Here is a 111,545-nt window from a genome sequence, read left to right as displayed (position 1 = left end):
TCAAAGTTTGACTTGCACCAGTTCTTATCAATTGCTAGTACTAGTGTCTATCCCAAATCATCACGTAGGAGAAAAGCAGCAGTTTTTTTAATAATTATTATAATCGCTATTATTAACACCGACAAATGACGTTGCTCATATATATAAAATCCATAAAATATATATCGCTTTTGAGTTTGTTGGCGGTAGAGATGTTTTGAAGTTATCTTAAAAGGAATAAAATTAATAATTAAGATTTCCCAAATGATGACGCAAGAATACTTAACGCAATGCTGAGGCTAAAAATCCTATAAACCAAGGTTAATTAATAGTTGACTGGAATTAACTTATTGGTTATTAAAAAATTTCATGTTTATTATTATGGACCTTGATTGCACTAGACAATCATAGAATCCAGCAAGATGAGTTTAAGCGGGACACGACATATACAGAATTTTGTTCCTTAGGTTCAACGTGATGCCTTGTAAGGCAAATAAGGCATTTTATTCACTTTTTTTAATTTGAGATATTATAGGATTAAAAATTTATGATGTTTAATCTGTGATGGTTGTTTAATATTTTCATCATTTTAAGCCTTAAACGAGGGTTTTTTTTTTTTTTTTAATCTTCAAAAAAGTTTCTTGTTTATTTCTCTAAAAAAAAGTCTCTTTTTCTAAGATAAAATGTTATCAATTTAATTAACTAGAATCTACAATTAAACATTTACGCTATATATACTTGAATGGGACATTGGCCAATCACAAGTCACAAGTAAGCAGAAGTACATCTATACGTGTTCCAATTCAGGAAGTTTTTTTTTTTTTTGGTTTTTGAGAAACCAATTCAGGAAGTTATGCTACTAGATTGCTAGTATGTTTTTTTTTCTCCAAAAAAAATAAAAAAAAAATAAAAAATAAAAGGAAGAAGAAAAAAAATAGTACTAGTTTGTAAACACTTTTTATAGAATATTTTTTGGGGACTACTGTTGTTATGCTTATAGTAACGAGTTCTAATAATGTATCATAAAAAAATATTATTGAGTATAGGAAGTGTGCAATGCAAGGTAAAGAAAAGAGAAAAAATTGGTAGCAGAACATGATTGATTCGTCGCTTAATGTGGAAAAATTGTTGGGTTATTGACAACCGAGATCTTTGAAGATATTGTAGGTATTATTTATATGTTTGCTTCGCATCTCAAAATGCCTGAATTCGAATTCTAGTGAAATAAGATAACAGAGACTTATAAAAAAGAAAGAAAGAAATAAGCTAACAGGAGTTACATTATGTTATCGACTTATATATCCTTTTAATGTTTTGTTTTGACTGAGTATGCTATCCTTAAATAATAATGAGAGATGTTATGTCTACAATAATTTTACAATATTTTTACAACAAATCACAGGTGATTAGTTGTTATTGGTTCAAATTTGAAATTAACACTAAGATTACTTTTTTGCCCCAACAAAAACAACTAATAACAATCTGTAACTTGGAATTTGTTATAAAAATGTTGTAAAAATCTTGTAAACATATCATTTCTCAATGATAACATGATATGATATCTTGCATTACATATATAAATTAATGTTAGAACTCCCAAAATATTCAAAAAAGTCTAGTACTCCTCCAGCAAATGGGAGGATATTCGTATCTTAAACACCTTTTAGTGGCTTTTCGTACTAGAGTATCCACATTCCTCTAGCATCCAAATACCTTGAAATGTGATATCTTATAATTTGGATACTTAAGAATATAACTATCCGATGTTTGGTTCAACTAGGAATCTAATAAATTCCTACAAATTTGAGCTTATTATGTTTTGTTTATTCCTAACAATCTTAAAGGAATTATTTATTTTTCTCAAGCAATCTATAGATTTATTAACCCAATATCAAATCTTTATTTTTATTTTTAATCTTCCTCCAAATAAATAATGACAAACAAAATATAAACCACAAATTATGACAAATTCATTAAAACTTAAATGACATGTATAATGCAAAAATAACTATTTAAATTCTGGTTCTTTATGGAAGTCACAACATCATGACTTGTAAATAAAAACAAAAATATTATTTTGACTTAGCATCTAACCAATCCCAAATAGGAGATATAAATATTTTATTTTAGCATATATGTTGCGGGGAAAAGATAAAGACAATGGAAGAAATATTGATGATTTGTTTCATATTTTACCAGTTAAAATTCCATGTGTTGCACAGTGTTTGTCATAAACTTATAGAGTAAGTAATTTTATTGATAAATAATAATTAAATAATTAATTATTATATAATTTTATTTTGCAAATATTTATAATTTATTTATTCATATATCATTTTTATATGTGCATAATAGTTGGTGGGTCTTGCAATCAAGCTCCCTTCTGTGTTTGCACTCGAGGGCTAATCTTCTCCACTTTCACTAATAATTTTTTTTTGGATAAAAAATCTTTAAAACATCACATTGATTCTTGTCATATTTTTTCAATTTTTCTGAATAGCAATAATAATAATAATAATAATAATTGTGGAGACACAAGTCCAAATGTATATTGGGCCTTGGGCCTTGTACGAGGAGGTTCCGTGATCCGAGAATAAATCAATAGCAAGAAAGACATAATACTTCGAACTTCACGAGCAAACTATGATTGTAGAGACTAAGAGAAGTTGTCCAAGGAGGAATATTCCCTCGACTAAATGCAACAAAAGTCAAGATGTGCCTTTTGTCATCTAGGATGACGTTCCAGGAAGTTTTATTGATAAAGACATGCATTATGAACATACAGGAAGAATGGAAGCTAGGAAATATCTGAGGAAAAGCTACTGCCACCGTATTAAATGCTCTGCAGGTAAATTTCTAACCGCATTTATGTGGAGAAGACCCTTGAACAGTGCTGCCTTGGCTACCCAACTCACAAAGGGCCAAAAAGAGTGTCTGATAGGACAAGTACTCAAGTAGTGGCCTAGATGATCAACAAATGGAGGGCCACAATCATTCAAAGGGAGATATATAATATAAGAAACCCCTGAGGAAAAGGGGATTGGAAAGGAGAGGAAGAAACACTATAGTAATCAAGAACCGAACTTGTAATCAAACTTAAAAATTAATATATAAGAACTGATCTCCTCGGATCGTGCCGAGGACAGCTTTCTTTAAAAATAAACTAGTCCATTTGCATTTTCTTGTCATCTGAATTCACTTTATTTGTTGACTAATTCATTAAAGCCCAATTTTCCAATCCACTCTCTACAAATTTATTGTATCGGCCTTTTTGGACCTAAGTTCAATTATCATTTGGGCCAGGTACCCAAACTACGTCCTTACAATAATAATAATAATAATTAGGACTCTAAATAATTTATTGGAATTAATAATGTTTAATATTTAATTATTGAACAATTCTTTGCTTTATTTATATTCAATTGATACTATAATTCAACTTAAGCAAATTGTACAGTAAATCTCTGTATATACTTTTTTTTTTTTTTTTGGGACCGAAAGGATAGAAGTTTATATACATATATTTAAAAGGCTTATAGTTGTTAACTTGGACAAGTCTAATTGTGGTGTATCTAAATGTTTGAATCTGGTAAAGTATCTAAAAATATATATAATAAAACATGTACGTTTGTGCCTAAAGACATCTAACAAATTAATAAAGCATGCATATATTAGAAGATAATTTAAGTTCATGTATGCATAAAGGGATACATACCTATCTACCATTCTTGCTATAGCAATGAAAGCCTTATCTTTAAGATAAAGAACCAATGTAATGCTATTGAGATCCACTATAAGGCCAAACATGTAATCTAAAACAAAGAAATGGCTAAAATTGAGACCAAAAGTTCATATAAAAAAGAAGAAGACAAAATTGAGACAAAAAGCACAAATATATGTGTCAAAATCCAATTTCTAGAATAAGAGTCATAATATCTATGATTTTTATTGTTGAATTTTAATTGTTTAGTACTTAATAATTGATATCCAAACCTTAGGAATAAAAAACAAAGAAGCAATAGAAACATACAAATTTGTAAATCCGTCCAAATCACAAAAACAAAAGATATATAAATCGAATTACCAGATACATAATAATTGATGATTTGCTATCACATACTCCCACAATCAAAGCTCAATACTCTTCTCAAATTCTCCCTTCTATTTTCGACTTCAAATGATGCATTATTAAATTTACTGAAGGTTAACATTTGAGGATTCCTAATCAACACTCAATTATTAAAGAGGAAATTGTTGATAATGGTGAAATGAAAAGGTTTATAAGCATAACAAAGTTGATAAGAACAATTTATAGATTAGCTTTTTTATCCGAAGCATTGATGTACCATATTTATAGATTTGAATTTAGATGCAATACAAACTATAGTGTTTTTTTTTTAATCCAAACCTCTCTAACTAGAGTGTAGGGTTTTTTTTTAGCCAAACCTCTTTTACCAAGAAAACAAACTAAATGGTGTTTTATTAAGAACTTTAAATGTGATTATCCTTTTCTTTTTCTTTTTTTCGAGATAGAAAATGTGCTTATCCTTTATATCGTGTAGCAAAACAATAGCTTTTAAAGATAACGTTAGATGCACATTTTTTTTAAATACTTATAATATTTTTATTCCAAGATGGTTTTTTTCTTTTGAGAAAATTATCTAAAGAACTACAATAGGTCTCCCCTAAGTATGGTAGTTGTATGGCACCAAACAACTAAATTTAATTTTTTTTTTTTAAAGAAATTTAATGAATTTTCTGCAATTTGATGTTGCCACTTGGTGCAACTACAACTTTTTTAGCCCGACTTTTATTATATGGTATATGGTATAATATGATTTCCATTGGTTAAACGATAAGGGAAAAATAGTAAAAATGTTCATTTATAACATATGTAATTTCTTTTAAGTTTAAGAATCTGGATACTCACCTGTTTCAAAGGGAGTTTAAATTCCTATAAAAAGGAGGTTAAATTCCTTGTGTGATTTACAACCAAATGTGAAAAATTTTCAACATTCCCGAAAATCCTAAAACATTACCCCATTTAACATTCCCAAAAATTCTAAAACATTTTCCCACACCAAACGCCATTGTAATTATTCCGGGTGAGAACAAAATTTAATAAGAGATCACACTTCAATGATACAAACACTATAACCAAATGTAGTAAAAGTTAGCTAAACCAGCTGATAAAGTACTGAAAGCATGTTCCAACTTGGAAGCATTAAATGCTAATTTTAATAAAATGTACATTTTAAATCCTCTAGTCAAAGGATTCTAAAAACCAATCCCCTACTTAAAAGAGGTATAAGAAATTAAATTATAAATTAAAATCACGAGGTTTTTTTAAAATGTAAGAGTATTCATATCTAGTTTCTAAAAAAAAAAAAAAAAAAATCATTTTACCATTTCAAAAGCTATTTTATCATTTATACTATATCATGTTTCAAAACACCCAACATCCCAAACCTTTTTTTTTTTTTTTTTTTTGCAACTTTATTTATTTATTATTTTTTTTTTTTACTATTTCTCTCTCTCTTCCTCTTCCTCTCTTTCTCCCTCTACCTCTTAAGCAACCTACAGCCACAACTGATTAGCAACACCAGAAAAAACTCAACCACACCCACACTCATCAAACCCACCACCACCACGACAACCCCCCCACCACCGCCACCACCCAATACCACCCACGGCCAAAACACAACTCAACCACACCCATGAACATCACCCACGGCCAACAAAAATCACCACCACCACAGTGACCCTCACCACCACCACCACATCAATCACAAACCCACCGCCACTAGGAAAAAAGAAAAAGAAAAGGCAAACCCAACACCACCCACGACCAAAACATCACCAGAACCCATTATCAAGCAAACCCAACACACATACCCACGGCCAAAACCCATCACTAAGAGCATTCACACCAGTGTATGTAAAATCATGTAAAATAGAAAAAGAAGCTATTTTTACACATTTTGCTTCAAAAATTCACTACATCAGTCCTTCTAAAAATGTCTAAAATCGTGTATATCTATACACGAGCTACAGTAACCGTGTAAATTTACACGGTTACTGTAGCTCGGGTATAGATTATTTTATTAATTTCTTTCGCTCCTTTTTTTCTCTCTCTCTTCTCCGTGCTCAACAACCTCAAGAGCTTCACCACTTCTCATCTTCTTCTTTTTCCTCAGATGCACGCAAACACAAACACACCCACACACAAACACATCCACACACAGCTCCGATCAACACAGAGATTCACTTGCTCAAAAAAAAAAAAAAAACAAAAACAAAAACAAAAACAAACCACGAGATACACAAACTCCAAGTTCAAACACTCGTCCTTATGGTCGACCATATCATTGCTCAGAGCTGAGAGCGAGTGTTCAATACATTCGTCCCTCCATTACCACCATTTTCTCCTTCTACACGCTCGCCCATCGAAGGACGAGCGAGTTGTGAACCTCGTCCTTCAATGGTGACGGACGAGGTGAATTAATAAAGAGCTAGACCTCGTCCTTCATTGGTGACGGACGAGGTCAATTCACAGAGCAAGACTAAGCACACTCCCAACCAAAAATTGTGTCGCTCGAATCTCAACGCAGTTCCTGAAGAGGTGACCTTTGTGGCAGTTAAGGAAGTTACCCTTTAAATCCTCCAAACTCTACGACGATTAAGAAAAGTAACTATTTTCTACCGCTATATAAAGGCCTTTCTGTGCAGAGGTAAGGGGACTTTTTCTTTTTGGTAGAGAATTTTAGAGAAGTATTGAGGGCTCTTCTCTCCTTCAATTTTCTAACTTTACCATCGGAGAATTAAAGACCGGCTTCCACCGGTCTTCTCTGCTGATTTCTTTTGTTTTCTCAGGACTCACTCTACTAAATCAAGAACATCCGGAGATCTTCCAGCCCATTGATTCCTCAGAATTCCTTTGAATCTATCAGTTGGCGCCGTCTGTGGGAACTTAATTTATTAAGTTCTATAGTTTCTTTCTCCAATCAAGGGTTGAAATGGTACGGACAAGATCTAGAGCAACGAGTCCAGGCCCTCAACATAGCAGGGACGCATCTAACAACCCTTACCGCGACCGTCAGTCAGCACCCACCATGCAACCACCCTCATTTCAACATATGCAATCCATGGCTGCTACCATGGCAGAATTAACTCGTCAAAACCAAGAGTTGGTTAGGCAACTTGAGTCAAGAAGGCAGCCTCATGAATAGAACGCTGGAGAACGGGCCCAGAGTCAAGAGGAGGAAAGGAATGTTGAGACTGACAATCAATCAAGAGGTACTGCTTCACGGAGGGTACCCCACTTAGAAAGGGAAATGGATGAAATGAGAAGGGTCATGGACGAGATGAGGGAGAACATGAGGAAAACAAACCCTGTGGAAAACTTGGTTCACAGGACTGATTCCCCCTTTGTGGCATCCATCAATGCTCATCCTTTGCCACCCAAGTTCAAGATGCCTCCTTTAGATTCGTATGACGGAACGAGAGATCCTTTTCACCATATTGCCACCTTTAAAACTACTATGCATCTTCAAGGAGTTCCAGACGAAATAATGTGCAGAGCTTTTCCTACTACCTTGAAAGGACCAGCACGAGTGTGGTTCAGTAAAATACCTCCTAATACAGTGGCATCCTTTAAGGAGCTGAGCAAGCTTTTCGTCAACAATTTCATTGGAGGGCAGAGGCACAAACGTTCTTCGTCCAGTTTGCTAACCATAGAGCAAGGGGAGAATGAGAGCTTGCGGTCCTTCATCACGCGTTTCAACAGGGATGCCTTAGCGGTGGACGAGGTGGATGATAAGCTCCTCTTGGCAGCATTTTATAACGGCGTTCATTCTGATCTATTTATTCATAAGTTATATGAGCAGGCTCCTCAAACTATGGCTGAGCTGGTTCATTCAGCCCAGAATTTCATGAATGCAGAGGATGCTATCATAGCCAAAAAGAGGAAGAGAGTTGAGAAGGTTGAAGCCAACCCACCGCGTCAGTCAGAACAAGGTCCTCGTCCCAAGAAGGGACGGACAGAAGATAAGAGGGATCGAGAAAAGAAAGCAGGCCCTTCAGCACGAAATCAACAGTATACCCCCTTGAACGTGCCACTTGAGCAAGTTCTTATGCAAATTAAAGACGAGCCTTCTTTGAAGTGGCTGGAAAAGATGAAAGGGGATCCCAACAAACGCAATCGCAACAAGTATTGTCGTTTTCATAGGGATCATGGGCATGATACAGATGAATGTTTTGATTTGAAACAGCAAATTGAAAATCTCATCAGGCAAGGAAAGTTGAGGAATTTCCTTGGACGAGACCACAAGGATGAGAAATTGAAAGCAAAGGTAGAGGAGACATCACGACCACCGCTTGGAGAAATAAGGATCATCCTAGGGGAAGTCCCACAGGACAGACGTCCAAATCAAAGAAGGCATATTTGAAAGCAGTACAGAACGTTCAACTCTCTGGACGAATACCAGGTGAGAGAACTACGGACGAGCAGACGATTACCTTCACGGACGAGGATACAGAGAGAATCCACCAACCCCATGACGACGCTATAGTCATCATCTCCTTATTGCTGATTACAAGACCAGAAGGGTGTTGCTGGACAACGGAAGCTCGGCTGATATTTTGTATTATCCAGCTTTTCAACAAATGAGGTTAGGACGAGATCGGCTGCGACAAGCAAGTTCCCCTCTAGTGGGGTTTGGTGGAATGAAGATACAACCTGTGGGCAGCATTTTGTTACCAGTGACAGTGGGGGCATATCCGCAGCAAGTTCACTTCAAAGAAGGCTCGTCTTTAATTTGCATAAGAACTTGCTCAAGTGGCACGTTCAAGGGGGTATACTGTTGATTTCGTGCTGAAGGGCCTGCTTTCTTTTCTCGATCCCTCTTATCTTCTGTCCGTCCCTTCTTGGGACGAGGACCTTGTTCTGACTGACGCGGTGGGTTGGCTTCAACCTTCTCAACTCTCTTCCTCTTTTTGGCTATGATAGCATCCTCTGCATTCATGAAGTTCTGGGCTGAATGAACTAGCTCAGCCATAGTTTGAGGAGCCTGCTCATATAACTTATGAATAAATAGATCAGAATGAACGCCGTTATAAAATGCTGCCAAGAGGAGCTTATCATCCATCTCGTCCACCGCTAAGGCATCCCTGTTGAAACGCGTGATGAAGGACTGCAAGCTCTCATTCTCCCCTTGCTCTATGGTTAGCAAACTGGATGAAGAACGTTTGTGCCTCTGCCCTCCAATGAAATTGTTGACGAAAAGCTTGCTTAGCTCCTCAAAGGATGCCACTGTATTAGGAGGTATTTTACTGAACCACTCTCATGCTGGTCCTTTCAAGGTAGTAGGAAAAGCTCTGCACATTATTTCGTCTGGAACTCCTTGAAAATGCATAGTAGTTTTAAAGGTGGCAATATGGTCAAAAGGATCTCTCGTTCCGTCATACGAATCTAAAGGAGGCATCTTGAACTTGGGTGGCAAAGGATGAGCATTGATGGACGCCACAAAGGGGGAATCAGTCCTGTGAACCAAGTCTTCCACAGGGTTTGTTTTCCTCATGTTTTCCCTTATCTCGTCCATGACCCTTCTCATTTGATCCATTTCCCTTTCTAAGTGGGGTACCCTTCGTGAAGCAGTACCTCTTGATTGATTGTTAGTCTCAACATTCCTTTCCTCCTCTTGACTTTGGGCCCGTTCTCCAGCGTTCTGTTCATGAGCCTGCCTTCTTGACTCAAGTTGCCTAACCAACTCTTGGTTTTGACAAGTTAATTCTGCCATGGTAGCAGCCATGGATTGCATATGTTGAAATGAGGGTGGTTGCATGGTGGGTGCTGACTGACGGTCGCGGTGAGAGTTGTTAGATGTGTCCTTGCTATGTTGAGGGCCTGGACTCGCTGCCCTAGATCTTGCCCGTACCATTTCAACCCTTGATTGGAGAAAGAAACTATAGAACTTAATAAATTAAGTCCCCACAGACGGTGCCAACTGATAGATTCAAAGGAATTCTGAGGAATCAATGGGCTGGAAAATCTCCGGATGTTCTTGATCTAGTAGAGTGAGTCCTGAGAAAACAAAGGAAATTAGCAGAGAAGACCGGTGGAAGCCGGCCTTTAATTCTCTGATGGTAAAGTTAGAAAATTGAAGGAGAGAAGAGCCCTTAATACTTCTCTAAAATTCTCTACCAAAAAGAAAAAAGTCCCCTTACCTCTGCACAGAAAGGCCTTTATATAGCGTTAGAAAACAGTTACTTCTCTTAATCGTCGTAGAGTTTGGAGGATTCAGAGGGTAACTTCCTTAACTGTCACAAAGGTCACCTCTTCAGGAACTGCGTTGAGATTCAAGCGATACAACTTTTGGTTGGAAGTGTGCTTAGTCTAGCCCTTTGTGAATTCACCTCGTCCGTCACTACTGAAGGACGAGGTTCACAGCTCGCTCGTCCTTCAATGGACGAGCGTGTAGAAGGAGAAAAATGGTGGTAATGGAGGGACGAATGTATTAAAGACTCGCTCTCTGCTCTGAACATTGCTATGGACGACCATAAGGACGAGTGATTGAACTTGGTGTTTTTCTTGCACCATCAGATGACAACTCGGATAATTTCACTTGGTCAGAATCCCAGAGAAGCCACAATCCGCCAGATCGCCTAAAAGAATTAGCTACAATTGCTCCGTCAAGAGGAAGCCTGTCTATAATTCTTTGAGCTTTGTCACCACACAGTTTAGTTTTGCTAATGATCATAATAGCATGACAGTGCCTACAAATCATATCACTCACATTATTGCAAAAGTTTAGGGTTGCTAGCACCCTTACAATTCCAAATAAGCATATTCATAATTAATCTAAATAAATAAAGGAACAGAAGGGTAAAAATTACAGAAGATGATTAGACATATCACCTCCTTTGTCCACTTGCATATCCCTTTCTGACTGGGTTAGTTCAACCCCCTGATGATTGGAAGAATTCCCAAGATCCACAGCATCACACCTATCGGGTAGCAAAGCCTCTCCATCTCTATCTGCTTTCTTAGAACAAATCTTGGGATCAATTCGCTTCAAATTTGCTTTAGAAATGTTTCAAATCTCAATATCCATAGATGAGGATTAATTGTAACCCTCCTCGTGTTTGTTTGTTGACATTTCCACGAGCGGTGGTCTATCAACCTCCTGAGGCGTGACAAAATTGTTATTGTTGTCGTCAGCCTTAAAGCCATACCCAAAATCCATGTTCATAACAACTTTTTCCACCGCTACCATCTTCTCTGAATCAACACTCAATTGGTTAGGAATGTGATTGAGGCAAGCACATACGAGCATAGACGAACCTCCAACTTTAAACTATTTAATTTCCACGCTCATTCCGTTGAAATTGAAGCTCCCCTAATGACTCTTCTGATTGATGGTCTTCAATTCCATAGTTTTGATGATCTTCCATTTAGGCAATCTTTTCTGTCTAGTCACTCTCTGCCCAAATTGGACCACACTCTTCTTCCTTTTTGGCATAGACATCGGTTTCAACCCCTTAGAGTTAGCGTGTGTAGACTTTGATTTAGACCCTATAGGTACTTCGATATTGTGATCTACACAGATCACACTACCACCAGTCACGTCATTGTTGCGTGTAGCCTCAGCAATTGGGTTAACCTTAGTGTACAAGAATCGACTTGGTGGGCTCAAAGCCCTGTTGGACTTTGTTGGGCTTTGGGAAGGCAGTCCCAAAGTAGCTTCAGTCTTGTTTTCTTTCACCGCATGCCTGCTCTGTTTCCTTTTTCATGCTACAAACACCCAAGGCCCAAAAGCGCTTGGTTCAAATTCTTCTTTTTCCCGCGTTTCTTGGCTCCTCGGACCTTCATCTCTAGTCTCTGCCATGGCGGATTTCTCCAGTAATCTTGTTTTGTAAGGACATCCTTCTGCCTTGTGTCCAACTCGATCACAAGAAAAATAGAGAGAACTGATGCCCTCATACCGCACAGGTTGATCAATACCACCAACCTTAACAAGCTTAACTATCGATTCATCAAAATTCACTTGAACACATAGCCACGCAAAACAGGCTCTGGTCTCTGAAGCGGTGTGTGTGTCAATGCATAAAACTGGCCCAATCACTTTCCTTATATCCCTTAAGACCGATAGCTCATAGTACTCAATGGGCAAGCCTGGCAAATCGACCCACACAACAACAGAAGAAAGATTTGCATTCTCTGGCCTAAAGTTTGGTTCCCATCCTCTAATGGATAGGTAGTGACCTCCCACTAACCAAGGACCACCCTTAAGGACTCTAGCATGATCCTCTTTGAACGAGAATTTAATAAGGAAAAATCCATATCCCAAATCGATACAGTCCATCTTCCCTGAAGGTTTCCACATGCTGGTCAATCTTGAGCGTAGGAAATGAAAGCCTACAAACTTACCAAAAACTTTAACAATCAAAGCTCTAGACCACGAGGCTTTGATTTTATTTTTCCTTTACCTAGAGAGCTTAACAGCAACTTCCCCTGGTGGTAGGTTCTCAAACTCGTCATCAGATGTGGCATCAAACTCCATCTCATGATTGAAGTCAAGAGCTTGCTCGAACGCTCCAGGCAGCTCTCCAACAAGTGTTTTTTTATACGAAATTCACCCTCCCGTGTGCCAAGTCCGTGAGGTTCCTGTGCAGCTTTTCCACGATGGGTTTCCTTGACTTTCTTTGTGCTTCTTTGAAGCTCCTCATCTTCCTCTCTAGACCTCACAAGAGAATCGCTTGTCATCTCTCCTCTCATTTCTTGGATTTTTCAATGTCCAAAACATGAAATTGCCAGTCTTGTTTAGGCTACAATTCAAGATTTATACTGTTTACCTATGATAAAACATCAAATAGTGTTTAACTATGTACTCTTTTTCTATAATAACTAAATGGCTATAATTAGTAATAATAATAATAATAATAATAATAATAAAATGTAATTAATTACATAATAAACTATTAATAACACATTTTTAAGTGTTTAACTTTAACACTATTCAGAATATATAATTCAGCAAACAAAACAATAAACAGTCGTTGAGGAGAAATTTTTTGCACACACTACATGTCCTAATTTCAGTGCTAGCTAGATTACACTTGTCCAGTCAGCAAATATATATATGAGCTCCTAAAATTATTTTTCTTACACCACACGGACACTGGTTGAGCGAGCCTTACCCAAGATTTCTCTTACTTAAAGGAATTTGGGCCCTACATCGCATGAACTTCACTTTACTAGCTAGAAAAATGGGCTGTAAGACCCACCATGACATCACCAAGTCAAAAGCCTGAAATCTCTCATTCTAGTCAAGCTAGGCCCGCAAACCCATTCTCTCTCTCTCTCTCTCTCTCTCTCTCTCTCTCTCTCTCTCTCTCTCCACACTAGACCACACGACATGGGTAAAATAAAATACCAGCAATTTTGTTCACTATACTTAGCAAATAATGAAGACATGTAAAGCCCATAAAAAGACTACGGTTTTTCAATTGTTTAAGGTAAACCAGACAATAGTTAGTCCGATCCGTATTAAAACGAAAGATTTAACCAAGATAGGAGACTTGACACATAACAAGGTGAGTTTAAAACTTTAAATCCCTTCTCCCATCATCTAGTGCTACCAACAAAGACAAGATCTATGATGTTTGTTGGCTTTGTCAAGCATGGGAAGAAGGAACTCCCTCTCTTCCTTAAAATTTCGGTCAATGCTCAAGGGAGTCATAACCAAGACTCTAATACTGAAACCCTTTGTAATATTAGTCATTCATTGATTCATAAACCTTCACAATAGTAGTCATGCATTGATTCATGAACAAAGCACATGAATAACGAGAGGGGAAACTTAGGGAGTCGTGGCTTGGAGCGCATGAAGAGTTGTCCAATTGAGATCTAGCAACTCTAGGTCAAATGGGAAGTATAGAGCTTGGGATGTCTTCTCCTACCTCCTGGGACTCTAGCATTAATCCATGTGCAACAAGCAAACGTCAAATATCCATTCCTCACCCTTGACATAACTTAAGATGATGAGACTTCCAAATTCTCTAAACTCAGACCTGACCAAGACTTAAATGCTAAACAATGCATTTTGTCCAATAGTTTGCACACCTTAACAAATAGGAAAAAAGACCAAATAGCTCGAGGGAAATGAAGTTACTATCTTTAGCTAAGACCAATATATATGCATTAATATTTTCATATAGATGGATATGATATATTTCTTATTATTGAGTTTGTCTCTTGTATGGATTTACAATTGGAATATGAAATGACATGACTGTGTATTAAACCCAAAAAAAGGAAGACATGATCAGAACTTGTCTAATTCGTATATTGCTGGACCTTTTTTGTGTTTAACCACTGGACTACCGTTGAGCATGTAGTTGAATTTTTTTGTGGTGATTCATCATTGCAGGAGACGTTTTCTAGTCCTTAAAAAAAAAAAAAAAAAAAAAGGGACTGAGGGCTTTGCCGAGAGTCACTCTACCATGATTGGGCTTTAGGCTGATATGAAGTATGCATGCATGTCAATAGCCGTTAGGCTTTTTCTTGGCCCAACGTTGAGTTCCGAGTTTGCTCCCAAAATCACCCTCACATAAAAAACTCCCCCAACAACATTTAAAAGGCAAAATAAGTATACACTTAATCACAATGTAACATTTAGTAAATAAATCTATAAGTAAAAAAGAAAAAATAAATAAATGTAAAATTAAGACTAGAAGACACTTAGCAACTTAAAATAAAAGGAAAAAAAGAAAAAAGAAAAAACGAAGATCAAGACCAAAACGAAATAAAAAGAAAAGAAAAATTAAGAATGAGAAATGGGCAAGAGAAGGGACTGCCGCGCTGGACAATGATAAGTCCGACGATCCAAAATTAGGGTCAATAAGCCAAGAACAAGTTGATGAGTGTCACTGTAGAGAATTGAGATTGATTGCAAGAGCAACTAATTTATGAGAGAGAGAGAGTATTAGCATTTCTTATAATTGATAGTATACAGAGTGTCACATCATTTAAAGTTATGATGTAGTACTGAATACACTTTTGAATTTATAATATTTAATTTGAACAATGAAATAAATAATTTCAAATGAAAATCTCCCTGGCAATTGAAATTCAATATTGTCAAAATTAGTCTCTATATCTAAAAAAATGAATTCTGACCTACGTATACATAATAAAAGCACGAATGAAATGTGCGTATCTCCAACAGTCTCAAATGGCCAATCCCTACAAAAATGGAATGACAACAATAGTGCGGTTCTAGCCCCATTGCACCAACGTGGGCTCTTTAAGAAAGTTGAGGCCCATTAATTAGATATTGGGCCAGCCCACCAAGAAAAACTAACCTAACGACTAGAGGAACGTGTCTCAGTTAAGAATCCGCCACGTGTACTCTTTCAAAACCACAACTCTTAACTGTTAAAACTGTTCCTTCCCTCGCTTCTTCCAAGTCCCAACGCAAAGCAAAACTCCCAAATCCCAACCTACGCACCCCTGGCTCACATTATCCTCCACCACCGCCGCGTACACTTGCACTTCCCTACACTCCCGGCGCACGTTAGCAAACCCGTCCTCTTCGCCGCTATTCCTTCGTCGTCAATGGCTTCCGTTTCTTCTCCGACGAACAAGTTATCGTCGTCCGTACAACCGCCTGGACGAATGAGGGTTTTGAAGGAACGATCTGGACCGTCGGAGGATGGTCCCGTCGTGTACTGGATGTTCAGGGATCAACGGATCAGAGACAACTGGGCTTTGATCCACGCCGTTGATGAGGCCAACAGGGCCGGTGTACCCGTGGCCGTGGCGTTCAATCTCTTCGACCAGTTTCTTGGCGCGAAAGCTCGGCAACTAGGGTTTATGTTGCGGGGTTTGAAGCAGTTGCAGCTCGATCTCCAAGAGAGTCTTCAAATCCCTTTCTTTTTGTTTCAGGCGAGCTCACACGTGTTCACGTTTTCTTCTTTTTATTTAAAATTTACGCTTTGTTTGGATCCCAAGAAAGTTAGGTGAGAAAGGAAAGTTTAAATGATGAGTTAGAAAGGTGTTTCAACACGTGTGCTAATGCCTTAGTGGCAATATTGAAATTAATCTAAATATTTTGGGCATATGATGGTAAACTACAACTTGTTGCAAAAGTTAAGTTTAATTAGTTAGAAAATGTTGAATTTAATTATTTAACCATTGTTCTATCACTTCTCTTATGTGTTCAAACTTTAGACTAATTGATTTGATACTATGATATACTACCACTTGTTAGAAAAACTTAATTTGTTAAGAAATGATGTAGCAAATTGAATTTAAATTTGTTATAAATTATTTAAAGGGGAAGCTATTTTAGCTATTATATATTTTTAGCATTGGTGGTTTATAGTTTAATAGCACTGACATTTTTTAGAAATATGTGTAACTTGCTTGCTATCACCAATAGTTGTGTTCAATTGAGTGAAAAATTTGTACTTGTGGGTCATAAAAATTGTACTTATGCCATACCTATACCCGTGTCCATGTCGTATCTGAGTCATTCTGGTGTTTACTGGCCGTTTCATGTTATAATTTTTCAAAAATTGCTCATGTCGCTATGTTGTACTTGTGTCCGTGTCTGTGTTTGTGCTTCCTAAACTTAAGATTTAGAAACTTAGATTTTTTTTTTCCCCATGCATTATCTTAGAAACTAAATGAAGCAACATATTGGGAAGCTCAAATTTTGTTGTGGGTTGATGTATTTAGGGAGAAGCAGAAGAGACTATACCGGATTTTTTGAGAGAATGTGGGGCTTCGCTTTTAGTTACAGACTTCTCACCTTTACGCAAAGTTCAAAGATGTAAAGAGGAAATTTGCAAGAGAGTGAGTGATTTGGTGACCATACATGAGGTTGATGCCCATAATGTAGTACCTACATGGGTGGCATCGGAGAAGTTGGAGTATAGTGCTAGAACCATAAGGGGAAAGATAAACAAAATGCTTCCTGAGTACCTCATTGAGTTTCCTACATTGCAACCTCCAAGTAGAAAATGGGCTGCCACAAGTTTGTTGATTGATTGGGATGACCTCATTGCCGATGTTTTGAGGTTAGATGCTCTATTTTGGTTGAGTTGAGAGATTTTTTGGATTGTAGTGTTGATAAAATAATCTTGTAAAATCAGGAAAGGAGCAGAAGTTCCTGAAATTGAGTGGTGTGAACCGGGGGAGAAGGCAGCAATGGAAGTGTTGATGGGGAGTAAAAATGGGTTCTTGACGAAAAGGTTGAAAGGTTATTCAGCCGATAGGAATAACCCATTAAAACCTAGAGGGCTTTCTGGTCTCTCTCCATACTTGCACTTTGGGCAAATATCTGCGCAGCGGTGTGCTTTGGAGGCTCGTAGGGTCAGGAAACTTTTTCCTCAGGTTAGTTTATCTTTTATATATTTTTATGGAATCAGGATTAGGAAAAATAAGTATGCTTTTTAAAAATTCTTATTTTTGAACTTGTTCTTGGCATCCACAATTGATTGTAGTTTGCTGTCACATTTGAATTTTCTTATTTATTTCTTTTTGTTCAGTGTTTAATGGTATCAATGATAGCTTGATCTATTTTCTACCTGTTATTCTGAAGGCAGTTGATACATTCTTGGAGGAGTTGATTGTGCGCAGAGAACTTGCCGATAACTTCTGCTTCTACCAGCATCATTATGATTCACTGCAAGGAGCATGGGAATGGGCACGTAAGACCTTGATGGACCATGCTTCTGACAAGCGAGAACATATTTACACGTGAGTCAAATTTGCTCTGCTTTGATTGGATTGTGTTGATTCCTTGTGTAAGGTTCTCTAACTTTTAATTGATTATGGAATTTGCAGCAGGGAGCAATTGGAAAAGGCAAAAACAGCCGATCCTGTAAGCTGAATTTTTAAAGATTATTTTGTAATAACGTTGATGAGATGTTGGAAGTATCTGATGTTTCATAGTTTATGTTTTGACCTTTATATTGATGAGGTCTTCTTTTGGTTTTACAAATGCCTCTAACGTTTTAGTCTTATTTACATCTAGTTGGTGTTATATGCTGTCATTGTTTTGACTATCTTTATGGCTTGTGATTTCCAGCTCTGGAATGCTTCTCAGTTGGAGATGGTTTACTATGGCAAGATGCATGGTTTTATGCGGCAAGTGACTTCTTGAAGGACTTTTTCCCTTCTTTTGTCATTATGGAGATTTATGTTGCTTGCAACTTAAATGGCCTTTGTTAATGTGAAAGTATTTTCTCTTCTGGAAAGCAGGCCAGAAGTACCCTTCCATTATCAATTTTTATATTCTTCATACTTCTTGATACTTAGGGATAGCGTGTGATATTAACTATAAATGGTCTTCATGAACTGATTTGGTTATTTCTTCAGATTATAACAGTGTTGTGATGTTTTGAAGTTTGGTGTCACAGTTTACTTTCTTTGTTTGCTCGCATCATGATCTGTGTGTTTATTGGGGTGGCTTACCATTTTGTTCCTATCTTTATTTTGATTCCCTGGCCACTAGTGCCATATTGCCAGTAATATTTCTGTTATGAAAATTCTGTGCATATAAATACGTGGGCGAAATTTGATTCCTTTTGGAGATTGATGCATTATTTTTCTTGAATATACAGTATGCAATTTCGTTAGATGCACTATTAATTCTACTACTACTTCTGAATTTTTGTTAAGAATCACAATCTTTTTGACCTGTCATTGCGTTTGCAAAACCTTGTGCAGGATGTATTGGGCCAAAAAGATTCTTGAGTGGACAAGAGGACCGGAAGAAGCACTTGAAATATCAATATATCTGAATGACAAGGTTAATTCACTTCAGATTTATTGTGCTTTAATGGAGGTTGTTACTGATGCCTTATCAACTACCAAGTGTTATTTACCCAAAACTTTGCATGCAGTATGAAATAGATGGCAGGGACCCAAGTGGATACGTTGGTTGCATGTGGTCAATATGCGGCATTCATGACCAGGTATGGACTGATCATTTTCTTTTATCTTGGAAGGATTTAAGAATAATATCTATCGACAGTAATAACTCGTTGTTCTGATATTTTAGTTGCATTGTTCTACAGCAAAGTGCAGAGGGGCCTGCTGTTATATTGAAAAAATCAGAGGGTTGGTAGAGTCACCCAATTAGTCTTGTTATTTAGGAAAATGAATGCATCTTTACATAGAAATCTGAATGAAATGTAAATGGTAGGCATTGGAGGTAGTCCTACCTTTCTATAAATGGACAAGAGACAGGCCATTGAAATGAGATTGGATATTTAATTGAGCAATGAATTCTCTCTTAGTCCTTAACCTAGTATTTACATCCTTCTTGCTGGCATTTCAGGGTTGGCGGGAGCGACCAGTTTTTGGGAAAATACGTTACATGAATTATGCAGGCTGCAAAAGGAAATTTGATGTTGATGGATACATTGCTTACATTAAAAGGATAGTGGGTGAGATTAAGAAAAGAAAAGCAGAAAGCCTGCTCAGTGAGAAGGCAAAGGAACTTCGCAGTTCATAACTTGGGTCCTAAATTGAATATGAAGAGTATGTTAAATGTGTCCTGTTGGTAGCAAGAAGAAAAGAGTGATGATCTACAAGCACCATTTGGATTGTAGGCGGAGTTGCAGATCTATTCATTGAACCTCTATTTTTAGGGGGAGGCATTAGATCTCTTTTATAATAAAAAAAAATTTGTTCCACAATTCCATGTACTTCCCCCTTCCCCTCTGATTTATCCTTTTTGACATAATTAGAAACGTTATGTATGAATTTGGAAATATTGAAATGCAACTCGTTTGTTTGCTGCAATCTACGCTTTACACCTCGTAAACAGGTGGCCATATTGCAAATTTAATTAGATCAATATTGTTTTGGATTTCCATCTCATCAATACATATGATCCGTCTTCATGCAAATTATACTGGTCTTGCAATCAAGCACTTGGTAAATAAATGAATATAGGTTTCTTCTGCAGCATTGCACAAGGGGCATTTATTCTCCCCCAAATTCCATTTTTGCTTAATTCTTCACTTCGTTGGGAGCATGTCATCTCAATTCTCCATAATGGTTCTTTCAATCTCGTGTATTTTTAGCATCCATAGTTTGTTCCATAAAGCATTATTCTACTGATTACATCTATACCACTGACTTTGGCCATGTGCAAACTTTACGGAAAACAAGCAATTTGAATCTTTGACCCAAATCCATTTGTCTTGCTTTGTATTTCTTGTAAGCAGAGTTCATTTGATCATTTTTCTTGTTTAAAGATGAAAAACAAATTTTTTTAAATTTAGAAAAAATGAACTTTATGCAGAACTTTAAAAAATGAAATAATATTTTATAAAAGAAACTTACGAAATGGAAAAATCTTAATCACATCAAATCCATAATCAAAGTCTCTGATTCTTCGCCAAAAGCATCTAATTGGTCAAGTTATTTTCTCTGTCACTTTCAATTTGATTCAATTAATGCATGGGCCTAACTTCTTCTTCCTTTTTTCTTTTTTTCTTTTTGGGTTGAGAAAAGGCCTTTAACTAATTTGTTTATGATAATTAAGGGGTTATCTATGAAAATTAAATATGAAGAATATTATAGGGGATTTTGAAGCTCATATATTCTTCTTACTCAAATCTTCCAGTTACTCAAAAGGCCTTAAAATTTTTTTTTTTTTTTTTTTTTTTTTTTTTTTTTTTTTTTTTTTTCTGAAGGACTGAATGCAACAATTTTCAACCATAGACCCACTCAAAAAAATATCTGGAGATATATTTGTACTCCCACATATTTTGTTATGTTGTTGGCAATGTAAGATTAAAGAAAGGGAGGGCTTGGCGAATAGTATCACAATGTCTCAAGGGCGGGTGGTTTTGAAGTTAATCATTTGATGTTAGGGAAACGAAAGAAAAATGTCACAATCCCTCCACCAACTGTTTTCTAGCAGAAAATTTGGGGAAAGGCTCTCTTTTTTTTTTTTCCCAACCTGGTTTGATACGTTAAAAGACCCAAACTATTTGGACTAACCCGTTTCAGATGTGTACAATGTGATGTGTAATTTTTTAACAATAAAAAAGTTGTCACAACTTTAAAAAAAATGTCATGTCAATGTTCTATTAGACACATAGGCAATAAAATTATCGGAATGACCAATTGCACTCATTTTTTTAAATCTCATGGATTAAAAACACCAAGAAGCAAAATTTTAGAGACCAATAGTGTATTTTTGCCAAAAAAAAAAACTTACTTCAAAACCCACCTTCTAAGGAGTAAGCATCATTTAAATAATAATAATAATAATATAGTAAATGTTGATTCCCTTTTCACTTCACTTTCTTTGAAAATATTTTCTTCAGCATGCAGTGAAATTATAAACCAAACAAAGCCTAAAAGAACTGTGGCGGACTTGTACAAGAATAGTATGAGATAGAGAGGATGCAGGCTTTATCTGTTACAAAATTCAATTGGTTACTTTCTATGATTTAGTATATTATACACACCTGTAATGGCAACACCATGTCAATTACACTACAAAGCCAAAAAGCAAGAAGCTAGGCCAGGGAGATGCTCATCTGAAATATGCAAAGATACAGAACCTCTGCCATTGCCAAATGAAAATGTTATATATTGAATGTTAAAAAATGGATACAATGAAATGATGTTATCTATGGTTACAAATTGGATTGGGGACCGGAGCATAGAAAACACTGGGCCTCCTAAAGCCACCCCCATGTTTAGATCTGGAGATCATCTATTGAAAGCTCATGTGCTGTCAGCATCTTCAATTTCTGTAATCAAAAATGAATTTTTAAGGTTTAGTTGGTCAGGAAAGTAAGAGGTGGAGCTGCTAAATCAAAGTTGGAACTGAAATTAATCACCGTAATAAATTGTGGAGGATCATCAATACTAGATGAGCCCAGAACAACTTCCCTCTTCAATTTAGTTGTAAGCTTGTGACAAACTCTAAGCTGAGGATCAATAAATTTTATGAATACAAATAATCCAGAAAAGGCAATTGTCAAAACTGTATAAAATGCATAAAAAATATCATACCTCAGATCTAGTAGCTCCACCAATGATGAATACAAAAATCCGTTGGCCCATCTTCTTAAAATCACTAGATGCATGTCTTAGAATTGAATCACTATAGACCAGGGAAAAAAAAACATTATGATAATGAGAATCTACAGAAAGATATTAGAAAAGGCTACTATCAGTCTATGTCAGTTCCACCAATGCCTACCAGTCCTCTAAGCAAGTATCTAAATAGATCAAGATAACATAAAAATATAAGGCATCACTTTGTTAAGACAAACAACATGTAGAAGATAACCATCGACATATTGGGGAAAGAGAAAGAAAGGTGGGGGTGGGGGGCTTGTATAGTGCAGGCTATTATCGAGTTTATTGGACTACTCAGACCCATGTGAGGGAAGCATGAAAATAGCACCTTGAATACCCATCATCAGAGTTCCGAGGCCGAGCCCATTTATGTGTCCGCTTTGATTGAGCTGGATTAGCAACTGGAGCATGATTTACTGCAGCAGTCTGAGACGTCCCATGAAAAGTTTGACTTGGGTCATTCAGACATGGATAATCATCTTTTGACAGTTCACCATTGTGAAGTTTTTCAATAAGTTCCTGAAAGATGTCAAGAATTTGGGCCTAGTAAGCCATTGGTTCCATATAGCTTTAATTCAAAGTTACAGGATAACTGAATTGATCACAATATGACAATGTAGAAAAGATATCGGTCACACATAAGTCCTCCATTGCCACAATACTCTCAAAGTAGCAAGATATATTTAAGACACACGAACGTCAACTAATATGGTTTTTCTCTCAGGTCTTAAATCACTAACGAAAACAGACAACCTTCAGCAGATAAAATAGTGGGAGCAAATTGTAAACATCACCATTAGCCAAAACAAGACCACAAAGGTACTCCCAAATACAGGATATCTAATGATGACAGGCATGTCCTATATACATAGAACCATCTGAGAGGAAATTAGTGTTTATTTTACCTCAATCATGGGGTAAAAACGTGATAGCTGCCATGTTTCTTGTTCACCAGTACGGTCTTTTCTAGCAGCACGCTTTTTCTGACATTTAAAAAGTTTTCAGTTAGGCATAAATCACCAACCAAGATGCATTCAAAACTAACATAAAGCAATTACCTTATGCATATCAAACTTCAAAGAGAAAGTTCCAGTTGAGCTTTTTTTGGTATCGGAGGATCCCCCAAGCAACCTCAAATTATGAACAGCATTCATATCCTCAGGTGGCAATTTTGCTAACTGAACCAAATTACAAATATACCATTAAAACAGGTAGCAAAAAAAACACCATCAAAACCAACAATAAAATGACTTGACTTTAAAATGGAAGAAAAATGCAGTTCAATTGGTAAACTGTAACATGTACACCAACCTTCATTATGTTGAGACCCTTCTCACCCTCAAATTTGTCAGGATAAATGGCTGCAAGGACCATCAGCAAGCGCAACTTATTTTCACGTGTTGTATCCTGCCAAATAAAAAATTGTAGTTCTGTTGTTAAATACATATTGACAAGGAATAAGATATGGCCCACTACAATTCGCACCTCTTTTGTGGTCAAGAATTTGATTACATCTTTCATTCCAGCATCTCCGAAAACTAAATCCTGTTCCAGCTGCCCAAGTTCTCGAAGCCCCAGTTCCCTAATAGTTCCGTTAATTTTTCCGGCAATCTGGTGAATAAAACCAAATTTAGATGAAGCTATGGCTCCTGTACTCATAAGTCAAAGAAAAATATTCCAATCACTGAATATTTAATAATTGTCAATGAAATCTCCATTTTTTTTTTTTTTTATATAAGCTTCACTATCTAAAGTAATTTAAGCTAGTACTGTTTCTGCCTCTATGGTCACGGAAACAATTGAAGCTTGAAGCATAAACAAATTTCTTTAAGGAAAAATGATTTTTTTTTTTTAATCTTTTAAAATTATGAAAAAAAAAGTGTACTGGGGAAGCTACAAACATTGTCTAGGGTTACATATATCTAGAAATTCCTTCAAACTAGAGAAAGAGTGACCATTCAAAGCAACCATCGAATCATAGAAAGAATGTAATATCAGCAGTTTTATCCCCAAGGACAAGAGCTCAATCCCATTGAACTAGTTGAGTTCTCTCCAGAAGTCCACATGATGCATAACGGATCACCCCCCACAAGTCAGAACTACAATGTCTACCAAAACCCCTTTCAAACAAGCTAGTAAATCGATAGACCTATTAAGCATTACCAATTGAAGTCTCCACAAGCAAAATGCCAAAGACCATATATTTTAAGCAAAGGAACAATTAAAGAGCAACTGATCTATGGACTTCCCACTTCTCTTGCACATGCCACACCACTATACAGTGAAGAAATTTCTCTACCAAAGATTATCCATTGTGATAAGGAATTTATTGATAAAGAAACAGGAATTCTACGTTCATGATGGTGAATACAAAGTATCTAAAACAATTACAATCAAATCTAGAGAGGAACTAATTGAATGCTGGAAATCAAAAATGGAAGTACAGTGTGTAAAACTCCAAACCCAAAATGAATGCAAAGATCATTGCCAATTCAAAATGCAAAAACCACTCCCTGACCAAGCTTTCCCACCCATTATGAACATGCTTCCAAAGGCTCACACCATAGGGTTCATATGTTACCCCCAGAGCCCAACCACCCCCGTGCACTCCCATATTTTTTGTCTACTATTGTTCGTCGTAATGTCTTTTTTCATGGCACATTGCCAAAGCCATTTCCCCAATAAGGCATGATTAAAAATGTACAGAGCTTCTAATGCCCCAAGCCTTCATATTGGATCAGTTAACAAACTGTCTTCCAATTAACTACATGAAATTAAAAATCCTCCCCCAAGCTACCCCAAGGAAAATCCTTCTGTAATTTCTCAAAGCGATTGGCAACACTAACAGGGTGGGGAAATAACAAGAGAAAGCACGTTGGTAAACTGGAAAGAGTGCTATTATGGTGATTCATCATCCTTTTGATAAATAAAGCTTCTTCCAAACTACTAATTTCATTTTCCATCTTTTCCAAAATCATATCTCATATTGCTTTGCACTTATATTTAGACCCCAGTGGTAAGCCCAAGTTTTCATAGGCAGAGTAGATATCTTGCAACCAAGATGCCAATCAAAACTTTCACCTCTGGAACCTTTCCGATAGGAATCATCTCAGACTTGCCTAAATTGATCTTTAGAATAGATACAGCTTCAAAACAAATTTAAAACTGACTGCTTTTAGATATAGAGAGTTAGTGACTAACGTAGATCTATATTATTATCAGATCAAGTAGCCAATCAACAACACACTCTGGAAAGCTTAAATCCAGAAATGAATATTATGATATGTTTTGTTACATCATACAGCTTCTTTTCTTTTCTTTTTTTTTGATAGGTAACATAAAAATATTATTAATCATTAAAAAAAATGTCAAACTGAGTACATTGGGGATGTACTATGGGGGCACAAAACAGGAACCAAAATTACAATGATCAAGAAAAACAGGAAGGAAAGAACAAGAAAAATGAGAACAGACCACACTCCAATCATAGAGTGTGCAAGAAAAAAGAATTAATCTCTAGCAAAGAACATTCACAATCCTCAAAGCTTCTAGCATTCCTTTCACGCCAAATGCACCATATCAAACAATGAGGCACTATTCTCCAAACATCTATGTTACGATGTCACCCAAACTTTCTTTGCCAAGACTCAAACAACTCAATAACTGTATGAGGCATAACCCAATGAATACCAAACAAATAGAAAACCAAAGACCAAGGGGTTGTTTGGATTTTCAGTTTCCATCACCCATAACTCAAAATTGGTGGGTCCCATGGCTAAGTAGTGTGTTTGGATGTGTTTCCAGCTTTTGTTTCCATCACTCAATTTTCTAATTTTTGAGTGATGAGTTATGGAGACTGAAAACACATTTTAGGTGTTTTCAAGTTATCAAAACTCAGTTTTCATGGTATTTTCATAATTAAACACACATGCATGAGACTCACTATCTTGTCAAGCCACTTTCCTTCTCTCTCCCACCAGTCACTCTCCTCTTTTTTTCTTTTTTCCTTTTTTTTTTTTTTTTTTTTTGGTTCTTCATCACAGAATATTTTTGGTCTTCGCTGCACTCCATGACCGGGTAAGGATGTCTCAAACCCATTAAAAAAAAAATCAAGAAACAAACTTTTCAAGCTTCAAGCTCCACCCTCTTTTTGAAACCCTCTTTCTTTTTTATTTTCTTTCTATTTATTTGCTCAATTTTCTCTTTTTTCTTTGAGCTGAAAGTTCCTTCCTTTGTAATTGTTTGTGGATTTGGGGATTTGGTTGATTTAGGTTTGAGGGTTTGACAAATGGAATTTGGATTTGGATTTGGGGTTTCAAAATACCCATTCCTTGAACAAACATGAATGGGTTTCAAAATACCCATTACTTGTTTAGATTTTATTTATATTTTTCTTTAGTTGTCCTGCTTTTGTATTTAGAACACCGTGGTGTTGTGTGTTAGGTGTTCTTTTTTTTTCTTGTTTGGGATTTTTGAAACTTTGGTGGCAGGGTTTGGAAAATTTATCATGAAATCAACACAACTTTCTTTCATGGATGGGTTTACATGGTAGCAGAGGAAGGAAAGGAAAGAAGAAAATAATTTCATGAAATCCAAAAATTTGAAGAACAGAGGTTTCGGGGGAAAGAGAAGAAGCATTAGGTGAGTTGAGTGATTCTTTATTTTACATTTTTATGGGTTCAGGTTTGTGTTTTGGGAGAGTAACAGGGGTGAAGGGGAAATGAGAGTGAAGAAAATGATGGGGAATGAGGGTTCCATGGGTAGGCTAAAAAAAGGATCTGAGCAAGTGCTTAGGTATGGGTCCCACAAAAAGTAGAAAATATCTGAGTGATGAGAAGCTGAAAATAGTGTGCCAAACGGGTGGGATTTAGGAAATTGAGGTATTTTAAGTGATGAGTGATGAAATTTGAATGAAGAGTGATGAGTGATGGTTTTTTAAAAACCAAACAGCCCCCAAAACTCCCAAGCTATGGGGCAATGAAGCACAAGGTAATCCACAAACTCCCCACATCTCTTACACATAGCACCAATCAAGCACAAGCACACATCTTTTACGAAAGTTGTCTGTTGTTAAGATCTTACCTAAGGAAGCAAACCAAGCAAAGAAAGCTACCCCTGGAGGAACCTTCAATTGCCATATCAATCTCCAAGGGAAGGATACAAGAGTAAGAGGGTAGAAGGAACAATAAAATCCTCTAACCTCAAAACCCCTGCTCCTTGCTGGCTTCCAACAAACCTTATCAGTACAAAACCCCCACATAGTCGATAAATAGACTAACCCCACAAACCGATCAAAAGCTTCTTGTTCCCAATCTTGTGGTGGACGACGAAATTGCAAATTCCAGTGAATCCTCCCAGCAGACCAACCCATAACTTTAGCCACCGAGGAATCCTTTAACCTACTAAGACAATAAAACTCCGGAAAAGCCTCTTGGAAAGTACAATCCCCACACCATACATGCTTCCAAAACTTCACTCTAGTACCATCCCCCACATCATACACAAGGGGTTTAGAAAAGTTCAACCAACCACTTCTAATGAATCTCCACAGGCTGAACCCATAAGGACTTGTCTCCTATTTCGTACACCAACCACTCCAAATATTCCCATATTTTGCCTCTACAACCCTCCTCCATAAAGCATCGGCCTCCATGCCATACCTCCACAACCATTTTCCTAGTAAGGCAGAATTAAAGCTCCATGTCTTCACATATATTCTGTATTTATTGCAGCTTAGAATGCTTTTACAGTCCTATGGGGTAGTACAATCGGCTGAGAACCACACCTCATGAAGTGAAGGTCACCAGTTTGAATCTCCACTTTTCCCCCTCCTCTTAGGACCAATCTTACTATAAAAGAACAGTTTAGAATGCTTTTACTTACAGGGGAAAAAATGCTTTCGTTGAATCAACTAATGGGAATTTTACAAATTCAAAATTGACTTTCTAATAGTTCCAAGGTCTGCCCATTTTTAGCTGTTCTAGTCACATCCCAGTTCTAGCCATACCGTACACCTTTTTCATCATCATAAAAGGGGATACTTCTGAACGTATGTGTAACTGATCACAGCTTCCATTGCGCTGCTCTTTCATTGGTCAAACCGTATTTTTCCTTTTTGAAATAGCTAAACAAACACAGGAGCACCAAGACTAACATTTGTTTTTTCTTAGATTGGCTAACTAGCTTAAAAATACTTGTATCCAGTGCACAAAACTCTCAATTTGCGAAGTCTAGAAGAGGTCATAGTAGGTAGCCTTATGCAAAATTTTTTTTTTTTTTTTTTGGGGAGGTCATTGCTAGCTGGCTTATTCATTTAAAAATGACAAAGTTTAGCTACAACCCCACTCAATATATTTTCACTGGATGTGAATTTTGACAAATCAACCATTAAATTACATTTTTTTCTTATATCCATGCCTGCAAAATTTTTAGAAAATCAAAGATCAATAGTTATGTCATTAATCAAATATTTAAATTTCAAATTTTTATAATCTAAAATTATGCATAAAAAAAGTCTATGGATTGAATAATAAATAACATCCGATTGGCACGAAATTTGACATGCATGTCAACATAAAGATATGCAATCCAATGGTTAAATTTTCAAAATATGTAGTCATGTTAATTTTATTTTTTAGAGGGAATTGTAGCAATTGGCTACAAAATAGTTTGTAGCCAAACGTTGTCCTTAAAAAATATTGTCGCTATACTTCCCTAATGGAGTCTGAGGATCTAGAACTACAGTTAACATTAACAACCCTATGATATATGAGAATGACCAAGCAAAGTCCCAAGACAAAAAAAAAAGGGTATCTAAAAATCAATTTGATAATAGGGACATTAAACATAAAAACAATGTTCTAAGGCCAATGGGGAAACTGTTGAACACTAGAAGGGCACCAAGTAAATATCAACATTGAAAAAGTGCATGATGAAATCCTAAATAGAAGGCACCAAGTATTTAATCACATATTGATGGGATTAAGGACATCTAGGTAGGTTAAAAAAAGTGTGAGAACAATGATATCAAATAAAATATTAATTTCTAGACACAAGAAGCACAGCTCAGAGATTAGCACAAAGCCCTTATATATTGGAAATGGACAAGCTGGCTAACCAACATCCAGAAAAGAAGTTTCCACAATGTACATTATCACCTGCAGATATACCTTTAACAAACAAGCAAGCCTGCCGCAAAATACATACTTGGTACCATTCAAGAGTTTTTTTTTTTTTTTTTTTGTGGGGGGGGGGGGGGGGAGGAGGGGGTGGGGAGGGAGAAATCAATCAACAAATCTTAATGAATGATCATTTCCATTAATTTGCATCTGTCTGTTGCCAATCAAGAAGATAGATTTCATGTAGATAGAGAAGCATGAACAATTTATAAATTGCCTCATGAATATAGCAGGTGATAAATAACCTCTTATATAAAATATACAACCATACATTCTACTGCAGCAATAGAAGAAATTACACAAAGAAAAGATTGCAAATCATTAGAAAATTTCATGATAAATGAATGTTGAGCACAGGAAAGCAACCTTAGAAAGTTAAAAAGGTGATATGATCAACAGAAAGATGACAAAAGATTCTGTGCAATGGCTGGTGTACTAGTACCACTCAAAGGAGTAGGTTAACTCAAGCCCAATCACTATTCCGGAAGGCCAAAAAATAAACAGGGTTAAGGTAGATAATACATGCTCGCAAATTATATTACAGAAGATAATGGCCCTGCATCAAGCTAACTTATAAAAACACTAATAAACCAATTTAAAAACAAAGGATTTGTAGTCAACCCATAAGTAGTTGGAACATAAAATTTGTTGAGTTATCCAAGTGCATCATAACTTGGAAAGAGTACACAGAGGCATAAAACTTGTGCAGAAGACCCAAAAATTATTTGTTAAATTATTGTGGAAACTTCAAAGAAACTTTAAATTATCTAGATGTTAACTTCAAAGAGCCCTTTCCCCCAACACCCAAAAAAAAATTTCACATAAACAAGGATACTAACCTCTACATGGAGGGAGAGCTTGTCAATTTGTTCACTATACTGTGGTAATGCTTGAACCATCTTTTGCAAATCCCGTGTAGATAGTTCACCTCCATCCCTATATAAAAGGTGACTAAAGGTCAAAAGCAGATCATAACAGTCATTGTAACAGACTGCAATTGGCTCAAAGGTTCATGGAAATTATAAAATGCATAGCTTATAATAGCACAAAGGGTCAGAAACCAGAAATCAGAAATTTTGATTAACATCTAGATGCAAAGTACTGCTTATACTAGAACTGAATTAAAAAAGGAGGGGGGGGGGGGGGAGGGGATACAGAGCACTAAAAATGATTAATTTAGACATCGTTCCTCTAAACTGTTAACAAATTTAGGAATATTGCAGGAACTTTAATATAAATAAATGCTGAGTCATAATAAGGGTTTTTCCCTCCTTCTGACCCATAATAAATCATCAATCTTTACCTAATCTTGTTATGGTCTCTATCAAGGATAAATACAAGGACCGCAATGGTTCCCATTCTTCAATTTGTTTGTTTTCTATGGGTAACAAATTTTTAAAATTAGAGAGGAAAAACTCAGGTACAGGGAGAATACACAGAGGACTAGTAAAAGCTACTCCCTCTATCCCAAAACGAGTACTCTAGTTTTGACATGACTTGTAATTAAGAACAAATAAGTACAATAATCTTCCCAAAATACCTTCTTGGTTATAAACGTGGGCATGACTTTCACTATTTTAATAGATAAGGAAAAGAAAGAAATTTTTGGGGGAAGAACTCCTTCACTTTTTGAAAGTGAAGAACTCTTTTGGGTACATCTCATAAAAGAAAAAGAGACACTTGATATGAGATGGAGGGAGTACTTCCAAAAAGTTAACCATATTTGAGCACACAGGTCCACCTTACATAGTAAATATGAAGAACAATGCTTATTTAGTACTTCAATGAGATGTTAGGCAATCAAAATCAACCTTCTCATGTTAAATGCTCTACTTAAATAAGGTAACTACATGAACTTGGAAACATTGTTTTGCTATAATAGTATTTTTTTTTTTTTGGTGCTACAATTGATTTGCTATGATAGTCTTGTAATCAGATACAAAATGCACTATCATTCACTGATGAACAAAATTAATGAGTTCACATCAACCTTGAACCATGTTGAATTTGTGCAGCTTTATTCTTTGAAATGAAGTTGGTCATCTTCTCATGCAACCGCTCACTAGCCTGAGAAGATCATTCATTCAAAATGCATAAGTATTGTGAGTGCGCATGCACACACACACACACACACACACATATATAGTATAAACATGAGAAATACATCAGCTATATGTGCATGTCGAAGCTCAAGCCAGACAGGATCATGATCCTCCAAAAGAACCTCTTTCTTCTCAGGTGGACCACCAGTTTTGCCAGGAACCTGAACAGTACAGTCCATTAATGTACAGTATCCCAAAGAGACTGCAAATGAATCCAAAGCATTTATAAAATTTTGAAATGGCAGAACTTACCTCTTGCACATATTTATTTCCCTCCAAATTCAGTAAATCATGGCAAATGGCGTCATATGTCCATTCATGTATGATAGGAGCAATCTAAAATTTTAAAACAAGTATATTCATCATAATCAACATAGACAATATACCAGTAACCAAATTATAAATTCATAACAAACACATGCACCTAAAAACCTGATCTACAGATCTGTCAAGTATTAGCAACTCGCATGTTTCTGTCTTAGGAAAGCCAGGAAGTGATTTATATTTCATAATACAGTCCCAGACTCCAGCAGCGAGCTTTGTAGGAATTAGATCACGGAAAGTTGTCATTGTAGTTGCATCTAAGGACTTAGCAGCACGGTAGCGTACCATAGGAAATTCCTGATCAAATTTAAACATAAATATGCTTCAGAAAATTTTTAATACATAATAAATCAAATTTAGAAATAACTAAATCTATATACCCTTAGTGAAGCAAATACTGTAGCAATTCGGGTAGCCATCACATTCAAACACATAACACCTTTGCGTGTATTCTCCTCATCCCCCAAAAGATCCTCTAAAGCCCTCTCATTATTGGTGATAAAACCCTGTTTGAAAAAAATCAAAGACAAGAAAGACCATGACATTAATAACATAGTACCATCAATGGGTACAAACTGTAAGCTTTGACCATTATATAATTAAACCACAGCAAACTACTCTTATTCCAGCTTGAACTTAAATGATTATAAGGTTGGGCTATTGGTAAAAGTATATTTTTCCAACTGCTCGGGAACTAGCATAGAACTCTAAGAACTAAACAAGGGCTTTATTTGAAATCATATAGCAATCTTCAAAACCCATTAGGGTGCAGCCAAGTGGTTAGAGTCTTGGGATGAACTGTAAACCTAGACATCCTAGGTTCATTCCCCAGTAAGAGTACTCTTGGATTACCTAATACACGGTTTTGGCGGGTGAGGTTGTATATCCCTGGTTTACTCCCTAGGGGTGGGTCCAAAGGGCCTTGCCTTGGTGAGGTTCCACATCATCCAGAAAAAGAAGAGATCTTCAAACATCAAAGTTTCCTCACTATAGTCACCCTATAAGTCACTAATCACTATTTTTTTTGTTGATAAGTATAAGTCACTAATCACTATGATATAAAATATCAGTACTGCCTTGCCCATGGTTTAAGTGTTATTAGGGTGCACATTCAAATGTGTCTATGTTGAAAATTCCTTCTGAAGGGGAATAAATGAACTTTTTACCCCACAATTCCATGTTATTGGCTTTATATCAAATTTAGCAAAATGGTGGGGAGAAGGCTAGAGCTAGGATATTTTTTCAAAAGTAACACCCAATATTTTACATTTTAGAGTACAAACAACTGAACCATGTTAAACAAAAATGATATAAGTATTTAGAATCTCTAAAAAAAATGTGACAATTGCCAAAAACATCTGCATGATTGGTACCTCAAAAGGTTTAAAATTTGAGTGCAGCAGCCAACAAATAATTTTTTCTTTTTTTTGGGCAGGTAACAAATACTATTTATTATATTAAGCATTTTAAAATATGCAGTCTAAGTTCCACAGGTACATTCATGAAACACACGTCATCAGCAACAATGGTTTGTTAAATTCACTAAAGATACAAAGAAAAAAAAAGAGTTTTCTATACAAATTTCATGATAATTTTTAAGAAGATAAGTCCATCATCTATGTTAAATGCACAATTATCTATATCATGCAAATGGTATTAAAAAGTTGACTGAAGTAGAATCAGATACCTGGCTGTCTATAGCAAAGTACTCCAAATTCATCTGCATTTCAAACCCAAATGGAAATATATCAATGTCCACTAATAAGTTTACAACCAAAAATGGAAAACAAGAAAACAATACAACTAGCTGAAATATGAAGTGTTTCAGCACCAATACCAATCCAAAAAGTATTTTCCAAAACAAGAGAACCATACCTCTTTCAGTGCAACAATTCGAGGTAAAATAGTTGCATCCTTCTTGATGTGATTAACCAGTTCTCTTGAAATAGGTGAACTGAAGAAAATAAATGCCCTTCACAAATACAAAGGACATTGATTAAAAAAACCACAAGAAAACCAAAACAGCTTTGGGGAACTGCAAGGCAAAAATAAGGAAATAAAGATCCTTCACATACTTCCTGTATAATGGTGCTTTCCCCGCCATGTCTGACAAGAGCATTATAACACTGCAAAATAAATGTGTGTGAGAGAAAGAGAGTTAAAAAGGTCCCACCCATGCATCTGTGCTATAAAAATAGGAAAGCATATGTTTGTTCACTTCACAGAGAGTAACAGAAAAACTTAAAATCAAAATGTGCTACTTAACAATGAAATATCACACACACACACACACAGAAATTATTGATGATGTAGGCATAATGAGGCAGATGTTCAAAAAGTTTCAGCATTACTAGTGTCAACTGCAGCAGAAGTTTTGATTCCTGTGCCATAGAATGGAAACTTCAGGACTCCATTTATTGTAAGACAACTGATCTCTATACAGCAACTACTGAATATAGCAGTAGCAAAACATAAGCTAGTGTATTCAGGCTTTCACCACTCTGAAAACTAAATCAACCGAAAAACATAACCATAAGGCACTGCAGTCATCCATATGAGATTAAAAGGACAAAACCTTGCAACCAAAACTACGAGGAGGGGAAGACAAAGTCTCCAAATTCATTATTCCATTTCCATAACAGAACTGACCGAAATATTGCAAAATAAAAATGGATATTAAGACAGCTACAGTTCCTCAACCAACTGGAAAACAGAATATATGCAACTAACCTTAATGAGCAATAAGATTATATACTAACAGTAATAAAAGGAGAAAAATTACTTCTCTCTGGATGGCTGGATGAAGTATATAGCATCCATGGATGGTAATGGCTGCCTTCTCCTGTATATGTCTTCTACCACTGCAGGAAAAATTGAAAATCTGAGGACTTCAGAGCAACGAAACCAACTAATTTTTTGAGGGAGGGGAAAGGGGAACAAACCAACTAATTAGAGTAAAATGAAAATGCGATCCAATATAACTTTTCACTTGTCTCATCACCTAAACCATTATCCCAATTGGTATAAATCAAAAATAAAAATGCAGTGTAACAGCCTTCCAGCTTAATAACATAACAAACTCTTCAAAAACTAAGACCCTCTAAGGAAAAATGGGTACAAACATTATAATAGTCCATGGAGCTACCTAGTTTATCGGCTTGTCTGATTGATCAATAATAGCCAGATCAGGCCATAGGATTGCAAGGGTGGTTGAATAAACACTAGGCAGCAGAAAAATAACTCCTAGTACTAATGATGAGCAATTTTTCGATTTCAAGGACTAAGAGACAACCATTTCTTTCTTCTTCTTTTTTGGGGGGGTTGATAAAGTATACTTTTATAAAAGAAAAAAAAAAGAAGTTAATTTCAGACTTCCGTTCACAAATTATTACATTTGCTTATGATCTAAAATAAATTAAACTACATTACTATTAAAATAAGTTCTACAAATCTAAATTGTAACCTTTTGAGATATAAAAAAATTTCAACCTTCCCTACTAATTGGAACAAGAATTAAAATTCTAACAATAAAGGTGCATTAATCTCTATCTCAAAAACATACAGAATTTTATTTTTAAAAAATATATATATTTAAAAATTAAAAAAATATGTACACCTCAGCCGCACTGAACATACAGCAATCAAATTGCCTCAGTTCCTCCCCTCATAGACTAAAATATACATGTACATGTCAGTAATCTGTGACATTCAAGAATCAAACGTGATGGGCATGACCAACAAAAGCAAGGTGTGCCAGGACCATGAGATAGACCATATAACTCTACTAATTACCGTCAGCCTTGGGGAGACAACCAAAAGTTAAAGGACCATTTTTATCTAAAGGGAAACTCCCCAGTAGGAATTAACATTGTTGCATCAGAGGCAACAGAGCATCACTAGGAAATTGAAGACATGGTGCCTACTGCCTATTGATACAAAGTACCATGCAATACATCAACACCATATTAACTAGTCAGCTAAATGTGTGTTGATGGATAACTATGAGCACAATACGTATTAAATATTACTTATAAAACAAACAATACGTATTAAATATCACAGGCATAAAACTTTTCCTTATAGCAGATGGTAACATTGCATAGACTAAGCAGAAAATAAAATGAACGTAATTGGGGGGTAAAGAATAACATTTTAGAAAATGCCCCTACGATTCTTACATGAAACACCTTCGTCTGTGATATCAGCCATCTTGCACGAGTAAGACATTACCTTAACAGTAAGTTTGTCCATGATAAGTACCTACAGGAAAGAGGTTTAAGGACAGAAAATTTGAAAAATAAATTACTAGTAAATATATATATTTAAGGATCTGCGAATAGAAGTGCACCAAGCACTTACAAGAGAGATGACAAACAAAAATATTCAGCAGTGTAGGAAGTAAATGCATAAACTATATAACTAGCGCATGGGTAATAAAAAAGCATGGTTAGTGAAGGTTCATAGTACCCTTGTATATGTGCATTTTTTTTCTCTTAGAAGGAAAAAACACCAAATGATCTCAAAAGTACAGCTCACCAAAAACATTTTGAATTACAGAAAACTACTACAAGCTGCATATACCTTCCAAGTTGATTTTGAATCCCCTGTTTTGGATGACCGAAGCATTTCATGCAATAATCCTGCGCATACATAGGATTTAAATTAAAAATTAAAAAAAATAAGTCAATTACTAAGCTATCAGTCAATAATTTGGCCCTGCCTAACCTTTCTCCCTGATCTCTCTCTTCATATCAAACAATAATGCACGCCCACGCACACATATCACTTCATGATAACCAAATAACTTATGACATTCATCACCGAATCAACATACACACAAGCTTCGAACAAACATCTTTTACGCTAATCAACATTTAGTTGCTAGAATATATATATATATATATATAAGTTTCCACTAAAGAAAAGAACTATCTAAAATTCACCGAACCCTACAGCATCGTTATGTAAGGACAACGTAACTATATAAGCGGTTTATTGATCTAGGAACGACCATTGATCCAGACCGTAATATTTTTAAGGCGGATTTATTGTTTTTCATGTCCTTATTCACCACCCAAGATTCGCTTCAATATTCCAATATCATGAAACCGCCAATAGCTTAACCTATACTCATTTTTCCTTTACTCAACGCAACTATTCAAGGCAGTCACGCACAAATGCCATAATCATTTGGTTAAAAATGTATGCCACCTGAACCTCAATTTAACGGCTTACTCAACTTCACAGCCACCCTTACTATTTTCAAATCCTAGTAATAATAACAATTATTGTTCTTCAAAAATATTATGACTGGCGACGCTATGCACAGAATCTGGAAATTTTGACACTATGAGTTTGTTGATAAATGCATTAACCATTGAAATACATTATTATAATACTTGATCAATTGCATTCCCAACTGCAAGTAATACAAACGACCGATTAAAATTAAATTATTCACAAAGCCTTATATCTTAACAAAAAAATGTAAGAAATGAACTAATAACTTCACTAATTTGGTTCTATTTCTTACTAATTCCACCAAATTTGAAAGAAAAAAATATAATAAAATGAACTAGTACTAGATAAAGTAACATACTGACAGAAATGATTTAACTATCGAATCGCGTAAATTACACAAAACAAAATTTGATTAATCAAGAATGAAAGAAACAAAGTGAGAGAGAGAGAGAGAGAGAGAGAGAGAGAGATTGAACTCACGCTCGCGGCTGGATTGTCTGAAATTCTTGTAGTCGGAGCCATAAGACGACGTCGAATCGGAATCGGACATTGAGATGGTGCTCGAAGCCTCTGATTCTCTCTTCTTTCTTATGTAATTGATCGCTCAGAAAATGAAATCGGAGAGATCGTGAACTGGTTGAGGTTTGGGGTTAGAGAGAGAAAACAAAACAAGTAGAGAGCGTGTGAGAGAGAGAGAAAGGAGAATATGGTTTTTTAGTTTTTGCTTCAATTAATTAGTTTTTTTCAAAAAGAGATTGTCATTATTTTGGTTTTTTTTTTTTTTTTGGGGGGGTCGAAGGTGGGCCACTGACGTGTTGACAAGCCGGGTTTATAAAAATAAATAAATAGAATGCGGTAGTACGCGCAACAAAATTTACAACTTTTTTTTTTTAGAGAGTACAAAATTGACAACTTTTACTGCAACTTATTTAAAATTCACAATTTTTATGATAAAGGTATGAATTTTGTTGCAAATCTCTTGTCAGAAAACTGGGGTTCGATACTGCCTACGTCAATAAATCAATTGATGTTAGTTGAAACTCTAAGAAAAACATTATGGTTTTTTTAAAGTGATACAATTTTAATTTGAATTTACCATTTAACAGTTAGCAACTTACTAATTATTGTAATATTTATTAAAAAATGAGGTGAGATAATATTTCTCTAATTATTTTTTTTTAAATAAATAGTGCGAGTTGGGTTTGGTTGGCCAATGTCAATTTTTTAATTTTAAATTTAAAAAAAAAAAATTATGTTGGCCAATGTTGAATTGAACGGGCAAAATAGGAAGAGTTGAGAAAAGGACTAGACCGAACGACGTCCGGTCCAATGTCAATGTGTTTGTGCTGGTTGAAATTGTTGCGCAACATTTTTTTTTTTTTTTGAGATAAATTGTCGTTATGCAGATGAATAGTAATATCCTCTTCAACAATGTGGGACCTTGACCCACCAAAGTTTCTATCCATCCCCTCTATGGGAATTTTCTTTGCCTTGAAATATTCTACTTTCCGCATATATAAAAGAAACCAAATTTGAAAATTCTAATTGTGATTTTGATTTTGACACGGCTTTGTAACTTCTTCTACTACAACCATTTGACAAAGATGGAATGAACCATTTGACAGCCATTTTTTTCCCGTTCTCCGTTAAAATCGAGACATTGTTGTGGAGTTATGTGAAGGCTTGCAGAGAGAGAGAGACAGAGGGGAATAATATCCTAGAAAACATATTTAAATTTTAAAATATTAAACAAATAAACAATGTCCTAGTAATTCCCACTTTGAATTGTATTAATTAAAAATCCTTTTTTTTAATATAGAATTTAGAATTTAATACAAGCATGTTGGCTTTCTCCAAATTTGGGGTTTAGGCCAATAAGGATTTGGTTTAGATTTTTTTTTTTTTTTTTTTTAATTCAGTTGTCATAATAAGCAAGAATGGAGATTTGAACATCGGTTTTTTTATGAATAAAATCAAGTAATGTAACAAAATTACAAGGTTCTTGGTTTAAGAGTTCGTATTGATGAATAGATTTTTTTTTGTATGAGTTTCAATTTGCGGAAAATAATTAATTATGAATTGCATCTAGTAACGGACTTTGTATTTATCTATTCTATAGAATAGATTTAGAATGTTGGGTTTAAATTTTTTTAGATTTATCTATTCTATAGAATAGGTTTAGAATGTTGGGTTTAAATTTTTTTAGAGCTCAAAGTTTTAGGGATTTTGTTTTAAGTAAAGTAACCACTAACTAAATAAAATTCTTGTGTTTATGCATATTAGAACTTTAAAATTTTGAAACAAAAGGTCAGATCAATACAACTCATATTGATATAAAATAATATTATTATTTGTTTACTAAAATTTGTATTCATTTGTGAGTTCCAGTTAGTTTAACTGGTAAAGTCTTTAATAGTTATATAGATTTAAGATTCAATTTTCGCCTACACAAAAAAATGATTAGTGTCTTAGTCTGATAATAAAAGCTATCATCAGGAGCGGATGCTATAGGTTGAAACTTTTTCCAAAAAAAAAAAATTATATTTATTTAATTTTTTTAATTTTAAAGTATTTGTGCTAAATGCTTTCTAAATGAATTGACAAGCTTTGACATGGCACCATAATTTTGTTTTAATAAAAAAAAAAAATCATCTTATTAATCATTGATTTCTAGAAGATCTTTGCACTAGGCTTTTCAGTTTTCATGCTCGGGTTTCTTCCACGTTCCACCCACAAACCACACAACTATTTCGAATTCAGCATCTCGTATGTGTTTTGGTAAAGTATGAATCACCAGGTTCCCTGTCATAAAGTAATAAAGTCCCAACTACCATTTGAACTTTTTCAACTCAATTTTTGCAGGGCAGAATAATTTCCTTTTTCCTTTCTAAATGAAATACAAATACTTCTTTCAAGGCAAAATAAAAACTCAACTTTTGGATATTAGTGACCGACCTTTTTTGTCATGCATCTGGGTTCGTTTGTGGTTCAGACTCTGTCCATTCAGTTGGAATCGAATATATGTTAAACGATGCTGATTTATCTTAGCCAATGCAGTAGCTCGCTGCGCCGCTACAGAAAATACTTTTTTATATGCGTTTGGAAGTAGAGAACAAATGAAGAGAGTACAGAGTGACGACCTCAATTAATATGAAAAATGTTGTCAAAATTTTTGTGCAGGTAGAATTAATTTTTTTTGTTGTTGAAGTTTTTTATTTTTTTGACTGAATAAGATAGTTTTTGTTGAAGTTATTACGAAGGAATCTCTTAAAAGTAGTTTCTAGTTAGCTCAATTAATAAAGTCTCTAATGGTTGTATAAGAGATCTAGGATTCAATCCTCGTCTACACCAAAAATTGATTGGTATCTTGATCTTGTGATAAAGAGCTATCATCAGAAACGGACGCCTTAGGTTGAAATCCTCTAAAAAATAAAGATACTACCAAAAAGTTTCAAACTCAAATCTCATAAATATCACAATTCAAGCGGCCATAGGAATCACTTTTTTTTTTTTTTGGGTTAAAAAAGCCTTATGAACTACTTAATCAACCCAAAATAATAATTTTTTTTTGCTGAGAACAATAAAATATTATTTTAATATTATATCCCTATAAACTATTAATTAGTAATTAATAATGAGGATATAACAGTAATTTTACCCAAAAAAAATATAAAATTTTCCTAGAGTATAGAAGCAATTTTATGGATTTGGAAGGAAAGTAAAATCTTAAAAAATTGATGGGATCCATGAAAATCATTTCACTTTATATTTTTGTTCTTTCCTCTCTTTCCTTCTAAACCAAACAAAGGTCACTTCTCTCCTCTTCCTTCTAACCAAACATATTGTTAATATTTTCTGTTGAATTGGTTATTAAGTGTCAACTAAATGTAAATATAAAAACAAATAATTGAAGTAGGTTTAAAGACACAAATTAATCATTTTCTTCCGAACAATATTTGTCCCCACTTGATTGGGTTTTGTTGGGTATTTTTATTCAAAAATTGATATTTACAATTTATCTCTTTCTTCTTCTTCTTTTGAAATTTATTTCTCAATTAATTGCATATTCTTTTTTTTTTTATAGAAGAAAGTGTAATGTTAAAACTTCGATCACAAATTTTTACTCAAGTTCTGATTGAGATTTATAACCATGTTAAACTCATAGTTTTATGTCCATTATTTCATGTTATGTGACTTATGTCTTTCTATCACTTGTTAACTGGGTATGAAAGAGGGTACTATTTTAAAACTTTCTATCTTTTGGAGTGTAGACTAATAGACAAGGATGGCTAAACTGTTGTATACTGAGGACAATGTGCACCATCCACGAGTTTACTTCTCATTTGACTATACTCACTTGGGCAACTTCACTTGAGCAATACTACAATTCTTCTTTATTTTATATATAATCACAATGAGAAATTTTGTTTGACGATGGACTCAAAATGTTTAGGGATTTTATTTTGAAGGGAAATTTAAGATTGAAACTTGAAATTGGGAGAGGTTAGACCATTAAGGCTCAAAATGGTGCAAATGTTTCAATTGGGAAAGAGGAATATATAGAAACTAATGTAAGAGTTATAGACGTGGAGGAGTCTCTGTTTTGGTTAGAGCTTTGTTTGAGTGTCAGAGGGAGGCGTAGCTGCCACTTTAAGGATCACACACTCTCTCTTTTGGCTAAAGACAAGTTGTGATTAAAATACACTTATATATAATTTTCAAAATAAAATAAAAATATCATGTCATTTTAAAAAAAGTCACATTACCATTGCATACCCTTAGTACAATGATTACTCTATAAATATAATGTTTGTGAGATGTGGGGAGTAAGGGCCGGAGTTCAAATTTCTAATATGAAGTTTCACATACACATATACATTTAGATTAAGTTAGAGCAAAATTTTTATCTTTTATTAAAAAAAAAAAAAAGGCCACCTTATTGATTCTTTAGATATATGTTATGAAAAAAAAAATGCTACATGTACAAGTTATTTTACAATATTTTTACAAACTTTTGAAATGACAAATTCTTATTAGTTCTCATATAAACCAACCATTAATATCATTTTTTTACTTACTAATAACTCTCCACTACATCGAAGTTTATAAAAAAAAAAAAAAAAAAAATTTGTAAGATAGATGGTGGCTTTATCATTTTCCAATTAAAAATGTTAAAAAAGAGTTGATGCTAATTTTCCACTTTAGGGGTCATTTAAAATACAATATTAGACTTTTTCTTTTTCTTTTTTTCTTTTTGTTTTTTGAGAAAAATAACCTTAGACTAAAACGCTATGGGTAGATAGGAGCAACCGTAGGTCCTTCCCTTACTCTTTTCTCTTGCCTTCCCTCACTTCTCTTCCGCCGTGTCTCACACACGTCGCCGCCTCCAACCATCTCCTATTCTGTAAGTTCTCATTTAACCTTCTTGAATCAGCAGTATCACCTGTTATAAGAGTTTATGGCTTCCTACATGTCAATATGTCCCTTCTTCCTTCTAAACTGTTATTGTCTTGAAATTCAAAAGTGGAACGTGTAGCTATGGAGTCTTCTTGCTCTTCCGTAGTTATTTTCTGCATTGTACTTTCCCAGAAAAATTTGTGGGCTTTTGTTTAGGTTATATATAAACTTTTGTAGATAAAGTAGAATACCAAAAAAAAAAAAAATTGTTAACTAATAAAAGAAATTCTATTCAGGAATCTAAATAGGATATATAAGTTGTCGTAAGGAACCCAATTTTTATTAAAAGTACAAATTAAGCTTTTTCCCAACTCCCAAATTTGAATGGGACTTTGGTTTTTTTGGCTTCAGATACTGGTTTTGACCCCAGGAACTTTGTTTAACAAATGTAACCTGGTGAACATGAATAATTAATATTAACTTTCAATGAAACAGTAAAAATAAAGTCCAAACCACCAAGAATTTACTAAGAATTGAGAATAGCAAAAAAACAGTACATATAAAGAACAAATAAAAGACTAAACATGATCAATAATATCTATTGTTTTACTAGTTTTTTTATGGAATTATTGAACAGCAACTGAGTGCTTCTTCATTCCTACCTCCTTGGGTTTCTAAACCAAGGTCTGTTTAAGGTGAAAGTTTCATGTTAATATATAATCTGAACTTGATTTATGCTGAGGAAGCCTCATGTATTCCAAGTAGTTTAGGTTGATGCTTAGTTTTCTTCTCTTCAGAGTCCTTATTGATTTGCTCCTAAACCAAAGACAAATAAATATCAAACTATAGTCGTTTTTAGGTTATCTTTTTAGATGCATGGACGAGTGTATCAGAAAGTTAATTAGATATCAGGTAACCGGCCTTTATGGTGTTGCTTTTTAAGTAAATGCACTGATGCTGTATAGATGGTGTACTTTTTCCTAGGGTCGGTGTGATATGGATCTCTTATATTGGGGCATAGTCTAGTGATCTTGGGCTCTTAGTTGCTCCTATTGCATTTCAAGAATTGATTCAATATTTTAAATATAGTTTTCAATACTTTTAGCTCGCCAGGACTAATGATAAAATTAATGTCAATGCTCGTAAATGTACAGGTTGTTGGTCTAATGGTTAATAAAGAATAGAACATTATCTTTAGTTTGATAGGAGTAATATATCTTAAGGATTACTTATTAAAATAAGCAGAACTTACTATATGGATTTTCATACATGAAAATATGGATTTTGATTTCAATGTTAAAAGTGATTTCCAGAGTGGTAGGGGATTCATGTTCTTACTTCTTACTGTTGTTGTACAGAGAAAATGTTGTCACTAACTTATTGTTACGGACACATTAATATACACTGAGAGTACGTAATTGGATTTATGTATCTAATAATGCCAACCAAAAAAGATGTAATCTATTACTGTTGAGGGTTTATGATAGTCATATTATTATAAAATGATTCATTTCCATTACTTCTCATGGTATTCCCTCATTCTTTATAATACACTCATTCTATTCTTTTATGAACCACAAACAGAGTGTTAGATCTACTCTCTTTCTGCCTCACACTCCTCAAACTACGGCAGCCTAGCCACCTTCTGCTGCCCCTTCCACTCTGGTGACCCCCCACCTACAATTCTAACTCCGGCTATATATACTATTTTGCACAGTTTGTTAAACCATATGATATGGTGCAACTTATTTTTTAGTATTTGGAGTGCTAAAATAGCTTATGGGTATGGAAATCTAATGCATATGGGTTGTTTTTCGGCTTTTGTTTTTCTTAAAGGGCTAGCCATCTAGTGTAGAAATGTGAGTGACATGGTCTCTATCGTTGAAGCCTATGTTGGCTATATTTAAGAGAAATTACCAAAAGATGTTAATGGAAATGTTGATGAACTTAGGCCTTGACCTAGAAGCAAATGTTTTAGACTAAATAAATACATGTATTGGAAAGGCTAATTGAAAAAAAGAAAAGAGAAGGATGTTCAAGACAGGAATTCTCTAAGTGATTGAAATGAAGTTAACATTTGCTTGAACTTTTTTTTTCTTGGTCACAAACCAAACTTTAAAAGCAGAAACTTAAACGTATTATTGATTTGCTTTAAGGACAATTATTTGTTTATCATCTTTGCTACCATTCATTTGTTTTTAAACATATAATTGGTTTGCTTGTCATATTTAGTTGTATAGGTTTGACACTTGGGTTGATGTTTTAAATATATACTTTATTACACTGAGGTTTAATTGTATTTTCTTTTGATTTATATTAAAGGGTAGTAAAGGATATGATCCAAAATGGGTAAAGTTTATTTTTAAAACCACATATCGACAAATTAAAACTCAACTCAAACCATAGGTAACTAAAGAATTTACATGTGTGGTAGATGGAATGTTGATGTGATACATAATACATTAGGAAGCTAGCATGGCTTAAAATATATTGCAATTGGTACTACACTAATAAGTTTTGAATCTTTTGATGGGCTTTTATTTTTTCATTATTTAAAAAGATTGCTAAAATAATAAAATAATTTATAGTTGCAGATCCTATAATTCAGCAGTGGTGTGAATCAGCTAGTGTGTTGGAGTTTGAGGCTATAAACTACTCTTGTAAAAGGCAGTTCATATTTCCTTTTCATTGGTCCACTTGTGTTTTCTTGACTATATTTTCTATTTTAACTTTTTAGATTATGATTGCATTGAGGAGAACGCTCTACCTATGGTTGTGTTACTTAAATTTTGCGAACTTTTCTGCACAACTCAACACAAAACGTTACAAATCCTTATCCCTTTTACGTCGTTGAGTAGATTTTGTCACTTTGAATCAAAACCGGGCTTCAATTCTTGGGACCCATCCTTGCCCTTGAGACCAAAAATTACCAAAAACAATGTTGCAATTTTCTAGGATTTGGACAATAAACCTCCGAACTCGTTCCCACCATACAACACTGCTGTCAAGCTAAAGGCAGCGATGGCATCTTTTGGGGTTGTTAGATACATGGTGGCATATGCGAATCATCACGCGTTTACCCAAGTTCCACAAGTTGTTAGGGAGCAAAAAAGAGAGAGGAAAATATTGAATCAGTTGGAGAATATGGGTGTGATTAAGACAGTTGAGCCGTATCTTTGCCAGGTTTGTGGGAGAAATTTTATTCAAATGAGAAGTTTGTAAATCATTTTAAGCAAATTCATGAGCATGAGCAGATAAAAAGATTGAATCAGATAGAGTCAGCTAGGGGGAAGATGTGAGTGAAGTTAGTAGCCAAGTATTCCATGAAGATGGAGAAGTATAAGAATGTTGTGAGGGATGTTTTGACTCTGAAGGTGGGGTATGGTTTGGCAGATGAGTTAAAGCGAGCGGGGTTTTGGGTATTTACTGTGTCAAATAAGCCACAAGCTGCAGATGTTGCTTTGAAGAATCATATGGTGGATATGATGGATAGGAGGAGAGTTGAGTGTATGATGCTTGTGTCAAATGATTCAGATTTTGTGGATGTTTTGAAGAAGTCGAAGTTGCGATGTTTGAAAAAGATTGTTGTGGGGGATATGAATGATAGGGCTTTGAAGAGGGTTGTAAATGCGGGGTTTTCTTGGAGTGAAATTTTGATGGGGAAGGCTAAGGAGGTAGAATCAGTTGTTGGGAAATGGAAGGACCGTGACATTTTGAAGAGATTGGAGTGGACATATAACCCTGAGGTGGATAAAAAGGTAAATGATCTTGAGGATGAGGTTGTTGAGGAGACCCAAAATGTGGATTTTGAAGGTAATGTTAGTAGGGTAGTTGATGATAATATAGAAGAGGATGGCAAGTCTTGGTGGGAGCTGGATTCTGATGGTGATGTTTCTTCACAATCATTGAAAAGATTGGATTGGACATAAAACCTGGAGTTGAAGAATAATGTATGTAGTTTTGAGGATGAGGTTGCTGAGGAGACTGGGAAAGGGCATTTTGAAGTTATTGTTAGTTGGGTAGATGACACGATTACATGCAAAAGGAAGATAGCATTACTTGCTCAGATCTGGATTCTAATGTTGATGTTGTTTCTTCACAATCTTGCGGATGACTGCTTGTAGTTTTGTATCTTAGTGTTTGGTATGTGGTAAAATTAATTAACTTATCTTCTCTTGCCAAGCATTATCAAATAATGGACAATATTTGAAGAATTGGATTGCCTATCAAAAAAAGAAAAAGAATTGAAGAATTATATCATTGATTTTTTTTTTTTTCTTATTTTTTATTTATTTTTTGCAAATAATTGATGGTTTTGATTTATTTATGTTTCTTGCAATGAATCACGATATTATATCTATGATGATGATGATGGACATGCTATGTCTATCCTATCTGTTGAATTAACATCGAGGAGGGGGTTGGACTTAATTTTGAAGTTCATGGAATTCATCAATCAATATCTTTTGGTGGTGCTTTCATGATAATTGTAGGAGCTCTCTAGCATTATTTGTTTGATCAACCTTTACACAATACTGGATGCAGCATAAATGCGTTGTATGTGTAAAGGCAAAAGGTAAAGAGCATAAGAAAGAGTAGTTCAAAGAGCAGAAAACGACATGTAGTTTAGATTAAGATTTGTAAAACTACGTGTAAAGCCCAAATTCGACAGAATGAGCGTTAGTTTGGATTGCGCTAAAAAAATTTTCAGCGTATTTGCATTTTAAACAGTGGGTCTTGTGCACTGTACACGAGACCTCAAGTACAGAATTCAGCAAAATTTTCATTAAAACTGGGTCTTATGGCACTCTTTACACATTTAAAAATTATTTTGCTATAGTGTTTTCAGTTTACAGCAATAAACAGTATCCAAACAAACCTTGATTCTATAAGTTTGGGTTACGCATGCCTTCATATTATTATACAACTTTACAGAAATACTTATAATAAAAAAAATTTAAAAAAAAAAAGAAAAAACCTACGTGTAGTTTAGTATATAGCTTTAGTGGCTGAGTTAGTAGTGATTAGTGGCCACGTGTACAACTGTGATTAAATCATTAAAGAGTTAGTTAGTTTAGCTTAAATTTCGTTGGTTAGTTAGAGGTGGTTAGCTACCCTGTGTATAAATATCTAAATCATGTAATCTATTAATGTGTGTGATAATACAAAATATCCAATTCTTGGATTCTCTCAAATTCTCTCTCTAGAATCTGTTTCTCTTTTCATGGTATTAGAGCCCACAATGGCGTCCTCTGCAAGTTCAACTTCCTCTACTACAAGCTCAAGCACAAGTGCACACACTACAATCTATACTCGTGGAGTTAATCCTTTGTTGCTGCTTCTTTTTAACATGGCGAGCATGATAACAATGAAGCTAGATTACAACAACCATTTGGTTTGGAAACATCAAATTGAGGTGATTTTGGAACTTATTCAATGATCAACTTCATTGAATATAATCTTGAAGTTTTGAATCCTTTTCTTAAGGATAGCTCAAGGAATTATACCACTGAAGCTAATCTTGAGTATATTTAATGGAGGAATCGTGACAAGCATTGTTCACATTTATCAATTTTACTCTCTCTCTCCATCAATCTTGGCCTTCATAGTTGGCCAGAAATTTGGTAGAGAGGTCTAGAAGATTCTAGAGAAACATTTTGCTTCAGTTTCTTGATCTCACATTCTCAGCTTGAGAAATGAGTTGATGAGTCTCAAGAAAAGTTCAGAGAGTATGAACACCTTCTTTCAATGAATCAAAGAAATTCGTGATAAACTTGGTGCTATAGCAGTTTATGTTGATGAGGAGGAGCTTATTCATTTAGCTATTGAAGCTTTAGCTCTATAATATGATGCCTTTTGCTCAGCCATACAAACCAGAAATGATGTAGTTACTTTTGAAGAGTTGAACACTGTTAAGTGCTGAGGAAAGATCAATCAAGAAAAGGTCTAATCTTTGTGATTATTCTTTATTTACTATGGCTGTTAATCAATTCAATCAATCCTTCAACAAAGGAAGAGGAAGGAATGGCAACAATCGTGGTCATGGTAATGGAAGAGTTCTCAATTTCCTAATGACCAGTCTCAGTTTTTTGGCCAATCCTACAATGGTCAAGGTCAGTTTTCCCTTTTACAGTCTCAATCCAAGTCTAATTTTCAACAAGGCCAAAGACTTGTTTGTCAGATGTGTGGTAAGAATGGCTAAATTGCTGTGAATTATTACCATAGGATGAATTTTGCGTATCAAGGGAGACACCTTCCAACTAAGCTTGCATCAATGGCTGCAAGTTCAATGGTTGCAAACTCTTGCTCTAATCCAAACCAGAATTGGTTCAGTAACACTGGTGCTTTTGATCACATTACACCAGATTTGTCTTAGCTTTCTATTCATCAACAACCTACAGCTGGTAAGACTGTTACAATGGGCAATGGGCAAGAATTACCGGTCACTCATATTGGTAATGGTAATCTTCTCGCTCCATTTCACAATTTCAATCTTAATAACATTCTTAAGGTACCCTAGATTGGTTCAAATTTACTTTCAGTACATAAACTTTGTCTACAAAATAATGCATTTTGTTATTTTGGTGCCTATCAGTTCTTAATTCAAGATTTACCTACAGGGAAGGTCCTATACAAAGGGTCAAGTATAGACGGAGTCTATCCCATTTCCACCTATTGCTTTTTTTTAATCTTCACCTACATCCTCTATCAATTCAAGTTGCTTTGTTATTGTTTCTGCACAGGCTTTACTTTGGCATCAAAGGCTTGGGCATCTTTGTTCCAAGATATTGCATTCTGCCTTATCCTCTATCAATTCAAGTTGCCTTATCCGATGTAGCCTCTGTTATTATTTTTGGTTCTAGTGATATTTGTTCACAATGTGTTTCTTGTATAAGTGCTAAATGCACAAACTTTCTTTCCCAAAACATGTATCCAGTACTACTTTTCCTTTGGAATCAGTTCATTATGATGTTTGGGGCCCTGCTCCTATTGTATCTGTACTTGAGCACAGGTTTTATGTGATATTTGTTGATGATTTTACTTGTTTTACATGGCTATTCTTGCTTAAACATAAGTCTAATGTGTTTAGTGTGTTTTTACATTTTAAGCCTCTTGTTGAGAATTAGTTCAATACCAAAATCAAGGCTTTGAGGTCTAATGATGGTGGTGAATTTGTTAATAAAAAATTCAAGGCTTTTTGTCTAGATAATGATATTTCTTATCAACTTTCCTGTCCTTACTCCCCTCAACAGAATGAGGTGGCTAAAAGAAAATATAAACAAATTGTTGAGACTGGTTTGGCTATGCTTCATAAGACTAATCTTCCTTTGTCCTATTAGTCTTATGCTTTCAGTACTGTTGTCTATCTTCTTAATAGGATTTCATCTTCTGTTCTTAATTTTGTGTCTCCTTGGTAGAAGCTTTATCTTAAGAAGCCTTCTCTTCAGGCTTTAAAAGTCTTTGGTTGTGCTTGTTTTCCATTTTGAAGCCTTACTCCTCTCATAAATTTGATCCTAAGTCTAGATTGTGTATTTTTTTGGGTTATCCACCTCTTTCCAAAGGCTATATCTACTCGGAGGTCTCCATTGGGAAAGTTTATATTTCCCTTCATTGCATTTTTCATGAATATGTGTTTCCTTTCTTGTTAAGCATGGATTCTATGTCTTCTTCCCCTTCTTCATCTCTTCTTGATTTTGATCCTTGATTAACTACTTTACTTCCTTTGTCTATTTCATCTATCTTTGATTCTTCTATTCCTATGTCTGGTTCTTAATCTTCTTCTATTAACCCTACTTCTTCTCCTGTTCTTGACACTACTCTTGCTATTGTCTCCAACGTGTTTCCACCTATTTCTGCTCCTACTGTTTCCACCAATACTCATCCCATGCTTACCAGGTCTAAGAATGATATTTTTTAAGCCCAAAGCCTATGTTGTTTAAGCAAACTATGCTGTTACTGAACCCCCTTCTTATGTTATGGCTTCTAAGTTTTCTCATTGGGTTAAGGCAATGGACTTAGAATTAGCTTACCTTTAACAACAGCATACCTGGTCTCTTGTTCCCCTACCTTATGGCAAAAATGTGGTTGGTTGTAAAATGAGTCTTTAAGATCAAAAGGGATAGCAATGGCAATATTGCTAGGTATAAAGCAAGGTTAGTGGCCAAGGGCTACTTGCAATAGTATGGTTTGGATTATGCAGAGACTTTTAGTCCTGTTGTTAAACCAGCTACTGTCAGGATTGTTCTTACTTTGGCAATGCAATTTGGCTAGTCTCTTAAGCAATTGGATGTATCCAATGCTTTTCTTCAAGGGGTGTTACAAGAAGAGATCTATATGTGTCAACTCCTTGGCTACAAGGACAGTTTAAGACTTGACCATGTGTGTCTCTTACATAAAGCTATCTATGGTCTTAAGCAAGCTTCTAGGGCCTGGTTTGATAGCTATAACACTCAACTATTTCATCTTAGATTTCATGCTTCCTATGCTAACACCAACCTTTTCATTCTCATTCATTCCTCTCATATTGTGTATTTATTGCATTATGTTGATGATATTATCATCACTGACAATAATTCTTCCTTTATTACTGAGATTGTGAGTCAACTTGGTTCTGTTTTTGCTCTTAAGGATCTTGGATGCTTGAATTACTTTCTTGGGCTTCAAATTGAGTACATAGATTCAGGTCTTTTTGTTCATCAGTCTAAGTATGCTCAGGATTTGCTTACCAGGTTTAACATGCTTGACTGCAAGCCTTGCTCTAATCATTTTGCTTCAAATCATCATTTTGTTCTAACTCATAGTCCTTTACTCACTGATCCTACTGCTTATAGAAGTTTGGTTGGAGCACTTCAGTATATGACCTTTACCACACTTGATTTGTCCTATGCTGTGCAATAAGCTAATCAATTTATGAGCAAGCCTACTCAGCATAATCTTATTGCAGCTAAGAGGATCCTTAGATATTTGAAAGGGTCTTTGCATATGGGGATTCATTTTCAGCCTAGTCCTTTGTCTATTTCTACCTATTGTGATGCAGATTGGGCTGGTGATCATATAGATAGGAGGTCCATCATTGGTATGGTTGTGTTTTTGGGTGGTTCTCCTATTACCTGGTCTACTAAGAAGCAGCCTACGGTTTCAAGATCATCTACAAAGGCTGAATACAGATCTTTAGCTATCACTACTTCTGAACTTTATTAGTTGAGGATGTTGCTTAAAGATCTTGGTGTTTACTTATATCATCCTCCAATTTTGTAGTGTGATAATGTTTTTGCTCTTGCCTTAGCTTCTAATCCTACTTTTCATGCACATTCTAAACGTATAGAGGTTGATTATCATTTTGTGAGGGAGAAGATTTTAAACAAGGATCTTGTGGTTAAGTATATTTCTACATCAGATCAGTTGGCTGATGTTTTCACCAAGTCTCTTCCTTCTCCTCGATTCCATTTTCTTGTTCACAAATTCATGGGAGTCCCTCCTCTTCATTTGAGGGGGGATGTAAAGACAAAAGGTAAAGAGCAGAAGAAAGTGCAGCACAAAAAGTAGAAAACAACATGTAGTTCAGTATAAGATTTGTAAAACTATGTGCAATTTAGTATATAGCATTAGTGGCTGAGTTAGTTGTAATTAGTGGCCACGTGTACAGCTGTGATTAGCTTATTAAAGAGTTAGTTTAGCTTAAATTCCGCTAGTTAGTTAGAGGTGGTTAGCTACATGTGTATAGATATCTAAATCATGTAATCTATTAGTGTGTGTGATAATACAAAATATCCAATTTTAGATTCTCTCAAATTCTCTCTCTAGAATTTGTTTCTCTTTTCAGTATGATGTATTAAATGTCAATCAAAATTAACTACTTTTCTAGTTGTTGGTGGTCTTGCTCAGCATTGTTGTAGAACATGCCAATGAAGTTTAACTGAATTAACACCCCTCTCTTTGTAAAAGGTGAAGTTGAGGGTAAGGCCATGGATTCAAGATTTAGTAAGCTGTGAGCATGTATTGTACCAATAAAAAAAGGTTGTAGTAATATGGAAATCTAGGAAACGTTGGAGAATGTTTATCATAAGATGTGGCCATCTGCACTTGTTTTGAAGTTGACACACGAAAGCATATTTGGTGACACATTTTGGATACCATGGGTTTCATTCTTTTCTCATGAAATTTTGATATTATATTATTTTGTTCCAAAGTTTTATGAATTTTGTGTTTGTCAAACAGTAACATATACATTGATGTTTTATGTGATAGAGGTGTGAATTTTTAGTTGTTTGCATTTGTTATCTCTTGGATATAACCATGGTTGTCAAAATCATGATCTGGATCGTAAGATTGCACGATTTCACAATCCTACCTCACCAAAATGTTTAAGATCGCACTAGAATCCTAAAAATGGTAGGATCGTAGGATCGTATGGGATCCTACCGATCCTACCAAAAACATCAGTTTTTAGATTTTTATTTATTTATTTATTAAATTTTTTAATGGGATGAGTTTTTGGTTTTGATGAAGCTTTAAAGGCTTTTATTTTTTTATGTTGTAATGGTATGACTTTTTATTTTATTTTTTAATATAATTATGTTAACCTAAGTAAATGTTTTCTAATTTCTAGTTCACTTGTAATCAAAATGAAGGAATACTTTATCATTTCTAAATGAAAATTTTATATTGACTTTGGTACCTTTTAAGCTATAATGTTGTTAAATTTGTTTGATCAATATACTAATTTGTGTTCCAATATTATTAAAAAAAATTTCTTATAGATAATTTTATTAGTATACTTGTATTTGTATATTGATAGATTGATTTTTTTTAGCATACTTTATAATTGTTGTTAAGTGCTATAACTTGAATAGTTGAGCGTGAAGTTATATCTTGATCTCCTTTGCAGCTCTAATATACAATGTCTACATAGATGATTGAAAGTTTAGATTTGTGCTAAAAGACAAGAACTTGTTCAGACCCCCAATTTTAAAATTACGGCTTAATTGCTTTTACTCTAACTTATCTATGTGCGGAACAAAAGTAAATGAGGCGCAATCACCGGAACTACTCTCTAAGCCATAAGCAAGCAAGCAACAATAAATATAAAGCTTAAAGAGTAAGTGAAGAGAGATGCAAATACAAGATAATACCAAGATGTGTTCTCAAAGAGGAAACCGAAGAACTCGACAAAAAACATCTTCGTGACCCTCCAAGTCAAAATCGATCTACTAGTGAATAAGTTGAAGTACATGAATAACAAAAGACCCTCCAAGCCTAGTCTACCTAATGTACTTGAGCCCTTCAAGCTCCTGCTACTAACGAACTTCTCAGAATCTTGTTTTCACTAGCTTCTTGGATCTCGCAATACTGCCTGATTGCATCCGCCAAGCCTCACCGATTTCTTTTGGCAAATCTCAAATGCTTCTCAATCTCTAAAATACTCTCTACACTTTGAATAGGTGTGGGTTGTATTTGGGTACAAATCTCGTCTCAAGGTATGACAATGAGAGAGAGGAAGGAGAATAGACTACAATGATTTGTCACTAAATGATGAGTAGTTCTCTCTCTAAAAGATGGGTGTGTTGTGTTATGGAAACCTATTTAGGGTTTTCTCTCTAAATAGCCTATTTTACTTTTATGGGTGAAGGGTAAAAAAGTCACACTTAAAATCCTTTAGGTAGAATGTTTCACGGGTACCTCACGAGATGATTTGTCTCGCGAAGTATTCGTGAAATGTAGCCTGACACTTAACTCTTCAGCTTCCAACATGTGCTATTTACGTGCCCTTTTTACAAGATTCTTTCTTGCGAACTTTTTGCGAGCTAGTTCCGAAACTGCACTGATCTTCGTGTCATGCTCAATTCGTCACCAACTTAATACTAAACCCAATACAATAAAATCCCACAAAATACAAGGAAATAATTTATTGCACTTACAACACTTTTTTTCATGGAATAAATCTAACATAAACATAGTTGTAAATTACAACTTTATAATCTCCCTCTTTAGCTATTCCTTGACAAAACACCCTATAACAGACTCTAGACTTAAACATGAGTTTGGGAACAATGGCAAAACTCACTCGCACTTAAATCTAAAACTTGTGATGAACTTGGAACAAAATACTTGTATCCTGAAACACTTGCACAAAACACATTAGACTCTCAAGATAAAGCAAGTAATAAAAAGATAAGTATAAAGTAACAAGTAAAAAGCAATTAAATAAACATGATGTGAAACATATGCGCAACTTGATTAAACACATGACAGTCATATAGAAATGACTATAATGATCATATAGTAAAGAAAATGATCATCAGAACATGCAACCAATAAAGCACAATAGCATAAAGATGTATGCATGTCCAACACATAAACATGATGTGATGAGAGCAACAAAGCATAGATACTAATGTAACTTAAAACACCATAAAGTAAAACAAGAAAACAAACAAAGAGTAAAACAAACAAAGCAAGGTTTTCTTGAAAAGAAATGTCTTCTTCCCTTTGGTATATGCATCTCTTTATGGCTTTCTCCCCTTACGAATGTGCACGAGTTAGAATTTCTCACCTTGAGAATGTGCACATGATTCATATAGAAATGATGATACACTCCAGTATATTCTCTAATATACTCTTCCCCTATTTTGTCACAAATAGATAAATGAATCAAGAGGAAGGAGGGAAAGAATAGAAGATATGAACAAGGATAAGATGTGTGAAAGGTGCAAAATGAATGAGAAAAAGAAGCTTAAACAAAATATAAAACATCTTAAAACCAAATGCTACAAAGCATAAAGAAAACACGACATGCTAAGGATGAGGAAATAAGATATAGACTAAGGTATGACAAAGACACAAGAACATGTTATATGTGTTAAAAGGTCTTAAAAAGACTTAACTAGCATGAGTGAATGCAAAATATGTCAAGTGATAAAGTGTGCGCATCAACGGTGCATCTAGTGTGCATATGAGATGCATGAGCAAGCACTCATGAGGCAAAGTTTGTAAAACACACAATCAATGATCAAAACATGATAAACATGAATAATTATGGTGATCCCAAAAAATTAATACTCATCAAGTCAAAAAGAGTGAAAAAAATACCATAAAGGCATTTTATCAAACATTTAGAGTGCACACACTACACATGTATATTAAACAATTCACGAACATATGAAAATCTTGCTTAAATATATGTTAATTTTGTCATAAGGGGCCAACATCCAAAGTAAATCATCATTTAAAACAAAACCCAATAAAAAAATATTGACAAAGATTAAGTTTTCCAACCCCCATTTGAGAAAAATCCCAACTATGAACGTAAAACTCCCAAAAACATAATCTAAGGATCAAAATCAATTAAAAATGTTAAAGATTACCTTAGAGATGTTTATGGAGTGTAAAAAAATTGAAATTAGTTGGGTTTTAATGTTGAAGCTTTGAAAAAGAGGGTTTGGGGAGGATAGACTCAACATAGAGTCATATAAGGAGTTTTTGACCAAAACTCATGAAATACCCATAAAATAGTTTATCTGGGAATTTTCGCAGGATAGCTGAGAATTTCACGGGATAGCCTACTCGCGATTTACTTGCGAACTACTTGCAAAAGTCTCTGTCTGATGACCAAAAATGCTAAAAATACATTTTTTAGCTTCGCGACTCGCAGCCAAGTCGCAAACTACTCATGAAAGACTCTGACCCCTGTTTTTCAACATAAAAATAAGCTCGAAACATTGAAAAACAAAGTAAGTACAAAACTTAAAAACAAAGAGTGATGAAAAAAACTTCCAAACACAAGTAAAACAATCAAAAATCTTTTTGTTTTGATCCATAAATGATAGAGCACACACACATCATATTTGAACATGTACCATCATACAAATGAAATAGACATTCATTGAATATTAGTCTTGTGTGTTGTGTGTGTGAATCAAGTATGAACTAGTCCATAGTCTAGTATGAAGTTTCAATGATCAATTCAATCAAGTCATACACAACTAGCATGAAGTCAAGTGACTTATCTCACTAGTAGAAATAAACATATATGACCCTCTACCAAAGTGTTTACAATTAATTGAAAGCTTTTCATTTGGCTTCCATTTTTCATACTTTTGATCAATACAAATCAACTTTTTAAGAAGTGATGCCATGAAATTTTTTATATTTCTTTGATGAATAAGTCTTCGGTTTTGGTACTATACAATTTGAATATATTTTTGCTACACTTTTTCCTAGTCAAACAAGTTTTCGAAGCAAAGCTTTTTCAGCTCTTTCTCTTTTAAAAATTAACGTTTGTAGAGCTTTTGACATAAAAATAAATGTGAGAAGATATATAGGCACAAGTCTACGCATGTATCAAGATCAAACAAGACTATTGACTAATCATTCATGACCAACTTGAAGATCTATTTACAATAATCAAACGAAGATTTCTAAATGTCGCTCACACTTACAAATGTGCATACATAACAAGTTAAGCTTGTAAATGCATTACGCCATTAGTACGAAAGTACTAGGCAAAACTAACATGTGATATCTGCTCAAGCAAACATGATTAAACTTTTTGAATTTTTAACTTTTTATGTATTTTTTTTTTATTTTACTCACAAAACAAATGCAATAAAGTAAGATCAACAACAAAAACAAAACAATGCATATAAAGAGATGCATGATGCACAAATGCATGATAATGAAGCATTTAATGTGTAAAAAGTCCTACAAAGATCGAAAAAATTAGATTAAGGACCAAAAGAGTATAAGCTCAACCATAGAAACTCTTCCTTATCCAAACAGAACAATAATTTGGAATGAGTGTCTCATGAAAAGTGAGACGACAGTTGGAAGAATGAGAACCGGAGATGCACATAGATAAGGAGGTAAGAGCATTAACCACATGTTTCAACAACTTACCACTTTCAATCAAATTCGATTTAGCTTGCAAAGTACAACTTCCAAGAAGCTCAAATTTCTCTTTTCTTTTGATTTTTTTAAAAACTTGAAACTTAGAGCAATGAGGTCTTAGATGACCAAAGGCACCACAATTGTGACAAACAATGTGTTTAGATCCACTAGGCTTTTTAGGGAGAGATCTAACAATATGGTTTTATTCTCTCTTCAACATGGAATATTGAGGTCTTATGTAACCAATCACACCGCAATAGTAGCAAGTAGGAACAAACTTAGATCTACTCAAATCCTTAGGATGAGACCTAAATGAAAGCTTAGGCTTAAGATCTTTTCTCTCCACTTTTTTTCTCTTTTGTGTGGAAGAATGTACACCGATTTGTTTTTAGAAATAGAACTCACAATTGGAACAAAATCGGGCTACAAAACATGATTGCAACAAATAACATCTTTCTTTTTAGCAATAGGTTCAGCAATCAAACACTTGACATGCATCTTAAGAGATTCATTTTCACATTTAAGATCATCAACAAGTTTGTTAGACAAAATAAGTTTAGCATCCAAGTCCACCTTCAAACATTCAAACTCCTTTAGTTTTTCAAGAGAATGTTCAGCAAGTTTCTTATACTTTTCAACCAATTTGTTAGATTCATTGAGCTTAGCAATCAAATCATCCTTTTCACAAATGAACTTGCTCAAATTCTCGTGAAACTTCTTAGCCTTTTTTTTCAAGAGTTTGACATTTGGAATATTAACAACACCCAAAGATTCATGTAACATGTCATCACAATCATAAGGATTAACACTCATAGAGGCATTTTCACAAACACATGGCATGTTACAATCAACAACATTTATAGAAGCATACAAAGCACTATCCATGGCAATAAATGCAAGGGTTAATGATCACACTTAGGTAATTAAACCAATACAAAGGTACCTGCTCTGATACCAATTAAAAGCTCAGTTTGTACTAAAACACAAGAGCTTATTCAGACTCCCAATTTTAAAATTACGACTTAATTACTTTTCCTCTAACTTATCCAAGTGCAGAACAAGAGTAAATGAGACGCAATCACCGGAACTACTCTCTAAGCCATAAGCTAGCAAGTAACAATAAATATAAAACTTAAAGAGTAAGGGAAGAGAGATGCAAACACAAGATAACACCAAGACGTGTTATCGAAGAGGAAATCAAAGAACTCGATGGAAAACCTATCCGTGATCCTCTAAGTCAAAATTGATTCACTAGCGAATAAGCTGGAGTACACGAATAACAAAAGACCCTTCAAGCCTAGTCTACCCAATGTATTTGAGCCTTCCAAGCTCTTGCTATCAACGGATTTCTCGAAATCTTGTTTTCACTAGCTTTCCGGATCTTGTAATACTACCCGATTGCATTCGCCAAGTCTCACTGGCTTCTTTTGGCAAATCTCAAATGCTTCCCAAGCTCCAAAATACTCTCTACACTCTAAATATGTGTAGGTTGTATTTTTAAACAAATCAGCTCTCAAGGTATGACAATGGGAGAGGGGAAGGAGAAGAGACTACAATGATTTCTCACTAAAGGATGAGTAGCTCTCTCTTTAAAAGATGAGTGTGTTGTGTTGTGGAAACCTCTCTAGGATTTTCTCTCAGAATAGCCTCTTTTATTTTTGTGGGCAATGAAGGTATATATAGTATGGGTGCAGGTTAAGAAAGTCACACCTAAAATCCTCAAGGCAGAATGTTTTGCTGATGCCATGCGAGATGGCTTGTCTCGTGAAGTACTCACGAAATGCAACCTGGCACTTGACTTTTCAGCTTCTAGCATGTGCTTCTCACGTGCCCTTTTCGCGGGAACCTTTCTCGCGAACTTCTTGGGAGCTAGTCATGAAACTGCACTGATCTTCATTTCATGCTCGATTTTTCACCAACTTAATACTAAACCCAAAACAATAAAATCTCACAAAATACAAGGAAATAATTTAATGCACTTACAACACTTTTTGTCATGGAATATAGCCAACATAAAACATAGTTATAAATCATAACTTTACAATGATGAACTAGATGATGATGATTAGGACGGTGGTTATATGAAACTTAGAATGAGAATAATTAAATATTCACTTCACCTTATGTTCATCTTGCTTTCAGATTTCATATTTTAGTTAGCTAGTTTCCATTTGATAACTTATTTTGGATTTTAAACTTGGAACTTGGAAAATATTTCCATATGTGTTGATAAATATTTTGGTATTTGGTTGCTAATTAAACATTTATTGAATTTTTTAGATACATTTGGTCAAAAATTAAATATATTTATTACGTTAATATAGACGTAGCGATGTATAACATGCAAATTGCATCATATGATGCAAATATTTTTTTTTAATGGATAAAATCACAATTTATGTGATTATTCAACATATAAAGTCATTATCAATGTGTTTTTTGCTTTAAATTTGAAAATATGCAAAATCTTACGATCCTCAATTCGATCATACGATCCACGATTCGATCATACGATCCACGATCCCACCTACCTCCTACGATCCTATGTAGGATTTTAATTTTGACAATCTTGGATATAACTACTTCAGTTCAAGGGATCAAGGGTGTTCAATTGGAATCTTTGATGAGCCGTGACCTTTTAGTTTTTAGTTTGTGCTATAAACAGTGCCCCTTTTTCTGCTCCTTATATTATATATTTCTAGTTGGAATCATAAAACATTTTTGGACTTGTTGGCTTCTTACATTGTTGTTTATGACCTTGTCGCTTGTGGTTCAAAATTTCCATATCTTCACAATCCAGACATTTGACGCAGTTGTCTCTTAAGTTAAGTACACTAATGTGTTCTATCATTAAAAGAGAAATGCTAATGAGTGTCCTTAGGACACTAATTAATTATCCATTTTAAGAAAGTTTTAATACTACTTTTATGGAAAATGAAAAAAGTTCTCAAAATATTAATTACTTTTTTTTTTTTCATTTTTCATAAAAATTTTCTTTAAATGGATTATTAATTAGTGCCCTAAGATCACTCGTTAGCATTTCTCTCATTAAAAAAAAAAAAAATTAGAATCTTCTAGAATCCTTAGGGGAATTTCACCATAAGATTGCTCATATCATATTAATCCATTTTGAAATGTGTGAATGGGATTTTATCACTTCATCAACATTTGAACAAAAGTTTACTATTACCGAGTTGATATGACAAAGTAAATGCAATCTACTCATTTCAAAATATACGGATAGGATTTTAAGAATCTCACATTAGAGTTGACTCAGTCTATAAAGAATCTTAATCCTAAAATGTACACTTTTAGGGGGTGTTTGGTAGAGTAGTTTGAAAATTGTTGTTTATTGTTTTTTGAAATACGTGTGGGTGAAAAAGTGTGTTGAAATGCGTGAAATGCTGTTTAAAAACTAAAAAATGTTGTTTGAAATGGCGTACCAAACGGGGCCTATTGTTCTTGTTGTTTATTTTCTATATTTGTCAAAAACAAAAACGCAGATAAATTTTGTCTTTAGCTACTAGTTGCCCAGGAACTTTGGAGCAGAATTTCAATCAGGGTACGCGAAAGATGATGCAGTCTCAAGAATTAAAAGGAACAACTAACGGTGGCCTTTCATTTAGAAAGGTACTCTCAATTTCATTCAAAACATAGGAATCTAAATTAATCCGGAAAGGGAAAATGCTGTTACAAACACGGTATTCCACGCATCCGTATATACACATCTAAAAATTACACATTAAAAACAACTGAAATTGTGACACAAGAGTCTTCTATTTTTTATTAATTTTTTAAATGCATATATTTGAAAGGAGAATGTACTTATAGCCCTTTGCTGTATGAGTTGCACTTCCCAGCTGAGGCTTGGACTCTCACATAGAATAGCTTCAGCTGTTCCATTACCAGAACAATACTCGTATAAAAAAAAAATTTGAATTCAGAAAATCCAAACAACATTCACACAGGAAAATCACCCTTTGATTCCATTCGCATGGTTGTTTTCTATTTCCTTTGTTTCTGCTTCCCTAGTTGACAATAATATCCACATAGTTAGGACCCATCAAAAAAGTTTTCTATTTATAGATTCAGAATTCAATTTTCCATATACCAACGAGCGAAAATGATAAAGATCTGAGTAGACTAGGAAAAGAATAAAACAAAGAGATCCAAGAAATGCCAATCCTTTACTTTGACCCCAAAAACCCCACAGCCCAACGTCTCAAAACATAGGTACCCATCAGAAACAGGCCCCATATAACAATATGCGGTACAAAGTGCAACAGTATTACGAAAGGAGTTTAGCAAAAAAGTATTGCAAAAGGATCACAGAGTTTTAAGTTCATATAATTATACCCTTGCCTTCACCATTACTTTGATCGTTGTTGGTGGCGTTGTAGTACCTGCATAGCACCTTGCATTTGACCACACTGCCATAGACATAGAACCCAGGTGCAACCATGATACGAACCACAGATGGAACCAACCTTTTCACCTTATCTCCACCCATATCCTCCATGTAAACCACATCAAACCCCACACCTATATCCACTTTGAATATAGGCAAGCTTGGGTGCACCGAGTTGGCTAAAAGGTGCACCAACCACACACTCTTTGAAGCAGCAAAGAAAGCCTGCAACAATGGCTCTGGCCACGCTCTGTTCCATCCCAACATCGAAACAATTTCACTCATTTTCCTGTCACAAAACCTGCTATACTCTTCGCTGAAATGCCTTGTTCCCTTGTTCAACACTTCCTCCCATGTCAACCCACGAAGAAAGTTGAAGGACTCGAAGTTAGCCTCGCACCTATCAATCGGATTCAAGATTTGAATCGAGGTATTCCTTTGAAACCCAATTGATTCAAAGTCTTCATAGAAAGCCTTGTTCAGTAAAGCCTCCAGGTAAAAAACCAAGCTTCTTGGGTTCTTTGATAGTGAAATTTTTATATCATAAGGTTGGAGAAGAACTGAAATTCTTTCGTATACTTTGCTTCCCATGTGCCTAAGTTGCATAGCGAGTGAACGGCTTAATAGCTTGACCGAAGACCGAGACTCCGAAACAGAAACCAAAAAATGTTCAATCACTTTGTCATTAAGCCCCAATGACCTGTGTCGATTACTGTCTCTAGTCTTTATCATTCCCGTTTGATAAGCTGAGTTGGTGCTACATTCATCGAGCCCAGATTTCAAGTTATGGCAATATACTTCGAGCTTGTTGAGCTTCTTCTCTAACACAGCCATGGAATACTTAAGCCTTGAAGCTTCAAGAAGAGCCTCATCTCTCTTTCTTGTAGCGTGAATAAGCTTTTGTGAGAGCTCAGCCACTGCAATCTTCCACTGCTCCTCTCTCGCCGCCTCTGATGGACTAGACCGCGGGCTCTTCTTAGTTAAAGATAAAAATATCGACTTGAATATGCCATTGGGACTTGCAATCGATGAAGAACAAGAAGAGTGCTTGTTGAGGCCATTGTTGTCGAGTGGAACCACAGAGATTTTCTCACGCGCGTGTGGACGACACTTGTTGCACCGCACAGTAGTACCATCTTCGATTCCATTGGCATCAGAATCTGACTGCTTAATAATCTTCTTGGGTTTGCCATTTTTGTGAAGCAGATGAAGTGGCGTACGGTGGTGCTTTGGAGCACTTGGTGTAGTCTCTCTAGTACTCTGCCTTCGTTCCTCGCTATACCCATCTTCATTTTCACATTCTTGAATCTACAACATTCAAAACATTAAAAAAAAAAAAAAAAAACAGCATCAAAAAAAAACATTTCCAATTGTTTCATGTTAATGTTTATTTATGTTTGTGTACTTACCGGTGGTGTGAAGTGAGGGGATAGGTGGGAAGCAGAAGGCGGAGGAGGAGGAGATTTAGAGGAAGAAGAAGAAGAAGAAGGAGCCATGTTTGTGTTTCTTATTGCATTTTTTGGTTGCCTTTTGCTCTGTGATGATACATATCTATCTGAAAAATAAAAATACACTGCTACTTGGTAGTAGTATTAAAATTTTATTTTTTATGCTGTGATTTTAATTTGGGAGTGTGCCTTTGTGTTTCAGGCTCTTTTCGTTTTCTTTCATTTTCTTATTGGGTTGTATTTTCGTCGTCTTCTAATCATCATCAACCATGGTTAAAGATAGAAACGCACGTAGAGGGATAAGTCACAAGTACAAGTGTTACTTAGCACGCGTTCTGGACCAGACATTAATGATGGGCAACTTGCCAAGGTGATAGCATATAAGTAGGAGTGTTCATGTGTGTAGCAAAACATAACGTTCATATGCTAGTACTTTTGAATATTTTTTTGGGACCAAATTGCTAGTTTTTATTTTAAAAATGCTTAAAACATGTTATTTTATAGTTTAACATGGTAGAGTGGATATGAAGTTCCTAAAATATTTGTGAACATGTTGAAAATTATGTGAATTTTGCATTACTTAGATAAAACCTCCCTAAAGAAGATTTTAGGGACCGAGACGGATGAATGGTTGGAAAAGAAAATAATATTGGATTAAACATTAGATTTCCTTGACATCCCCATGGTTTTATGTTATGGCCGTTTTATTAATGTGAAAACTAAGAGGGAGCACGGATGGTGTGTAATGCGTATACAAGAAAATTCGCCACCTTTTGTCTAGGAACACACAATAAATACATTTTGAAGAAAAATATTCAGTGCAAGTGGGAATGTTTTTTTTTTTTTTTTCTCCATTGTGGTTGATGAATGTATAAGGTCTTGTTAACTGGTACTTTCAGGGCAATTAATAAATCATTTTAGAAAAATTTTGACATAACTTTCATGAGAAATTAAAAAAAAAAAAAAAAAAGTCGTCAAAATAATTAATTGCTTTTATTCTTTTCTCATAAAAAGCTTCTTAAATTACTTTTGTTCTTTTCGGAAAATTCTTAAGTACTTTTGGAGTATGAAGAAATAGTACTCATTCCTTTCATATTCATGGCGAACCTTACCATGAATTTAATGAGTGGTCTCTACTATGAATGTAAGAAGAGTGAGTACCATTCTTCGTATTTTGGAAATACCTAAGAATTACTCAACATTTTCCATCAAAAAATAAGCAAGGATAATATCAAATTAATTAAGAGAGGAAGTAATTGTACATCTTCTTTTTGTTTTTGTTTTTTTTTTTTTTTTTCTTGGGTTGAGAATCTAGTAGTAGTATCTTTGGGTGCAAAGAGTTAAAATGCATTTATCATCAATTACTCCACATATTCAATAGCTGAAAGTCGGGATGGCAATTTTTCTCCGCCTTGCTTAACTCGCCCCTCCCTTCTTCACCCTGCGTGAGTTTTCCCTGCCCTGCAAAGGTGATGGGGCAGGGATGAAGCAAGATTTAGCCCCACACCACGGGTGAGGTAGGAATGGGTTTAGACTTTTTAGACCCACCTTGCCCCGCCCCTCCCGATCTCCACCCTGCCCCATGTTGCTAAGGATTATAATTGTAAATTTTTCATACCTTAAAATCCTACTATTTAAATAAACATATCAATATTAGTATATTTTATTCTATCCAATGTGATTCTTTGTCTTTATTTTGTTATGTGTTATACTATGAGATATATATATATATATTATTATTATTTTTTTATTGTCTTATTAAACACTTGGATATATTATTCATTTTTTTTTTCTAAAAATTGATTTGATTTGATGGGATAAATTTAATTGTAATTTCAAGTATATTTTTATTAATGAAATTGGTTTCATTAAAAAATTGTACTAGTTGTAGGACAAATTAACAAAAAAGTGAAATTTTACGGGTCGGGGCGGGGCTTCGCGGGGCCCCAAGGGGCTAGGGATGGAGTGAGAAAGTTTTCCCCATCATACGGGATGGGGCGGAGATGGGGCAAGACAAAACCATGCGGGGCAGGGACAAAGACCCCATCTTTCGGCCCCGCCCCGCTCCATTGCCATCCCTAGTTGAAAGCCATAAAGTTAAGAAACTTGCTGGGTCATTCCACATTAATTAAGGATTTAATAAAAAAAAGAAATAAAAAAATAAAACATAAAAAAAGAAATCCTTCATCAAATTCCCCAAGTGCTTGATGTCGTTTTGCATCATTTTTAACATCATCTTAACTTATACTTTTGTCATTGCAGTATCCTGTTCAATGGAATCAAATATGGGTTTTTTATTCTTATGGGTATTTTAAAAGCTTCCAAAAATACACTTTAATAATTCTACAATATCATCATACATAAAAGTAACCCCAAAAATAATTATTTCTTGAAGGTGATTAACATTTAATACTAAGGAACACATCTAAGGGCCAAAAATCTTTATTGATGTCATACATGAGGGAACTTCACATATATATAAGTACTTATGAGGTGTGGGGGCAAAAGACAGAGTTTAAGTCTTCAAAAAGAAACTTCACACACATATACAGTTAAAGATCATGCTAGAGTAAATTTTCTATCATGTAAAAAAAAAAAAAAAGGGTAACCATGTCACTAAAATGCTCATTCAAGCCAACACAAAACATATTTGTTACTTGTTCTTCACAATCCAATTGTACAACGTAATGGAAATATAGATTATATATTGATAAGTTGTTAATATCTAATAGGTGGCCAAGTCCCAAATATTTTTATGCCTTGAAAAATAGGGCATTTGTTATAGGTCTATTCTAATTGGTTGTTTTGTTGTTCCTTGTCTATGTTAGAGAAAATGTCTATGACATGACAAAAAAATATGTTGCTTTTCAGCAAAACAGAACCATATTGAATGATTATCCAGACAACATGCTTAAGACTTGAGGAAAATTCAACTCCTTGGAAAGAAGGGCACTAACTCTAGGTTGACTTAACACACATTTTAATGTCTAAGGCGAAAATTTTGATAATAGGCTTTTAGTTGGAGTAGAATTCAAATTTCAAAAACTTAGATTATAAAACTTTATTTAAATTAAATTATTGTCAAATCTTATTTAGTCAGGAGTTTTGTAGCTTAATATACTAATAAAATATTAATTTAGTAAGATGCAACTTGAGGAAAAAAAAATGTGGGCTGTGTGAGATTTAAGTTTATAAATTTTGTTTTTTTTATAATAAACCTTTAGTTTGAATAGAATTTAAAATTGTTTTAAATTATCATAAAATCATGCAACTTGAGGATGGGTTATGTCGGATTTTAGTTTAGAAATTTTTGATAATATGTTTTTAGTTTGAATAGAATTAAATTTGTTTTAAATTATTGTTAAATCTTATCCCTTAGTCAAAACATGAACCATTTTTTTTAATAAAATTAATTTACTATTTAGTGAGAGTAGTCACTTGACCTAACTATCTTTTTTAAGTCCAACTTTTTTTTTTTTTTAAACTTGCTGAAAGAAATAAAAATAAAAACATGGGTTATGTGGGATTTAAGTTTATAAATTTTTTATAATAGACTTTTAGTTTGAATAGAATTTGAATTTGTTTTAAATTATTATTAAAGTTTAGAAATTTTTGATAATAAATTTTTAGTTTGAATAGAATTTAAATTAGTTTTAAAATTATCATTATTAAATTAGCAAAGCTTCGGTTGTGTATATATATATATATATATTAGCACGCGTTCTGGATCAGACTGTGCATGGTACACGCTCATCTATAAGGAACTTGATATTGAGGTATTGACCGTGTCAAGGATGATTTTGATTCAAAATGATCATATGATGGATTGATGGGCAACTTGCTAAGGTGATAGCATAAAAGTACGAGTGTTCATGTGTGTAGCAAAACATAACGTTCATCTGCTAGTAGTTTTTGATTTTTTTTTTTTTTTGTTTTTTTTTTTTGGGGACCAAATTGCTAGTTTTGATTTTAAAAATGCTTGAAACATGTTATTTTGTAGTTTAACATGGTAAAGTGGATATGAAGTTCCTAAATATTGGTGAACATGTTGAAAATTATGTGAATATTATTGCATTACTTAGATAAAACCTTCCTAGAGAAGATTAGGGACTGAGACGGATGAATGGTTAGAAAAGAAAATATTCTTGGGCTAGACATTAGATTTCCTTGACATCCCTATGATTATATGTTATGGCCGTTTTATTAATGTGAAAACAAAGAGGGAGCACGAATGGTGTGTAATGTGCATACAAGAAAATTCGCCACCTTTTGTCTAGGAGCACACATGATACGCAATAAGTACATTTTGAAGAAAAATATTCAGTGCAAATGTGAATGTTTTTTTTTTCCATTGTGTTTCATGCATGTATAACGTTCTGGGTGCTTTTAAGGCAATTATAAATAAATCATTTTAAAAAAGTTTTAATACTACTTTCATGATAAATATAAAAAGCCGTCAAAACAATTAATTGTTTTTATTCTTTTCTCATAAAAGCTTCTTAAATTGCTTTTGTTCTTTTTGAAAAATTATTAAGTATTCTTGGAATATGAAGAAATGATGCTTTCTCTTCTCATATTCATTATGAACCTTACCATAAATTTAATGAGTGAACCTTACCATGAATGTGAAAAGAGAATTACTCAACATTTTTCATCAAAAAATAAGTGAGGATAATATCAAATTAATTAAGGAACGAAGTAATTGTTCATTTTAAGGTATACCTTGTAGGCTTGGTACCATATTGGAGTAGCAGTAGTATCTTTGAAAGCCATATGGTTAAGAAACTTGCTGGGTCATTCCACATTAATTAAGGATTTAAGTCTTCCTTTTAATGTGAATCCATTTTGAACCCTACCTACCCTCACGGTGTGGTAAAAGGATTGGAAATAATAATGGAGAAAGATCACAAAAGTTCGTAACAACTGACAAGGCGGCGTAGTAGTAGAAACTAGAAAGGTTTGGAGACACGTCACAATTGGGAATTCGTAAATTCAAGTAATGATAAATTCAATTAGTGCTCAAGTAGTCACACATCATAACACATGCAAGGCTTAAGTTACGTAGGGGCACTGACCATAATTGTAAGCTCCTTTTGGGTAAATTACCAAGGTAAATTATCTATTTGTTCTCTAAATATTTTTTTTTTTTTTTTGAGAAACATTTTGTTCTCTAAATAGGTTGTATGTTAATTAATTTTTTTTTGTTGCTAAACTTGTATGTTAATTAATTTGGTCCCTCATAAATGGAATATACTCATCCTTATAAATCCTTATTATTATGACCAAAATTAACACTTGAAAAGAAAAATACCAACTAGATGCCAAATAAGAGTAATTAACTTCTTCTTTTTTCTTTTCTTTTTTTTTAAATTATTAAAACAAATGATTGATAGTAGAAAGTGGGGAAAGTGTTGTTCTCGAAGTGATTGGAGCAGCTAAAATGTTAGATTGTGTCAGACTCATTCATTTATGAGTTATGACCACGTGAAAAGAAAGGTTGTGACATTTATAGCCATCTTTAATTCTCCAACTCCAACATTTAATGCCTCAACGACTCACATTCATTCCCACAGATAAATGTCCCTGCGGTGGATCACAAACCACATCCCACGCCAACCATTAACCATGGTCTCACGCAAGACGAGAGAAAGATGTTGGCTTTACATGTGAAGTTAATAAATGTGATGTGAGTCTCACATTGTGGTCCTATGCGAGCTGCTGCACTGGTTAACCGCTGACTCGTGGCATCAATTTATCGTTGTGTAGGATCACGTGCACGTGTCCCCACTCTGGACCTCTCTCGCTCTGTTTCTTGGTGTTCTACCCCCTCGTGTGCTCTGAATCTTAAGCAAGACAAAAGAAAAATAAAAAAACAAAAACAAAAGACAAAGTCCCGCTTACCCTTACCAAAAAAAGAGATGATTACAATCGATATGGTCAACTTTGATATGCCATATAGATTCAATGGAGTGAGTTTGAATTTACAATATAAACAAACAAATCTTTTTATATTTGAAATTTTGGGATAGGAAATCTCTCATTATACTTGTATCTGTTTGGTACATGTGTTTGAAAATTGAAAATTATTGTTTAAAAATATTTATAGAAATATGTGTAAGTGAAAAATTGTGTGAAAATACATGTAATATTGTTTAAAAATAAAAAATTAATATTGTTTGAAAACACAAACCAAACACCCTCTTAGATACTTGTAACTGTAAGAGTCTAAATAAAACCAAAGTTTGACATTATTGATTGTCCTTAATTTTGGCTCAGTCAAGGATATATTCAAGATATTGACAGATACTATATTGTACTATACATTAATCATAGTCTCTTCATTACCATCACGCATCTTTAACTTATCAATTGCTCTATAAGTATAAATGTTTGTGGAGTGTGAGAGGCAGAAGGTTAGAATTCAAATTTCCCAAAAAAAATTGCACACACATACACTTAAATAAGCTTGTGGGGGAAAAGGGGGCCAGGCCCAAGTTAATGGGCCGAATGCCCACGAAAGGACTGTTTCACATCCGAAAAGAGGGATGCGGAAAAGACAAGGCCCAGCTAGGAGTGGAATCCTCTTGATGAAGGATCATCTCTGTCCGAAGAGGATATCTCCAGTCCGAGGAGGACATCTCCTGTCCGAGGAAGATGTTTTGCTCTGATATGATATCGGAGACTAATTGAGTAGGGGAAAAGCCCGAATGACTGTCCGAGGACTCCACCTGATCAAGATAAGCTCAAAGCATGTTCAGGAACGATAAGGATGGGGAAATATCTGAGGGAAAGGCAGCTGCCACCGTATTCAATGCATTGCAACAGCTTTTCTGGCCGCATTTATGTGGAGAAGACCTCTGAACAGTGTATCCTAACCTACCGCCACTCACACAGAGATGAAAAGAAGCTGCCTGACGTGACAGGTACTTGAACAAGTTCATGGATGGGGAGCACGTGGACGATGGAGATGAGGGTAGGAGTGACTATATAATAAAGGGGAGCACCTGTCAATGGGACCTCAGAAGAAGGAGGGGAGAAAAGAGAGAGAAGAAAAACAAGAGAGTGGGAAAAACTATCAATGTATACAAATTGATGAATGCACTGTTGAAATGGTTATGATCCATTGCTATTAATCCCTTACTAATTCTAGTTCTTTGACCTATACTCTACAAATTAATTGTCTTTGGGTTTACATAAAGAAGTTGAACCCTACAAAGCTCTAGAGTAGAATTCTATCTCAAATATATAAAATTAGTACTCGTATAATTTGTGCATGCAATTTTGTCTTTGAAATCAGTGTAAACAACTCGATCAAAGGGTATTATTTTGCCAATTATGTTATGCGAATAGTTCTGTTTAGAATCTCTTAATTTTTAATTTCAAGACTTAAGGTTCGCATGTTTTATGCTTTTGTTTACAAAAGTGCCCTAATTAAGAGGCTAGGCTTTATGTTCACAATTTTGTGGTGGTGATTATAAGGTGGGCATGTTTTATTTTTCTAATATGCATCATAGTTTTTTTTTTTTCTAATGTTCGTTTATCAAAAACAAAAGTATGAAAAATTTATGCACAAAACATATTCTTTTGCTATGCCATGGTTTCCATGTATTTGAGAGATTTTGTAAGAGTAGGGATTGCTCTATTCTATAGACTCTATTAATATAGTGAGAGTCGTTTATATTAGTAGTAGAAGTTATTTCTGATTACAGGCGATAAATTATTTTCCATCTATTTTAGTGTAGATTCTTTGCTTGAGTTTACCTACTTCTTCATCTCCACTTAAATGTGTAGATGAATTATCTTCGACCCATTTAAGTGTAGATTCTGTGCTTGATTTACCTAGTTGTTGCATAAGGTGGTACATAGACTGTAACATTGATCATCATGGTGTTAAAGTCCTCTCGAGACGATGTATAAGTGGAACTTAGGAATTTTATTTCGTTTGAACTTTCTTCTATGTTTCGTTCTCTTGGTTACATGTGTTGTGCGCGTGCATCCTTGGGATCCTGGTGGTTGAGAGAGAGATGTTAAACTGGATGTAAGTTTGGTGAGTGAAGATCATTGTCTGCTGTAATTCCAAAAGTTATACTTACATTATGCTCATCATTTATAAATTTAGAAATTAAACTAGTTCATGGAGAAGCTTAGAGCTATGAGGGTCTACCAGACATCATTTGTGGAACTTTTAGTTTATAACTAAATATTTTTTAGTGGCATGGCATGCAGCATTTTGTTTTACTGTTTGATTCTTTAGTTGCAGTCTCATGCAGTCATAGATGATTAGTTTGGTGAGAATAGGAACAAATCATTTCCACGCTATTATTGTGTTTCTGTTGTTTTATATAAGGTTCTGAAGCAATGATTCTGAATTTTCATGGTTGCAACATATATTTTGCTTGGCAGAGTAAGGCTTAAGTTTTTTTGTGGGGGGTTTTAGCGCCTAGAAATTGCAGGGTGGCAGTGGTGGCAGGGATCCTTTCTTTAATTTTGGTGATCCTTTTGCTGGTTTTGGAGGCTTTGGGGATCATAGGAGTTTACTTTCTAACTTTTTTGGAGGGAGGAACCCATTTGATGACCCTTTCTTCACATGCCCATTTGGAGGCATGTTTGATTCAAATCCAAGCTTATTCGGTTCAAGTGGAAGTCCATTTATGAACATGCACCCATCCGGCTTTCTTGAGCATCAAGGTTCAAGTGGGCGTCCTTTTATGAACATGGGTCCATCTGAATTCTTGAGCATCTCAATTGACTGCAAAACTGTTCATAATGTTTTGAATCCTGACCTTGTTGGAAAATGCTTAAACAAGCTGCATATTGTCATGCTAATTATTTGACTTTCAATTGGTCTAAGAAGTGGTTGTCAATTGTTTAATTCATTTGTAACTACCTTGGAGGTTGGTGTAACTAGAAATGGGGATGGCAACTTGGCATTTTAGGTCTTGTAGCAATTAGCATACATAATGAGTAACCAATATGCTGTCATAATAGTATGTTTGTAGTGTGTAAGTGTACATACATATGCATATCTAGGGGTGTGCATGGGTCGGGTTAAGGGATTTTTTTGACCCAAGCCATCATGGTGGGTTAAAAAAAAATCAACTCAACTCAACCCATCACATAAGTCTAACCCAACCCAACCCACATGGGTCGAGTTAAACCCATAGGTTGGACAATTTTTTTTTATTACTATTATTATTAAATTGAGCTGAAAAAAATATATCACATCTGCCATCTGAGTTGATAAACAAAATATACGTTAATATATGAACTAATATTCCATCTCAATTATACATTAATATATAAACTAATATATATAAATATTGACTTTCATATAGGATAGGAGGAAAAACTAGTTATTTAAAAAAGTTATTAATTATATAATATATATTAATTATATGAGTGGGTCGGGTCGGGTTTGGTGGGTTTGGAATTTTATTCCCAAATCCAACCCGACTTGCTATCAAAAATTTTTTTGTAACCCAACCTACCTCACCAAGCCCTAAAAACCAACCCAACCCGGTGAGTTGGGTTGGGTCGATTTTAGTGGGTTTGCTGCATACCCTTATGCATATCAAATGTTATGTAGATTAACAACGATGGGCTTACCACTTACATCTGCTTTGTGGTATAAATGGCTTTTTGGGAAAGGCTAGTAGGGGAGGTTGGCGTAGCACTTGAGAAGAGTGATACTAGATGGTAGGGATAAGGGAGGATCTTCTCACTTAAAGCATTCAAATTAGCTTATACAAAAAAATTTCATCTATTTTAACATAAGAACCTACTTTTTCTATTTTACATACTCATTTTTCAAAACATCTCATATTAGATTATTTATTTTACACTACATTTCATTAAAATATAAAATTTTATCTTTCTTCGCACACAATAACCACCATTGACTATCTTTCTTCAGTGTTGAAATACATAAAAAATAAAAAAATAAAAATAAAAAACTATATAAAAAGTGAATATTAGTGTCACTGTAAATTTACACATTTATTGTAGCAACTTTGCAAATTTACACATTTTTAGTTTGATTGGTATGAGTGATTTTGGAGGTTGAATTTGTAAAATTGATATATTTTTGTATTTTGCATTGATTGATGCAAATGCTCCTCGAGTTCTCAAGGATGATGAAAGCTGATGTTAGAGACAAAAGTGGTTATTCTAGCTAGGGGGAAAGCTAGAAATTGAGGCAGGGACAAATAAGCTCAATGTGTTGGAAATTTGGAATGCACGTCCATGAAGCCTCCTTCTACCGAATGCATCAGATGTAGCAAGGTTATTGAAGTTGTTAGAGAGATAATACTGATGATTTTTCCTCGGAGTTAAATGTACTGGATATTTTTTACAAGTGGGATCTGAAATGAATCAATGATTGCTGGATACTTTCGGAGGCCTCTCTCATTGAATGATTACTGCATCTGCGATGTGAGGGTTTGGATACAGAGGCACGGCGCGTTTCCATTCTGCGTTTTCTCCTTTTTTTTTTTTTTTTTCTGCCGCAGCTGTTGACTTTGGGGACAAAATTACTGTGCGTGTACTGTTCACGCACTGTTCACGCAATATTTAATATTAAAAGTGGGTCCCACAACACTATTCACACATTTAAAAATTATTTTGCTACAATGTTTTCAGCAACAATCAGTTTTCAGCAACTTTCAGCAACAATAAGTGCTATCCAAACGGACCCAAATTGATGTTCTACAACCTGAAAATGTGTAAAGTTAAAAGTGTAACATTTATGGTCTTTTAATGATCATGAATTTTCATGAATATGGTCAAAAGTCCTGTGACTTGTCCAATTTTTCCATAGACGATAATGCAGGTTGAATCCTGCCACTTCACTTGTAAGTTAATAATAATAAAAATAATAGATAAATAAATACTGAAAATATCTATTCTTCCCAACATTTGATATTTCTTGGATTTCACTTGGCTTGGTCCTTTCAAACCAGACATTTGCTTTTTAAAAGAAATGGAAATAAGCTGGTATTTTACAGTAGAAAGTAAGTTAAGTCTTTGCTTAAAAGATAGTTGAATTGTTTAAAAAGATGTTTAGATTTGAGAGATAAGAGAGAGGGAGAGAAGAGTCTGAAGAGGGAAGGAGATTGGAAAATATATTAAAAATGTGATTAGTATGGTAGCAAAGTGAGATGATAACAATGGGTGAAGAGAATGTAGAAAATGGATTCTTATTTTCTCTTATTTGAGAGAGAGAGAGAGAGAGAGTGAGAGAGAGAGAGAGAGAGATAGATAGATGATTTTTAATTCGGGTTTATCATTCACTTGTTTTTTAAATTTATTGAGGGAAAATGTTTAGTCTTCCTTTATTATTTTATTGAAAACTATTCAATATAAGAGTATAATAAAATTTTACTACAAAATGTTTTGTTTTCTATCCACTTTTCTATCAATTCTATAATTATCAAATATGTGCAATTGAGAATATTGATATTTTTCTTTATTTTCTTTGACTTTTGGTTCTTCTCATTTTTATCTCTTCCCTGACAATCAAGAATTAAGTATTGTATTCTTAACACATTTTTTTTTTTAATATTTGAATCTTTACTTTCCATTCTTCTCTCACTATCTCTCATTATCTAAACATAAGGTCAATTTGGGAACAGCTTATTTAGTTGAAACTAAAAACTTTTTGTTGAAAATACTGTAAATAAAGCTAAAAAGTAGCCAAAATAGTACAGTGGGATTCATGAATAGTACCAAAAAATGCAATGGGATTCATGAATAATAACAAAAATAAACTAAATAATAAAAAAGCTGGTTTTTAAAGCTAATGTCAAATGCACACATAGAATAAGGTTTTTGATATTTTTACTCTTCTAATGTAAGTGTATAACCTAGTGGATGAGTTAGGTGTATTCATTGATGATTTTTGGATACTTTTGTCCTTAAAACTTAACCATGATATTTGATTTTAGGAAAGAAAAGTGGGAAGAAATGAAAAAACAAATATATATATATATATATATATAGGTGGTGAATAATTTATTAACATTTTATAAGGATCTTAACTGAACAAAGATGATAAAAAAAAATGAAAATTCCACAGCATGCAAGGACTAAATAATCTGCTTCTTAGGTTTTGACCAACTAGTCAGATTGGTTGGAGGCACTTAGGTTTAAGTCAGTGAAGAAATTCCCGAAGTAAGAAAAAATGTAGAAAATAAGATTCTTAATGCTTATCTTTTGCTCAAGGCTTGAAAGGGTATAGTATAGGGTTTTTAAGTAGGGATTGATAACCAATTTTTTATAAAGAGGGAGAGGCTGTAATAATACACCATTTTGTAGGTTGGTTGAAGGGATGTGCTTTTAGGATACTTCTCCTCAGTGATGTACAGTAACAACTTGTTCCATTGCACTAAATGCAAAAGCGTTGATGTGACTCCACTCATCAAAACCATATAGCATTCGCATCCGTTATCTTTGAACTATTTTATTTTACTATCTCAAAACCTATTTTATCTCTTATACCATATCATTTTATAACCCACCCAACATTCCAACTTTTATTTTCTCATACAACACATTAAAATAATATATCTACAAATAAAATAATATATCCCAAATCCATCTCTATTCTCTCCCGTCTCTCCTGTCTCTCTTCCCCTGCTATTGCAACCACCTACTCCCATCACCACCACCACGAACAAACCCAAAAAAAGCTACCAAACTCAAACAAACCACCACTACCTCATTGCCTAAAAACTAAACTTTCAAGCAGCTAAATTAAACATTTAAACAACCATAACCACAACAGATTAGCAAGCAATCAACAACCATTAAAACCACCGCCATCAATCACCACCTCCACCATCATCAATCACAAACCCAACCACACCCACACTCATCAAACCCACCACCACCAGAAAAAGAAAAAAGAAAAAGAAGCAAACCCAACACCACCCACGACAAGCAAACCCAACACATTAGCAAACCTAACCCATTAGCAAGCAAACCCAACACCACCCATACCCACGGCCAAAACCCATCACCCACAGCCAACACCACCCATACCGATCCACGTCAATCTCGCAACCACCAGACACACGCCGATCTTGCAACCCACTAGACCCATGCCGATTTTGCAACCAAAACCATTAACCATAGATTAACCCATATCAAACCCAAAACCCAACCAAACCCATGAACAACCCATAACCATTGACGGGTTGGCGAAGATGGGTAGGCAACGAGAGAAAAAAAAAATTAAAATGGTTAAGAGTGAAGACTAATGAAGACTGAAGAGAGAGTGATGAAGACAGAAAAGAGTGAAGTGATTTAGGGAAGAGGATCAATAAAAAGCAATATTTTATTTTTGTAATTGAGCTACAGTACCATCACACATTTAGAATGGTATTTTAGCACAATTGTAAATTTTTTTACAATTGGAAGACCTGGTAATAGGAGTTTTTGGGACTTTGATGCTAAAACATACCAACATATGGCATTTGAGATTAAAAAAAAAAAAAAAAAGGGAATTCTCATTGTAACAAAGCTTCTGGTAATACATGAAGTAACTCTAGAGTGTCCCACTTACCAGTCCTTTATAATTGCTTTGATCAGAGAAGTTTGGGACTAATAGAGGGAGAAGGATAAAACTAAGCTAAATGAACATAAAGATTATATCTATTGCACAAGGCTCCTGCTTCTGCGAGATCTGGAAGAGGTGGTTGGTAAAGAGCCTTATCCCCAATTTTGAAGAGGCCAATTCCAAGTAAGCAAGATGAACGTGAAGCAAATAATTCCTTTTCAATTACAGAATAAAACACACACACACACACTAAAAAAGTAACTAGATTGATTGGTGGTAAGATAATTTAGCTGATGAAATATGGACTCCATCAAAAACCTTAGTGATATATTAGGAAATTTTCACAACACAAAAACAAGGAAAGCATAAAAGCTTGGTTTAGAAAAATGAAGAACGAAGGAAGATAGATGTTTTTGATAATTTGATAGTTACAATGGGGGAGAGGGATTCGAACCCTGATGTCTCTAATGGAAACACTAGGAGGTGCTAGTTGAGCTACAAGGCTCGTAGCAACAAAAGAAGAAAGAGAGGATCCTGGTATTCGGCATTAAGGTCAACAGAGTCCTTGGTCTTCATATTGGCAAATTCTAAGCATTCAAATCAGCCCAAACATGCAAAAATTCATCTTCTGCTTCTTTTCTCTATAGTGATAGAAACAATCAAAAACAAAAGCACAATGACATCTATATCACACAAGACACTGTAGCCAGCCTCCAGCTCCAATTGCCCAAAAATACTCTAAAAATTATTCCTTTAAATCTATTCCAAACCAAAATCAATCAAAAAACAGTTGTTTATGTTCTTCCATTAGAATTCAAATTCCAGTCAGAGACAAAACCAGCAGCACACTTGAGTGGAAATACCTTAACTAGGAGTATTTATTTATTTATTTATTTATTTATTACATACCGAGCGTGATTTTAGGGATGGGCTGGTTAATATCAGCAGAGACTGCGCGGTCCTCGGCTTCTTGCAAGAGCTGCTGAACCTGCGCGAGCCGAGATGACACTTTCTTTCCGTCCGACGCGGCGGCGCATCGAATGCGGCTGAAGCTGATTCCACGCTCTGTGACTGCTGCGTATCTGAGGGTCCCACCGATACCTCGCAATCGTGACAAAGAAAATGAAGAAGAAAGAGGAGCAGGATTGAAGATTCCTCTCAGAATTACGTTTGCTGTGGTTCTCACTACCGCCATTTTTTTTTTTTTCGAACTTCAAAAGCAACCCTAAGGATGACCCGACCGTTTTTTGTGAATGAATATGTTCTTCGATTTTCCCTCAACCTCTAATTTTTGATAAATTGTTTTTTATTTTTTTTTAAGAAAAAAAAATTTTGAGTTTCATTTTAGAGCAGCTCAACAATGTGGCTGAGAGTTGGTCTAAATTTTGTGTTCTGCGCCACTTCACACGTGGCATGTAGCTATTTGAGCAAGTTCAGCCCAAGATCACATCCACGTGGGAACCCCTGTTTATTCTATGAACATCATTCTCTCCTCCCAATTTCAAAAACTATCTTTTTCCTATAAAAAAAAAATCAAAAATCAAAAACTATCAATTTATTTCATATTTCAAAAATTAGAGGGATTCGACTAGGTTTGTTTCCCAATTCGAGTCCCAACAGTTGCAACACCTTGTAGTAAGCGACAAGCTCCCACTGCAAGTGAGGATTAGTTGAGATGCGCGTAAGCTAGCTCGACACCTCATGAAAAACCAAAAAAAAAAAAAACCTTTATAATCTAAATATAACATATTGTAGGGATAAGGGCCAGAATCATATGTTGGGCTTTGGGCTTGGTCTGAAGACATTAAATAGTCTAAAAATGGACAAATAGTTATGAGGTGTTCCAATTTTAAAATCTCATAAGTACGGAACGTATGGAAGGTGGTCCGAGGAGGAACTCCTCCTTAGATACGATGAATGCAGCTCAAATCGGTATTCCAACAATCAAGATGATATTCAAGAGCGGTAAGGACGTGCATCATACACGTATAAGAGTGATGAGAACTCAAAAATATCTAAAGAAGAGCTGTTGCTACTGTATTAAATGTACTGCAGCTACTTTTCTAGCCGCATTTATGTGGAGAAAATTCCTGAACAATACTATCTTGACTACCACGACTCACAGAAAACCAAAGAGGATGTCTGATGGAACAGGCACTCAAGTAAGGGATTAAATGATCAACAAATATAGGAGGAAGATGGTCCAAAGAAAGCTATATAATGTGAGAGACCCTCTATGATAGAGGGATTAGAAAAATAGAGAAATAATACTGTAGCAATCAAAATTGTACTTGTACCCAACTATTATCAATTTATATAACAAAATACCTTCTCAGATAGTGAATTCATTCAGCTCTATTTTTCTTGTTCTTGCTTGATCATCTTTTAAATCCATACTAGCTATTGTCAAATTCATTAGGGCTTAATTCTCCAAGCCACTTTTTACAAATTTATAATACTAGGCTCACTAGGCGAAGATCCCATACATCTTGGGCTTGGACCATAAAACATGTCCCTACACACACACATACACACACAGACACACAAATATATATCATTTAAAATTTTAAATGGCATGACAAATTATACACCATTGGATTTTTAATATCTAAACAAAGCTTTGAAACGAACCAATTGGAAAAGATTTGAATGGGAGAGTCCAACACCCAACATGGTGCATGGTCTCAAATCTTGATCAGAATTTTCTTAGTCAAGCACCCTTCCCTCAAAATGAATGTGTAAGAAATGATAATTACCTCACATCATTAAATTAACATTAATTTTTATGATATATTTTTTAAGAGTAAATTACAGTCGGCACTCTTAAGATTTGAGCTAATACCAAGCAAGTCCAAAATATTTCAAAAATAACAAATTTGGTAAATTTTGTATTTAGCAATAGTTCAGGGACCAATTCAATTAATTAGATCTAAAATTTCTTTGACCTGTTTAGCTTTATCCCAAACCTTAAGAGTGCTAACTGTAATTTACCTTTTTTTTTATTTTTATTTTTTATTTTTTATTTTTTATCCCTATTAANGGGGGGAGGGGGGGGGGGGGGGGGGGAATGGGTGGAGGCTATGCAAAAAGAATTGATCACATTTTGGAGCAAGAAATTTCTCATCATAGGTCTCTCCTACGTGTTCTAAACAAATAAACACATAATAAGAAATAACAGAAGCAAACCATCTGCATAATCTTCTCCCTTATTCGGTCACTCAGCCAATATGCATTTTCAACATTGAAGCGCATGTCCACCTTTGTGTTCACTGTACAATAATCAGATTTGATCACAAGCAAAGATAATAAGTAGCAGCAAGAATGATATAAATTGCAAAAAAAGGAGTAACATGAACAATAATGATAATAGTAAAATAGGCACTAAACACTGATTTAAAATAAAGGAGGAAGAAGTGAACTCACCTTTGTTGACATTTTGACCTCCAGGTCCACCACTTCTTGCAAAATTGACAGTTACATGCTCTGAATTAAAAATTTAGTAATCAGATAAAAAATATCCATAGTATGGTAAGAAAATATTGGAGGATATTATTGTTAGTTGGTCCAACTTTGAAAGGTCACCACAAGAAAGATTTTATGATGAATTACAATGTTGACTGCCATTGAGACAGTATTTTAATCAAAGAAGCTGAACTATATCAATCTTCAGGTATAGTTCCTTTGTAATTCCCAGAATAGCAACCGGATATAATCATATAGCTTACTACAGTTCAGAAAATCAAAAAAGAAAAGGAAACAAACCCTATTCTTTTCCTTTTCTATTGGAGAAGATTATAGAGTCATAATGAGAAAAAGAGAATCCTTCAATCATCATCAAGCCAATACCATAGCCAAGTCTGCCAAGAAGACAAGATATTCAGCCAGGCTTGATGATCATTGGTAATTTGACTAAATTTTTTCTGAATTCAATGCTGCCTAATTTCTGTTCCTCGTAAGACAAATCAATAAGAACCTATTAACTGCAAATGCCAATAGTAATATCCCATATAACACACTTGAGTCTTACATAGAAACCTATTGCAATAAGCCAAACTTTTAACATTGGAAACCAAATGCTCTACCAATATCAACCTTTGTGGAAAGGACAGAAGCGAAAGGATTCTAGGTCATTGTGAAAGGGAAAAGAATCAGCAACCATTAGCCTCTGTGGCTTATCCTTTCCTGGTTGAGGCTATGCAATCATTAGTGGACAAGTTTCTTTCCCCTGAACTAAAAAGTAATGGAATAGAATTAGGAGCTATAGCAGTTTTTGGGCATTGTAACAAAGCTTCTGGTAATACATGAAGTAACTCTAGAGTGTCCCACTTACCAGTCCTTTATAATTGCTTTGATCAGAGAAGTTTGGGACTAATAGAGGGAGAAGGATAAAACTAAGCTAAATGAACATAAAGATTATATCTATTGCACAAGGCTCCTGCTTCTGCGAGATCTGGAAGAGGTGGTTGGTAAAGAGCCTTATCCCCAATTTTGAAGAGGCCAATTCCAAGTAAGCAAGATGAACGTGAAGCAAATAATTCCTTTTCAATTACAGAATAAAACACACACACACACACTAAAAAAGTAACTAGATTGATTGGTGGTAAGATAATTTAGCTGATGAAATATGGACTCCATCAAAAACCTTAGTGATATATTAGGAAATTTTCACAACACAAAAACAAGGAAAGCATAAAAGCTTGGTTTAGAAAAATGAAGAACGAAGGAAGATAGATGTTTTTGATAATTTGATAGTTACAATGGGGGAGAGGGATTCGAACCCTGATGTCTCTAATGGAAACACTAGGAGGTGCTAGTTGAGCTACAAGGCTCGTAGCAACAAAAGAAGAAAGAGAGGATCCTGGTATTCGGCATTAAGGTCAACAGAGTCCTTGGTCTTCATATTGGCAAATTCTAAGCATTCAAATCAGCCCAAACATGCAAAAATTCATCTTCTGCTTCTTTTCTCTATAGTGATAGAAACAATCAAAAACAAAAGCACAATGACATCTATATCACACAAGACACTGTAGCCAGCCTCCAGCTCCAATTGCCCAAAAATACTCTAAAAATTATTCCTTTAAATCTATTCCAAACCAAAATCAATCAAAAAACAGTTGTTTATGTTCTTCCATTAGAATTCAAATTCCAGTCAGAGACAAAACCAGCAGCACACTTGAGTGGAAATACCTTAACTAGGAGTATTTATTTATTTATTTATTTATTTATTACATACCGAGCGTGATTTTAGGGATGGGCTGGTTAATATCAGCAGAGACTGCGCGGTCCTCGGCTTCTTGCAAGAGCTGCTGAACCTGCGCGAGCCGAGATGACACTTTCTTTCCGTCCGACGCGGCGGCGCATCGAATGCGGCTGAAGCTGATTCCACGCTCTGTGACTGCTGCGTATCTGAGGGTCCCACCGATACCTCGCAATCGTGACAAAGAAAATGAAGAAGAAAGAGGAGCAGGATTGAAGATTCCTCTCAGAATTACGTTTGCTGTGGTTCTCACTACCGCCATTTTTTTTTTTTTCGAACTTCAAAAGCAACCCTAAGGATGACCCGACCGTTTTTTGTGAATGAATATGTTCTTCGATTTTCCCTCAACCTCTAATTTTTGATAAATTGTTTTTTATTTTTTTTTAAGAAAAAAAAATTTTGAGTTTCATTTTAGAGCAGCTCAACAATGTGGCTGAGAGTTGGTCTAAATTTTGTGTTCTGCGCCACTTCACACGTGGCATGTAGCTATTTGAGCAAGTTCAGCCCAAGATCACATCCACGTGGGAACCCCTGTTTATTCTATGAACATCATTCTCTCCTCCCAATTTCAAAAACTATCTTTTTCCTATAAAAAAAAAATCAAAAATCAAAAACTATCAATTTATTCCCCCCCCCCCCCCCCTTCCTTTTTTTTTTTTTTTCCCCATCCCTCTCACAAAAATATTTGTCCTTGCCCATTGTATCTTAGTGAACCCAATAACACAGACTCTTTCTTTGTCATGTTTTAATCAATTAATGTTTTTGTCTTATCCTTTGTGATTGCTTCTGTAGTTTTTATTGTACGCTTCTTTCTACAGTCTCTTTGGTAATCTTCCTGGTCATAAACAGGAGAAAAATCGGATCAACAAGGATGGCGAGCTTGTGATTTCTTCAACAAAAACTAGAACACAGAAGTCAACTTCTGCCTCTTCCTTTTTGTAGTTGGTTTAGCATATAGATTTCCAAGACACCTGGTTTGATTCTACTTTTCTGTTTCAGGGGCAACATTGAAGATGCTTTGGCAAAACTTCAGGTACTAAAAAATGCACACTTATATATTCTTTTTCTGCAATACGGAATTTGCCATTGCTTCTTGTCAGAGATTCAATAAAACTACCTTGACCCCAATATTGTTGTCTGGCACATTTTGAAATGGCTGTGCCTGAGAGTTGGTAAAACTCAGTTAGTTTGGACATGATTTAGGTTGTGCCATCATTGCATGACCTGCTTACAATGTTTTTCTTGGTTGAGGCTTTTGTGGGTTCATTAGGCCTCATTAGGGAGATTGTTATTGAGGTACACAGTGACCATGTAGAGTTTGCACCTTTGTGGAGGAGTATGATGCGTTAGGAATACAGGGAGTGGGGATGGCTTCTGCAGTTGGGAAATTTTGGGGTTAGTTAGTGGAGGCCATTAGAAGTGGCTGGTGTTTTTTCAGGTGTTTCTGTCTTTGAAATCAACTATCTGAGGTGGATAAATTTTTGATGTGAAGTGGGCCCTGATTTGTTTGCTATTAGCCATACAGTAGAGGGCAACGGTTATATGGATTGGTTGGTAGGGTACTTCCTTTGAGTCTAAGGATTTTTGGGACAGAGCAAGATGGGAGTGAATTAAGCGTAGTCCTTTTACATGGTCTCCAATGCACTGCATGTTCTGTGGAGGAATTTGGGCTTTGACTCATAATACAGCTTGATTTCTTTTAGAGGTTCTTAGATGTTTAGGAAAGGGCATTCTTCCTTGGCAGATGATTAGGGAGGGTGAGTTCTTATTGAGGTGCTTTTCTTTGGTTGAACTGCTGCATTTTGATAATTCAATTGTTACAGAAAATGGGGGATGTAAATTTGAACCTTGGTTCTCATTGTAAAGGAGATAAGGCAATGCTATTGGGCTACAAGGCTCTTGGCTAGTTCCACTGTTGCAGTAGGAAGGACTTTGCTAGTGAAACCTTTTTTCTGAAATTTTTTATTTGTAATTACACATGCATCCGGTGAGACTTGAACCCACTACCTCACCCTCTGCTTTGTTTTTTTAAAGAAGTGTCACTTGAGTTATTTATCAAAAAAAAAGAAAAGAAAAAAGAAGTGTCTCTTGAGTTGGAGTTTATTGCTTGTGAAACAGTTAATCAAGAGTGAGTGATTTGTTACTAGTTGGTGTAATATATGCACAAAGCATGTGGGGAGTCTGTTGAATTTAATTTAATTTTTTTCCTTTTGGGTGGAAGATAATCATTTACTTCTAATTGCTTCGTTGCCCATGAGATTTGGTCCCTGTAATTGGCATTGTTATGTCTTACTTGGGCCATGCCTAAGGCCATGTTGAAGCTGTTTGGAAGCTGTTTGGGGAATGGGAGGGAGGAGTAAGATATGTACCTTGTGGTGAGCAGTGACATTGTGTTTAATTTGGTTAGAGTATAATAGCATCAGCTTTTCAGGTCTTTAGCTTTCCATTCATAAGCTGAAGATAATTTCCTTCACGATCATATGCGTTGGTTCATCTAACATTTGAGTGCTTTTTTTTTTTTTCTTGGAGTTTCTAAAAGTTCTTTGTGTTTCTATACTTCGCATATACTAAGGTTTGGTTCATATACTTTTGTTTCTATACTCTCTCTCTCTCTCTAATATTGACTGAAACAGGCAATAATTGATGCTGCGTCATATGTACCACCTCCTCCTTCGGAAGAGCAAAAGAAGAAAATTGCGAAGATGTAAGTTCTACAGCATCTGTGTTTTCCAATTACCTTTGTTGCCGCCTGCAGCTATTATGCAAGAGAGTCTGCAACATCCTTTTCCTCTGTCTTTGCAAGAGAGTCTTTTACTCTTGTTTCTGTATTATTGAAGGGCTGCTATTGGGGAGCAGAAACGCCTTAAGAGCAAGAAGGTACTTTCAGACAAGAAGGCATTTAGAAGAAGTCGTAACAGCTGGGACTAATCTTCTACGTTACAAGATTTTAGTGATCTGAGTTCATTAAATATGTAAGTTCACTTGAAATTCAGTTTGGTTGACTATATTTGGTTACTTCTTCAAGACTGTGTTCTGTGTAGGAAATGAGGACAAGTATAATCTTTACCATGATATTAGTTGGAGTGGGGATGAGGGGAGGTGGGTTGCACATCAGTTGAGTGACGGGAAACTAACCATGGGCACCTTGTAAACCCTGTCTGACATCAGCATGCTGGAAGGATGTCGAGACTCGAGAGTACTTTTTACATTGTCTTGTAAAAAATACCAAATGTTTGCCAAGTAAATAGTCTCTTGATGTAAGATGACTGGGGATAATGTTCTATTGATGTAAGATTACTTTGTTTTATAGAGTTTTACACTGATATGATTTATACAAATTGAGAGTTTGATTTGTTTAAGCTGTCTCTGTACTTGAGAGTTGCGACTTGTTAATTGGGTCTACCTGTTTGCCTTGTAAAAGCCAGCAGTATTTGTTGTCCAAAATTTAACAATTGTGCGCAGTTGAAGGAACAGAAAAAATGCAGTGATTCTTTTTATGCGTTGCTATATTTATCCTTGCAACCTTCCCTTTTTATGTGCTGGAGAAAGGGATAGAAATCTCCTGTGAATGAAGACATTGACTTGTTTAAATGGATTTGTTAAGAGATATTTGCTTATTCATTTCCATGAAAAAAATATATGTACGACTTAGCCGTAGAAAGGAGGAACCAGAGAAGAAAAGATGGAACGAAAGCTATCTTTTGGAGAGTAACAAGGATGAAATAATCAGTTTTATGGCTAGTACCTGAATGTATCTTGATTAATTCTCATTAACTTATGTACAAATAACTATTTTTCGGCAGCCGAATTCATACATACAACCCAAAATGAAAAAAATGATAAAAACAGAGAAAACCATTCATTTCACCCTTCTGATAACATGTTCTTCTCCTGATTGTTGATCCACATGCTTGATCCATCTGACAGAACCTGAAGCTGAGCTTGAACCTGAGTTTCCCCCATTACCAATAGCACCAACATGTGCAATATCCAATCCCATCCCCACAGGGAGAAACACAGAACGCACAAGACGCCGTGATCCACCGTCAAGAACGGTTCTCCATTTGAAACTCGAAGCAGTTCTTAAGCTAGCATTCTTACACACCAAAACCGCACCCCGGCTGCTCAATTTTGCCAGCCTCAGTATTCTAGCAAAGTCCTTGCGCCCACAATCTACAACCATGAAATCTATGCCTACTAGCTCATCCATTACTTCCTCTGCCTCTCCAACAATTATTTCAGGTGTCATGCCTGCCTCAACCATTCTTTCAGCATACTCTAACCTTGACTGCTCATCTGTGACTATGCACACGTGTCTTCCACCCGTGTGGCGGCTCGCCACGGCTAAGCCTATACTTGTGGCCATAATACCACCTTTTGACCATGTCTCAACTATGAAGTTTGCATTCCAACCTGCAGCCATGGCTGAAACAAGCTCCGCCACGCCGGATTCTTGATAAAGCTCACACTGCAAACAAAACCCAATAACAGATTTCATTAAAGATATGGAAAACAAAATGGAAAGAAAGCAATTCTTTAGAGAAGGAAAGCAATTTGCAATAAGAAATAAAGATTGTTAGAAAGTTGCTTACAAATTTAACAGTATCAATATAGGCCTTTGATGCTGTCTCAGGAGACCAAACTAGCTTCATTTTTAGTCGTCTTCTTCTTCGTCTTCTTGGTGGTGTTCTTTCTATTCAAGTTGGGATTTGCTTGGTTGTCAAGCTAGAAACTAGAAAGTTATTCTATCTAGAGGATAGAGGTCTATTTTTTTGACTTTTTGTTTTGGGACGGAAAGGGTTTTTATACAAACAGTTTCATGAACCGTTGACACTGCATCCGCGCAAATCCTACGTGTGGATTGAGATTACTATGGATGAAGTGGTTTCTAATATTGTGCTGTGACAATTGCGCACCAACCTGATTTCTAGAATATTTTTATTGCCAAATAGAAAATAGATACCAAAGTTTGGATTTGGACCGTGAAATTGCATTTACATTTGCTGTCTTTATTGTTAGTCAGTTTGTTTTTTGCCGATGTGGCAGCTGTTTGTTTGATAAACCTTACTCGTTTGCCCAGGTCTTTGTCATCAGTGGCTTGTTGGCTTCCACTACTAACTCGATCCATGACTCATGAATTTGGTTTATTGGTAGGGTACCGTTAATAATTGGATTTTGCTAATGTGTGTCCTTAAAGTACACATTAAATCATCATTTTTTGAAATTTTTTTTTTTGAAAATTGAAAAAATATTGACAGTTTTTTTAATTTTCGAGAAAATATTTTTAAAAATAAATAGCTTAGAGCATACATTAACTGGACCCTTAATAATTAACTACCACCTCTTCCTTTCCCTTTTTTTTTTTTTTTTGGTTGGGACATTTCTTGTTGGGATTGTTTAACCATATAGTAGCGGTTTAATTTATCCACACAACGCAATTTCTTAACAGTGCAAACAATTGAAAAAAGAAAAAAGAAAAGTGTTACCATGCCTATCAATATATCATCCTAGATTCTTTTCCATTAATTTGAAAACGACCGATTAACCTCGCAACATTGATGCCCCATTGTATGAAACGGGCCCCTCGTGTCTTGTGTGATCTACCGAGATCCTTCTATATTATACTTGAGCATCAAATATACATTCTTTTTCATTTATTCGTTTTTGTTCGATGAGAATTGATATCACTTAACGAGGAGTTTTGTAATTTAGTGATATCGTTTACTCTCTTTTATGAGGAGCACTATAATTTGAATCATCTTTTTTCTATTATTATAACTATTGAATTATATATATATATATATATATAGACACACACATACTATCTTAATATTATTAATTTGTATATTTAATTCCTTTGTTTTATTTATTTTCAAACCTTAAACTCTATTCTTTTATGTCCACATAGGGAGGAAAAAACCAACTTTTGTTCTTAGAAATTTCCTAAACAACTATATCTTAATCATGATCAAACGAAGAAAGAGTGAAAAACTAGATTTGTTGCGTGAGTGCCCAAGTCAAGAAAGGAGAATTAGTTGTACGTATGATCTAATGAATTGGATACGACACGTATATAATACATGTAAAAAATAGAACCATGTATCACTCATCTATCCCCTTCGATGCATTAAAGTATTTGACAAAAGTTTTAGTAATAAATAATATAGGCATAGAAAATTAAAAAGGAAAAAAGAAAAAGAAAAAAACATGTTTCATGTGGATTTTGGTTCAAAAATCCTAATTTTTTTGTACGACATTTTATCAAAACATTTTCAAACCTGACTTCGATCTTGAAATTTATATCATAATTTTAAGTTCCTTTATTTATTTTCTTGATGTTGAAAAACCTAAAATTTTTAGGTAAACTTCTTAAAAGGAAGAAGAAGATAAAAATTTATATCAAGTATTATTCCACTAGCAGCAACCCAAGATTTTGGATTTCATGAGGGCCCTTATTGAAACTCCAAATAGTCCAAGTCCAAAATGAGACCATTTTGTTTTTGTAGATTTGGTTTTTTTTTTTAATATCCTTAAACTCTATCTATTTTTTGTCCAAATAGGGGAGGAAAAAAACCAACTATTCTTCTCACAATTTTCCTAAATAACTATATCTCAATTCATGACCAAAGGAGATGAAAGGGTTAAAACTTTTTGTTGTGTGAGTGTCGGTTTTTTCCACCAAATATTCAGTTTTTGCAAAAAAAGAGAAAAAGAAAAGAAAAAGAAAATTATTGAAAAGCCTTTGCCTGAAGTTATTTAGTTATATATTTTGGAATTCAAGTTTGCTAAACTCGAGTTTTAAGTGAAAATTGAGTTTAGCAAACTCGAGTCTCCAGCAGATGTGGATTGCATGATGTGTGGTATTTTCAAATAGACGATCCATATGAGTGGTTACTTGCTTGAAATTCAAGTTTAATTTGTTATACAACTAAATAACTTCAAGTAGGGGTTTTTTAGTAACATTTTTTTTTTGGTTCCAAAAACTAAATATTTTGCAAAAAATGTCGTGAGTGTCCAAGTCAAGTAAGGAGAATTAGTTATATGATCTATGTAATTAAAGATAAGTTTGACTTATTCATGTTGTTTACGATATGTAAATTATACGTGTAAAAAAAAAGGCATCTGTCACTCGTATGTATCTCCTTTGATGCACTAGAGTATTCAACAAAAGCTTTAGTAATAAATGATATATGCACATCTACGTAGAAAATCAAAAAGGAAAAAAGAGAAATAAAAAACATGTTACATATGAATTTTGGTTAAAAAATCTTTTTTTTTTTTGCACTACATTTTACCAAAAAAATTTCAAACCTGACTTTTAGAAATTTATATGTACTTAATTTTAAATTGTTTACATTTATTTTCTTGATCTTGAAAGTATAATTTTTTGGATAAAAAAGAAAGAAAAAGAAGATAATAACTCAAAATTTCGGATCTCATGAGTGGTCCAATAATGAAGCTCCAAAACAGTCCAAATCCAAAACGACACCTTTTGTTTTTGTAGTTTTGGTAATCAATCGTAAATAAATAACTATATAAAGGAGTTCGAAACTGAACTTTCTTAAATATGATATTCAGCTTGGATCATTTGAGAAAATAAACATTTATCACTTCCTCTATTGTTGTAATATTGACGGGGCGGTGTATACAGTGTGTGTAAAACACAGTGCGTTTATATTGATAGTTGATATCCCAGATGCCAGTCTTGTCAGCAAAGCATTCACATCCCTTGGCCTTAATTAACCTTATCAAATCACGCTTATATTTGTCCGTGAAATACTGAAATCGTCAGGTCTCACATTGACTAATTTTATGGTTCACGTTGATATTTGGCTAATGGAAACCGACCACGTTGTTTACCTTTTTCTTTTGCTAGGACAAAGAGTCTACTCCTTAAGTCCTTTGCTGTCATGTGTTTTTTGTTTATCATGATGATGAACCACATCAACATTCAAGTCTAAGTGCTTTTTTGTTTATCATGATGATTGTTGAAGTAATGAAGAAGAAGACTGAAAAGAATGCTGAAGCAACGAAGAAGAAGAAGACTGAAGCATAAAACGACTGCGTTGTGATTAAATCAAACGCAGCGTTTCATACTACACGCACCGTTTCACTTAAGTAAGGACTTCTTCAGGAAACGCACCGTTTCACTTAAGTGTTGCCTTCTTGATGAACCAGAACATTCTGTTGAAGTAAACCCCCGAAATACACAAGAAGTTGTTGGTAGTGTTCATATCAAATTCTTAATTTGTAAGATGTCAAGAGTTAGGACCTAAGAAGCACGGACATGAAAAATTGTATAACATAACTCAAGTACGATATGTGTATAACACTAGTACTATATAGGTATGACACTCAAAATGAAGTTTCCATATGTGCTTCTTAGGTTAGGACTATGGGTTTGAGGGATTTATTACATTTTGTTAGGCTAAGCATGTTTTTGGATAAGTTTCAAATCTGCCCCATATTTTCATCATCAGTTTTATTTTTTATTAGATATACACAATGATACTTTTATTTAGAAATTAATAACAAGTTGTTCTATTATATAGTCTTGTTAGTAAGATAAATTCTTCATTATATCAAACGCGTATTTCAAGAGAACAAAATTTCTTTCATTATTTTCTTTTCGTTTTTCCCTGACTTGGCTATAGATATTCAGTCTTAATCATGCATGTTCTTTCACCGCCAAACTAGTCTGACATTAAAAAAGGCATTTTGACTTTCTTTTTAGTAAGATAACGATTAAAAAACACAAATAAAACAAAACTAAAAAAACACAAGCCATCTGGTAGATCAAGTTTTACAATCTTTTTTTAAACTTTTTTCTAGCATATTGCGAAAGTGAAGTTTGGCCTCCAACCAAACCCATTTTCAGGTCAACTTTCTTCTTAAATTTTAAAAAGTATATAACGTAGACATGTCTGGACAAAGATTTGAAGTTCATTGATTTTCTCCGAATATAAATTAGCCTGAGAACAGCCTGTATAAGTAGATATTTGTTGGTCAACGTTTCATGACTATAACACTTACCTAACCTATTCATATTAATATAAACTATAAAGCTTTTTTGGCTGCCGCCTAATTGAGGATATGAAGAAATCAATTATTAATTGATCAAGAAAGTGAAACCTAAAACAAGAGCTTTACGTTAAAACAATGGAATCTTTTTTTTTTTTTTTTTTGGCTGAAGTTAAAAAAATGGATTCAATATTAAATTTAGTGCATAGTACCTGTCTGATATCTAACTTGGGTTGCATTATAACATATGTCAATATATTATACTGTACATATAAAAACTATAAAGTGGGTTTCAGTTAGTTTAATTGGTAAAATTTCTGCCAGTTATAAGTTGAAACTCTCTCTCTCTCAAAAAAAAAAAAAAAACTATAACATCAATATCCAGCGCATTTAATGGGAAACATACAAAGTATGCCGAATGCTATTCCTGTTATATACATATATCAATGTTGTCACTCTGGATGGATAACACTGATCACGTATCAACTACATCTATATCAGATAGGAAAACGAGTCATAATGAAATGGTAAGACAGGAGAGGGTGGCGGTGGCGAGGTATAAAAGAAAGCATTGCTGTCATTACATCTTAATCTGAGGGAGCATGATGATAACCAAAACATTGTCATCGCGTGACAGAAAAGAAAACGACAAATTATAAAAATGAATAACTTGATAAGAACAGAAACTACATTTGTCCTTAATAGAAAGATGCCAAGTGTAGTTTCATATTTATATAATCATTCTTATCCATTATAAAAAATGCCCGAAAATATGTAGTCATTATCATGTGGAATATGCGAGTACAAGTTTTCTTCTTCTTCTTCCATTTTACTAATAAGAAAATTGAAGTTATATTTTTGTATTACGGGATAAAAAAAATGAAGATAGACAATATGAACAAAACCATATTTTGAAACCAACCAAAGGCCCTTTGTTTTGTGATCCAAGCCTATCCAATGCCTTTATATATGCAGACTAACTCCAGAGTCCAGTGTCCAGACCATCAAATTTACTGTAAAAGCAGCTTGCCATAAATTACAGCCTTTAAAACCACATGAGGGACAAGGATTAGTGCACTCCTAAAATATAATTTTTTCTTTGGAAATGTATACATATATAAGTGGATACTTACCTACCAAGTCAACAGTTTTTTTCCTCAAACATATATGAATCAATCTACTGATTGTCCCAGATGTCAACAAGTGGAAAACCCCATCCGTGTTCTAAGAAAGTACTGTACATGATCGCAACAAATTTGAAATATGCTTTCCAGCTCCCAATCTCAATCCGTTCCAATTTTTCAATTGTGATATTTCTAGATGGCTTCATCTATTCTTAACCTGAACAACCACAACGCAACTTGGGCCACACTTTTTGCTTTCACTATTTTGTCCATTTTGCTAGAACGTAATCATTTTATCTTCCGTAGTATATAAACAACCTCGGCATTCATTCGCTGCATTGTTCTAAACAATGTCATTAAATTCACACACTTGTGTTGCGCCCAGAAGGTTTCAAACATTCCCACCACACACACACACATATAAATAAGTTGCTTAAAAAACTGGTAAATGCATATCATGTGATGTAACGTGTTCATTTTCAAAGCATGCTATGATGATATGTATTGGTATTATATAGATAAACAACACCATGTGTGTTCCCATAAAAAAAAAAAAAAAACAACACCATGCGTTGAAATATAATTTGTACATATCAATATATTTGTCATAATACTAAACATGTGATATATAATTTTAAAATTTTGTATGAAATAAATGTATTTCTTTATTATGATATTTATGTTCATATTTTTATTGTTATTTATAACAATTAATTCTCAATTTGTCATTTACCTATTAATTTTTCTAATCATTCACCTTTAATATAAAAATATCACTACTAAAGTTAATGATTAAATTAATTTTAATTTGTCTAATCAACATTCCTAGCTAGTACCTTCTCAAAAAAAAAAACATTCCTAGCTAGTACAACTTTCTCGAAAAAAAAAAATCCTAGTACAATTAATGATTCTACAGAGCTACTGATGTCATGTTATTAGCTGAGCATTTTGAACAGAGCCCTCTTGACTCTTGAGTCCTAACCTCCAACCCCAATAAGATTAGAGGATTAATGATCTAAACATTGTTGTAGTTGCACATGGTCTACTCGGCAATACAGGTGACCTTACCTTGCTTTAGGAAGGTGACGCATATAGTTGTAATTTCCACGACTCACAAATAAAAGTTCTTTCATAAAAGTAATATATATATATATATATGTGTGTGTGTGTGTATGTGTGTATACCAATAGGACTTTCATACCGTGGTGCCTTCAGGATTATTGTTTAGGGTGGTCAATAATAAATATAAATTATACAAAATTTTAAATAAAAGTAAACTTAAATATATTGACATTACCCAAAAAAAAAAAAAACTGACATACATAAATTTTTATAATTGTTTTCTATGATGTTTCATATTTTGCATTATCAATCCTACAAGATATATTTTTTTCAATGTACATAGCCAAACAATCATTCATCCATTGATTTCCCATTTGATTGATTTATTTCAAATTTGTTAAGATCTAAATAAGTCTTTTCTAAAGTTTAAAATTAACAAATTTCTACTTTTGTTGTCGGGCATATTAATTTTTTTTCTCAGATTTTAGATCAAATTGGTTTGTTATTGAGTTTTTTTTTTTTTTTTTTTTTGTATGATTAAAAAGTCTAAGATATTGTTCAGATGATCATATTCAAACTTATTTTAGCAGACTTTAAAAAAATCTAGAGTTAAGGTGTTCAAATATTTATTTTAGGGGGTCAATAAAAAAAATATATATATATATATATATATATATATATATTTTGGGGCCAGTTTAGGGGGTTCATTTGAACCCTTTGGGCTCCAAGTGGAGCTGCCCTTGCTTTCATATTAGTTTCTAGAAAGAGATAAAGATGTTATTAAAAAAAAAAAAAAAAAAAGATGTTATATATATATATATATATATATATAAAGAAGCTTGGATTATTCTATAAGATTTTTGTTTTTGTTGTGATATTTTCTTGTTAAATACTTAGATAATATTATTCAGTTTTTGCTAAAAAATAGTTTGATTTGATGGGATAAATTTATTTGTAATTTGAAGTATATTTTTATTAATGAAACATGTAATTTTATTTAAAAAATTTGTAATAGTTGTGAGAGAAATTAATAAGAAGTAGAGTTTTACGAAATGGGGCAGGGCTTCATGGAACCCTAAGGGGCAAGGATGGGGCAAGAAAATTTTCCTCGTTATACACGGCAGGGTGGAAATGTGATAAGACAAAAACATGTGGGGCGGAGGTGAAAACCCCATCCTTTAGCTCCACCCCGCCCTATTGCCATCCCTAAATTAAAGTGTTGGCATGGTAAGTGAAATATAGCCAAAATGCTAGAGGTGAAAGCCCAATAGTGAAAACTGTTTTGGTCCAATGGGTGGCTTGGCCCATCAATGCACTAGTTAGGCTAGATAAAAAAAATCTCCTATTCTTTCTTCTTTTTATTTTATTTTATTTATTTAATCTCCTATTCTTCTTGTAATAAGTGGGTTTGAAGCTCACTAGGACTTTCATGTAAGGCCAACTGAACCTTTTAACTTAGGCCATTGCTAATATAATATAATATACTATATTTATTTATTTATTTATTTTAATATTTTAATTAAGGTTGCATCACCTTGGAAAAAATACTTTAAATTCTCGCTATTGGCCAATAGAATGTATTGTCTAATAAAAAGGCTTTTATTGTATCCAAACACACATAAACACTTTTGTCGCTTCGGGAACATCTGATAAAATTGGAGCTTGTGGAGGTTCTGATGGAACTTGTTAGGACATATGTGAAACTTCTTAGAGGCATATGTTATGTAAATTGGCTAATCCTTTGACAAAATGCACTTTACTTGTAATTGGGTAAATTTAGGATGGGTTTAGTACTTCAACGAACAAGAGTTCAAGTTTAGTGTTGAAGGCATGCAAATCTGTCCAAGAAACAAGTAAAGAAGTGTTGTTTATTAAAACTCGACAGATTCATATCTATCGAGGTTTAATAATGGAGCTCAACAGCAGCTCAACAAAAGATGTATCTATAGAGAATTACGAAATCAGAATTTCCAGATCTGATTTCACGCATACCCATGTGTATTTGTGTAGGGTTTCTTTCCTCATAACCCTAGACATATATAAGGATTATTTTAAGGGTCGTCTCAAGTGTTGCAAAGTGATACAACTTGATACAAATTGATTGTGCATGCAAATTGTGACCGGAGACAGAATTTGCCCTAGTTCATCATATTCTCTATAGAAGTTACTGCGTCTTTGTGCCAAGAGTTTTGTAACCAAGGAGCTTCTTGATCTTTAATTATTGGATGAACTGAAGAACTTTGTAGCTAACATTTTCCTCAAGTTGGTGTGTTAGTCACGTACTGGGATCCGTGCTTTATTGGTTAGTCATGTACTGGGAGCCGTGTATTGAAAGGAGAGATTGCCGCTACATTACAAATCCAATTAGGTATTGGGATAAGGGTTCAACTGTAGGTTGGTATTAGGTACTAGGATTTCTTTTACTTGTAACAGCTTTTTTTTTTTTTTATAATAGTGGATTATCAGGAGTGGTGACCTTAAATTCACCTGGTGGGGTTTTGCTTCGGTGGTTTTTCCCATTCGTAAACAAATCACATTGTCAAATTAATTTTTTCTGCATTTAACTTAGTTGGTGATTTGTTTGTGCTACCACGCTTATTGCATGCAATTGAATCTAATTAATTCGCTTGGCTAATTAATTGATTAATTTTACCAAAGGGGTCAATACATTCTTGGCCTATCAAGTGGTATCAGATCGCAGGCACACTTTGATTAGGGTTAATCTTTGCTGTGTGATCCATTGACCCCTGTTTGCCATGGATAGAGGACAATCTCTAATTATACCTCTTTTATTTGATGGCACTAACTATGCATACTAAAAAGTACGCATAAGAGCTTTTTTGCAATCTTTAGATAAGAAGGTGTGGCAAGTAGTGGAGATTGGCTGGACTAAGCCAAAGAAAGCGCCGGTTGATTGGGACGATGCCAAGATCAAAGTGATAAACTTCAACAACAGAGTGTTGAATGCTCTATTCAGTGCGATCACTAATGAAGAGTTCAAGAAGTATCCTCAACTAAAATTGCTAAGGAAGCCTAGACTATCCTCAAGACAACTTATGAAGGGACTAAGGCTGTCAAGGATTCAAAGGTTTAAAGGCTTACTACGAGCTTTAAAGAGATTAAGATGGAGGAGGATGAGTCGTTTGACGAGTTCTATGTCAAGCTGAAGGACATAGTCAACTCAGTCTTCAATCTTGGGGAAACTATTCCCGAACCCAAGGTTGTAAGAAAGGTGCTAAGATATCTGCCTGATAGATTTCATGCCAAGAGATTTCATGACGAGTTCTATGCCAAGTTAGTTGGCAACTTGCAAACTTATGAATTGGGTTTGACTAGAATCGGGAAAGGAAGCAAAAGCAAGAGCATGTCATTGAAGGCTATAAGTAATGAGACTAATGAGTCTTCTGATGATGAAGATTCCAAGATGAAATTCTACATCACTAGGCAGTTCAAGAAGTTCATGAAGAATGCCAATGTAAAAGGATTTGACAAGGACCGTAAGTAATCCAGTTCGTTTTAGTTCAAAAGCCAAGACAGAGAAAAGAAGGATGCTAAAGATGGCAGTCAGTACACTATTCTCTCCAGACCAAAGTGCTTCGAATGTCAAGGTTTTGGACACATGAAACAAGAATGTCCAACATATCTCAAGTCTATAGGGAAAAGCAAGGCCCTTGCTGCTACCTTGAGTGACATCGAGCCTGAGGATGAGTCAGATGACAATGATGATGAGGGAATCTTGAATGCCTTCATTGCCACAATGAATCCTACTGTGGGGAGTGTCGAAGAGGTAGATGAAGAAGAGGAATTGGTGGAGTCTAAGTTTGAGAAAATGATTGAACAAGATGACATCCATACAGCCTATGCTAAGTTGTATAAAGTTTCTGAGAAGCATGAGAAACTTTATAGGCTAGCCACTAAGAAGCTGAGTGATGTTGAGCTAGATCGAGAGGAGCTCTCTACAAAGGTTGATAAAGCAAATCAAACCATTGGAGCTTTGCGGTTCGAGAACAACTTCCTTGTTGAAAAGACAAAGAAGCTTGAGGCAGAATTGTTATAGGTTAGAGCTCAATTGGAGAGGACTTCCAGTGCAAAGCTTGATGAGTTGCTTAGCTTTTAGAAATTTTCTTCTGATAGAACCAGCTTGGGGTAAGATTTCTCTTCTCCTAATATTGCCTCTTCTAGTACTATTGTGTTTGTCTCACCTGCTAATAATGTTAATTCTGAGAACAATAAATATAAAACTGAAATAGCTAGTGAGAACGTAGACAAGGGCAAACCTATTCTAGGAGCACCTCCTAAGATTGAAAAGAAAGAGACTAGAAACCCCAGGACTAAGAAAGTTAACAACAAAAAGTTTCAATCAAATAAGCCGCATCTCTATCATCACTGTGGAGCTTTAGGGCATACTCGTTCAATTTGCTACAAGTGGTTAGCCATTCAATAAAGTAATAGTATGATCTCGTCCAGAAACCAGAATCAATTTTCGTCCTCTTTTGCTTATCTTGGAGATCTTCTTAAGGCCCTCATGTTCCTTTCGAACTTGAACGGTTTCAACTCTTCCCCCTCACCATTAGATCAAAGTTTCGCTCAAAGGAAAGGTTCTTCTAAAGTGTGGAAGTAAAAAGGCTCAAAGTGATTTAGTCACTTTTTCTCTCTCTTCCCTTATTGTTCATGCATTACTTGTGTGTTTTGCTTTCTTATTTTGAGTTAGTCTAGTTTTATGCTTTGCTTTGTTTAACATGTTTTTGTTTGTTTGTTTTCAGTTTTGATTTATTTTGTTTTTCATTAATTTTTTTTTTGAAAAATCAGAAAAATACAAAAAATAGTGTGTGTTTTGTGTACTTTGGTACTTGTGTACCTTGGATGGCCATTGAAATTTTTTTTTTTCTAAACTTTGTATCTTTTGTAGCTTAGATGAGCATCTCAATACACAACTAAGCAAGTGAGCTTTGTGGCTCATGTTTGTGATGAGTATGATTAAGATTGTCTCTTAAATCTCATACTTATATCACTCTTTTTTACGGGAAGGACTCAAAAATCCTAAGAGAAAGGCATAAATAACCATCTCACCACTAAGCATGCCAATCATGAATAACATTTGTATGCTTCGGTACAATAAAATTGTGATTTTTTGGCTTAACATAACTGGGTATTTCTTTTCTCTCTCTTATATGCCCATGCATGATATGCTCAAAAAGAAAAATATGCAAAGAAAATCAAAAGCTAAAAGAATCAAAATACTTTTAAATATGGTTGCAAGCATGTTTTTAGGAGATGTGGGAGTTATAGGATGTACCTCGAAGGTGATAGTCCCCATCAAGCAGTTATGAATGTGTGTGAGTGATATTTGATCTTCTCATATCTCAAATCTTCATAATATGAGAAATTTGTGCACACTTGTTATGTTTTCACACACAACATGCAAATTCTTTGCTACTTTTGATACATGTGCAAGTACAATATGATTTGGCCATCACAAGGAATACATGTGTTAATGTTTACTCACTAAACTGTTTTAACTTGTTTTTGAAATATAAAATTGGTTAGACTTGTTTCGTATGTGTGTGTGTTTTTTGGATCATGAATGCTTTGCATTTTCTTGTTGAGAGGTGTTTTTTTGTGAGCTTAACATGTTGATTGGATCTATATTTGAGTAGCTTACTTGTTGCATTTATCTTTATGTGTTTTTCCTCTCCTTGAAAAACTCATTTTCTTCAAACTCAACAGCTCCTCAACAAATCCTCGACAAATTCTTATATATCGATCCCCTTGGACTTCCTTTCTCGACAGAAGTTAGCGCATACTCGATCCATCGAGATTTCTGGAATTTGTCTCGATAGCTCCTCAACAGCTTCTCGATCCATCAAGAGAGTTTCTATCTGGCCGATAGATTCTTGATAGAATCTCGATCCATTAAGGAACCTTTGCCGTCGACAAATTCTCGACAACACCTTGTCATATTCCTATCTGTCGAGATTTAGTGCTCGACAGATATCGATAGCTCCTCGATCCATCGAGATGCATTTTTCTATATATAGCTGAGCGCGAAATCAGATTTCATTTTCTCACTTCTCTCTCGACAGAAATTTTTCTCTCTCACCCCAAACACTTCTCCCTCACTCAAAAACTTCTACCCGTGTGTTCTTTGGCCTAGATCAAGATCAAAACACTTGGTAAGTGTTCTAATCTTCTCCCTTTGCATGCATTCACGCATTAGACCTAGGTTTTTGGGTTCTTTTTGAAACTTTTGGGGTTTTTAAAATTTTTTTTGGTTTTTCAGTTTTTTGTGAAACTTTTGGGTTAGGTGTTGTTTATTTAATGATATATGATCATGCATTGCATTCCATTAGCATTTTCACAATGTTTCATGCATTTAATGTGTGCCTGAATGTTGAAAATTGTATGCTGGTAGGTTTGGATTGGGTTCAACCCATGATGCAATTATTTTTAGTACGTTACATGTTCATGCATTTTTCATGCATACATACTCTTTCTTTTCTTTCTATTTGTTCTGTTTGTAATGTGTCTCTCTTTCTCCCCCCTTCTCTCTCTCTCGGATAGACTTTGCATGGCACATAAGCGCAAATCTACTCCGGCTCGAAACCCTATTGGTTCTGAGTCTTCTACTGATCTTCCTACACCCTCTCTTCACGTTCGGTTCCGTGATGGGAAGGCCCAGCAGGACTTCCTTGAGAACTTTTAGAAACGTGGCGTTCATCCAAAACGCCATGTCATTCTGTCGGACTTTTCCGACACTCCTCTACCTCGTGTCATTCGGACTCGGGGATGGGAATCTCTTTATGAGATACCATTGAGGTGCCCTATCGTGTTTATACAGGAATTTTACTCCAACATACATGGATACCTCTGTACCTCAGTTTGTCATGACATTCAGAGGTACATGTATCGTAGTTACCCCAGATCTTATATTCGAGGTACTATATGTTTCAAGGGTAGCGCATCCTGACTACCCAAGCTGTGATCGTCTTCGGACTGTGTCCAGAGACGAGCTTCTATCTCACTTCTATAAGACACATTCCATATGAAGTGGGAAGCAAAACACTTTATGCTCAGGCTTTGCAAAAGGTTCGAGATTGCTTAATATGGTGATGACATTTGTTCTTACTCCACTGTCTCACTATAACTCCATCATAGAGCCTCGTGCTCATTTTTGTTGTCCCTCTTAGATGATCTTACTATTGACTTCCCTACTCACTTCATCACTTCCATTATTGATGTTTATTAGTATACGACGACTCGTGATAAGCTCATTTTTCCTTCGGCTATCATGCAAATTCTTCACCATTTTTCTATCCCTATTCTTGATTCTCCCTACTTCACCATTATAAGTGCCATCAGCGCCGCTTTTGTTCAGGGGAGTGAGGCCCAGCTTTGACTGAAGCGGCCACAGATGGAGAAGACGGATCCTCCAGCCTCCACCATTCCTTCCACCTCCGCTCCTTCTTCTTCGGGTGGTGGTGTGACTCTCGAGGCCATCATGGTGCAACTTCAGCACATGGATGCTTACCTTGACACTTTCAGTGATGAGTTGTGTCAAGTGAACACCTGTGTCGGTCGTATTGCACGATGACAGGCTCGCCTCAGTGGTTTCGCTGCTTCTCCCTCTCTTTCTCCCCAGGCTTCAGCAAATGAGGATAGCGATGATGGTGCTGATAATGATGATGAGGATGAGGATGCTAGCTCTTCCAGTGATGAGGAGATGATGACCTCTCAGTGACTTACCCTTTGTCATTTGTGACAAAAAGGGAGAGTAGTTTTGGGATGATGAGAGTAGTCTTGTATCTAGGGGGAGAGTTAGCATAGGACATTTTCTGTTAGGGGGAGTGTCTATATTTTGAGGGATGTAGTGAGGATTTTATGTACTTTTCTTTTCTTTCTATGAGTTACCTTGTCCTCTTGTACACCAGTCTTGTGACCATTTATTTATGATATCCATTGTATCTATTTCTCATTTATATATATGATGATGTATGTTCATATTCACCTATCTCTCTATGTGTTATTTCTTTTCTCTCTTTATACACATGTTTTCTTTATGTATGCAATCCTTATTTTTGTTTCACACTAGGATGCCTTGATGAGTTTTGTTTAAAGTGTTTTAGAAAGATAGGTTGTGAAAATCTATCATGCCGTGAACTCTCTTCTCACAAAGTTTTTCAAGAGTTTGTGTTAGGGTTATATTTTATTGTATTCAACAAGTGATTATGAGTTTAGTGATTCAAGACTTCTCTCATGATTTATTTGTTTGTTGTGGTTTTGTCACGGATTGCCAAAGGGGGAGATTGTTAGGATATATGTGGAACTTATTAGAGACATATGTTATGTAAATTGGCTAATCCTTTAACAAAACGCACTTTATTTGTAATTAGGTAGATCTAGGATGGGTTTAGTACTTCAACGAATAAGAGTTCAAGTTTAGTATTGAAGCCATGCAAATTTGTTTAAGAAACAAGTGAAGAAGTGTTGTTCATTAAAACTCGACAGATTCATATCCATCAAGGTTTAATGATGGAGCTCGACAGCAGCTTGACAGAAGATGTATCTATCAAGAATTACGAAATCAGAATTTTCAAATCTGATTTCACGCATATCCATGTGTATTTGTGTAGGGTTTCTTTTCTCACACCCCTAGACATATATAAGGATTATTTTAAGGGTCGTCTCAAGTGTTGCAAAGTGATACAACTCGATGCAAATTAATTGTGCATGCAAATTATGACTAGAGATAGAATTTGCCATAATTCATCATATTTTCTGTAGAAGCTACCGCGTCTTTGCACTAAGGGTTTTGTAACTAATGAACTTCTTGATCTTCAATTGTTGGATGAACTGAAGAATTTTGTAGCCAACATCTTCCTCAAGTTGGTGTATTAGTCACATACTGGGATCTGTGCATCATTGGTTAGTCACGTACTGGGAGCCGTGCATTAAAAGGAGAGATTGCTGCTACATTACAAGTCCAATTGGGTATTGGGGTAAGAGTTCAACTGTAAGTTGGTATTAGGTACTAGGATTCCTTTTACTTGTAACCGTTTTTTTTTTATAATAGTAGATTCTCGGGAGTGGTGACCTTAAATTCACCCGGTGAGGTTTTGCCTCGGTAGTTTTCCCCATTCGTAAACAATCACCTTGTCAAATTTATTTTCCGTTGCATTTAACTTAGTTAGTGATTTGTTTGTGCTACCACGCTTATTGCATGTAATTGAATCTAATTAATTCACTTGGCTAAATAATTAATTAATTTTACCAAAAGGGTCAATACATTCTTAGCCTATCAGAACTATTTGTGTAGTTGGCAAGAACAATCTACGAAGCAGTGAACAAATTCTTGAGGTAATTTTGTTCACTTTTTTCCTTAAGAGAAAAAGTTAGGGGTTGTTTGGATTTTGAGTTTTCTATAACTAATCACTCTGTTTTCATCACTCATAAGTCAAAATATGTGGGTCGCATGCTACCTATAGTTGTTTGGCTCTGTTTCCATTTTTTGTTTCCATCACTCATATCTCAAATTTTTGAGTTATGAGTGATGGAATTCAGAAATTTTTTTTTTGGTGTTTTTGAGTTAAGGAAACTGAGTTTTGATGGCATGATTGTAAATTTTGACACATTATGGACCCCACAGTTAGTGTGTTGTCCCATCAGCCAATTACGTCACCACCGACTTTATTTCCAAAGTCTCGGACCATATACACTTCTTCACTTCTTTTATCATTTCATTCCCATTTACCCATCCATTGTTTCTTCATCTCTTCAAGCTCCACGAACTAGAAATAGAGCAATATCTTCTAGGGAACTCTTTTTCAACTTGAAGCTACCCTTACATGAATTTTGGAGGTTCACAGGAAAGCAGCAACCTGACAATTTGTTGTTCAAACCACAACCTCTGAGGACCTTTATCAATGTTCAAAAAACAAAATAAATAGTACCTAGATTTAGAACTAACAAGAACATGAACTGGAGGGCCGAATTTGTTAAGAATAATACCATTTTTGTCCCTTATTTCAATCTATTTACAAAGGGGATGTTTGTTCTTCTCCACTGTTCCTTGATTCGTAGCCTACTGTATCGCAAAATTGGTGCTCCTTTCCTTAGATTTTGATTGGGGCCGCTGGGTCACGATGGAGGAGATTGGCGCCACTAGGTGACGATGGAAAACGACGCCGCATGCAAGGACAATGGAGGAAGGCTGGGTTTGGTTTAGGTTTTGGGAGAAGATGTGGGCTGAAGGGAATAAAAGAGGTGAAAAGGGTTGGGGTTCTTCCATCATGCGGGTTGCCTTACTATGAGCTGACACAATGCTCAATCAGTGGGTTCCACATAAAGGTGAGTATTTTGAGTTATGAGAATGAAAAAACTGGTGCCAAACATGCCAACGATGTAACTTGGGGATTTTTGAGTGATAGGAAATGAGTTATAGAGTGATGAGTGATGATATTTGAGTAATGAGTGATGAGTAATCATTTTTTTCACACCCAAACAAGGCCTTACTCTTCAGGTCACTTAAGCATTAGCATCTAGGATGTGAAAAAGTTCTATTTTAAAAACTTATTTTATCTATTTTATCATCTTATTTTACAATTCATCCAACATCTCAGTTTCTATTTTTACATATAACTCAATAAAATAATAGCCTTATCACATGCGCTCTGCGCATGCGATGAGGCTTTTTTTTTTTTTTTTTTTTTCATAATTTTTCATTCATCACAATTTGATATAAGACACAGCAAGGCCTTAAAATAGAGGTTTCCTCTAACAGCATGGTTTGGTGTACTTTTGTACTAGTGTTTTTTTTTTTTTTTTTTTTTTTTTTTTTTTTTTTTTTGGAGAATATTTTTGTACTAGCTTGTAATGCTTTTAATCCTACAATAAACTATGATGGTATCCTATCAATCTTGCAAGGGCATCACTCATTTTTAAAAAATTTGGTAGGATCATTTTTCGCGTTTTGCACATATGTGATTATATTTGAATGATGAATAACATTGCATGTATAGGTCACAAAGTACACCTTCGTGGAAAGCATTAAATTTCATATTTTTTGCATTAGTTTCTTTTATATGACTGGGCTCTGGACAATCAAAACTAGGTTTATTTGCATTTGGTAGGGCTGGGCTTTGGAAAATCTTTATTTGATATGTTAATGCTACTTGATAATAACCTGATTTTATGTTTCTTGCTCTGCTACTCTCACTGCATGGTTCTGCTCACCTCATTTTCATATTATCTCCATTATGTTCCTCTTATATACCTCAACTTGTGTTTACTCTTGAGGATGTTTTCATTCTTCATTTTGTTAAAGTGTTTTCAAGGGGAATTTGGGCCTATCAAGTATCAAGCACTTGTCTAAGATCTTGATGGATGTATCTTCTAATTTTCCTAGTTTCTAGCCTTTTCCATGATTAGGAGTGTGCATGGTCGGGTTGAAGGGATTTTTTGACCCAACCACCATGATGGATCAAAAAAAATTAAACCCAACCCAACCCATCATATAAGTCAACCCAACCCAACCCAACCCACATGGGTTGGGTTGGGTCGGGTTGAACCCATGGGTTTGACAAATTTTTATTATTATTATTATTAATATATTATTATTAGTATATATTATATATTTTTTAAAATATATAATAATATTATTAGTATATTATAGGGGTGTGCATGGGTCGGCTTGGGTGGGTTGAAGGGATTTTTTGACCCAACCCACCTTGGCGGTCAAAAAAAATTCAACCCAACCCACATGGGTCAAGTTGGAGGTTGATCCATGGGTTTGACAAATTATTAATTGTGGGGAGAAAAAACCCAGCCCAACTTATTGGGCCGAGGCCTGAATGAGGAACACTCTTCATCCGAGGAGATAAGGCCTTCAGTCGGAAGCCCACGCCAATGGGGGACGCCTGGGGATGAGCACGTATACCATCCGAGGAGATACTCATATGTCCGAGTAGTCATGCGTCCTCGGATCCGAAGAGGTTTGATCAAACACGAGTATGGGAGGTTCAAGTGATCTATTTGACAAGTGTCAAGGGGAGAAGGACCTCGGACACACATAGAGATAACGACAACAGAGAAATATCAAGGAGGCATACTTCAACCACCGCATTTAATGCACTGCACCTACCTTCCTGGCCGCATTTATGTGGATAGGACCCTGAACAGTGCTTTCTCAGCTACCGCCACTCGCATAAGGCTAAAAGTGGGGTGATGGGACATGTACTCAAGTGGGTGCCTGGATGACGAACAAATGGACGGAGGAGATGTAAGAAGGCAATGCTATATAAGGGAAGGGTACCTCTGATAGAGGGGGATCGAAAAACAGGAGAGAGAAGGGTACCTTACATGGTTGTAGCTCCAGCAATTGTAACCCTTGATTATCAATGAACAACTTCTCTTCGGACAGAGTACTCATTAGTCCGAGAGCACATTAATTCAACTTCTCTCATTGGTGTTGCTGTTTAATACTGTAATTTTCATTATTTGCCTAGCCCTTTCGCCCACTCTCTACAAAATTTATTGTTTTGGGCTCAGAGGGTTCCAAATCCATACCTCCTTGGGCTTGGGCCGCAAAAACTGACCCTACAATTGGCGCCGTCTGTGGGAAGAGCTTGTGCAAGAGTGAAAACAACAGTTGATGATGGCGGGACAAGGTGAACAGCAAGCAGAATCCAGGGCATCCCAACACATGGACCATTTCGCCAACCTGGAGGGAAGGCAAAATCGTGAGGGTAGCGTACACACAGTGCGCCTTAGCCAGGGCCAATCGCAGAGCGGAAGTCACATGTCCCATGCAAAGGAGAACCGCGACTTGCAACTGGAAATAGAAAAACTAAAGAGAGAGCTGCGCCATGCAAAGAGGAAACGGGCTTCCTCGTATTCTGAGGATGATCTTGATGATGAGCGAGATGTCTCTTATCAGCACAAATCCAAAACACCAGCCAGCGAGTCCTACACTTGTGAGGAGGAATCCCATCGTAAGAGACAACGTAGAAGTCCATCACACGAGGACATGGAGAACGATGCCATGAACAGGGCTTTGAACCAGATATCTGAGTCGCCTTTCACGCGCAGGATAGAGGGGGCTAGACTCCCTCGGCGTTTTAACCAACCAACGTTCACCATCTATAATGGTAAGACTGACCCCGTGGAGCATGTGAGTCATTTTAACCAAAGGATGGCTGTCTACGCCAGAGACGAAGCCCTGATGTGCAAGGTTTTCCCTTCCAGTCTAGGGCCTGTGGCCATGAGGTGGTTTGACGGTTTGAAGGCAGGCTCCATCAACTCCTTCAAAGAACTCACTCAGGCATTCGGTTCCCGTTTTGTTACATGCCGAAGAGCGGTCAGACCTGTTTCTTCCCTGCTATCCTTATTCATGCGGGAAGGTGAATCCTTGAAGGCATACTCAGATAGGTACTGGGAAATGTTCAATGAGGTGGAAGGTAACAATGATGCAATGGCCCTCAGCACATTCAAGCTCGGCCTCCCTACTGATCACGGTTTGAGGGCGTCTCTATCTGGCAAACCGGTTGCAAACGTGCGTCAGTTAATGGACCGCATAGAGAAGTATAAGAGGGTTGAAGAAGATCAGCAGCAGGGCAAGGGAAAAGACAAGGTTATCTCTCAGGAGAGGAGGGATTCGCGGTCGGACCGCTACAATTACAATAAACCGCGAAGGGATTTTGCCGGGCAATTGGGATCGATGAATCCTCAGCCGGTCAACGCCGTGTTCAAAGAGCCAGTACACCAGGTCCTGGAAAAGATCAAGAATGAATCGTTCTTCAGGTGGCCGAATAAGATGATAGGAAACCCCGAGAAACGCAACTATAATCTCTACTGTCAGTACCATCAAGACCATGGGCACACCACGGAGGATTGTAGGAGCCTGTGGGATTACCTGGACCAACTGGTCCGCGATGGTAAATTGAAACACCTCCTGCACCCCTCCAGTGGCCGAGAGCAAACGGGATCGGGGCCACGCAGAGATAACCTCCCAAAGCCGCCGCTAGGGACTATAAACGTCATCCTCGCTGCGCCAGGAAGAACAGGATCCTGGCCATTGAAAGTTATGTCGGTAGGTCGACCACCCGCAGGGGAGTCAAGCCGAGGGCCTAAGAGAACTAAGTCTGGCGCCCCGTTAGTCATAGGATTCTCGGACGAAGACATGATTGGCACTACCCAACCCCATGATGATGCACTAGTTATCACCCTCAGGATAGGAGGGTACGATGTAAAGAGGGTGATGGTGGACCAAGGCAGTGCTGTGGAGGTAATGTATCCAGACCTCTACAAAGGACTAGGCCTAAAGCCCCAGGACCTGACGCCGTACGATTCCCCCTCTTGAGCTTTGAAGGAAGGCCTGTCGTTCCGAAAGGCCGGATACGCTTACCAGTGCAGTCTGGCACCGAGGTGGTGGAGTTAGATTTCATAGTTGTGGATGCATATTCGCCCTACACGGCACTCGTGGGTAGGCCTTGGATCCACGCACTGGGGGCTGTGCCCTCCACTTTGCACCAAAAGGTCAAATATCCGTCAGAAGGGCAGATACGTGAGATCCGAGGGGACCAGTCTGTTGCTCGTCAGTGCTTGATAGGTGCCATTCAGCGTAAGACCCCAGCCGAGTCCTCGGACGCAGCCGGGAGGGATTCATAGCAACTACAGTTTCGGGGATTGCCCTTTGAAGAGCCAAATGAAAGCGCCCAATGTGAGGATCTGACAAAAGTGGTCTTCGGAGATGATCCTGATAGGTTCTTTCAAGTCGGATCTCAGCTGCCACTTCAAGAGAAGGAAGAGCTGATAGAGTTCCTTAAGCGAAATCTCGATGTATTTGCCTGGAATCCCTACGAGGCCCCAGGGGTAGACCCGGAGTTTATATGCCACCACTTGAAGGTGAGTCCACTGATCACCCCAAGAAACAGCCCATTCGGCGCCCATCCAAGGAGCATGCTGATGCAATAAGAGACGAAGTAGCGAAACTCAAAGTGGCCGGGGCTATCAAAGAAGTTTTTTATCCCGAATGGCTGGCAAATACTGTGGTGGTGAAGAAGAAGAGTGGGAAATGGCGAGTATGCGTAGACTTCACGGATTTGAATAGGGCATGCCCCAAAGATCCGTTCCCAATGCCAAAGATAGACCAGCTGGTCGATGCCACTGTCGGCACCCTCGGATGAGCTTCCTAGACGCCTTCCAAGGCTACCACCAGATACCATTGGCCCTAGAAGACCAGAAGAAGACCGCATTTGTCACCCCTATCGGCAACTACCACTATAAAGTAATGCCGTTTGGCTTGAAGAACGCGGGAGCTACCTACCAAGGATGATGACGAGGATGTTCGAGCCACAGCTGGGCAAGAATATTGAAGTTTACATAGATGATATGGTGGTAAAGAGCAAATTTGTAGCCGAGCATGTGAAGGACCTTGAAAGTACCTTTGAGATCCTACGAAAGTACAAGCTACGATTGAATGCTTCTAAGTGCTCGTTTGGGGTAGGGTCCGGAAAATTTTTAGGATACATGGTCACGCATAGAGGAATCGAGGTCAACCCCGACCAGATAAAGGCCATCAATGATTTACGAGCTCCTCGGAATCCCAAGGAGGTTCAGAAGCTAACCGGGATGACCGCTGCCCTCAATCGGTTCATCTCTAGATCAGCAGACAGGTGCCGTCCTTTTTTCTCCCTACTCAACAAGTGGAAGGGGTTCGAATGGACTGAGGAATGTGCTTCTGCGTTTCAGCAACTCAAGGATTATCTGGCTCGGCCACCTATCATGTCCAGTCCTGAGCCTGACGAGGTACTGTTCGCCTACATCGCCGTAGCTCCCTATGCAGTAAGCCTGGTGTTGATACGATCGGATTCTGGCGTACAAAGGCCTGTTTATTAGTAAGCAAGTCGCTGCATGAGGCCGAGATTCGCTACCTGCCTCTGGAGAAGGCTATCCTAGCCGTAGTGCTGGGCACACGGAAGCTACCTCATTACTTCCAAGCCCACACGGTCATCGTTCTCACGCAGCTCCCACTCAAAACTATACTACGAAGTGCTAACTACACCGGTCGGATTGCCAAGTGGGGTACAATCTTAGGGGCTTTCGATATAAGATATATGCCCCGCACATCGGTCAAGGGGCAGGTCCTCGCAGATTTGGTGGCTGAGTTCACGGAGCCCAAGTTAGAAGAAGCAAGGCCCACATCGGACATGGATGAAAAATCAGTTGGCATGATCTCCCAACCGAATCCCTCCCATTGGGAAGTGTACGTTGATGGCGCGGCAAACCAAAGAGGATCTGGAGTGGGGCTGGTACTAATATCCCCCGAGAGAATCACCATCGAGAAGTCATTAAGGCTGGACTTCTCAGCAACGAATAATGAGGCGGAGTATGAGGCTCTACTGATGGGAATGACAATGGTCCGTAAAATGGGGGGAAAGTCCGTGGAATTGTTCTCGGACTCAAGATTGGTAGTAGGTCAAGTACAAGGCGAGTTCGAGGCAAAGGACGAAAGAATGCAGGGGTACCTGGGTCGCGTTAAACAGCTGCAGTCAGGGTTTGATTTTTTCAGCTTGCGGCACATCCCCGGAGTGGCAACTCACATGCTGACTCCCTGGCCACGCTAGCCACCTCTTCGGCACAAAACCTGCCGAGGATCATCCTCGTCGAAGACTTGCGTAGGCCTACAGAGGCGGTGTCAGGGGCAGTCCAGGTTCACCAGGTCAGAGCTGGGCCGTGCTGGATGGACCCTCTAGTCAGATTTCTCAAAGAAGATGAATTGCCTGAAGACAGGGGAGAAGCTGATAAAATTCGAAGGAAGGCGACTAAGTTCTGGTTGTCCGAGGACCAGAAACTGTACAGACGCTCCTACTCGGGGCATACCTGTTATGCATGCATCCCGAAGAAACTGAGACATTGCTAGAAGAGCTGCACGAAGGAATCTGTGGGAGCCACACTGGAGGCAGGTCCTTGGCTCACCGAGCCCTCACCCAAGGCTATTGGTGGCCCAACATGCAAAAGGAGGCACATGAATACGTTAAAAGGTGCGATCAATGTCAGCGCTTCGCCCCCAACATTCATCAGCCAGGGGGAAACCTTAATCCGCTATCTAGCCCATGGCCTTTTGCCCAATGGGGCTTGGATATCGTGGGACCCTTCCCCAAAGCTGTAGGAAACAGAAGTACCTTCTGGTCGGAACAGATTACTTCACCAAGTGGGTCGAAGCTGAGCCCTTAGCCAATATCAGAGACGTTGATGTGCAAAAGTTCGTGTGGAAGAATATTGTCACCCGGTTCGGAGTTCCTCACACTCTCATCTCGGACAACGGCTTGCAGTTTGATAGCAGGGCATTCAGGAACTACTGCAGTGAGCTGGGAATCACGAACAGATATTCCACTCCAGCCTATCCCCAGGGTAATGGACAGGCAGAAGCCGTCAACAAGGTCATACTGAATGGCTTAAAGAAGAGATTAGATGACGCGAAGGGCAAATGGGTGGACGAACTCCCGCACGTACTCTGGGCTTACAGGACTACGCCTCGTAGGTCTACTGGGGAGACCCCCTTCTCAATGACCTATGGGGCTGAAGCTGTCATTCCTTTGGAGACTGGTTTCCCAACGATGAAAACAAGTTCATTCAGCCCGGCCGATAACGATGAGCAACTACAGATGGGCTTAGACCTGATTGAGGAAAGAAGGGAGAATGCAATGGTTCGGCTGGCACATTACCAGCAGAAACTCAGGCAAGGCTATGATGCTAACGTAAGGCTAAGGCCACTAGAGCCTGGCGATCTGGTGCTAAGGAAAGTTGTAGGCACCGCAAAGAACCCGGCTTGGGGAAAACTTGGACCCAATTGGGAAGGACCATATCGTATCACCTCAGGAGCAGGCATTGGGGCATATTTCTTAGAAGATCTAGATGGTCATGTAATACCGCGCCCGTGGAATGTAAATAACCTCAAGAGGTACTTTTATTGAATAAAAATTTTCTTCAACCGACGTGTCAACTCTCTGCGTAAGGTATTTTCTACAGTGTTTAAACTTAAATCCAATCATGCCTGTAGTCCTCGGACCAGATGATTTGGGTTAGTTAGCACTCCGTTACTTTCTATAGTGTTTAAACTTAAATCCAATCATGCATGTAGTCCTCGGACCAGATGATTTGGGTTAGTTAGCACTCAGTCACTTCTCTACAGTGTTTAAACTTAAATCCAATCATGCCTGTAGTCCTCGGACCAGATGATTTGGGTTAGTTAGCACTCAGTCACTTCTCTACAGTGTTTAAACTTAAATCCAATCATGCCTGTAGTCCTCGGACCAGATGATTTGGGTTAGTTAGCACTCCGTTACTTTTCTATAGTGTTTAAACTTAAATCCAATCATGCCTGTAGTCCTCGGACCAGATGATTTGGGTTAGTTAGCACTCAGTCACTTCTCTACAGTGTTTAAACT

The 111,545-nt window shown here is 35.7% G+C and overlaps 8 protein-coding genes and 1 non-coding gene across 10 annotated transcripts; 5 read left to right on the top strand and 4 right to left on the bottom strand.

The window, feature by feature from the left end:
• Positions 1 to 7,313: 7,313 nt before the first annotated feature.
• On the top strand, positions 7,314 to 8,426 carry LOC136066255 (uncharacterized). Its single transcript, XM_065770297.1, has one exon. It carries the CDS (start codon positions 7,314 to 7,316, stop codon positions 8,424 to 8,426), a length of 1,113 nt encoding a protein of 370 aa, XP_065626369.1.
• A 6,993-nt stretch (positions 8,427 to 15,419) lies between these two features.
• Positions 15,420 to 19,795, top strand: LOC111999462 (deoxyribodipyrimidine photo-lyase). The gene is made up of 9 exons (XM_024031588.2): positions 15,420 to 15,925; positions 16,721 to 17,061; positions 17,137 to 17,377; positions 17,586 to 17,743; positions 17,831 to 17,867; positions 18,075 to 18,133; positions 18,716 to 18,797; positions 18,892 to 18,963; positions 19,329 to 19,795. Exons 1-9 carry the CDS (start codon positions 15,596 to 15,598, stop codon positions 19,503 to 19,505), a joined length of 1,497 nt encoding a protein of 498 aa, XP_023887356.1. The 5' UTR covers positions 15,420 to 15,595; the 3' UTR covers positions 19,506 to 19,795.
• A 1,588-nt stretch (positions 19,796 to 21,383) lies between these two features.
• Positions 21,384 to 37,673, bottom strand: LOC111999455 (SNARE-interacting protein KEULE). The gene is made up of 21 exons (XM_024031582.2): positions 37,425 to 37,673; positions 36,285 to 36,343; positions 35,882 to 35,963; positions 34,486 to 34,564; positions 33,779 to 33,829; positions 33,579 to 33,675; positions 33,391 to 33,423; positions 32,084 to 32,209; positions 31,812 to 32,000; positions 31,632 to 31,715; positions 31,442 to 31,540; positions 31,268 to 31,344; positions 30,117 to 30,213; positions 23,585 to 23,710; positions 23,411 to 23,506; positions 23,158 to 23,277; positions 23,005 to 23,082; positions 22,428 to 22,618; positions 22,031 to 22,121; positions 21,856 to 21,945; positions 21,384 to 21,765 (listed from the first exon to the last, which is right to left on the bottom strand). Exons 1-21 carry the CDS (start codon positions 37,492 to 37,494, stop codon positions 21,712 to 21,714), a joined length of 1,989 nt encoding a protein of 662 aa, XP_023887350.1. The 5' UTR covers positions 37,495 to 37,673; the 3' UTR covers positions 21,384 to 21,711.
• A 7,435-nt stretch (positions 37,674 to 45,108) lies between these two features.
• LOC111999451 (uncharacterized) lies at positions 45,109 to 46,570 on the top strand. Its single transcript, XM_024031579.2, has one exon. It carries the CDS (start codon positions 45,665 to 45,667, stop codon positions 46,268 to 46,270), a length of 606 nt encoding a protein of 201 aa, XP_023887347.1. The 5' UTR covers positions 45,109 to 45,664; the 3' UTR covers positions 46,271 to 46,570.
• Positions 46,571 to 61,395: 14,825 nt separating this feature from the next.
• On the bottom strand, positions 61,396 to 63,235 carry LOC111999452 (IRK-interacting protein). The gene is made up of 2 exons (XM_024031580.2): positions 63,045 to 63,235; positions 61,396 to 62,943 (listed from the first exon to the last, which is right to left on the bottom strand). The coding sequence occupies exons 1-2, from the start codon at positions 63,129 to 63,131 to the stop codon at positions 61,570 to 61,572; spliced, it is 1,461 nt and encodes a 486-aa protein (XP_023887348.2). The 5' UTR covers positions 63,132 to 63,235; the 3' UTR covers positions 61,396 to 61,569.
• Positions 63,236 to 79,708: 16,473 nt separating this feature from the next.
• On the bottom strand, positions 79,709 to 82,337 carry LOC136061234 (uncharacterized). Its single transcript, XM_065770267.1, has 3 exons — positions 81,872 to 82,337; positions 80,062 to 80,121; positions 79,709 to 79,907 (listed from the first exon to the last, which is right to left on the bottom strand). Exons 1-3 carry the CDS (start codon positions 82,155 to 82,157, stop codon positions 79,762 to 79,764), a joined length of 492 nt encoding a protein of 163 aa, XP_065626339.1. The 5' UTR covers positions 82,158 to 82,337; the 3' UTR covers positions 79,709 to 79,761.
• Positions 82,338 to 82,555: 218 nt separating this feature from the next.
• LOC111999450 (uncharacterized) lies at positions 82,556 to 85,254 on the top strand. 2 transcript variants are annotated; one of them, XR_010627712.1, is made up of 5 exons: positions 82,556 to 82,809; positions 82,895 to 82,928; positions 84,529 to 84,599; positions 84,733 to 84,867; positions 84,937 to 85,254. It is a non-coding gene; the product is annotated as an uncharacterized LOC111999450 (transcript). The 2 variants fall into 2 exon arrangements; XR_010627711.1 differs by having other exon boundaries at positions 82,558 to 82,809; positions 84,733 to 85,254.
• A 359-nt stretch (positions 85,255 to 85,613) lies between these two features.
• LOC111999463 (uncharacterized) lies at positions 85,614 to 86,706 on the bottom strand. The gene is made up of 2 exons (XM_024031589.2): positions 86,488 to 86,706; positions 85,614 to 86,363 (listed from the first exon to the last, which is right to left on the bottom strand). The coding sequence occupies exons 1-2, from the start codon at positions 86,545 to 86,547 to the stop codon at positions 85,755 to 85,757; spliced, it is 669 nt and encodes a 222-aa protein (XP_023887357.1). The 5' UTR covers positions 86,548 to 86,706; the 3' UTR covers positions 85,614 to 85,754.
• A 19,045-nt stretch (positions 86,707 to 105,751) lies between these two features.
• On the top strand, positions 105,752 to 107,455 carry LOC136066254 (uncharacterized). Its single transcript, XM_065770296.1, has one exon. It carries the CDS (start codon positions 105,752 to 105,754, stop codon positions 107,453 to 107,455), a length of 1,704 nt encoding a protein of 567 aa, XP_065626368.1.
• The last annotated feature ends 4,090 nt before the right edge of the window (positions 107,456 to 111,545 follow it).

This window comes from Quercus suber, unplaced genomic scaffold, assembly GCF_002906115.3.
Source record: "Quercus suber isolate HL8 unplaced genomic scaffold, Cork oak 2.0 scaffold_29, whole genome shotgun sequence".
NCBI classification, from domain to species: Eukaryota; Viridiplantae; Streptophyta; class Magnoliopsida; order Fagales; family Fagaceae; genus Quercus; species Quercus suber.
This window is presented reverse-complemented; position numbering and strand designations above follow the sequence as displayed.

Excerpts from the sequence above, each read along its gene's own strand:
- LOC136066255 (XM_065770297.1), top strand. The coding sequence starts at position 7,314 with ATGGATGAAATGAGAAGGGTCATGGACGAGATGAGGGAGAACATGAGG.
- LOC111999462 (XM_024031588.2), top strand. The coding sequence starts at position 15,596 with ATGGCTTCCGTTTCTTCTCCGACGAACAAGTTATCGTCGTCCGTACAA. Across the intron at positions 15,926-16,720 it reads TCCCTTTCTTTTTGTTTCAG|GGAGAAGCAGAAGAGACTAT; the intron begins GCGAGCTCACAC and ends TGATGTATTTAG. Across the intron at positions 18,134-18,715 it reads AAGATGCATGGTTTTATGCG|GATGTATTGGGCCAAAAAGA; the intron begins GCAAGTGACTTC and ends AACCTTGTGCAG.
- LOC111999455 (XM_024031582.2), bottom strand. The coding sequence starts at position 37,494 with ATGTCCGATTCCGATTCGACGTCGTCTTATGGCTCCGACTACAAGAAT. Across the intron at positions 23,711-30,116 it reads AGCTCTCCCTCCATGTAGAG|ATTGCCGGAAAAATTAACGG; the intron begins GTTAGTATCCTT and ends TTTATTCACCAG. Across the intron at positions 23,507-23,584 it reads AATTCTTGACCACAAAAGAG|GATACAACACGTGAAAATAA; the intron begins GTGCGAATTGTA and ends TTTATTTGGCAG.
- LOC111999451 (XM_024031579.2), top strand. The coding sequence starts at position 45,665 with ATGAAGATGGAGAAGTATAAGAATGTTGTGAGGGATGTTTTGACTCTG.
- LOC111999452 (XM_024031580.2), bottom strand. The coding sequence starts at position 63,131 with ATGGCTCCTTCTTCTTCTTCTTCTTCCTCTAAATCTCCTCCTCCTCCG. Across the intron at positions 62,944-63,044 it reads CCCCTCACTTCACACCACCG|ATTCAAGAATGTGAAAATGA; the intron begins GTAAGTACACAA and ends TGAATGTTGTAG.
- LOC136061234 (XM_065770267.1), bottom strand. The coding sequence starts at position 82,157 with ATGGCGGTAGTGAGAACCACAGCAAACGTAATTCTGAGAGGAATCTTC. Across the intron at positions 80,122-81,871 it reads CATCCCTAAAATCACGCTCG|AGCATGTAACTGTCAATTTT; the intron begins GTATGTAATAAA and ends TTTTTAATTCAG. Across the intron at positions 79,908-80,061 it reads AGGTCAAAATGTCAACAAAG|TGAACACAAAGGTGGACATG; the intron begins GTGAGTTCACTT and ends ATTATTGTACAG.
- LOC111999463 (XM_024031589.2), bottom strand. The coding sequence starts at position 86,547 with ATGAAGCTAGTTTGGTCTCCTGAGACAGCATCAAAGGCCTATATTGAT. Across the intron at positions 86,364-86,487 it reads ATATTGATACTGTTAAATTT|TGTGAGCTTTATCAAGAATC; the intron begins GTAAGCAACTTT and ends TTTTGTTTGCAG.
- LOC136066254 (XM_065770296.1), top strand. The coding sequence starts at position 105,752 with ATGGCGGGACAAGGTGAACAGCAAGCAGAATCCAGGGCATCCCAACAC.